The 144,179-nt window shown below is 33.9% G+C and overlaps 2 protein-coding genes and 1 long non-coding RNA gene across 11 annotated transcripts; all 3 read left to right on the plus strand.

Annotated features, from left to right (window-relative positions):
- The first annotated feature begins 43,808 nt into the window (after positions 1-43,808).
- On the plus strand, positions 43,809-51,904 carry LOC135155597 (uncharacterized). Its single transcript, XR_010294723.1, has 4 exons — positions 43,809-43,959; positions 46,585-46,638; positions 47,303-47,348; positions 51,816-51,904. It is a non-coding gene; the product is annotated as an uncharacterized LOC135155597 (long non-coding RNA).
- Positions 51,905-52,071: 167 nt separating this feature from the next.
- Positions 52,072-66,668, plus strand: LOC135155708 (uncharacterized). Its single transcript, XM_064105741.1, has 4 exons — positions 52,072-52,561; positions 56,993-57,077; positions 61,458-61,520; positions 63,070-66,668. Exons 1-4 carry the CDS (start codon positions 52,072-52,074, stop codon positions 63,236-63,238), a joined length of 807 nt encoding a protein of 268 aa, XP_063961811.1. The 3' UTR covers positions 63,239-66,668.
- A 6,799-nt stretch (positions 66,669-73,467) lies between these two features.
- On the plus strand, positions 73,468-101,834 carry LOC135155598 (uncharacterized). Of its 9 annotated transcripts, XR_010294725.1 has the most exons (12): positions 73,484-73,686; positions 76,767-76,820; positions 78,738-78,791; positions 80,425-80,459; positions 84,984-85,094; positions 85,625-85,729; positions 90,341-90,425; positions 94,806-94,868; positions 96,418-96,575; positions 98,435-98,499; positions 98,807-98,894; positions 99,416-101,834. XR_010294725.1 is itself a non-coding variant. In XM_064105093.1 (10 exons), the coding sequence occupies exons 4-10, from the start codon at positions 85,007-85,009 to the stop codon at positions 98,831-98,833; spliced, it is 591 nt and encodes a 196-aa protein (XP_063961163.1). In that variant the 5' UTR covers positions 73,468-73,686; positions 76,767-76,820; positions 78,738-78,791; positions 84,984-85,006; the 3' UTR covers positions 98,834-98,921. The 9 variants fall into 9 exon arrangements, 1 of the variants encoding a protein (XP_063961163.1); XR_010294730.1 differs by lacking the exon at positions 80,425-80,459 and having other exon boundaries at positions 73,468-73,686; positions 96,413-96,575; XR_010294724.1 differs by lacking the exon at positions 80,425-80,459 and having other exon boundaries at positions 73,468-73,686.
- Positions 101,835-144,179: the final 42,345 nt, after the last annotated feature.

The following is a 144,179-nucleotide window of genomic DNA, read 5'->3' on the forward strand; positions in this document are numbered from 1 at the left end:
ATTGGTGGTTATATTAATAAAACATATATAAACATATAGATAGAAAGAGAGACAGACAGATAGATAGATAGACAGATAGACAGACAGACATATATATAGATAGAGAGACAGACATATCATGAAGCTATTACGAGCTATCTCGTAATAGCTTCATGCTGCGTGGTCCTATCGCGTTATGTAAGCGGGCTCTAACTTTCGCCTGGCGGCTCGCCAATTGATGTTAGATATCGTTCCTTCGCCCGAAGGAAGCGATAACAAAGGATTAAGAGAGAAATTGGAAGATGGTTCTCCTTCTCGTGATAGCTTCATGGATAGATAGACAGACATATAGATAGACAAACATATAGATAGACAGAGAGACAGAAATGTAGATAGATAGAGAGACAGACATATAGATAGATATATAGATAGATAGATAGATAGATAGATAGATAGATAGACATATAGATAGATACAGAGACAGACATATAGATTGATAGTGATCGAGACAGAGATAGATAGAGAGACAGACATATAAATGAATAGAGAGACAGACATATAGATAGATAGATAGATAGATAGACAGATAGATAGATAGATAGAGAGACAGACAGACAGATAGATAGATAGATAGATATATAGATAGATAGATAGATAGAGACAGGCAGATGGATGGATAGATAGATAGACATATCTAAACAGATAGTATACAAATATACAATGACACTCGAGGATCTGGCTAAAACTATTCGCATCGAAGGAACATCATATAGTACTATTCTCCCGAGGGCCATCGGCCCGAGGGAGAATAGTACAATGTGATGTTCCTGAGTGCAAATAGTTTTAGCCAGTTCCGAGAATGGGTCATTGTATATTTGTTTTATATCCCTTCCACTCATATATATTCTTCATACGATATTCTTCGTTGATACCCGACTTTTACAGCAAAACGATTTTTGATAAGTCGATGATGGAACAATCGTTGAGAAGTTGAGAAAACAATAAGCCTTAATTGCCGTATTGATCGTCTGTTCAGCGAGCGCACCTGGTTAGTGCAGCTCGCCGAAAGTTTGCCGTGGCATGCAGTGGAGAGTACCGTTGGGCTGAGCAGCGCTCTGCTCGCATCGCGCCGCACAGCTCGCGAATAGAGTAGGGGGCGGGGTTAAAACGTATAGTTCAGTTTCTCCCTAGGGAAAAAATGGACTATGCGTGACGTCAGCAAGGAAAATGAACTATTTCATGGCAAACGTTTTTCGCAGTAAAACTATTCTTTTCCTCCTTGTGTACACTCTCAATACAACAATCTTAAGTAAGGGATATAAATACATATATATTAGACAGAGAGAGAGAGAGAGAGATAAACAGACAGATAGATATACAATGTAGGTAGATAGACAGACAGACATATGGATAGATAGAGAGAGAGGGACGTATTCAAACAGAAAGATATTAGATATGATATAAAAAAGTAATTATAATCTGTTTTATTTTGCAATATTTTAGCTATTATTTGTTAGAATTCTTATAATTGATCGTGGGCAAGATAACTAAAAAAAAAAAAAAAAAAAAAAAAATCATGTTCACCCGCGGACTCGAACCCCTGCCTGCATGATGGAATGAGAAGTAAGTCTGACGCCTAACCGATTGAGCTAGAATATTTCCCATAGACTTAACACGTAAGCAAAACACCAGAATCTCAAATCCAATCTTGCAAGTGAATTACGGGCATGATCCCGACATCTGATCGGAAAATGAAGGATACGCAACCGAAAGCTTAGAATCTCAGCTACAACATACTAAAAGCTCAGGGATAACTAGCAACAAAAATTGGAGATATGGCTTACGAAATAGAAGAATGTAGAATCTAGTTTTGAGAAAAAGTCATGTCCCATAGAGATTACACGCAAAATGAGTAAAAATGACATGCCATTATTATTTGCAATTTTTGAGGATGATTTGTCTATCAAAATGAAAAATAAAGGCAATAACTCAGAAAGAGTAAGAACTAAGCTACAACATATCAAAAATTGGGTGAAAATTGACCAATATTCACGGAGTTAGAGCAAGATTTGCATAATTATAATGACGTCATAATAGGCAAAATGGATTTTTTGAATTCCGACGCCATTTTGATGACGTCATAATATAATTGAGGGTCAAATGAGACATGAAATTATATCTCTAGTTCATACTCTATCAAAATATGAAAAAAAAATTGGGGGTCCCCATGCGTTCTGAAGAGCTACAGCGGATTTTCTATAGGCATGTTTTTGCCCATATATGGCCTATAGTGAGAGCTCGCGCGCACACGTGCTGCAAACTTTAACGGGTGTTAATTTCCTTATTAATGGTCGTAGAAGGTTGATCAAGGTATCAAATTGCTCAAAATTATATGATCAATGCAATGAAATAAAAAAAACGGTGTTTCTGAGTTGCATTCAAGGCGTTACGCGCGGAAACGCGCGCGTATACGTTTGCGCGCGCAATTTTTTGAAATGCTTAAAATGACCTAAAACGTACTCTGTTTTGGTCAAAAAGTGATTTTTAGCATTTTAAAATTTTGACGCGCGCGTACGCGCGCGTCGTGACCTTCAGGTGACCTTTGATGACATGACCTGATGACCCTTGATCTGAAGTTTATGTCATGTGAATTTGATCGATTTTTGATAATTGATAATGGAGATATGATTGATAATGTGATTTTACAAAATGGCGTCTAGATGACGTCATGATGACGTCATGACATTAAGATTCTTGCAGAATTGAGGTCTTATTGATGTTGATATGTGGTGATATTTTGATGATTATTGAATATGAACTTTCTGAGATTTGCTGTCCACAAGAAATGGAGGAAATAAAAATAAGAAATAAAAATAAACTAGATTTTAATTCGTCATGCGGACGAATTAGGTGGTCTGTCGTATAGATAGATAAACAGGAAAAAAATATTTAAACAGATATTAGATTGAAAAATAGATAGACAAACAGATTTACATAATCAAACAGATACATACAAGAAAGATAATTATATTAGATGGATGGAGTGATGGATGGAGAGATAAATTATAGGTGGTTATATTAATAAAACATAGACATATAAAGATAGATATAGAGAGACAGACATATAGATAGAGAGACAGACATATAGATAGATAGAGAGACAGACTTATAGATAGAGAGATAGATTGATAGATATATAGATATATAGATAGATAGAGAGATGATTGGTGGTTATATTAATAAAACATATATAAACATATAGATAGAAAGAGAGACAGACAGATAGATAGATAGACAGATAGATAGACAGACATATATATAGATAGAGAGACAGACATATCATGAAGCTATTACGAGCTATCTCGTAATAGCTTCATGCTGCGTGGTCCTATCGCGTTATGTAAGCGGGCTCTAACTTTCGCCTGGCGGCTCGCCAATTGATGTTAGATATCGTTCCTTCGCCCGAAGGAAGCGATAACAAAGGATTAAGAGAGAAATTGGAAGATGGTTCTCCTTCTCGTGATAGCTTCATGGATAGATAGACAGACATATAGATAGACAAACATATAGATAGACAGAGAGACAGAAATATAGATAGATAGAGAGACAGACATATAGATAGATAGAGAGACAGACTTATAGATAGAGAGATAGATTGATAGATATATAGATATATAGATAGATAGAGAGATGATTGGTGGTTATATTAATAAAACATATATAAACATATAGATAGAAAGAGAGACAGACAGATAGATAGATAGACAGATAGATAGACAGACATATATATAGATAGAGAGACAGACATATCATGAAGCTATTACGAGCTATCTCGTAATAGCTTCATGCTGCGTGGTCCTATCGCGTTATGTAAGCGGGCTCTAACTTTCGCCTGGCGGCTCGCCAATTGATGTTAGATATCGTTCCTTCGCCCGAAGGAAGCGATAACAAAGGATTAAGAGAGAAATTGGAAGATGGTTCTCCTTCTCGTGATAGCTTCATGGATAGATAGACAGACATATAGATAGACAAACATATAGATAGACAGAGAGACAGAAATATAGATAGATAGAGAGACAGACATATATATAGATATATAGATAGATAGATAGATAGATAGATAGATAGACATATAGATAGATACAGAGACAGACATATAGATTGATAGAGATCGAGACAGAGATAGATAGAGAGACAGACATATAGATGAATAGAGAGACAGACATATAGATAGATAGATAGATAGATAGACAGATAGATAGATAGATAGAGAGACAGACAGACAGATAGATAGATAGATATATAGATAGATAGATAGATAGAGACAGGCAGATGGATGGATAGATAGATAGACATATCTAAACAGATAGATACATATATATTAGACAGAGAGAGAGAGAGAGAGATAAACAGACAGATAGATATACAATGTAGGTAGATAGACAGACAGACATATGGATAGATAGAGAGAGAGGGACGTATTCAAACAGAAAGATATATATTAGACAGAGAGATAGATATGTCATGTAGGTAGATAGACAGACAGATAAATAGATATGATATAAAAAAGTAATTATAATCTGTTTTATTTTGCAATATTTTAGCTATTATTTGTTAGAATTCTTATAATTGATCGTGGGCAAGATAGCTAAAAAAAAAAAAAAAAAAAAAAAAATCATGTTCACCCGCGGACTCGAACCCCTGCCTGCATGATGGAATGAGAAGTAAGTCTGACGCCTAACCGATTGAGCTAGAATATTTCCCATAGACTTAACACGTAAGCAAAACACCAGAATCTCAAATCCAATCTTGCAAGTGAATTACGGGCATGATCCCGACATCTGATCGGAAAATGAAGGAAACGCAACCGAAAGCTTAGAATCTCAGCTACAACATACTAAAAGCTCAGGGATAACTAGCAACAAAAATTGGAGATATGGCTTACGAAATAGAAGAATGTAGAATCTAGTTTTGAGAAAAAGTCATGTCCCATAGAGATTACACGCAAAATGAGTAAAAATGACATGCCATTATTATTTGCAATTTTTGAGGATGATTTGTCTATCAAAATGAAAAATAAAGGCAATCATTCAGAAAGAGTAAGAACTAAGCTACAACATATCAAAAATTGGGTGAAAATTGACCAATATTCACGGAGTTAGAGCAAGATTTGCATAATTATAATGACGTCATAATAGGCAAAATGGATTTTTTGACTTCCGATGCCATTTTGATGACGTCATAATATAATTGAGGGTCAAATGAGACATGAAATTATATCTCTAGTTCATACTCTATCAAAATATGAAAAAAAAATTGGGGGTCCCCACGCGTTTTGAAGAGCTACAGCGGATTTTCTATAGGCATGTTTTTGCCCATATATGGCCTATAGTGAGAGCTCGCGCGCACACGTGCTGCAAACTTTAACGGGTGTTAATTTCCTTATTAATGGTCGTAGAAGGTTGATCAAGGTATCAAATTGCTCAAAATTATATGATCAATGCAATGAAATAAAAAAAACGGTGTTTCTGAGTTGCATTCAAGGCGTTACGCGCGGAAACGCGCGCGCATACGTTTGCGCGCGCAATTTTTTGAAATGCTTAAAATGACCTAAAACGTACTCTGTTTTGGTCAAAAAGTGATTTTTAGCATTTTAAAATTTTGACGCGCGCGTACGCGCGCGTCGTGACCTTCAGGTGACCTTTGATGACATGACCTGATGACCTTTGATCTGAAGTTTATGTCATGTGAATTTGATTTATTTTTGATAATTGATAATGGAGATATGATTGATAATGTGATTTTACAAAATGGCGTCTAGATGACGTCATGATGACGTCATGACATTAAGATTCTTGCAGAATTGAGGTCTTATTGATGTTGATATGTGGTGATATTTTGATGATTATTGAATATGAACTTTCTGAGATTTGCTGTCCACAAGAAATGGAGGAAATAAAAATAAGAAATAAAAACTAGATTTTAATTCGTCATGCGGACGAATTAGGTGGTCTGTCGTATAGATAGATAAACAGGAAAAAAATATTTAAACAGATATTAGATTGAAAAATAGATAGACAAACAGATTTACATAATCAAACAGATACATACAAGAAAGATAATTATATTAGATGGATGGAGTGATGGATGGAGAGATAAATTGTAGGTGGTTATATTAATAAAACATAGACATATATAGATAGATATAGAGAGACAGACATATAGATAGAGAGACAGACATATAGATAGATAGAGAGACAGACTTATAGATAGAGAGATAGATTGATAGATATATAGATATATAGATAGATAGAGAGATGATTGGTGGTTATATTAATAAAACATATATAAACATATAGATAGAAAGAGAGACAGACAGATAGATAGATAGACAGATAGACAGACAGACATATATATAGATAGAGAGACAGACATATCATGAAGCTATTACGAGCTATCTCGTAATAGCTTCATGCTGCGTGGTCCTATCGCGTTATGTAAGCGGGCTCTAACTTTCGCCTGGCGGCTCGCCAATTGATGTTAGATATCGTTCCTTCGCCCGAAGGAAGCGATAACAAAGGATTAAGAGAGAAATTGGAAGATGGTTCTCCTTCTCGTGATAGCTTCATGGATAGATAGACAGACATATAGATAGACAAACATATAGATAGACAGAGAGACAGAAATATAGATAGATAGAGAGACAGACATATAGATAGATATATAGATAGATAGATAGATAGATAGATAGACATATAGATAGATACAGAGACAGACATATAGATTGATAGAGATCGAGACAGAGATAGATAGAGAGACAGACATATAGATGAATAGAGAGACAGACATATAGATAGATAGATAGATAGATAGACAGATAGATAGATAGATAGAGAGACAGACAGACAGATAGATAGATAGATATATAGATAGATAGATAGATAGAGACAGGCAGATGGATGGATAGATATATAGACATATCTAAACAGATAGATACATATATATTAGACAGAGAGAGAGAGTGAGAGATAAACAGACAGATAGATATACAATGTAGGTAGATAGACAGACAGACATATGGATAGATAGAGAGAGAGGGACGTATTCAAACAGAAAGATATATATTAGACAGAGAGATAGATATGTCATGTAGGTAGATAGACAGACAGATAAATAGATATGATATAAAAAAGTAATTATAATCTGTTTTATTTTGCAATATTTTAGCTATTATTTGTTAGAATTCTTATAATTGATCGTGGGCAAGATAGCTAAAAAAAAAAAAAAAAAAAAAAAAAATCATGTTCACCCGCGGACTCGAACCCCTGCCTGCATGATGGAATGAGAAGTAAGTCTGACGCCTAACCGATTGAGCTAGAATATTTCCCATAGACTTAACACGTAAGCAAAACACCAGAATCTCAAATCCAATCTTGCAAGTGAATTACGGGCATGATCCCGACATCTGATCGGAAAATGAAGGAAACGCAACCGAAAGCTTAGAATCTCAGCTACAACATACTAAAAGCTCAGGGATAACTAGCAACAAAAATTGGAGATATGGCTTACGAAATAGAAGAATGTAGAATCTAGTTTTGAGAAAAAGTCATGTCCCATAGAGATTACACGCAAAATGAGTAAAAATGACATGCCATTATTATTTGCAATTTTTGAGGATGATCTGTTTATCAAAATGAAAAAAAAAGGCAATAACTCAGAAAGAGTAAGAACTAAGCTACAACATATCAAAAATTGGGTGAAAATAGACCGATATTCACGGAGTTAGAGCAAGATTTGCATAATTATAATGACGTCATAATAGGCAAAATGGATTTTTTGACTTCCGACGCCATTTTGATGACGTCATAATATAATTGAGGGTCAAATGAGACATGAAATTATATCTCTAGTTCATACTCTATCAAAATATGAAAAAAAAATTGGGGGTCCCCACGCGTTCTGAAGAGCTCAGCGGATTTTCTATAGGCATGTTTTTGCCTATATATGGCCTATAGTGAGAGCTCGCGCGCACACGTGCTGCAAACTTTAACGGGTGTTAATTTCCTTATTAATGGTCGTAGAAGGTTGATCAAGGTATCAAATTGCTCAAAATTATATGATCAATGCATTGAAATAAAAAAAACGGTGTTTCTGAGTTGCATTCAAGGCGTTACGCGCGGAAACGCGCGCGCATACGTTTGCGCGCGCAATTTTTTGAAATGCTTAAAATGACCTAAAACGTACTCTGTTTTGGTCAAAAAGTGATTTTTAGCATTTTAAAATTTTGACGCGCGCGTACGCGCGCGTCGTGACCTTCAGGTGACCTTTGATGACATGACCTGATGACCCTTGATCTGAAGTTTATGTCATGTGAATTTGATTTATTTTTGATAATTGATAATGGAGATATGATTGATAATGTGATTTTACAAAATGGCGTCTAGATGACGTCATGATGACGTCATGACATTAAGATTCTTGCAGAATTGAGGTCTTATTGATGTTGATATGTGCTGATATTTTGATGATTATTGAATATGAACTTTCTGAGATTTGCTGTCCACAAGAAATGGAGGAAATAAAAATAAGAAATAACTAGATTTTAATTCGTCATGCGGACGAATTAGGTGGTCTGTCGTATAGATAGATAACAGGAAAAAAATATTTAAACAGATATTAGATTGAAAAATAGATAGACAAACAGATTTACATAATCAAACAGATACATACAAGAAAGATAATTATATTAGATGGATGGAGTGATGGATGGAGAGATAAATTATAGGTGGTTATATTAATAAAACATAGACATATAAAGATAGATATAGAGAGACAGACATGTAGATAGAGAGACAGACATATAGATAGATAGAGAGACAGACTTATAGATAGAGAGATAGATTGATAGATATATAGATAGATAGATAGATAGAGAGATGATTGGTGGTTATATTAATAAAACATATATAAACATATAGATAGAAAGAGAGACAGACAGATAGATAGATAGACAGATAGATAGACAGACATATATATAGATAGAGAGACAGACATATCATGAAGCTATTACGAGCTATCTCGTAATAGCTTCATGCTGCGTGGTCCTATCGCGTTATGTAAGCGGGCTCTAACTTTCGCCTGGCGGCTCGCCAATTGATGTTAGATATCGTTCCTTCGCCCGAAGGAAGCGATAACAAAGGATTAAGAGAGAAATTGGAAGATGGTTCTCCTTCTCGTGATAGCTTCATGGATAGATAGACAGACATATAGATAGACAAACATATAGATAGACAGAGAGACAGAAATATAGATAGATAGAGAGACAGACATATAGATAGATATATAGATAGATAGATAGATAGATAGACATATAGATAGATACAGAGACAGACATATAGATTGATAGAGATCGAGACAGAGATAGATAGAGAGACAGACATATAGATGAATAGAGAGACAGACATATAGATAGATAGATAGATAGATAGACAGATAGATAGATAGATAGAGAGACAGACAGACAGATAGATAGATAGATATATAGATAGATAGATAGATAGAGACAGGCAGATGGATGGATAGATAGATAGACATATCTAAACAGATAGATACATATATATTAGACAGAGAGAGAGAGAGAGAGATAAACAGACAGATAGATATACAATGTAGGTAGATAGACAGACAGACATATGGATAGATAGAGAGAGAGGGACGTATTCAAACAGAAAGATATATATTAGACAGAGAGATAGATATGTCATGTAGGTAGATAGACAGACAGATAAATAGATATGATATAAAAAAGTAATTATAATCTGTTTTATTTTGCAATATTTTAGCTATTATTTGTTAGAATTCTTATAATTGATCGTGGGCAAGATAGCTAAAAAAAAAAAAAAAAAAAAAAAAATCATGTTCACCCGCGGACTCGAACCCCTGCCTGCATGATGGAATGAGAAGTAAGTCTGACGCCTAACCGATTGAGCTAGAATATTTCCCATAGACTTAACACGTAAGCAAAACACCAGAATCTCAAATCCAATCTTGCAAGTGAATTACGGGCATGATCCCGACATCTGATCGGAAAATGAAGGAAACGCAACCGAAAGCTTAGAATCTCAGCTACAACATACTAAAAGCTCAGGGATAACTAGCAACAAAAATTGGAGATATGGCTTACGAAATAGAAGAATGTAGAATCTAGTTTTGAGAAAAAGTCATGTCCCATAGAGATTACACGCAAAATGAGTAAAAATGACATGCCATTATTATTTGCAATTTTTGAGGATGATTTGTCTATCAAAATGAAAGATAAGGGCAATGACTCAGAAAGAGTAAGAACTAAGCTACAACATATCAAAAATTGGGTGAAAATTGACCAATATTCACGGAGTTAGAGCAAGATTTGCATAATTATAATGACGTCATAATAGGCAAAATGGATTTTTTGAATTCCGACGCCATTTTGATGACGTCATAATATAATTGAGGGTCAAATGAGACATGAAATTATATCTCTAGTTCATACTCTATCAAAATATGAAAAAAAAATTGGGGGTCCCCATGCGTTCTGAAGAGCTACAGCGGATTTTCTATAGGCATGTTTTTGCCCATATATGGCCTATAGTGAGAGCTCGCGCGCACACGTGCTGCAAACTTTAACGGGTGTTAATTTCCTTATTAATGGTCGTAGAAGGTTGATCAAGGTATCAAATTGCTCAAAATTATATGATCAATGCGATGAAATAAAAAAAAACGGTGTTTCTGAGTTGCATTGAGGCGTTACGCGCGGAAACGCGCGCGCATACGTTTGCGCGCGCAATTTTTTGAAATGCTTAAAATGACCTGAAACGTACTCTGTTTTGGTCAAAAAGTGATTTTTAGCATTTTAAAATTTTGACGCGCGCGTACGCGCGCGTCGTGACCTTCAGGTGACCTTTGATGACATGACCTGATGACCCTTGATCTGAAGTTTATGTCATGTGAATTTGATTGATTTTTGATAATTGATAATGGAGATATGATTGATAATGTGATTTTACAAAATGGCGTCTAGATGACGTCATGATGACGTCATGACATTAAGATTCTTGCAGAATTGAGGTCTTATTGATGTTGATATGTGGTGATATTTTGATGATTATTGAATATGGACTTTCTGAGATTTGCTGTCCACAAGAAATGGAGGAAATAAAAATAAGAAATAATAAATAAATAAATAAATAAATAAAGAAAGAAAATTCGGACAAACATAAAAGGTGATCTGTCATAGACAGACCACCTAATAAATAACTAGATTTTAATTCGTCATGCGGACGAATTAGGTGGTCTGTCGTATAGATAGATAAACAGGAAAAAAATATTTAAACAGATATTAGATTGAAAAATAGATAGACAAACAGATTTACATAATCAAACAGATACATACAAGAAAGATAATTATATTAGATGGATGGAGTGATGGATGGAGAGATAAATTATAGGTGGTTATATTAATAAAACATAGACATATAAAGATAGATATAGAGAGACAGACATATAGATAGAGAGACAGACATATAGATAGATAGAGAGACAGACTTATAGATAGAGAGATAGATTGATAGATATATAGATATATAGATAGATAGAGAGATGATTGGTGGTTATATTAATAAAACATATATAAACATATAGATAGAAAGAGAGACAGACAGATAGATAGATAGACAGATAGATAGACAGACATATATATAGATAGAGAGACAGACATATCATGAAGCTATTACGAGCTATCTCGTAATAGCTTCATGCTGCGTGGTCCTATCGCGTTATGTAAGCGGGCTCTAACTTTCGCCTGGCGGCTCGCCAATTGATGTTAGATATCGTTCCTTCGCCCGAAGGAAGCGATAACAAAGGATTAAGAGAGAAATTGGAAGATGGTTCTCCTTCTCGTGATAGCTTCATGGATAGATAGACAGACATATAGATAGACAAACATATAGATAGACAGAGAGACAGAAATATAGATAGATAGAGAGACAGACATATAGATAGATATATAGATAGATAGATAGATAGATAGATAGACATATAGATAGATACAGAGACAGACATATAGATTGATAGAGATCGAGACAGAGATAGATAGAGAGACAGACATATAGATGAATAGAGAGACAGACATATAGATAGATAGATAGATAGATAGATAGACAGATAGATAGATAGATAGAGAGACAGACAGACAGATAGATAGATAGATATATAGATAGATAGATAGATAGAGACAGGCAGATGGATGGATAGATAGATAGACATATCTAAACAGATAGATACATATATATTAGACAGAGAGAGAGAGAGAGAGATAAACAGACAGATAGATATACAATGTAGGTAGATAGACAGACAGACATATGGATAGATAGAGAGAGAGGGACGTATTCAAACAGAAAGATATATATTAGACAGAGAGATAGATATGTCATGTAGGTAGATAGACAGACAGATAAATAGATATGATATAAAAAAGTAATTATAATCTGTTTTATTTTGCAATATTTTAGCTATTATTTGTTAGAATTCTTATATCTGATCGTGGGCAAGATAGCTAAAAAAAAAAAAAAAAAAAAAAAAATCATGTTCACCCGCGGACTCGAACCCCTGCCTGCATGATGGAATGAGAAGTAAGTCTGACGCCTAACCGATTGAGCTAGAATATTTCCCATAGACTTAACACGTAAGCAAAACACCAGAATCTCAAATCCAATCTTGCAAGTGAATTACGGGCATGATCCCGACATCTGATCGGAAAATGAAGGAAACGCAACCGAAAGCTTAGAATCTCAGCTACAACATACTAAAAGCTCAGGGATAACTAGCAACAAAAATTGGAGATATGGCTTACGAAATAGAAGAATGTAGAATCTAGTTTTGAGAAAAAGTCATGTCCCATAGAGATTACACGCAAAATGAGTAAAAATGACATGCCATTATTATTTGCAATTTTTGAGGATAATTTGTCTATCAAAATGAAAAATAAAGGCAATAACTCAGAAAGAGTAAGAACTAAGCTACAACATATCAAAAATTGGGTGAAAATTGACCAATATTCACGGAGTTAGAGCAAGATTTGCATAATTATAATGACGTCATAATAGGCAAAATGGATTTTTTGAATTCCGACGCCATTTTGATGACGTCATAATATAATTGAGGGTCAAATGAGACATGAAATTATATCTCTAGTTCATACTCTATCAAAATATGAAAAAAAAATTGGGGGTCCCCATGCGTTCTGAAGAGCTACAGCGGATTTTCTATAGGCATGTTTTTGCCCATATATGGCCTATAGTGAGAGCTCGCGCGCACACGTGCTGCAAACTTTAACGGGTGTTAATTTCCTTATTAATGGTCGTAGAAGGTTGATCAAGGTATCAAATTGCTCAAAATTATATGATCAATGCAATGAAATAAAAAAAACGGTGTTTCTGAGTTGCATTCAAGGCGTTACGCGCGGAAACGCGCGCGCATACGTTTGCGCGCGCAATTTTTTGAAATGCTTAAAATGACCTAAAACGTACTCTGTTTTGGTCAAAAAGTGATTTTGAGCATTTTAAAATTTTGACGCGCGCGTACGCGCGCGTCGTGACCTTCAGGTGACCTTTGATGACATGACCTGATGACCCTTGATCTGAAGTTTATGTCATGTGAATTTGATTTATTTTTGATAATTGATAATGGAGATATGATTGATAATGTGATTTTACAAAATGGCGTCTAGATGACGTCATGATGACGTCATGACATTAAGATTCTTGCAGAATTGAGGTCTTATTGATGTTGATATGTGGTGATATTTTGATGATTATTGAATATGAACTTTCTGAGATTTGCTGTCCACAAGAAATGGAGGAAATAAAAATAAGAAATAAAAACTAGATTTTAATTCGTCATGCGGACGAATTAGGTGGTCTGTCGTATAGATAGATAAACAGGAAAAAAATATTTAAACAGATATTAGATTGAAAAATAGATAGACAAACAGATTTACATAATCAAACAGATACATACAAGAAAGATAATTATATTAGATGGATGGAGTGATGGATGGAGAGATAAATTATAGGTGGTTATATTAATAAAACATAGACATATATAGATAGATATAGAGAGACAGACATATAGATAGAGAGACAGACATATAGATAGATAGAGAGACAGACTTATAGATAGAGAGATAGATTGATAGATATATAGATATATAGATAGATAGAGAGATGATTGGTGGTTATATTAATAAAACATATATAAACATATAGATAGAAAGAGAGACAGACAGATAGATAGATAGACAGATAGATAGACAGACATATATATAGATAGAGAGACAGACATATCATGAAGCTATTACGAGCTATCTCGTAATAGCTTCATGCTGCGTGGTCCTATCGCGTTATGTAAGCGGGCTCTAACTTTCGCCTGGCGGCTCGCCAATTGATGTTAGATATCGTTCCTTCGCCCGAAGGAAGCGATAACAAAGGATTAAGAGAGAAATTGGAAGATGGTTCTCCTTCTCGTGATAGCTTCATGGATAGATGGACAGACATATAGATAGACAAACATATAGATAGACAGAGAGACAGAAATATAGATAGATAGAGAGACAGACATATAGATAGATATATAGATAGATAGATAGATAGATAGATAGATAGATAGACATATAGATAGATACAGAGACAGACATATAGATTGATAGAGATCGAGACAGAGATAGATAGAGAGACAGACATATAGATGAATAGAGAGACAGACATATAGATAGATAGATAGATAGATAGATAGACAGATAGATAGATAGATAGAGAGACAGACAGACAGATAGATAGATAGATATATAGATAGATAGATAGATAGAGACAGGCAGATGGATGGATAGATAGATAGACATATCTAAACAGATAGATACATATATATTAGACAGAGAGAGAGAGAGAGAGATAAACAGACAGATAGATATACAATGTAGGTAGATAGACAGACAGACATATGGATAGATAGAGAGAGAGGGACGTATTCAAAGAGAAAGATATATATTAGACAGAGAGATAGATATGTCATGTAGGTAGATAGACAGACAGATAAATAGATATGATATAAAAAAGTAATTATAATCTGTTTTATTTTGCAATATTTTAGCTATTATTTGTTAGAATTCTTATAATTGATCGTGGGCAAGATAGCTAAAAAAAAAAAAAAAAAAAAAAAAATCATGTTCACCCGCGGACTCGAACCCCTGCCTGCATGATGGAATGAGAAGTAAGTCTGACGCCTAACCGATTGAGCTAGAATATTTCCCATAGACTTAACACGTAAGCAAAACACCAGAATCTCAAATCCAATCTTGCAAGTGAATTACGGGCATGATCCCGACATCTGATCGGAAAATGAAGAAAACGCAACCGAAAGCTTAGAATCTCAGCTACAACATACTAAAAGCTCAGGGATAACTAGCAACAAAAATTGGAGATATGGCTTACGAAATAGAAGAATGTAGAATCTAGTTTTGAGAAAAAGTCATGTCCCATAGAGATTACACGCAAAATGAGTAAAAATGACATGCCATTATTATTTGCAATTTTTGAGGACGATTCGTCTATCAAAATGAAAAATAAAGGCAATAACTCAGAAAGAGTAAGAACTAAGCTACAACATATCAAAAATTGGGTGAAAATTGACCAATATTCACGGAGTTAGAGCAAGATTTGCATAATTATAATGACGTCATAATAGGCAAAATGGATTTTTTGAATTCCGACGCCATTTTGATGACGTCATAATATAATTGAGGGTCAAATGAGACATGAAATTATATCTCTAGTTCATACTCTATCAAAATATGAAAAGAAAATTGGGGGTCCCCATGCGTTCTGAAGAGCTACAGCGGATTTTCTATAGGCATGTTTTTGCCCATATATGGCCTATAGTGAGAGCTCGCGCGCACACGTGCTGCAAACTTTAACGGGTGTTAATTTCCTTATTAATGGTCGTAGAAGGTTGATCAAGGTATCAAATTGCTCAAAATTATATGATCAATGCAATGAAATAAAAAAAACGGTGTTTCTGAGTTGCATTCAAGGCGTTACGCGCGGAAACGCGCGCGCATACGTTTGCGCGCGCAATTTTTTGAAATGCTTAAAATGACCTAAAACGTACTCTGTTTTGGTCAAAAAGTGATTTTTAGCATTTTAAAATTTTGACGCGCGCGTACGCGCGCGTCGTGACCTTCAGGTGACCTTTGATGACATGACCTGATGACCCTTGATCTGAAGTTTATGTCATGTGAATTTGATTGATTTTTTAAAATTGATAATGGAGATATGATTGATAATGTGATTTTACAAAATGGCGTCTAGATGACGTCATGATGACGTCATGACATTAAGATTCTTGCAGAATTGAGGTCTTAATGATGTTGATATGTGGTGATATTTTGATGATTATTGAATATGAACTTTCTGAGATTTGCTGTCCACAAGAAATGGAGGAAATAAAAATAAGAAATAAATAAAAACTAGATTTTAATTCGTCATGCGGACGAATTAGGTGGTCTGTCGTATAGATAGATAAACAGGAAAAAAATATTTAAACAGATATTAGATTGAAAAATAGATAGACAAACAGATTTACATAATCAAACAGATACATACAAGAAAGATAATTATATTATATGGATGGAGTGATGGATGGAGAGATAAATTATAGGTGGTTATATTAATAAAACATAGACATATAAAGATAGATATAGAGAGACAGACATATAGATAGAGAGACAGACATATAGATAGATAGAGAGACAGACTTATAGATAGAGAGATAGATTGATAGATATATAGATATATAGATAGATAGAGAGATGATTGGTGGTTATATTAATAAAACATATATAAACATATAGATAGAAAGAGAGACAGACAGATAGATAGATATATAGATAGATAGATAGATAGATAGATAGATAGACATATAGATAGATACAGAGACAGACATATAGATTGATAGAGATCGAGACAGAGATAGATAGAGAGACAGACATATAGATGAATAGAGAGACAGACATATAGATAGATAGATAGATAGATAGACAGATAGATAGATAGATAGAGAGACAGACAGACAGATAAATAGATAGATATATAGATAGATAGATAGATAGAGACAGGCAGATGGATGGATAGATAGATAGACATATCTAAACAGATAGATACATATATATTAGACAGAGAGAGAGAGAGAGAGATAAACAGACAGATAGATATACAATGTAGGTAGATAGACAGACAGACATATGGATAGATAGAGAGAGAGGGACGTATTCAAACAGAAAGATATATATTAGACAGAGAGATAGATATGTCATGTAGGTAGATAGACATACAGATAAATAGATATGATATAAAAAAGTAATTATAATCTGTTTTATTTTGCAATATTTTAGCTATTATTTGTTAGAATTCTTATAATTGATCGTGGGCAAGAAAGCTAAAAAAAAAAAAAAAAAAAAAAAAATCATGTTCACCCGCGGACTCGAACCCCTGCCTGCATGATGGAATGAGAAGTAAGTCTGACGCCTAACCGATTGAGCTAGAATATTTCCCATAGACTTAACACGTAAGCAAAACACCAGAATCTCAAATCCAATCTTGCAAGTGAATTACGGGCATGATCCCGACATCTGATCGGAAAATGAAGGAGACGCAACCGAAAGCTTAGAATCTCAGCTACAACATACTAAAAGCTCAGGGATAACTAGCAACAAAAATTGGAGATATGGCTTACGAAATAGAAGAATGTAGAATCTAGTTTTGAGAAAAAGTCATGTCCCATAGAGATTACACGCAAAATGAGTAAAAATGACATGCCATTATTATTTGCAATTTTTGAGGATGATTTGTCTATCAAAATGAAAAATAAAGGCAATAATTCAGAAAGAGTAAGAACTAAGCTACAACATATCAAAAATTGGGTGAAAATTGACCAATATTCACGGAGTTAGAGCAAGATTTGCATAATTATAATGACGTCATAATAGGCAAAATGGATTTTTTGAATTCCGACGCCATTTTGATGACGTCATAATATAATTGAGGGTCAAATGAGACATGAAATTATATCTCTAGTTCATACTCTATCAAAATATGAAAAAAAAATTGGGGGTCCCCATGCGTTCTGAAGAGCTACAGCGGATTTTCTATAGGCATGTTTTTGCCCATATATGGCCTATAGTGAGAGCTCGCGCGCACACGTGCTGCAAACTTTAACGGGTGTTAATTTCCTTATTAATGGTCGTAGAAGGTTGATCAAGGTATCAAATTGCTCAAAATTATATGATCAATGCAATGTAATAAAAAAAACGGTGTTTCTGAGTTGCATTCAAGGCGTTACGCGCGGAAACGCGCGCGCATACGTTTGCGCGCGCAATTTTTTGAAATGCTTAAAATGACCTAAAACGTACTCTGTTTTGGTCAAAAAGTGATTTTTAGCATTTTAAAATTTTGACGCGCGCGTACGCGCGCGTCGTGACCTTCAGGTGACCTTTGATGACATGACCTGATGACCCTTGATCTGAAGTTTATGTCATGTGAATTTGATTGATTTTTGATAATTGATAATGGAGATATGATTGATAATGTGATTTTACAAAATGGCGTCTAGATGACGTCATGATGACGTCATGACATTAAGATTCTTGCAGAATTGAGGTCTTATTGATGTTGATATGTGGTGATATTTTGATGATTATTGAATATGAACTTTCTGAGATTTGCTGTCCACAAGAAATGGAGGAAATAAAAATAAGAAATAAAAATAATAATAAATAAAGAAAGAAAATTCGGACAAACATAAAAGGTGATCTGTCATAGACAGACCACCTAACTAGATTTTAATTCGTCATGCGGACGAATTAGGTGGTCTGTCGTATAGATAGATAAACAGGAAAAAAATATTTAAACAGATATTAGATTGAAAAATAGATAGACAAACAGATTTACATAATCAAACAGATACATACAAGAAAGATAATTATAGTAGATGGATGGAGTGATGGATGGAGAGATCAATTATAGGTGGTTATATTAATAAAACATAGACATATAGATAGATAGAGACACAGACATATAGATAGAGAGACAGACATATAGATAGATAGAGAGACAGACTTATAGATAGAGAGATAGATTGATAGATATATAGATATATAGATAGATAGAGAGATGATTGGTGGTTATATTAATAAAACATATATAAACATATAGATAGAAAGAGAGACAGACAGATAGATAGATAGACAGATAGATAGACAGACATATATATAGATAGAGAGACAGACATATCATGAAGCTATTACGAGCTATCTCGTAATAGCTTCATGCTGCGTGGTCCTATCGCGTTATGTAAGCGGGCTCTAACTTTCGCCTGGCGGCTCGCCAATTGATGTTAGATATCGTTCCTTCGCCCGAAGGAAGCGATAACAAAGGATTAAGAGAGAAATTGGAAGATGGTTCTCCTTCTCGTGATAGCTTCATGGATAGATAGACAGACATATAGATAGACAAACATATAGATAGACAGAGAGACAGAAATATAGATAGATAGAGAGACAGACATATAGATAGATATATAGATAGATAGATAGATAGATAGATAGATAGATAGATAGATAGACATATAGATAGATACAGAGACAGACATATAGATTGATAGAGATCGAGACAGAGATAGATAGAGAGACAGACATATAGATGAATAGAGAGACAGACATATAGATAGATAGATAGATAGATAGACAGATAGATAGATAGATAGATAGAGAGAGAGACAGACAGATAGATAGATAGGTATATAGATAGATAGATATATAGATAGAGACAGGCAGATGGATGGATAGATAGATAGACATATCTAAACAGATAGATACATATATATTAGACAGAGAGAGAGAGAGAGAGATAAACAGACAGATAGATATACAATGTAGGTAGATAGACAGACAGACATATGGATAGATAGAGAGAGAGGGACGTATTCAAACAGAAAGATATATATTAGACAGAGAGATAGATATGTCATGTAGGTAGATAGACAGACAGATAAATAGATATGATATAAAAAAGTAATTATAATCTGTTTTATTTTGCAATATTTTAGCTATTATTTGTTAGAATTCTTATAATTGATCGTGGGCAAGATAGCTAAAAAAAAAAAAAAAAAAAAAAAAATCATGTTCACCCGTGGACTCGAACCCCTGCCTGCATGATGGAATGAGAAGTAAGTCTGACGCCTAACCGATTGAGCTAGAATATTTCCCATAGACTTAACACGTAAGCAAAACACCAGAATCTCAAATCCAATCTTGCAAGTGAATTACGGGCATGATCCCGACATCTGATCGGAAAATGAAGGAAACGCAACCGAAAGCTTAGAATCTCAGCTACAACATACTAAAAGCTCAGGGATAACTAGCAACAAAAATTGGAGATATGGCTTACGAAATAGAAGAATGTAGAATCTAGTTTTGAGAAAAAGTCATGTCCCATAGAGATTACACGCAAAATGAGTAAAAATGACATGCCATTATTATTTGCAATTTTTGAGGATGATCTGTTTATCAAAATGAAAAATAAAGGGAATAATTCAGAAAGAGTAAGAACTAAGCTACAACATATCAAAAATTGGGTGAAAATAGACCGATATTCACGGAGTTAGAGCAAGATTTGCATAATTATAATGACGTCATAATAGGCAAAATGGATTTTTTGACTTCCGACGCCATTTTGATGACGTCATAATATAATTGAGGGTCAAATGAGACATGAAATTATATTTCTAGTTCATACTCTATCAAAATATGAAAACAAAATTGGGGGTCCCTACGCGTTCTGAAGAGCTACAGCGGATTTTCTATAGGCATGTTTTTGCCCATATATGGCCTATAGTGAGAGCTCGCGCGCACACGTGCTGCAAACTTTAACGGGTGTTAATTTCCTTATTAATGGTCGTAGAAGGTTGATCAAGGTATCAAATTGCTCAAAATTATATGATCAATGCAATGAAATAAAAAAAACGGTGTTTCTGAGTTGCATTCAAGGCGTTACGCGCGGAAACGCGCGCGCATACGTTTGCGCGCGCAATTTTTTGAAATGCTTAAAATGACCTAAAACGTACTCTGTTTTGGTCAAAAAGTGATTTTGAGCATTTTAAAATTTTGACGCGCGCGTACGCGCGCGTCGTGACCTTCAGGTGACCTTTGATGACATGACCTGATGACCCTTGATCTGAAGTTTATGTCATGTGAATTTGATTTATTTTTGATAATTGATAATGGAGATATGATTGATAATGTGATTTTACAAAATGGCGTCTAGATGACGTCATGATGACGTCATGACATTAAGATTCTTGCAGAATTGAGGTCTTATTGATGTTGATATGTGGTGATATTTTGATGATTATTGAATATGAACTTTCTGAGATTTGCTGTCCACAAGAAATGGAGGAAATAAAAATAAGAAATAATAAATAAAAATAAAGAAAGAAAATTCGGACAAACATAAGAGGTGATCTGTCATAGACAGACCACCTAATAAATAATAAAGAAAGAAAATTCGGACAAACATAAGAGGTGATCTGTCATAGACAGACCACCTAATTATATTAGATGGATGGAGTGATGGATGGAGAGATAAATTATAGGTGGTTATATTAATAAAACATAGACATATATAGATAGATATGGAGAGACAGACATATAGATAGAGAGACAGACATATAGATAGATAGAGAGACAGACTTATAGATAGAGAGATAGATTGATAGATATATAGATATATAGATAGATAGAGAGATGATTCGTGGTTATATTAATAAAACATATATAAACATATAGATAGAAAGAGAGACAGACAGATAGATAGATAGACAGATAGATAGACAGACATATATATAGATAGAGAGACAGACATATCATGAAGCTATTACGAGCTATCTCGTAATAGCTTCATGCTGCGTGGTCCTATCGCGTTATGTAAGCGGGCTCTAACTTTCGCCTGGCGGCTCGCCAATTGATGTTAGATATCGTTCCTTCGCCCGAAGGAAGCGATAACAAAGGATAAAGAGAGAAATTGGAAGATGGTTCTCCTTCTCGTGATAGCTTCATGGATAGATAGACAGACATATAGATAGACAAACATATAGATAGACAGAGAGACAGAAATATAGATAGATAGAGAGACAGACATATAGATAGATATATAGATAGATAGATAGATAGATAGATAGATAGATAGACATATAGATAGATACAGAGACAGACATATAGATTGATAGAGATCGAGACAGAGATAGATAGAGAGACAGACATATAGATGAATAGAGAGACAGACATATAGATAGATAGATAGATAGATAGACAGATAGATAGATAGATAGAGAGACAGACAGACAGATAGATAGATAGATATATAGATAGATAGATAGATAGAGACAGGCAGATGGATGGATAGATAGATAGACATATCTAAACAGATAGATACATATATATTAGACAGAGAGAGAGAGAGAGAGATAAACAGACAGATAGATATACAATGTAGGTAGATAGACAGACAGACATATGGATAGATAGAGAGAGAGGGACGTATTCAAACAGAAAGATATATATTAGACAGAGAGATAGATATGTCATGTAGGTAGATAGACAGACAGATAAATAGATATGATATAAAAAAGTAATTATAATCTGTTTTATTTTGCAATATTTTAGCTATTATTTGTTAGAATTCTTATAATTGATCGTGGGCAAGATAGCTAAAAAAAAAAAAAAAAAAAAAAAAATCATGTTCACCCGCGGACTCGAACCCCTGCCTGCATGATGGAATGAGAAGTAAGTCTGACGCCTAACCGATTGAGCTAGAATATTTCCCATAGACTTAACACGTAAGCAAAACACCAGAATCTCAAATCCAATCTTGCAAGTGAATTACGGGCATGATCCCGACATCTGATCGGAAAATGAAGGAAACGCAACCGAAAGCTTAGAATCTCAGCTACAACATACTAAAAGCTCAGGGATAACTAGCAACAAAAATTGGAGATATGGCTTACGAAATAGAAGAATGTAGAATCTAGTTTTGAGAAAAAGTCATGTCCCATAGAGATTACACGCAAAATGAGTAAAAATGACATGCCATTATTATTTGCAATTTTTGAGGATGATCTGTTTATCGAAATGAAAAATAAAGGCAATAACTCAGAAAGAGTAAGAACTAAGCTACAACATATCAAAAATTGGGTGAAAATTGACCAATATTCACGGAGTTAGAGCAAGATTTGCATAATTATAATGACGTCATAATAGGCAAAATGGATTTTTTTGACTTCCGACGCCATTTTGATGACGTCATAATATAATTGAGGGTCAAATGAGACATGAAATTATATCTCTAGTTCATACTCTATCAAAATATGAAAAAAAAATTGGGGGTCCCTACGCGTTCTGAAGAGCTACAGCGGATTTTCTATAGGCATGTTTTTGCCCATATATGGCCTATAGTGAGAGCTCGCGCGCACACGTGCTGCAAACTTTAACGGGTGTTAATTTCCTTATTAATGGTCGTAGAAGGTTGATCAAGGTATCAAATTGCTCAAAATTATATGATCAATGCAATGAAATAAAAAAAACGGTGTTTCTGAGTTGCATTCAAGGCGTTACGCGCGGAAACGCGCGCGCATACGTTTGCGCGCGCAATTTTTTGAAATGCTTAAAATGACCTAAAACGTACTCTGTTTTGGTCAAAAAGTGATTTTTAGCATTTTAAAATTTTGACGCGCGCGTACGCGCGCGTCGTGACCTTCAGGTGACCTTTGATGACATGACCTGATGACCCTTGATCTGAAGTTTATGTCATGTGAATTTGATTTATTTTTGATGATTGATAATGTGATTTTACAAAATGGCGTCTAGATGACGTCATGATGACGTCATGACATTAAGATTCTTGCAGAATTGAGGTCTTAATGATGTTGATATGTGGTGATATTTTGATGATTATTGAATATGAACTTTCTGAGATTTGCTGTCCACAAGAAATGGCGGAAATAAAAATAAGAAATAAAAATAAACTAGATTTTAATTCGTCATGCGGACGAATTAGGTGGTCTGTCGTATAGATAGATAAACAGGAAAAAAATATTTAAACAGATATTAGATTGAAAAATAGATAGACAAACATATTTACATAATCAAACAGATACATACAAGAAAGATAATTATATTAGATGGATGGAGTGATGGATGGAGAGATAAATTATAGGTGGTTATATTAATAAAACATAGACATATATAGATAGATATAGAGAGACAGACATATAGATAGAGAGACAGACATATAGATAGATAGAGAGACAGACTTATAGATAGAGAGATAGATTGATAGATATATAGATATATAGATAGATAGAGAGATGATTGGTGGTTATATTAATAAAACATATATAAACATATAGATAGAAAGAGAGACAGACAGATAGATAGATAGACAGATAGATAGACAGACATATATATAGATAGAGAGACAGACATATCATGAAGCTATTACGAGCTATCTCGTAATAGCTTCATGCTGCGTGGTCCTATCGCGTTATGTAAGCGGGCTCTAACTTTCGCCTGGCGGCTCGCCAATTGATGTTAGATATCGTTCCTTCGCCCGAAGGAAGCGATAACAAAGGATTAAGAGAGAAATTGGAAGATGGTTCTCCTTCTCGTGATAGCTTCATGGATAGATAGACAGACATATAGATAGACAAACATATAGATAGACAGAGAGACAGAAATATAGATAGATAGAGAGACAGACATATAGATAGATATATAGATAGATAGATAGATAGATAGATAGATAGATAGATAGACATATAGATAGATACAGAGACAGACATATAGATTGATAGAGATCGAGACAGAGATAGATAGAGAGACAGACATATAGATGAATAGAGAGACAGACATATAGATAGATAGATAGATAGATAGACAGAGAGATAGATAGATAGAGAGACAGACAGACAGATAGATAGATAGATATATAGATAGATAGATAGATAGAGACAGGCAGATGGATGGATAGATAGATAGACATATCTAAACAGATAGATACATATATATTAGACAGAGAGAGAGAGAGAGAGATAAACAGACAGATAGATATACAATGTAGGTAGATAGACAGACAGACATATGGATAGATAGAGAGAGAGGGACGTATTCAAACAGAAAGATATATATTAGACAGAGAGATAGATATGTCATGTAGGTAGATAGACAGACAGATAAATAGATATGATATAAAAAAGTAATTATAATCTGTTTTATTTTGCAATATTTTAGCTATTATTTGTTAGAATTCTTATAATTGATCGTGGGCAAGATAGCTAAAAAAAAAAAAAAAAAAAAAAAAATCATGTTCACCCGCGGACTCGAACCCCTGCCTGCATGATGGAATGAGAAGTAAGTCTGACGCCTAACCGATTGAGCTAGAATATTTCCCATAGACTTAACACGTAAGCAAAACACCAGAATCTCAAATCCAATCTTGCAAGTGAATTACGGGCATGATCCCGACATCTGATCGGAAAATGAAGGAAACGCAACCGAAAGCTTAGAATCTCAGCTACAACATACTAAAAGCTCAGGGATAACTAGCAACAAAAATTGGAGATATGGCTTACGAAATAGAAGAATGTAGAATCTAGTTTTGAGAAAAAGTCATGTCCCATAGAGATTACACGCAAAATGAGTAAAAATGACATGCCATTATTATTTGCAATTTTTGAGGATGATTTGTCTATCAAAATGAAAAATAAAGGCAATAACTCAGAAAGAGTAAGAACTAAGCTACAACATATCAAAAATTGGGTGAAAATTGACCAATATTCACGGAGTTAGAGCAAGATTTGCATAATTATAATGACGTCATAATAGGCAAAATGGATTTTTTGAATTCCGACGCCATTTTGATGACGTCATAATATACTTGAGGGTCAAATGAGACATGAAATTATATCTCTAGTTCATACTCTATCAAAATATGAAAAAAAAATTGGGGGTCCCCATGCGTTCTGAAGAGCTACAGCGGATTTTCTATAGGCATGTTTTTGCCCATATATGGCCTATAGTGAGAGCTCGCGCGCACACGTGCTGCAAACTTTAACGGGTGTTAATTTCCTTATTAATGGTCGTAGAAGGTTGATCAAGGTATCAAATTGCTCAAAATTATATGATCAATGCAATGAAATAAAAAAAACGGTGTTTCTGAGTTGCATTCAAGGCGTTACGCGCGGAAACGCGCGCGCATACGTTTGCGCGCGCAATTTTTTGAAATGCTTAAAATGACCTAAAACGTACTCTGTTTTGGTCAAAAAGTGATTTTTAGCATTTTAAAATTTTGACGCGCGCGTACGCGCGCGTCGTGACCTTCAGGTGACCTTTGATGACATGACCTGATGACCCTTGATCTGAAGTTTATGTCATGTGAATTTGATTTATTTTTGATAATTGATAATGGAGATATGATTGATAATGTGATTTTACAAAATGGCGTCTAGATGACGTCATGATGACGTCATGACATTAAGATTCTTGCAGAATTGAGGTCTTATTGATGTTGATATGTGATGATATTTTGATGATTATTGAATATGAACTTTCTGAGATTTGCTGTCCACAAGAAATGGAGGAAATAAAAATAAGAAATAACTAGATTTTAATTCGTCATGCGGACGAATTAGGTGGTCTGTCGTATAGATAGATAAACAGGAAAAAAATATTTAAACAGATATTAGATTGAAAAATAGATAGACAAACAGATTTACATAATCAAACAGATACATACAAGAAAGATAATTATATTAGATGGATGGAGTGATGGATGGAGAGATAAATTATAGGTGGTTATATTAATAAAACATAGACATATAAAGATAGATATAGAGAGACAGACATATAGATAGAGAGACAGACATATAGATAGATAGAGAGACAGACTTATAGATAGAGAGATAGATTGATAGATATATAGATATATAGATAGATAGAGAGATGATTGGTGGTTATATTAATAAAACATATATAAACATATAGATAGAAAGAGAGACAGACAGATAGATAGATAGACAGATAGATAGACAGACATATATATAGATAGAGAGACAGACATATCATGAAGCTATTACGAGCTATCTCGTAATAGCTTCATGCTGCGTGGTCCTATCGCGTTATGTAAGCGGGCTCTAACTTTCGCCTGGCGGCTCGCCAATTGATGTTAGATATCGTTCCTTCGCCCGAAGGAAGCGATAACAAAGGATTAAGAGAGAAATTGGAAGATGGTTCTCCTTCTCGTGATAGCTTCATGGATAGATAGACAGACATATAGATAGACAAACATATAGATAGACAGAGAGACAGAAATATAGATAGATAGAGAGACAGACATATAGATAGATATATAGATAGATAGATAGATAGATAGATAGATAGACATATAGATAGATACAGAGACAGACATATAGATTGATAGAGATCGAGACAGAGATAGATAGAGAGACAGACATATAGATGAATAGAGAGACAGACATATAGATAGATAGATAGATAGATAGACAGATAGATAGATAGATAGAGAGACAGACAGACAGATAGATAGATAGATATATAGATAGATAGATAGATAGAGACAGGCAGATGGATGGATAGATAGATAGACATATCTAAACAGATAGATACATATATATTAGACAGAGAGAGAGAGAGAGAGATAAACAGACAGATAGATATACAATGTAGGTAGATAGACAGACAGACATATGGATAGATAGAGAGAGAGGGACGTATTCAAACAGAAAGATATATATTAGACAGAGAGATAGATATGTCATGTAGGTAGATAGACAGACAGATAAATAGATATGATATAAAAAAGTAATTATAATCTGTTTTATTTTGCAATATTTTAGCTATTATTTGTTAGAATTCTTATAATTGATCGTGGGCAAGATTACGAAAGACCATTAGTGCCACGGAGAAAAAAAAACACTATTTCTACTAATCTGTTATAACAGATTACGGTATTTCTACTAATCTGTTTAAACAGATTATAATCTGTTATAACAGATTACGGTATTTCTACTAATCTGTTATAACAGATTACGGTATTTCTACTAATCTGTTATAACAGATTACAGTATTTCTACTAATCTGTTTAAACAGATTATAATCTGTTATAACAGATTACGGTATTTCTACTAATCTGTTATAACAGATTACGGTATTTCTACTAATCTGTTTAAACAGATTATAATCTGTTATAACAGATTACGGTATTTCTACTAATCTGTTATAACAGATTACGGTATTTCTACTAATCTGTTTAAACAGATTATAATCTGTTATAACAGATTGCGGTATTTCTACTAATCTGTTATAACAGATTACGGTATTTCTACTAATCTGTTTAAACAGATTATAATCTGTTATAACAGATTAGTAGAAATACCGTAATCTGTTATAACAGATTAGTAGAAATACCGTAATCTGTTATAACAGATTATAATCTGTTTAAACAGATTAGTAGAAATACCGTAATCTGTTATAACAGATTAGTAGAAATAGTGTTTTTTTTTCTCCGTGGCACTAATGGTCTTTCGTACAAGATAGCTAAAAAAAAAAAAAAAAAAAAAAAAAATCATGTTCACCCGCGGACTCGAACCCCTGCCTGCATGATGGAATGAGAAGTAAGTCTGACGCCTAACCGATTGAGCTAGAATATTTCCCATAGACTTAACACGTAAGCAAAACACCAGAATCTCAAATCCAATCTTGCAAGTGAATTACGGGCATGATCCCGACATCTGATCGGAAAATGAAGGAAACGCAACCGAAAGCTTAGAATCTCAGCTACAACATACTAAAAGCTCAGGGATAACTAGCAACAAAAATTGGAGATATGGCTTACGAAATAGAAGAATGTAGAATCTAGTTTTGAGAAAAAGTCATGTCCCATAGAGATTACACGCAAAATGAGTAAAAATGACATGCCATTATTATTTGCAATTTTTGAGGATGATCTGTTTATCAAAATGAAAAATAAAGGCATTAACTCAGAAAGAGTAAGAACTAAGCTACAACATATCAAAAATTGGGTGAAAATTGACCAATATTCACGGAGTTAGAGCAAGATTTGCATAATTATAATGACGTCATAATAGGCAAAATGGATTTTTTGACTTCCGACGCCATTTTGATGACGTCATAATATAATTGAGGGTCAAATGAGACATGAAATTATATCTCTAGTTCATACTCTATCAAAATATGAAAAAAAAATTGGGGGTCCCCACGCGTTCTGAAGAGCTACAGCGGATTTTCTATAGGCATGTTTTTGCCCATATATGGCCTATAGTGAGAGCTCGCGCGCACACGTGCTGCAAACTTTAACGGGTGTTAATTTCCTTATTAATGGTCGTAGAAGGTTGATCAAGGTATCAAATTGCTCAAAATTATATGATCAATGCAATGAAATAAAAAAAACGGTGTTTCTGAGTTGCATTCAAGGCGTTACGCGCGGAAACGCGCGCGCATACGTTTGCGCGCGCAATTTTTTGAAATGCTTAAAATGACCTAAAACGTACTCTGTTTTGGTCAAAAAGTGATTTTTAGCATTTTAAAATTTTGACGCGCGCGTACGCGCGCGTCGTGACCTTCAGGTGACCTTTGATGACATGACCTGATGACCCTTGATCTGAAGTTTATGTCATGTGAATTTGATTTATTTTTGATAATTGATAATGGAGATATGATTGATAATGTGATTTTACAAAATGGCGTCTAGATGACGTCATGATGACGTCATGACATTAAGATTCTTGCAGAATTGAGGTCTTATTGATGTTGATATGTGGTGATATTTTGATGATTATTGAATATGAACTTTCTGAGATTTGCTGTCCACAAGAAATGGAGGAAATAAAAATAAGAAATAAATAAAAACTAGATTTTAATTCGTCATGCGGACGAATTAGGTGGTCTGTCGTATAGATAGATAAACAGGAAAAAAATATTTAAACAGATATTAGATTGAAAAATAGATAGACAAACAGATTTACATAATCAAACAGATACATACAAGAAAGATAATTATATTAGATGGATGGAGTGATGGATGGAGAGATAAATTATAGGTGGTTATATTAATAAAACATAGACATATATAGATAGATATAGAGAGACAGACATATAGATAGAGAGACAGACATATAGATAGATAGAGAGACAGACTTATAGATAGAGAGATAGATTGATAGATATATAGATATATAGATAGATAGAGAGATGATTGGTGGTTATATTAATAAAACATATATAAACATATAGATAGAAAGAGAGACAGACAGATAGATAGATAGACAGATAGATAGACAGACATATATATAGATAGAGAGACAGACATATCATGAAGCTATTACGAGCTATCTCGTAATAGCTTCATGCTGCGTGGTCCTATCGCGTTATGTAAGCGGGCTCTAACTTTCGCCTGGCGGCTCGCCAATTGATGTTAGATATCGTTCCTTCGCCCGAAGGAAGCGATAACAAAGGATTAAGAGAGAAATTGGAAGATGGTTCTCCTTCTCGTGATAGCTTCATGGATAGATAGACAGACATATAGATAGACAAACATATAGATAGACAGAGAGACAGAAATATAGATAGATAGAGAGACAGACATATAGATAGATATATAGATAGATAGATAGATAGATAGATAGATAGATAGACATATAGATAGATACAGAGACAGACATATAGATTGATAGAGATCGAGACAGAGATAGATAGAGAGACAGACATATAGATGAATAGAGAGACAGACATATAGATAGATAGATAGATAGATAGATAGACAGATAGATAGATAGATAGATAGAGAGACAGACAGACAGATAGATAGATAGATATATAGATAGATAGATAGATAGATAGATAGAGACAGGCAGATGGATGGATAGATAGATAGACATATCTAAACAGATAGATACATATATATTAGACAGAGAGAGAGAGAGAGAGATAAACAGACAGATAGATATACAATGTAGGTAGATAGACAGACAGACATATGGATAGATAGAGAGAGAGGGACGTATTGAAACAGAAAGATATATATTAGACAGAGAGATAGATATGTCATGTAGGTAGATAGACAGACAGATAAATAGATATGATATAAAAAAGTAATTATAATCTGTTTTATTTTGCAATATTTTAGCTATTATTTGTTAGAATTCTTATAATTGATCGTGGGCAAGATAGCTAAAAAAAAAAAAAAAAAAAAAAAAATCATGTTCACCCGCGGACTCGAACCCCTGCCTGCATGATGGAATGAGAAGTAAGTCTGACGCCTAACCGATTGAGCTAGAATATTTCCCATAGACTTAACACGTAAGCAAAACACCAGAATCTCAAATCCAATCTTGCAAGTGAATTACGGGCATGATCCCGACATCTGATCGGAAAATGGAGGAAACGCAACCGAAAGCTTAGAATCTCAGCTACAACATACTAAAAGCTCAGGGATAACTAGCAACAAAAATTGGAGATATGGCTTACGAAATAGAAGAATGTAGAATCTAGTTTTGAGAAAAAGTCATGTCCCATAGAGATTACACGCAAAATGAGTAAAAATGACATGCCATTATTATTTGCAATTTTTGAGGATGATCTGTTTATCAAAATGAAAAATAAAGGCAATAACTCAGAAAGAGTAAGAACTAAGCTACAACATATCAAAAATTGGGTGAAAATAGACCGATATTCACGGAGTTAGAGCAAGATTTGCATAATTATAATGACGTCATAATAGGCAAAATGGATTTTTTGACTTCCGACGCCATTTTGATGACGTCATAATATAATTGAGGGTCAAATGAGACATGAAATTATATCTCTAGTTCATACTCTATCAAAATATGAAAAAAAAATTGGGGGTCCCCACGCGTTCTGAAGAGCTACAGCGGATTTTCTATAGGCATGTTTTTGCCCATATATGGCCTATAGTGAGAGCTCGCGCGCACACGTGCTGCAAACTTTAACGGGTGTTAATTTCCTTATTAATGGTCGTAGAAGGTTGATCAAGGTATCAAATTGCTCAAAATTATATGATCAATGCAATGAAATAAAAAAAACGGTGTTTCTGAGTTGCATTCAAGGCGTTACGCGCGGAAACGCGCGCGCATACGTTTGCGCGCGCAATTTTTTGAAATGCTTAAAATGACCTAAAACGTACTCTGTTTTGGTCAAAAAGTGATTTTTAGCATTTTAAAATTTTGACGCGCGCGTACGCGCGCGTCGTGACCTTCAGGTGACCTTTGATGACATGACCTGATGACCCTTGATCTGAAGTTTATGTCATGTGAATTTGATTTATTTTTGATAATTGATAATGGAGATATGATTGATAATGTGATTTTACAAAATGGCGTCTAGATGACGTCATGATGACGTCATGACATTAAGATTCTTGCAGAATTGAGGTCTTATTGATGTTGATATGTGGTGATATTTTGATGATTATTGAATATGAACTTTCTGAGATTTGCTGTCCACAAGAAATGGAGGAAATAAAAATAAGAAATAAATAAATAAAGAAAGAAAATTCGGACAAACATAATAGGTGATCTGTCATAGACAGACCACCTAACTAGATTTTAATTCGTCATGCGGACGAATTAGGTGGTCTGTCGTATAGATAGATAAACAGGAAAAAAATATTTAAACAGATATTAGATTGAAAAATAGATAGACAAACAGATTTACATAATCAAACAGATACATACAAGAAAGATAATTATATTAGATGGATGGAGTGATGGATGGAGAGATCAATTATAGGTGGTTATATTAATAAAACATAGACATATAAAGATAGATATAGAGAGACAGACATATAGATAGAGAGACAGACATATAGATAGATAGAGAGACAGACTTATAGATAGAGAGATAGATTGATAGATATATAGATATATAGATAGATAGAGAGATGATTGGTGGTTATATTAATAAAACATATATAAACATATAGATAGAAAGAGAGACAGACAGATAGATAGATAGACAGATAGATAGACAGACATATATATAGATAGAGAGACAGACATATCATGAAGCTATTACGAGCTATCTCGTAATAGCTTCATGCTGCGTGGTCCTATCGCGTTATGTAAGCGGGCTCTAACTTTCGCCTGGCGGCTCGCCAATTGATGTTAGATATCGTTCCTTCGCCCGAAGGAAGCGATAACAAAGGATTAAGAGAGAAATTGGAAGATGGTTCTCCTTCTCGTGATAGCTTCATGGATAGATAGACAGACATATAGATAGACAAACATATAGATAGACAGAGAGACAGAAATATAGATAGATAGAGAGACAGACATATATATAGATATATAGATAGATAGATAGATAGATAGATAGACATATAGATAGATACAGAGACAGACATATAGATTGATAGAGATCGAGACAGAGATAGATAGAGAGACAGACATATAGATGAATAGAGAGACAGACATATAGATAGATAGATAGATAGATAGACAGATAGATAGATAGATAGAGAGACAGACAGACAGATAGATAGATAGATATATAGATAGATAGATAGATAGAGACAGGCAGATGGATGGATAGATAGATAGACATATCTAAACAGATAGATACATATATATTAGACAGAGAGAGAGAGAGAGAGATAAACAGACAGATAGATATACAATGTAGGTAGATAGACAGACAGACATATGGATAGATAGAGAGAGAGGGACGTATTCAAACAGAAAGATATATATTAGACAGAGAGATAGATATGTCATGTAGGTAGATAGACAGACAGATAAATAGATATGATATAAAAAAGTAATTATAATCTGTTTTATTTTGCAATATTTTAGCTATTATTTGTTAGAATTCTTATAATTGATCGTGGGCAAGATAGCTAAAAAAAAAAAAAAAAAAAAAAAAATCATGTTCACCCGTGGACTCGAACCCCTGCCTGCATGATGGAATGAGAAGTAAGTCTGACGCCTAACCGATTGAGCTAGAATATTTCCCATAGACTTAACACGTAAGCAAAACACCAGAATCTCAAATCCAATCTTGCAAGTGAATTACGGGCATGATCCCGACATCTGATCGGAAAATGAAGGAAACGCAACCGAAAGCTTAGAATCTCAGCTACAACATACTAAAAGCTCAGGGATAACTAGCAACAAAAATTGGAGATATGGCTTACGAAATAGAAGAATGTAGAATCTAGTTTTGAGAAAAAGTCATGTCCCATAGAGATTACACGCAAAATGAGTAAAAATGACATGCCATTATTATTTGCAATTTTTGAGGATGATTTGTCTATCAAAATGAAAAATAAAGGCAATAACTCAGAAAGAGTAAGAACTAAGCTACAACATATCAAAAATTGGGTGAAAATTGACCAATATTCACGGAGTTAGAGCAAGATTTGCATAATTATAATGACGTCATAATAGGCAAAATGGATTTTTTGAATTCCGACGCCATTTTGATGACGTCATAATATACTTGAGGGTCAAATGAGACATGAAATTATATTTCTAGTTCATACTCTATCAAAATATGAAAAAAAAATTGGGGGTCCCCATGCGTTCTGAAGAGCTACAGCGGATTTTCTATAGGCATGTTTTTGCCCATATATGGCCTATAGTGAGAGCTCGCGCGCACACGTGCTGCAAACTTTAACGGGTGTTAATTTCCTTATTAATGGTCGTAGAAGGTTGATCAAGGTATCAAATTGCTCAAAATTATATGATCAATGCAATGAAATAAAAAAAAACGGTGTTTCTGAGTTGCATTGAGGCGTTACGCGCGGAAACGCGCGCGCATACGTTTGCGCGCGCAATTTTTTGAAATGCTTAAAATGACCTAAAACGTACTCTGTTTTGGTCAAAAAGTGATTTTCAGCATTTTAAAATTTTGACGCGCGCGTACGCGCGCGTCGTGACCTTCAGGTGACCTTTGATGACATGACCTGATGACCCTTGATCTGAAGTTTATGTCATGTGAATTTGATTTATTTTTGATAATTGATAATGGAGATATGATTGATAATGTGATTTTACAAAATGGCGTCTAGATGACGTCATGATGACGTCATGACATTACGATTCTTGCAGAATTGAGGTCTTATTGATGTTGATATGTGGTGATATTTTGATGATTATTGAATATGAACTTTCTGAGATTTGCTGTCCACAAGAAATGGAGGAAATAAAAATAAGAAATAAAAACTAGATTTTAATTCGTCATGCGGACGAATTAGGTGGTCTGTCGTATAGATAGATAAACAGGAAAAAAATATTTAAACAGATATTAGATTGAAAAATAGATAGACAAACAGATTTACATAATCAAACAGATACATACAAGAAAGATAATTATATTAGATGGATGGAGTGATGGATGGAGAGATAAATTATAGGTGGTTATATTAATAAAACATAGACATATATAGATAGATATAGAGAGACAGACATATAGATAGAGAGACAGACATATAGATAGATAGAGAGACAGACTTATAGATAGAGAGATAGATTGATAGATATATAGATATATAGATAGATAGAGAGATGATTGGTGGTTATATTAATAAAACATATATAAACATATAGATAGAAAGAGAGACAGACAGATAGATAGATAGACAGATAGATAGACAGACATATATATATATAGATAGAGAGACAGACATATCATGAAGCTATTACGAGCTATCTCGTAATAGCTTCATGCTGCGTGGTCCTATCGCGTTATGTAAGCGGGCTCTAACTTTCGCCTGGCGGCTCGCCAATTGATGTTAGATATCGTTCCTTCGCCCGAAGGAAGCGATAACAAAGGATTAAGAGAGAAATTGGAAGATGGTTCTCCTTCTCGTGATAGCTTCATGGATAGATAGACAGACATATAGATAGACAAACATATAGATAGACAGAGAGACAGAAATATAGATAGATAGAGAGACAGACATATAGATAGATATATAGATAGATAGATAGATAGATAGATAGATAGATAGACATATAGATAGATACAGAGACAGACATATAGATTGATAGAGATCGAGACAGAGATAGATAGAGAGACAGACATATAGATGAATAGAGAGACAGACATATAGATAGATAGATAGATAGATAGACAGATAGATAGATAGATAGAGAGACAGACAGACAGATAGATAGATAGATATATAGATAGATAGATAGATAGAGACAGGCAGATGGATGGATAGATAGATAGACATATCTAAACAGATAGATACATATATATTAGACAGAGAGAGAGAGAGAGAGATAAACAGACAGATAGATATACAATGTAGGTAGATAGACAGACAGACATATGGATAGATAGAGAGAGAGGGACGTATTCAAACAGAAAGATATATATTAGACAGAGAGATAGATATGTCATGTAGGTAGATAGACAGACAGATAAATAGATATGATATAAAAAAGTAATTATAATCTGTTTTATTTTGCAATATTTTAGCTATTATTTGTTAGAATTCTTATAATTGATCGTGGGCAAGATAGCTAAAAAAAAAAAAAAAAAAAAAAAAATCATGTTCACCCGCGGACTCGAACCCCTGCCCGCATGATGGAATGAGAAGCAAGTCTGACGCCTAACCGATTGAGCTAGAATATTTCCCATAGACTTTACACGTAAGCAAAACACGAGAATCTCAAATCCAATCTTGAAAGCGAAATACGGGCATGATCTCGGCATCTGATCGGAAAATGGAGACCACACTTGCGATAGCTTACAATCTCAGCTACAACATACTCCAAGCTCAGAGAAAACTGACTAACAGAAATGGAGATATGGCTCGCGAAATAGAGGAATGTAAAATCCAGTTTTGAGAAAAAGTCATTTCCCATAGAGATTACACGCAAAATGAGTAAAAATGACATGCCATTATTATTTGCAATTTTTGAGGATGATTTGTCTATCAAAATGAAAAATAAAGGCAATAACTCAGAAAGAGTAAGAACTAAGCTACAACATATCAAAAATTGGGTGAAAATTGACCAATATTCACGGAGTTAGAGCAAGATTTGCATAATTATAATGACGTCATAATACGCAAAATGGATTTTTTGAATTCCGACGCCATTTTGATGACGTCATAATATACTTGAGGGTCAAATGAGACATGAAATTATATCTCTAGTTCATACTCTATCAAAATATGAAAAAAAAATTGGGGGTCCCCATGCGTTCTGAAGAGCTACAGCGGATTTTCTATAGGCATGTTTTTGCCCATATATGGCCTATAGTGAGAGCTCGCGCGCACACGTGCTGCAAACTTTAACGGGTGTTAATTTCCTTATTAATGGTCGTAGAAGGTTGATCAAGGTATCAAATTGCTCAAAATTATATGATCAATGCAATGAAATAAAAAAAAACGGTGTTTCTGAGTTGCATTGAGGCGTTACGCGCGGAAACGCGCGCGCATACGTTTGCGCGCGCAATTTTTTGAAATGCTTAAAATGACCTAAAACGTACTCTGTTTTGGTCAAAAAGTGATTTTGAGCATTTTAAAATTTTGACGCGCGCGTACGCGCGCGTCGTGACCTTCAGGTGACCTTTGATGACATGACCTGATGACCCTTGATCTGAAGTTTATGTCATGTGAATTTGATTGATTTTTGATAATTGATAATGGAGATATGATTGATAATGTGATTTTACAAAATGGCGTCTAGATGACGTCATGATGACGTCATGACATTAAGATTCTTGCAGAATTGAGGTCTTAATGATGTTGATATGTGGTGATATTTTGATGATTATTGAATATGAACTTTCTGAGATTTGCTGTCCACAAGAAATGGAGGAAATAAAAATAAGAAATAAAAATAAAGAAAGAAAATTCGGACAAACATAAGAGGTGATCTGTCATAGACAGACCACCTAATAAATAATAAATAAAGAAAGAAAATTCGGACAAATATAAGAGGTGATCTGTCATAGACAGACCACCTAACTAGATATTTAATTCGTCATTGGGACGAATTAGGTGGTCTGTCAGTCAACTTGTCAATCATAATCATGAATATTATCATAATTATCATGATGGTCATCAGTAGCATAATCATGTCATTATTATGATCCTTTTGCTAAAAAAGGAGCATAGAAAATGGAGATGATAATCGAGAATGATGCATGGGGTATGGCCTTAAAAAGAACATGGATTGCGGCCCTCTAGTGGTGAACAGGCAAGCTTGGTACAACAGTTTAGTCCAGAGATATTGGCCGATTTTAATTGTCCGCTTCTCAGATCCCCTACATTCACACGCCCACTGATTCGCATACTATACAGTCACAGTGGAAGACCGCTAATCGCGGGACTCCACTGATCTGTACGCTCGAAAAAAAAAAAAACAAACAAACAAACAAACAAAAAAAAACAGTGGAATATTATTCAATAATACAGTCTAGAAGTGGACACACAATATTTAAAGGGGAAGTCAAGGCTGAAAATAAGTTGATTGTAAAAGAATGTAGAAAAAATAACGAAAAATTTTGGTAATGGTTGCACGAAAATCCGTTGAATAATAGAAAAGTTATGAATATTTCAAGTTTTGATTTTGTGACGTCACATGCGAGCAACTCTTCTACATGTTATATGTTAAAAAATAAGTAACATGCCATTTTCTCAGAAAATTCAAATTATTTTTTGTGAGCATTTGATATATCATCAGAAATATAATTTCTTACTACTTTTTGAGGAGGAAATATATGTTTTTGTCATGGATCATGAAAAAAAAAAATCGAATTTATAGATTATTTATTACATGACCTATGGAGGAACTGTTTGCATGTGATGTCACAATTCGGAAATGTGAAATATCCATAACTTAGGTATTATTTGACAGATTTTCGTCAAACTTTGACCAGTATTTTTGTCTTTTTTTTTAAACATTTTTTTTTTTTAAATGAAGTCATTTTTAGCCTGGACTTCGTCTTTAAGCATTTGCAATATCGACGTATAAAGAACGTGGATTGTGGGCGTCTAATGGTGAACAGGTAAGCTTGCTAGAAAGTCGTAGGGTTTGGATGTAGACGGAAAACGGGTAATTTGAAATTTAATGTTGGGGCAAAAGTTGACAATGATCCCTTGATCAGATTTGTAAAAAAACCTGAGCGCCCATAGAAAGAGAATATTGATCAGTCAATATATTTCTGGGGGGCGTTTCATGAAACATTTAGTCGGTGATTTTCACCGACTAATTTGCTTTCAGCCAATCAGATGCAAGGATTTCCAGTAGCTTATAACATTAGTCGGTGAACATGACTGACTAATTGTTTGATGAAATGCCCCACTGGTGTGGGAGTGGCGAAGGCACACATTTTGAGTGTGTTGTTTTGGAAGCAATTTTATATATACCTCTGAGAATATTGAACCTTTTAAGTGAATACTTGGTAAACTTTAAAACCACTAGCATCTCTTATTCTTTTTATCAGCCTGTAGTGAGACACATTTGTTAGGAAAGAGAAATGGACATTCAGAAGTTCTATGTTTAGGTCTTTCATTTTAATTCCGAAATATAATTTTTCATATGGACAATACGTATTTTCTATGTAGTGTACGGTTTCATTTTATTCTCTGTTATAAGTGGAGACTGATGCATTTTCGAAATTTGACCGTCCTTCATGTGTCCAAGAGGTCAGACAGTCTCCTTGAATATGAGTCGACTTTCTGGTCATAAATATGCCAAGAAATGAGAGAGCACATTTATCTGTGATTCACTGCACATTTCGTGAATTTGTCTGTATTCTCCTTAATCACTATGTTCCATCAGAAGAAAGTTGAAAACAACTTCTCTCTTCTTCGTCATTTCTTACAGTTGTTTGGGGTTTTTTTGTGACAATATATGAATTTTGGAATGTTATTTTCGTGAAACATTTTGTTTGTATGATTTCATGTGGAGGAAGTGTTCATCTTGAACATCTCAAGTATTTCTATTGCAATATTCATCTGTGGAGAACAATATTATCTCTTTTGTTGTCTTGATTATTGGTCAGCGAAAAATTAGAATGTGGCTTGTGCTTATAGCCAAGTTAGTTTTTGTGATATGTGTGGTGATTTTGTTTGGTTACTGGGAATATGGAATATTATTGGACACATTCATATTTGGAGGACTCTCTACAGGTTTTATTCATTTTACGTGTAAAGATGGTAAGTGCACCTTTTACCTTGTGCAATGTATGTTTGCATGTAAGTTTTGGAGATACGTTTGTGTTTGTATTAGTATGGTGGCATTTTGTAATGATTTGTTGAGAATGTAACGTCTTTTCCTGGTTGTCGATGTTATGCTTTAAATTTGTCATATGAAATGTAATGCCATATTGGATAAGAAAGAATTTTGTAAAAGAAAATTGTGATCGGATGAAGAAATTGTTGATGGTGTAAAGGTAATAATAATGAAGAGAAGATTTTATTGGGAATGTTAATGATAATTGTATTGAGTGGTTTTTATTTTGATAATGATGAAATGATGGTGAAAGTCATATGAGTGATAATAGTGATGATTTTATTGATATCATTATAGGTTGATGATAATGGTAATGTGTAGGTGAGTAGAGAAAATGGTGTTGAGGATTTTTTTTTTTTTTTTGTTTTTTTGTAGGTTGATGTTTGTGAAATATATAGAAAGGGTTATCTTGTTGCTTGATTTGTCCATTTGTGTTGAGGTTTTTAAATCTTATTTGTGGAGGTCACTGGCGTAAATCCCGGGGGGGATGGGGGGGATATATCCCCCCCACTTTTCGAGGAGGGGGGGATGGCCTGTACAAACATCCCCCCCACTTTTTACGAAAGAAATGAAAAAAAAATCACAAGAGATAATTGTTTTATTGGTGAAAATTCTTCCAAAAATACCGCTTAACAAATAAAATAATATTATTGAATCATAAAATGCAAATAAAGAGCCACTTCACCATTTCCAAACGAAATACTTCCAATTCATCAATGTTGGGGTCTTTGGGAAGGGATTAAGATGGAATGTCAAAATTCTTTTGAATGTAATCTCTAATAAACCATTAAACCATCATGGGATAAAAAAGATAATAATATTGGAGGGGTATTTGCCATATGGACATACAGTGGCGTAACTACGGGGGACATGGGGGGGGGGCACATCCCCCCATCGGCTGACCCAAAAACAACGGGGAAAGGGGGAAAAGGAGAAAAGAGGGAGAAAGGATGAGAAACGTAGTGGGAAAGAAGAAAATATTATTCATTATAATGTTATATTATACTATAATTATGTTGAGTTACATTACATAAGAAACATTTTTATCATAACTTTATGAAACATAATTTGCCCAGGGCCTACGTCTCAATTGTTCCTGGTGCTCGCATTATCTGTTTAACGAGATATATAATCCTGTTGTACCAAAACATCCCGTTTTCAAGTCAATATAAACCAAATATATTTCCTAGCACTTGAGTTATCATTGTTTTATGTAGTGACATATGCTTTTTTTTCATGACTCAAAAGTGATTGCCCCATGTTAAGGTCTTCGTATATATGAAACATTTCCTGTCCGTGATTACGTTCGCATTTTTCATGGATTGGTGAGATATGTCTACTCTTCATGAATTCCTAAAATCAGTCCTTAAAATGTCCCTTCTTCTGATCTGAATATCAAAAATTTTCAGCTCGCGCTTCGCGCTCGCATCATTTGGTTAATGAAATACGTATGGTCCTGGTTAATTCCTACAAAGAAAACTTAGAATGCCCCACTTCAGGTCTGAATTATCTCAGTTTTCAGCTCGCGCTTCGCGCTCGCATTGTTAAGCGAGACAGGTACCTATCATGATTACACAAATTTGATTACAATGTCCCTTTTTAGGTGTGAATATAAAAAAATTTCAGCTCGCGCTTCGCGCTCGCATTATTTGATGAGTGAGATACATATCCGTTTAATGACATTGTCCTTAAAATGTCTCTATTAGGTCACTCACTCAGTCATTCAAAAATTTTGCTGGTGCCCCCCCTCCCCCCAATGCCGTGACCCACGGTACGCCACTGTGGACATAATCAATGACAATTCATTGCATATCTAAAAACATGATTGCAAAAAAATGCCAAAATATTTCAGTCATCCCCCCCACCCATCAACACGGATTTACGCCAGTGGTGGAGGTGAAATGTTGGAAAGAAGGTAAAACTGATTCAGGTTTACCCTTTTTGTCTCTATAGGAAATAGATGTATAGAAGAAAAAAAAGGTTATTCCTTTTTGAAATCTGACAAGCAGCATAATAAAAAGGAAAAAATTATCAATTTTTTTGCAGGGGAGAGGGGTCAACTGGGCCTTGAACCTTCCCCCCCCCCCCTGTATGCACGGCTGTGTGCCCGTATACCTGTGGAGAAATTTCTTATTGGAAATCTTTTCGAAATGTGAAAAGCAAAGAACAGTCTTATCCCCCCCCCCCCCTCCCATACCTTCCTTTGTTTCCATAGTGCATATAGCATTTTTGATTATTTTATGTAGAATAAAACAGCAATGTGGTTAAAATGCCTTGCTCAATGGCATAACTAAATACCGTGCTGGAGATGAGAATTTTGATCCTCACATTTCTGTAGGCCAGTTGGCCATGGCACCTTTACTAACAGTTGCAATTGTAATTAAGTGGCTTAGCATTACCTTGAGATGTTATAATGTCAGTGTCAAGCTGGGCAATTTGGTATGAATTTGTGTGATTTGTAATGTAAAGGGAGGATGTTCACAAAGATGATGGAAATATGGTGGTGGTGGTGATGGTGATGGAGTTAATGATCATAATTGAAAGAAACACTTGATGTCTTTGTGGATGATCTTCTTGAATGCAACAATGAAATAATTAAAATTTATTTCATTATGATATGTTCAACATAGAAAATATTCTTGAAAAAAATATCGGATTTTATGCGTTAATGTGATGAAAGTGACTAATCGGAAGGGGGGGGGGGGCAATTCACAGGTGAAAGTATGTTTTATTGGAATATTACAATGGAGAAAAGTGATATTGTAAATTGCTATTTGAAATGAAATGAAATTCGAAAAGTGTGAAAAAATAGATAGGCTTATATGTTTTGCCTTATGATACTTGCAAATATAACACTGGCCAATTTTACCTTCAGAATCATCTTGGTACAAAATAAACAGCTATAATTAGCATAAGATTTTTTTGTCACAGATAATTGAGTTGAGGTCATATAAACTAATTTTTGATAAAAGTTGAAGTTGAGGTATTTCAGATAAAAAGTTTAAGTATTAAAAATGAAACCAAAATCTTTTTTTTCCCCTTGAGTCTCTAAATGGCTATTTTTTTTGTCAGCAAAGTTTTGTTGAATAATTCTGTTCTCATATACTGACTACCTAATATTAACATCTATACAAAAATTAATGTTAAAGTTATGATAATCCAGTCGTCACATTATTGGCAACAGACAGATAAAATTCGGGAAAAATGGGCAGTAATAATATTTTCCAAATAAAAACAGAAGAAGAAATATTATTGATATGGAAATATTTGGTGACATCTAGTTATAGTTCTTTGGTTGCTTTTTATTTGGTCATCGATGATGATCGATACTTTGGTGATCGATACTTTGATACGACGACTGTGACCGTTCCGGCCGTGCGTGTTTGCATGATATGTGCAACTTGTTACTCCCAACGTAACGTTAGTGAAAGTTGGAAGTGTATCAAAGTTTTTCCGAAATTCAGAAATATTGGTTGTTATCACCTTAGGTTGTGTTGATATTGTGAGTTTTGATAATTCAAAAATTTGGTAAGTTTCTTTTCGCCCTTATTAATGTGTTGTTTCAAAGATGTTGGGTCAGGGTGAGCCTCATGACCTAGGTGCTGTTGAACTATTTTGCCTGTGTTGCCAACAACACTGTTGGAGCTACATGGAGCATGCATGGAGCCACAGGTAGTAAAGTTAAGCTGTGTGGAGAATCTATGTAGCATAGCAGGGCTCTGTCTGTGCTTTTAAAACCACATGCTTACCAAGTGCACTCATATGTACTGTGCAATCACTTTTTGTGTATTGAAAGTTTGCAGTAGGCTTACCAGTACATATGACATAGGCCTAGCCCATAGGCCTAATTAGAAAAAAAAAAAAAGAGTTTTGAGAATGTGATTATTGTAACCAGCACTCGCGCTGATGTATGGTACCTAGGTCCACCACATATCGACCACCTTTTTTTAAACCGACCACATTGCGCATTACAAATGGTACGCGTGTGGGAATTAACGCAGTATCCACGGGAATGACAAGAATCGATTACAGGGGGTAAAAGAATGACCAAAAGGGAAAAAATTGGCAAAATTCATCGAAATTTCTAAAATCAGTTGATTACACCTAGGCCTAGGTCCATCATATCCATTCAAGAAATCCGATATTAGAAGACTTTAGAACAAAAAGCTGTTGCAGTCTTTGATTCACCTGCCGTAGCTCATCGCGGAAGTAGTGTGACAATCATATTATTTCATATTATTATTTCATATTATTCCTTGTATTCTTAGGATAAAATCTCGTCAAAAATTAGGGCAAATATGTCAATTTGTACAAGAAATTGCAGTCTTGTCATTTTGAGATTGAAGAGGCAATACTGCCCATGTCTGCATTCTTATTCACTTTGGACACACTTTGTAGATTTTTGTTGAGGAAGATTGCATTTCAGGCTTGTGTATAAAGTGTCTGAAATTTAACATTTCTTCCATATTTTTACTCGGATTTCAATGAATATCTATCTCGTATTTGAAGATGGAATGTTTTGAGTTCATTGCAAGTTTTGTTTGAGTAAAATCGCCCAGATACGCATATATGCACACACATGGGCACTGGACTGCAGAGACACGGGGCATTTTGGCATATATATTGCAAGGCGCTCTATAAGTGTAATAAAATTAATTCTTATTGTAAAAAGCAAGTCAATACACTAGAGGGCCACACAAAAATGTGCTCAAAATTAAAGATCTGAGCAATCTGGTGAATAAAAAAACAATACAACAGCCATGAGGTCAAAAGGTTATAGGCTAAGTGATTAATAGTAATTTATTTTCTGATACTTTTTCTTATTTCTGTGATAAATTGAGATCAGGTTATGGTAGGCCTATAGGCTACAAACAAAAAAGGTTGGAGTGTTTTGGATTGCAAGCCAGTCATCTGGTAAATTAGGGGTCATACATTTTTGTAACAAAAAAAATATCCCACTCATGAATTATGTGACTTTTATTATTATCTTGGCTAACAGGTTTTTTATTCACAAGAGTATTCAAATCTTTAATTCTGAGCAGATTCTTGCAACGCCCTCTGAGGAATCATAAATACCAAGTCAAAATCCTAGAGAGCCTCACAGAAATATCCACAAAATTAAAGATCTCAGCACTGTGGTGAATAAAAAACAACATAGGCCTAATAGACAAGATACTAATGGAAGATAGATCATTCATTACTTATTATTATTTTTTTATCTTTTGGTTACAGGAATCATATTTTTAAGATTTTTTTTTTTTAGAATTGTTTATGAGCTGTCTAATTTTTGTACAGACAGGGTGGTAAAGCAGCACAAGGTTACTCCTTGCATTGTACGAGTGCTTGCATTCTGCAATGGTTAAATAGTTTACTGCACCTGTAGTGCTTATGAATTACCCTGCATGCCTGTATCTGTCTTATGCGGCATGTTTGTAGAGAATATATGCAGCACACCATACGTCCAATGCACAAGGTTGTGATACAAGCTTGTGCTGTTTGACTCTGTGTACAAAAAGAAGGCAGCACATAACCAATACGAAAAAAAAATTCTTTAAAATAGTATTATTGTAATAAATAAAAGAGAAAAATAATCACAAATGATCTGTCTTTCATTTGTATTTTGGCTGTTGTGTTGTTTTTTATTCACCAGATTGCTGACATCTTTTAATTTTGAGCATATTTTTTGTGAGGCCCAGTAGTGTATTTACTTGGATTTTACAATTCGATATTGTAGAGGGCCTTGGAAGAATGTGGTCAGAATTCAAGATTCGAGTGTTCCTGTGACTAAAAAAGAAGCTGACAGCCAAGATAATAATAAAAAACACAAACAAGATTTTTTGGTTACAAGAATTACATTTTTAAGATTCTATTTTTACTATGTTGTGTACTGGTAAGTTTCAGTACATAAAAGGTGGTTACACGGTGCGAAAGGTAGAGATAAGTGTAGAGAATCCATTCTTGATCTGTATGTGTACAGCATATTTCTTGTGGAAAAAATTTGAAGGTTGTATACCATTGGCACACGTTTTTTGTGACAAATGTTCTGCACACATTCAAATTGAGAGTAGCATGCAAGATTAGGGTTTCTTTGTGAATAAATATTTTGGTTACTGGTCAGTGTCCATTTTTTTTTTCTTTTTTCTTTCTATATAGACAGGTAGTACCTTTGAAGTGAAAGGCAGTGATATTGGCCAAGTGCATTGAGCCGTAAGTATAAAATTTTGGGTGTTAGTTATTTGTTAAGTGTATATGAATGGTATAGAGCATTGATTCGCAAAGCGACATTGATTCTTTGTGGACCCTTTTTAAAAATCAAATAAATAGTATGTACTAATTAGTATTCTTTTTCATTATTCAGTCATTTTAATATTAATACACAATGTAATAGACAAACTGTTGTTTTATTAACCACTTGAGAAATAAATTTTTGCTTTTAGTGTTAAGAATGATCATGTTGATCAACATCATTATATTTAATGCATTGTAAGAATTTTTGCATGACTGATTAAAAAGTACGTTGAAGAAAAAATGTTTTTTGGCATATATTTTGATATGTACTATTAATTGATTTCATAGTAATCAGATTGGAAATTTATAATTTCCATTAAAGATCATCAAATTTTAAAATGTTGTGAATGTACTCTGTACATATAATTTTATAAGGATTGATGGGGGACTGATGATTTTTTTTTCAATTTGATAAAATGAAGAGAAATCTGAAAATGCAGAGAAATTATCTACAATGTACTTAATTATGTGACGGCAGAAACGTAAATTTAATTCTAAGTAGTTAAGATTAAGAATCTTTCTAGTTGGAATAAATGTGAAGTGTAATTGCTTGATTTTTCTGGTTTTCTCCTTTTTTCCCCAGGTTACTAACTGATTTCCAGAAATTTGCAGTTCCAGATCGTAAGCAGGTAATTTCATCAGGTTAAACGAGTACTTTAGGGTAAAAATAATATGATTTAATTTGAAGGAATAAAATTGAGATGAGAAAAATCATGAAAATCGGATGAAAAATGATAATGTTATCATGGGGTACTCTAGGGGAAAAATAATATGATTTCATAAGTGGGTTAAAATCGAGATGAGAAAAATCATTAAAATCAGATGATTAATGATTTTATGATGATTTAAAGCTTTGATTTGTTTGGTTAAACAGTTATATGCTTATTTTTATAGATATGCAGTGAGCAAATTTGTGATAATGTCACATGTCCATTTGTTGTATTATTTGTAGGCACAAGAGATTTAATATCACATCCATTTGTAACTGTTCATCATGTCCTATAAACTGAGTTTTAATTTTAATTGCGTACTATTTTTTTCTTTTGTATCGTATTTGTGTTGTTTCTGTTATTTGTTAAATCAATATCATCTTCACTCATATCATACCATTTCATCTCCATTCTCAAACCTTTACACTAAAAGGTTTTGAGAAAAAACAGTCATTGAGAACTCCATCTAGAATTTCAATAGAACTCCTTTCAAAGCAACTGAACTAGAAAGAATTTTAAAATAAGAAAAACGAATGAACTAAAAGAACGAACCAAAAAGAACAAGAACCAACAAGAACACGAACCTAAGAACTGAAAAGAACTGAACCATTTGAACAAAGTCTATCAGTTAGCAGCTCATGACAATAACTTTAGCAATTTGAGGCTAGGGTGAGTCCAGAAGAGTTGTGACAGATAGCAAGACAGTGAGACCCTGAGATTAGCTTGAGACCTTGAGATTAACTTGAGACCCTAAAATAAGCTTGAGACAATTGAGAACATCAGATTTGAAAAGAACCTAAAAAGAACAAGAACCAACAAGAACACGAACCTAAGAACTGAAAAGAACTGAACCATTTGAACAAAGTCTATCAGTTAGCAGCTCATGACAATAACTTTAGCAATTTGAGGCTAGGGTGAGTCCAGAAGAGTTGTGACAGATAGCAAGACAGTGAGACCCTGAGATTAGCTTGAGACCTTGAGATTAACTTGAGACCCTAAAATAAGCTTGAGACAATTGAGAACATCAGATTTGAAAAGAACCTAATTGAAAAGAATTGAACTATTTGAACAAAGTCTATCAGTTAGCAGTTCATGACAATAACTTTAGCAATTTGAGGCTAGGGTGAGTCAAGAAGAGTTGTGACAGATAGCAAGACAGTGAGACCTTGAGATTAGCTTGAGACCTTGAGATTAGCTTGAGACCCTGAGATTAGCTTGAGACCTTGAGATTAACTTGAGACCCTAAAATAAGCTTGAGACAATTGAGAACATCAGATTTGAAAAGAACCTAATTGAAAAGAATTGAACTATTTGAACAAAGTCTATCAGTTAGCAGTTCATGACAATAACTTTAGCAATTTGAGGCTAGGGTGAGTCAAGAAGAGTTGTGACAGATAGCAAGACAGTGAGACCTTGAGATTAGCTTGAGACCTTGAGATTAGCTTGAGACCTTGAGATTTGCTTGAGACCCTGAGATTAGCTTGAGACCTTGAGATTAACTTGAGACCCTAAAATAAGGTTGAGACAATTGAGAACATCAGATTTGAAAACAACCTAATTCAAAAGAACTGAACTATTTGAACAAAGTTTATCAGTTAGCAGCTCATGACAATAACTTTAGCAATTTGAGGCTAGGGTGAGTCCAGAAGAGTTGTGACAGATAGCAAGACAGTGAGACCTTGAGATTAGCTTGAGACCTTGAGATTTGCTTGAGACCCTGAGATTAGCTTGAGACCTTGAGATTAACTTGAGACCCTAAAATAAGCTTGAGACAATTGAGAACATCAGATTTGAAAAGAACCTAATTGAAAAGAATTGAACTATTTGAACAAAGTCTATCAGTTAGCAGTTCATGACAATAACTTTAGCAATTTGAGGCTAGGGTGAGTCAAGAAGAGTTGTGACAGATAGCAAGACAGTGAGACCTTGAGATTAGCTTGAGACCTTGAGATTAGCTTGAGACCTTGAGATTTGCTTGAGACCCTGAGATTAGCTTGAGACCTTGAGATTAACTTGAGACCCTAAAATAAGGTTGAGACAATTGAGAACATCAGATTTGAAAAGAACCTAATTGAAAAGAACTGAACTATTTGAACAAAGTTTATCAGTTAGCAGCTCATGACAATAACTATAGCAATTTGAGGCTAGGGTGAGTCCAGAAGAGTTGTGACAGATAGCAAGACAGTGAGACCTTGAGATTAGCTTCAGACCTTGAGATTAGCTTGAGACCTTGAGATTAGCTTCAGACCTTGAGATTAACTTGAGACCCTAAAATAAGCTTTAGACAATTGAGAACATCAGATTTGAATAGAACTTAATTGAAAAGACTGAACCATTTGAACAAAGTATATATTTAGGTGTTTGTAAGAAATTGATTTGATTGACTGAAGCATTTGCTGGAATTAGATTTGACAGAGAATAAGTGTTTGATTGGTTGATTGAAAATTGTGTAGAAAAGGACCAGTTTGATTAGAAAAAGAATATCAGTGAGCTTCACTGATCACATACAGAGAAAATTTGATCCAGACACATATCGTGTCATAGATATAAGTGAGCTTGGTTCAAAACAAATTGAGAGGTTTCTGTTATACAAGAGAGAGAGAGAGATAGTTGAAAATATAAGTTAATTAGATTGAAAATAGAGTATCAAAGAAATTAAATCAATATATATCAAGTTTTGTAAAGTCCTATTTTGGTCAAGAAAAGAAAGAAAATATTGTATGAGGATATTGGAAATTTGAAAAGAAGTGATAAGAGCAAGCATTTGGAAGACAAGCAGGGTACTTTATTGTTGACAGTAATTTTTATTTTATAAAACAAGTGAGTCTATAAAAGTACCAAAAAAATTGTGAAACTTTGAAATAAGAGAATACGATTTAGAAATACAAGTGGGCTTGAGTAATTGCAAAGAGGTTGATTATTAAGAGTAATAATAAAAAAAAAACGAGATTAATAGATTACAAAACTGGTGAGAAACATTTAAGTAAAAGACGGAGAGAGAGAAAATTAAACAAACAGGCTTGAGTAGATTACAAACAATATTAGGATATTGATATTACACACTTCAACTTGAGAAATATAAGCGTGTGTTTGAAAGGTGGAAGCAGCTTCCCATATTTACAGTTGTAGGAATACAAGAGCGTGATTGATTAAGAGGATAACATTTGTGTGAGGATAGTGAAAATTTGTAATTAAGAGTGAGCAATTAGAATAGTAGAATATTTGATTGTTGAAATATTTGTATAAAGCAGTGACCTTGATAATTGAGAAAAAGTGAGGAAAATTGAGGTTAAAGAACAGGGTTCAGAAATACAAGTGCACTTGCATACCTGGAAATAGGATATTTGATAACAGAAGTTAGCTTGATAAATTATCAAAAAGATTGATTTTTGGAAAATTGAAGTATAAGAACAAGGTTGAAAAGTCCTCTCAAATTGTTGAAAAGAGGATTGTTGCTGACAGAATTGTTGAAAAAAAGTACTCAAATATTAAAGAAAGGAAATTCTGAAGGAGAACCAGGTACAAAATATAAGTGGATCTCAATAGTTGCAATTAATAGTTTTCATTATATAGTAATAGGCCAAGTATAGAAGAAATCTTGGGAATATATTCAGTGTTTGTTAAAAGCAAGTGACTTGGAGATACTAAATTTGATTTAATAAATCATTGTGAGTGTTACAAAGTGTTCGAAATTTTGGATAGAGAGTTTGAGAATCTTGCAAATATAATACTGCTTTACGTAGAACAGATTAAAAGGAAATTGTCTCAGGGTACTCAGAGTTCTTGGTAAGAAAATTCAGAGTTGTGAGAGGAAATTTTAATACAGATTTTGGAGTACACAGTTGAAAGATCCTCCAAATACAAGTGTGTTTTATTGATAAAATAAATATAAAAAGGGAATTGCAGACTAATTTGAGGGGAATAATATTACAAAATAGTGCAAAGTGTTGTACGTGAAATTGTTAAAATTATTGTTAAGATATTTGCTATAATAAAACATCAAGGGACTTTTTAAAAATACAATTAGTTATTGTGTAAATTCGTATTTTACAGTTTTTTATGGTCTGTTCAAATAAAGAAATTGAAAATGGCTGCCACTCAATTCAGCTCTATTGTTCATGAAATTCTAAGCATGCTTTCCAGTTACACATCGATGATCAACTTAGATATTGGTAAATGCTATCATTGCATGGATGAGATCAATGAAAGTGACACCTATGTAACGTGCGAATCTTGTACCAACCATTTCCATGTCATTTGTGAGGGATACTTGAACAATGACAAATTTGCCGACCAGACATTGATTTGGATTTGCTTGTGTTGTGGTCATAGCAACATTGGAGATCGCATATTTGACAGAGTATGTATTCCATCTCATTATAACAGATATGAGCCTCTCTTGGCAGCAGATGATGATGATGGTGATGAGGATGATAATGATGATCAGAACATTGAAACCTTCAAACAGAGAAGACGAGTAAAGGGAGCAAAGAAGAGGTATGTTAAAGTTAAAAACAGCACAGTGCTTTCAGAGAAATGTAGCAGATATGAAAATGGTGTAACAGACAATCTGTCTCAAAACTTGCTCAGTGAAGAATTTGACAATAGCTGGGTGAAAGTAAAATGCAAGAGAGCAAAACTAATGGCAAGAAAAAGGGAAGAAAGGTTGCAATCAAATTCAGAACAAGGAAATGATCAGGGCAAAAGGCAGGAAAGATCAGTCAATGGTGTATTGTTGGAACCAGGTGTAACGTACATTGGCACAGCATTCAAGACATTTTATGGAAGTCGTAAGAGGAAAAACACAGTACAGAAAAAAGAGAATGATGAGAACCACAAAATGAAAAATGAAGAAAAACATGTTGGTGTCCAATCCTATGCAGAAACTCTATTGAGCATTTATGCTTGCAGTGTGAAATCTCCGCTTTCCATGAAATTTTGTAATGATGCCAGTAAGGAATTTGAGAAAATGCAAAATCGATCCTATGCTAATGTAACTACTAAGTTGTCTCCATTGTCGAAACCAGATTCTGCTAAGCACTCCAACCGAAGAACGTGTAATATTCTGGGAAAGATGAAGGATTTGAGACGGTACAGAGTTCATGCAGGAGGCAAACAAAGGAACAAGAAAGGTCAGTTTATCAAAGTGAAAAAAAGGGTAGATGATGTCGATTGCACTTTTTCAAAATCGTCAAAGAAGGAAGTAAAAGAGTTGAACACAGATATGATCCACAATGAAGTGACAAATTCTTCAGAGAACGAAAAAGTTTCTAATCAATCAAACAATTCTGATAAATCGATCACAGTAGGCAAAGATAAAGGAGAATCAAGAGGCAGTAATGACGGTCATCCTCCAAACATGCCATTAAATGAGAATGGAACAGGTGAAATTAGAAAACAAAGTATCGGTAGTGCAGAAAACATGAATGTCACCAATGGAGTAAGGCAAGTCGATTTGCAGGATGATATTGAAGAGAATGAGGAAAGCGGTAGCGACATTGACATTGATACACCTATCAAACGTAATCGTAGGAATTACATCGATTCAGATTCAGACACCAGCATTGAAACTGTTGCAGTTATACCTTGTAGTTCAATTAAAAGTGAAAAGTCATGTCAGGGTATTGGTACACAGCATGTACTTGATGAAACGTGTCACATTGAAATTGTTCCAGATGCAAGACTGAACGAAAATACAAGCAATGCAATTTTGAATACGGGAGATGAGTGTATTGATTACTCTCATGTGCAAATTTCCTTGGAATCTGATATCAAAGCAGACATTGTTGAAGAAGAAAATGAAGTTGAAATCTGTTCGAATGAATCAGGAGACGAAGTAGAGTTTGTATCAGATCTTGGAATGTGCGATAGACCAGACAAGTCTTTCAAATTTGTACCCCTCGAGATGAATGAGAAACAAGCGATTTGTAAAAAAATGAATATTAATTGTGCACAGAAGAGCTGGCATGAAAGTTTTAATAAAGACGAGAATATTGGGATTCCTTCGTGCATAAAAATTATAATTAGAGATGGCAACTGTTTCTTTCGTGCAATTTCGTATGGAATTTCCGGTACTGAACGTCATCATGCGATTCTGCGGAGACTTACCGTTAATCATTTATTAGAAACTAACGATATGTTCAGGAATACATTGAGAAGTGAGTTCAGAAGTGTCAGAGAATATGTTGTTGAAAAGAGAATATCGGAAGATGGAACTTGGGCTACGGACACGGAGATGAGTGCATTGGCCAACTTAATTGATACTGATATCTATTCTTATAATGACCAAGTACCGTGTTGGCAGTTGTACTCTGCTAAGAAACCTGGCAGCATAAATGTTATTACAACTGAGAGAGGCATTTTTCTACAATACACAGATAATAATCATTTCAATGTAGTTGAATCTGTTAAGAGTCTTGGTAGTGATTCATCAAAGACCACAAAAACAAAACAAGATGTGAGTACAGCAGTAGATACACGAGTCAAACCAGTTGCACAGGGAAGATTCAATCAAGGTCATGAAAGATTTGGTTGTTCATCTGGAAAGCAATGTGTTGCTAATTCATTATCAGCTCTGTTGTACAGCAAAGTGAAAAATGCGGCTGATTGGAATAATGATGATTTGGATAGGATTTTGATCAACGGGGATGAATTGTATCGTAACATAAGGCAGTTTGTTTCACGCCAAGACGAATATTTATTGATTTCTGATCTACCAAAACTCTTGGAAGCCTATGATGAATTGTTCGAGATTGAATATCGTGAATCGATTCCTGGTTTGCTAGAAGGAGATGAATCAACTTTGGTGGACTCAATTTCATTGCCACTGAAACAAGCACTAGAGCAAGAGTTATGCAGTGATGTCAATGCTAGCTTTGTAACATTTTCTGGGAACACTTTTGTTGTCATATCTGCATTTGAATCTTTTTTTGTATTTGATTCTCATTCAAGAAACTCAAGAGGCTTACTCATAGAGGATGGCTTTAGTGTAGTACTAGAAAGTCCAAGCTGGCAAGGTGTTCACAAGCATTGTATGAGGTTGGCAAGGACGTTGGGTTGCTCTGAATATACGCAATATGAAATCACAGGTGTTATTGCAAGAACAATTTCCGGCAAGAATGAGACATTGAATGGTCGCTTTCAGTTACCTGGCATTTCATTGCCCCAAGATCCATTACCGAGTGACAATGCAATACACGTAGAGAATGATATCTGTGATAATGTTGGAACAATAGAACAAAGTGTTTTTTCTGACAAATTAATTGATGAAGACGAGTTATTAAGTCCAGTTGATGAAGTGGATAACATAATCTTTTGTGATGAAAGCAATATGATAAAAGAAGCTTCAGAATCGACAACATGGACTATGAAAAGCTCCCCTGCAGACAAAGACATTAGTATGGAAAGTACTGATTTTAATCGGTGTGCCAATGAGCCACAGAATTTAGAAAAAAATGGAAGTTGTAATCTGACAAGAAAACGAAAACTGGATACTTTGGAGCAAGAAATAGAAGCTAACATAGATGTTTGCCAAGTAACAAAGAAATTTAGATCGCAGGACATAAACAGAGACAGTTCTGTCCTTAAAGATGGAAATTCTAAGAGAACGGAAAATATCAATGAAAGAAATATTACTGACATGAAAAGTGATAGAAGCAGTACGAAAATGCAGAAAAGACGTAAAAGAAGTTGTACACAAAGAATGAAATACAAAAAGGAGTTTATGAGAAAAATTCGTGGTAGGGTATATGAAAACAAAGTAGAGGCTTGTGTCAAAGATGCAAATACACCTAAGAAAGGAAAAAAAGAGAGCAAAAAATCAAGATATCATGAAGATATTATCTGGAGAATGGAAAAAATTAACAAGGTCAAAGGAAACTACAAATACACATCTGATTCTGATTTTAAGGTAAAACAATGTGCTATCATGAAAAATCTGTATCAATCTAATTTGAAATATAAAACACGTCGACTTAATGCAAATAAAACAAGATATATGACAGATAAAGACTTCCAACAAAAAGTGAAAGAGACTATGAAAACCAGATATCAGAATGAAGAAAATTACAAGCAGAAAAAGAAAAATACCATGAGACACATGATTAAAGAAAAGTATGCAAAAGATTTGAAGTTCAGATATAAACAAAAGAATATCATGAGAAATAGATACCAGAATGAGGAAATCTACAAACAAAAGCTAAAGAATATCATGAGACACATGCTTAAAGAAAAGTATGCAAAAGATGAGCAGTTCAGACAAAAACAAAAGAATATCATGAAACACATTTTTAAAGAGAAGTATGCAAAAGATGCGCAGTTCAGACAAAATAAAAGGAATACCATGAAATTCATGTCTTTAAGGAGATATAAAAATAGACAATATAGACAAAGGAAATTGGCAATGTCAAAAGAGAAATATAGAAAAATCAAAAAGTTTAGAGAAAGTGTAATAAAACGAAATACTAAAAGAACTATTGCTAAAAAGGAAAAATTGTGTAAATTTAACAATGTAATCAAAGAATTTAGAGAAATTGTATCTCATGGTCCAGAATATGTATGTGCTGTATGCTTTAAACTTCTTTTTGAAAATCAAGTCAAGAAATGTGTAATTGATGATTATAAATTTCAGATCTGTATTAGTACAAAGTATTTGCATGTTTGTAATTCAGAATGTAGAGGAGATTGTCCAGTAAAAACCTCAGCTAGATCATCTTTATGGATATGCTTTACTTGCCATAGAAAGTTGAAATCTGACAGAGTACCTGCAGAAGCAAACCTAAATAACTTGCAATTACATGAAATTCCAAAAGAACTTGCGAACTTAAACACATTGGAACAGCATTTAATAGCACTAAATATTCCCTTCATGAAATTGATGGCATTGCCTAAAGGTGGTCAAAACGGAGTTCATGGTCCAGTCGTGTGTGTCCCTTCAAATTCTTATGAAACTGCAGATATTTTACCAAGAGCACAATCAGAAGATCAATTGATTCGTGTTAAACTGAAAAGAAAATTGTCTTACAAAGGTCATTACGAGTATAAATTTGTAAATAAAGAAAAACTGCTTTGTGCTTTGCATTATCTAAAACTAAATAACAAATATTATTCAAATATCACTGTGAATGAGGGATGGAAAAATTCAATGGAACGAAATGAAAATGATGATGAAACTGAAGAAGAACAGGAAAGCGAAATGAGTGCTCAGACTCAATTAAGAAATTATTGGAAAAATTATTGGAAAAAATGGAATGAAGATATTGACAGTATTTTGTCTAAGGACAAGAAAAATGATGAAAACTTCAGACAGAGTGCCAACGTGCCAAATACAAAATCAAACAAAAATGACATCAATGATGAAAAAAAAGACATCACTGACGAGGAAGACCGTTTCCATGGTTTGCATCTAGATTCATGTCTTCAACCAGTTGATATTGGACAGGAAATTCTTGATCAATATTTTGATGAAATAATATGCTGTGCCCCTTGTGAAGGAAAAAATCCTGTATCCGTTCTGCAAGATGAAACTAATGAAGCTAAATGTTTTCCTATATTGTTTCCCAAAGGTCAGCCGACGTACCATGATAGAAGGGAAGAGAGGATAACATTAGGACGTTATCTGCTGAACCGATTGATGCATGTTGACAACAGGTTTGCTCAAAATACAGATTTTATTTTTTATGCTCAGTATATCTATGAAATTCAACAAGTTTTGTCACAAGTGTCTATTGCATTGAGACAAAGTTGCAACAAAAAAGATGATTCCTCACCAATTACTGCCTCAGATTTGAGATGTCCTGAAAAAATTAAAAATGTTTTAAAATCAGACAAAGGATATAAATTTCTTAAGCAGATTCGAGGGACACCTCCTTACTGGCAGAAAACACAAAAAGATATTCTAGCAATGGTTCGACAGCTTGGAAAACCAACCTGGTTTGCTTCATTTTCTTGTGCTGATATGAGATGGCCAGAGATTATGAACACATTACTAAAACAGCAAGGAGATAGCAGAAAGTCAAGTACCTTAGATTGGGCACAAAAATGCAAGCTGATGAACTCAAATCCAGTAACATTAGCAAGGATGTTTGAGAAAAGATTTCATACTTTTCTTCATAAAGTCATTTTATCACCATCTGCTCCTATTGGGAACATCCAAGACTTTGCATACAGATATGAGTTTCAACAAAGAGGAAGTCCACATTGCCATATTTTGTTCTGGGTTGACGCCCCACAATTAGGAAAAGACAAAGATGAAGATGTTGTACAATTTATAGATAAGTATATTTCTTGTGTGACGCCTGATAAGGAAGACGATCCAGAATTGCATGAAATTGTTCGTTCTGTACAGCAACACAGTAAAACGCATTCTAAATCGTGCAGAAAAAAAGGAACCACTTGTAGATTTAATTTCCCGAGACCACCTTCAGAAGAGACGTTTATCATTAAAGTTAAAGATAGAAAAACAAACAAGAAGAAAAAGGGTGAAAATGGAGAAGATGATAGAAAAACAAACAAAAAGAAAAAGGGTGAAAATAATGAAGATGCTGAGAAAAAGGCTACAGAAAATGCAAAAGAATTGTTGAATTCTGTTAAAAATGCCTTGTCGGATGGAACTGAATATAATAGTACGAAAGAACTTTTTGATAAACTTGAAATTACACAAAGCCAGTTTGAAGAGGCACATCACGAGATTGCATCACAGGAAAGTGTGGTAATCAGAAGAAAGCCTGGCGATGTATGGATAAATCAGTATAACCCTAACTTATTGAGGTGTTGGAATGCTAACATGGACTTACAATATGTGACAAATGCCTATGCCTGTGTTATTTACATTGTGTCCTACATGTCAAAGGCAGAAAGAGAAATGGGAATGCTTTTAGAGCAAACAGTTTCTGAGATGAAAGATGGAAATAAAGATGCTAAAGAAAGTATGAAATCAGTCGGGCAAGTGTACATGCAAAACCGCGAAGTATCGGCTCAAGAAAGTGTATTCCGTGTTTGCAGTCTAAGACTGAAAGAATGTTCTAGGAAAGTTGAATTTATATCTGTTGGTCCTGATCCCATAAGAATGAGTTTACCGTTAAATGTCATAAGAAACAGACCTGATTGTGATGATGATGAAGAAAATATTTGGTTTCCTAGCAAAATTGAGAGATACAAAGCTCGACCTAAAGATGCAATGTTCAAAAAGATGTGTCTTGCAACTTTTTGTTCTCAATATAGGATATTGACCGCTTGCCATATGAAAAGCAAAGTGCACAAAAACATCTTTAAACTCAGAAATAATTTGGGATACATTCAAAGACGAACTCGTTCCAAAGATGCAGTCGTAAGATATCCACGATTCTCGTCCACCAGATCACCTGAAACGTATTTCATGAGTATATTGCAACTTTTTTTGCCACATTATATCGATGAGCAGTTGAAGCCTCCTGGGTTCAAAAGTTATGAAGAGTTCTATGAGACAGGTTGTGTAAAATTATCTGGAAATGACTTGCAAAGGGTTAGCTCAGTTATCAATAATAACATGAAAAAATTTGAAATCAAAGCAGATTCTATCGAACTGGCACAAGAGCATTTAGATCGTTTTGGTGTACCAGAAGATGCATGGGGCCTATTATGTCCTGAAAGTGAAGTACAGAGACTTGAACATCCAAACGTGTATGTTGATGCCGAAGACCAGGATGAAGAACTTGCTATGCCTGATCTAAAAGAATCCAAAAATAAAGAAAACTTTGCAGTGGAAATTAGGACTCATAAAATTTCAAAAGAAGATAGGCATTGTATCATTAGGTCATTGAATGAGAAGCAGAAAATTGTGTTTTATAAGATACGGCAGTGGTGTCTCGATAAAATAAATGGAAAACAAGTTGAACCCTTTCATGTATTTATCACAGGTGGAGCTGGCACTGGAAAAAGCCATTTAGTCAAATGCATATACTATGAATCAACACGTATATTAGCCAGAATGATGCATAATCCTGATGATGTCTCAGTGTTGAAAATGGCTCCCACTGGAGTAGCAGCTTATAATATAGATGGTCATACTATTCACAGTATTTTGTCTATTCCAGCTAATGCACAGATGCCTTACCAGCCATTAAGTGAAGAAAAAATAAGCATTCTTCGCAACAAGCTAATTCAGTTGCAAATTCTAATCATTGATGAAGTGTCCATGGTAAATCAAAAATTGATGTTTTATGTCCACAGTCGTCTACGGCAAATAAAACAATCACGAGATCAGACTGCTTTTGCTGGTGTTTCCGTTATTGCTGTTGGAGATATGTATCAATTACCTCCTGTCTTTGGAAGCCCTTTATATAAAGATACACTTGAAGGAGTGTTATGGAATGACAATTTTAAAAAAGTAGAACTTCAAGAAATTATGAGACAAAAAGACGATGCAAAATTTGCTCTTTTACTGAACAGATTAAGAGTAAAAAAACGAGATGATATTCTTTCTGATGAAGACCTGGCAGTGCTAAAATCCTGTGAAACTGGTGAAGAAAATGAAGACGCTCTTCATATTTATTCATGTAATAAGGAAGTAGATGAATGGAACAGGAAATTGTTGCATAAGAAATGTTCCAATGTGATATGCTTGAAAGCCGAAGACACAGAAAGAGACTCGAAGAAGGGAAGTACAGTTCGCGAAAAACCTGTCACACGTTGTAGAAGCCAATTACCCAGTTATTTATGGATTGCCATCGATGCAAGAGTCATGTTGGTCAAGAACATTGATGTTAGCAAAGGCCTTACAAATGGATGCTTTGGAAATGTTTGTGAAATAATTATGGACCAAACAAATTCTAAATATGTTTGCATCAGAGTAAAATTTGACAAGGAAAATGTTGGTATACATTCCATTCAAAAATGTAACGAATTTCTGGGTAAGAAGTATTCAAGGAGACAGTTTCCATTAAAACTTGCTTATGCATGTACAATACATAAAGTACAAGGTTTGACCTTAGACAAAGCTGTGGTATCATTGAAAAGGACATTTGAGTCTGGTCAAGCATATGTTGGGCTTAGTCGTGTTTCTTCATTATCTGGCCTTACTATAGAAAATTTTGAATCTAAAAGCATACATTGTAATCCTGAAATCAAAGAAAGATTGGATAACATGAAACCATTTATTGAAAATTTGGAAGCTGAAAAGAGTGATAGTGATAAGTTCACTTTAATTTTGCACAATATACAAGGATTAAGACAACATTTTTTAGATCTTCGTTCCCAACAACAATTTATGAATGCAAACATAATTTGTTTGACTGAGACATGGATTAATGATGACAACATTTTAAATATTTTTATGGATGAACATAAATTCTACCATCAGCCACGTAGTCTTTCATACAATGAATCTGGAAATTCAGGCAAATTTAAAGACCTAGCACACGGCGGCGTTGGAATGTATGTGAAGAAAATTGACACGAGCAGATTAAACATAAATGTGGATAATTTGGAGTTTATTGCAGTTCTTATTAGTAGATCTCCTTCTCTTGTTGTTTCAGTCGTATATCGACCTCCTTCTTATGATATTAATCATTTTTGTCAAAATTTGACTGATTTGATAAATGAACTGAATAAAAGATGCACAAGATGTATTATAACAGGTGATTTTAATGAAAATTTGATGAAAGGATCATCAAAGATACATCAGTTAATGTCTATGAATGGTTACAAACAGCATGTTATGAATCCTACAACAGAGAGTGGAACATTAATAGATCATGTTTACAGTAAGGGATTAGACTCATTAGAAGCTGAAGTCATTCCTGTGTATTATAGTTATCATGAAGCAATTCAAGTAATATTTTAGTTGACGTGAAATGAAATAAAAATACTCATGTACCCGTTTTCTATTGAATTTTGGAAGTGTTTACTTAAGATACATTATAGTAACATCCTAAATCAAGAAGCATTAATTTTGAGGCATGTAAAAAAAAATCATATTGAGTGTAATATGATTGTGAATGCAGTTTGTTAATGTATTAAAATATCTTGACTGTTATTTATCGTACGATACAGATGTCAAAAGGGAGGAGAATGTTTATCTGATATCTTAGAAAAGCAAGAAGGAAAGAATAAAGGGTAAGTGTAGATTTAATTTTGTATTGATCAAATAGTTATGATTGCAAAATGAAAAATGTAACATATTTTGATAAATGAAAGTCTGCATAGATTATGAATAAAGGCAATTTTCAAAAGAGCTCTGCATTTATGAATACATTAATTAAAAAAAAAGGATATTCAACCAAGTATATTTAAATCAAGTTCAAAACATTACATTTCATGTAAAGGACATTATGACAATGCCTCCACCCACCAAAGGTGCTGCCAGAGACATTATGTTTTCGGGTTGTCCGTCCGTCCGTCCCACTTTCGTTCTCGCGATAACTTAAAAACCAGTCAACTAATCAACTTCATACTCGGCTCGAGGACACCTATTTGGGTGACGATGAGCTGAGTAGTTTTTGGGTCCAAAGGTCAAAGGTCAAAGGTCATAGAATTCAATAAAATACATAAGAAATAGACCTTTCTCACAAAAAATCAAAAACCCTTTGACAGATCAATTTCAAACTTGGCTCATGTGTGCATATACAAGTGACATTGAGCTGACAAGTTTTGGGGTCTCAAGGTCAAAGGTCAAGGTCATAAAATTCAATAAAATACATAAAAAATAGACTATTCTTGTAATAACTCTAAAACCTTTTGACAGATCAACTTTAAACTTGGCTCATGTGTACATATACAATAGACGATGAGCTGATTAAATTTTTTGAATGTCAAGGTCAAAGGTCAAGGTCATAAAATTCAATAAAATACATCAAAAATAGACCGATCTCATGATAACTCCAAAACCCTTTAACAGATCAACTTCAAAACTGGCTCATGTGTGCATATACAGCTGACAATGATCTGAGTAGATTTTGGGTCTCAAGGTCAAAGGTGAAGGTCATAAAATTCAATAAAATGCATAAGAAATAGATTGTTCTAATGATAACTTTTAAACCCTTTGAAGGATCAACTTCCAACTTCTTTCATGTGTGCATATACAAGTGACAGTGATCTGTTCAGATTTTTGGTCTCAAGGTCACAGGATTCAGTGAAGTTTATATGTTATCTGACTAGATTCTGCAGTCGCAAGATCAAAGGTCTACTATTTTATACTTTATGGAAAGAGAAACTAGGATATATATTTCTCGTCTGGCAGTGGCGGAGGCGTACATTTCGACCGTGCGCAGTCAAAGATTCGTCTGGTTTCAAAATGCAATTACTACTGCAAAGATATTTTATTTTACAATACATGGTGTCATAAGAAGCATCAGTTTATTATTGCAACAGCAATTATCAAAAAGAAATGAAACAGAATTTGAATCTAGTTTGGAAGTGAAAGAAATGAAAACTTTCTACTAAGAATGTGCTTTTATTTTCAATGAATACAAAAATCTTGTAATTTATAATGACTACATGGTATACATCGACTCAGAAAAAAGGTATTCCAAGGGGGAGGGGGTTATGGGACAAAGATATATAAGTGTATTGTGTAATAGTTCTTAATTTTCTTTACATACCATTTGCAGTTTCTGTAATACACTGTGTAATAATGTTGTTCTCTCAATGTTACTATTAAGTACAGGTACCAACAAGAACCCAAACACCAACAATGTGATAACTCCTCTTGGGGATTACTGCCTGACTTGCGGTTATTAGACCGCTTTTCATCTAATGATTTGGGACCATGTAGGAGTGTGCATAGTGTACAAAGCCATTCATTTATGCAGTTTCACTCCATTGGTTTGTATTGATGAAATTTATATCCAATCCCAATCGGTGCCATACAAGCCTGGTGTCTGTAAATGCTCCTGTGAGTAATGTGCTGACCAGGTTTATCCCTGAAATTGTTAGTGAACGGAGCAGCTGGAGGATCCCAGCCCTTGGTGATAAATGCTGGGTATTGTGGTGAATAATAATGTTTAATATCATCAAAACACTTGTCTACAAACAGGAAAAACAATTTAGAAATTTGTTTTATTGACAAGATTTGATGATGATAACTTATGAAATTTAGATAATTGAAAATGTGTCACAGATATGTAATCCCCTCTCACCCATATTTAGTGTTTGTCGTCCAGTTAATCATTTGTCGTCCAGTTTATCATTACTCTAAACAAAAGACTTTAATGAAGAACACACGGGTCGTGTGGTCCATACGGGTCGTGTGGTCCAGTGGTTAGAGCATTGGACTCATAATCGCAAGGTTGTGAGTTCGAATCCCAACTCTGCCTTGTCTCCACTTTGATAAAAAAGGCCCAAGAGTGATATCTGTCGTCTATTACGTCAGCCACTCTGACTGATTAACCTAGACGTAAAATGTTTCCAAGGTAATTGGTTATATACCAGCTTGGCGTTTACCAGCAAAAAATGCTGTCCTGCCGAGTTCCTACGGGAGTTACCACAAACAGAAACAGAAACAGAAACCTTCAAGACAAGGATTGACTAACTCCTCACTACTTGCGCACTTATTTCAAAGAAAAACGTTTATCAACCATAATCTGTCAGTCTCATTGGCTACCAGACAAATCGCCTGCCCACAAATGCTACAGGTCCTTGAAATTGTCAAAGAAAAGACCACTTAGAGGACATTGGCTCGTCTAGAATGTAACTGGACTCTGTGATGGGTCACTTTCTATAAATTTGTTTATTATCATCTGAACAATTTCAGCTTTCTTATCATTGCAGAATTTTTGTTTATTTTGATTTTCAACAGTTTTTTTAAATTATAGTTCACAATCTGCTTCATATGTAAACCCCAACTGAGATGTGCAATACAAAAAGAAATCAAAAGTAAATCAATGATTCAAGACTTATAAAAGCCATGTCCACCCCAAGAACAAATGGATTTGGACGAAAAGGGAAAAATCAAACGAACATGCTTTATGCTGAAAATTTCATCAAAATTGAATGTTATGTCAGTTCAAAGTTTTTCTGTATTCAGCAAAACAGTTATATACACATCATGCTTTGTATGCAATTTAGAAAGTGATGACATCAAGTCACTATTTCTTTTGTATTTTTATTAAATAAAATATGAAATATTTCATTTTTTTCCTCCTTAGGAAACAAACCAAGTTTGATTCTATTCTCACATTCTTCATAAACCATTGATAAAACCTGTTGTGAAGAAATTAAGTGTATCTGTGTTATCATATTTTCAAAAACATGAAATTTGGTATGATTTATGTAATAAAATGCAAAAGAAGTAGTGAGTATGTGACATCATCAACTCATTGATTTGGACATGACCACGATTTGGTTATAACTGTTTTGTATAAGATAACCAATATTTTAAAATTACATTACTTTCTTATTTTCCATGCAATTTGTATTAAGTGTGTGACATAATGTTTCCTAGATTGTCCTCTTTTGGTTCAAATCAATTTTTGTTGGGGGTGGACTACTCCTTTAAGGAAAGTGTCTTAAATTGGTTACTTATGTTATATTTTTGTATTGTTTTATATTATCCATTTACTACTGTTTTATTTGTCACTGCACTTGAGTGTTTCGTGATTACCAATGTATTCAGATAATTGGAAATTCAGTTTTGCTGTTGTGATTCTTTTGTGAAATGGTGATTGAATGTAAAAAAGAAAATTTGCATCCATTTTAGATTTCAGTTCATATGTCTGCCTTTTGGAGAAACAGTTACCTGACTAGATTTCAAAGTGTGAAGATTGAAGGTCTATAGTGTTTTTTTGTTCATGGAAATAGAAAGTAAGAAATATTTTTCTGGTCGGGCAGTGGCGGAGGCATACATTTTGACCGTGCACAGTCGAGATTTATCTAGTTTTCAATGAGAATTGTGGCAACATCATTTTAATCACCAAAAAACATAGATTGTTTTGACTGAGTAAAAGTAGAAATAATGACACATTTATGAATTTTGGGAGAAAAGTTTATTTGATTTGTTTTGATCATTACAGCATTTTAAAGCCTGACAGTCATTTACATAATATTGCATAACTTGAGAACCACATATATGAATTTGATATGGAACAATGTGCAAAGCTTGTATGTAAATTGTGTTGAACCACTGTGTTGATGAGTTCTCAACATTGTCAGTTTTCACAGTTGATTTAACACCACAAAAAATTAAGCCAGTTATATTTAAAGAGATCTTCATTACCAATTGACCTGCGTGAATGGTAAAACATCCCACTATTCATAAAGGAAAGTTATTATTTTAGTTTCTCTTTATACATCAGTAACTGACATTGTCTAAAGCAAGCTAAAGAATTTTTATTCCTCTGCTCATCAAAAGTGGTTGCCGGTGGCATTATGTTTTGGATTATCCGTCTGTTCGTCCATCCGTTCATCTGTCTGTTCATTCCATTTTTGTTCTCGCAGTAACTCAAAAACCATTTCACAGATCAACTTCAACTTGGACCATATATGCATTAGGTGCTCAAAATGATTTCACACATGCGTATGCATGTATGTATCGTTAGAAAAAAATTAATATTCATATTCTGTTGGTACATGATCTCATCATTTAGGGTTAACAGATCAAGGTCAAGGTCAGAAAGTTCAAGCAAGTACATAATAAATACTCTGTTCTTGCTACAACTCAAAAACAGTTTCATGGATTCACTTGAAACTTGAATCCTGTATGGAATGGCGGTGAAGAAGATCTCATCAGTTTAAAGGTCATGAGGTCAGAGGTCAAGTTCACAAAATTAAAAAAAAATAGATAAAAATACTCATTTTTACTTTTACAATTTTGTAGATCATCTTGTAACTTTGATTGTGTATGCATCTGTAATGAATTTTTGCTTTTCGCTTAATGGACTTTTTGCAAAAAATATCAAACAACAAAAATGGTCTACTCCACCAGGCCCCCCCCCCCCCCTCTTCCCAGTGAATTGTTAAACTAAGCATCACTTTTCTGTTTAGATGCAGTATTTTGCAATAATACATTATATGAATGAAACTTTATGTATGTAGTCTGTGTATGTATTTAGGATCCCTATGATATTGGAATAACAATGTAAGCCCAAGCCTTCAGGGCTTTGGGTAACAGTTAAAATGCTGTGAACCTTTTAATTTGATTATTATGAATTATTTGTTGATCATTGTTATTGTATTTATATTTTCTTTTTTATGTTCAGAAATCTGTCATTATCTTTTATGGCTTTTGATTGTACAAATAAAGATAGAAAATAAAAATACTAAAGAGTATTTTCTTTTAGTGTGATGCAGTAAATTCAATTTTTCCTTAAATTTTGAAATTATTTCCTCTTATCATTGTACTTAAAGTAATAACCACACCATAAGCCTGAAAAAAAAAAAAAAACAGTGAAAGAGATTAGGTAATAATAGCAAAGAAGGTCATGGTGGTTTAATGGTGAATGATGATTATGGTAGTGGTAATGATAATGGCGATGTTGATGATCATAATTTACAAGTCTGGTGTCTGTAAATGCTATAGCCCCTGTGAGTAATGTGCTGACCATGTTTATCCCTGAAATTGTTAGTGAACGGAGCAGCTGGAGGATACCAGCCCTTGGTGATAAATGCTGGGTATTGTAATGAATAATAATGTTTAATATCATCAAAACACTTGTCTACAAACAGGAAAAACAATTTAGAAATTTTATTTGATTAAAGACAATATGATGATGAATATGTTGATAATCATGGCAATAATGAAAAAAAAAGGGATTGTGATGATGATAACAATACATTAGATATGCTGAAACAGGAAAGTCAACCATGATCTATCATTTCTATTTTCCTCTTTTATTTGTTTCTTTTCTCTCTTTTTCAACGGACTTCATTGGTGGTTGGTAGGAGGTTTTTGCCCCAAACATTTGATAATGGCAAATATATCATAAAATGATACGGCGATGAAAATTTTCGAGAAGAAATTGATAGTGATTATGTTACGAATGAAAGTAATCAACAAATCGGAATAAACTAAGATCAATGCAGCTTGTGACCATGATAAAATAGAGAATGATGGTGATGATGGTAATGTTAAAAAACGATGAGAAAGAGAGAAAGAAAATCTTTCCTCTTTTTTTAACCTCTCTCTCTCTGTCTCTCTCGTATTGGTTTTCTTTCTTTTCTTTTTCTTTTTTATCTTCTTTTTTTTTTTTAAGCATACATGAATACATGTAGTCATTAAAAACGTCATCATAATTGATGTCATCATCATCATGATCATCAATATGTTCGTGACCATTAAATATGTACCAGAGATGAGCAATATAACAATAATGATCATGAATATCATCATTATCATCATGGTCATCAACAGCATTATCATGATCATTATCATTATCCTTTTCCTAAAAGAAAAGAGCATAGGAAATGGAAATAATCTGTGATAATGATAATCATGATTATAATAGTGAAGTATTAAATGAAGTAATAAAATTTGGTTGATGTTTGAATTGATAATAATTAAGATGATAATGGTGATGATAATGATAATGTTGATGATGATGATGATGGTGATAGTGATGATGATCATGATCATTATCATGATCCTTTTGCTAAAAAAAAGTGCATAGGAAATGGAAATAATCTGTGATAATGATAATCATGATTATAATAGTGAAGTATTAAATGAAGTAATAAAATTCAGTTGATGTTTGAATTGATAATTAAGAAGATAATGGTGATGATAATGATAATGATGGTGATGATGATGATGATGATGGTGATAGTGATGATGATGATAATGATTATGATGATGATAATGATTATGATGATAATGATTATGATGATGATAATGATAATTTAGAAATTTTATTTTATTGACAACTTTGATCATGAGAACTAAATAAGCACTCTTGAAATTTAAATAATTGAACATGTGTCAAAGCTATGTAAAGCTCCCTCCCCAATTTAGTCTTTGATGTCAAGTTTATCATCACTCTAAACAAAAGACTTCCAAGAATTGAGTGACTCCTCACCACTCGTGCACTTATTTGAAAGAGAAAGGTTTATGAACCATTGCCTGTCAGTCTCATTGTCTACCACGCAAATCCCTGCCCATGAATGCTTCAGACCCTTTAATTTGTTGACTGTGAATCAGTACCTTTGTCAGAGAAGAGACCACCTGGAGGACATTAGCACCCGTAAATAATGTAATTAAAGTCTGTCCTGGGTCACTTTGAATAAAGTTGTTTATTATCATCCGAACAATTTTATTGTTATCATGGCAAATCATTTGAATAATAGAAAAAATATGGAAAAAATCCAAGGATAATTTAAAAAAAAAAAAAGTGGGGAAGGTCGAGACTTAATACAATGAGGGACAAAATGATGTCAAAAATGGGAAAAATGAAGTACTTGTCCTTTAACGCACCTCTTTTACGTTTCCTTTTTCCCCGCTTTTATTGGGGGGGGGGCGGAGGAGTACTTTCTTTTTTTATCACTAAAGTGTAAAGGCGGTGCTCCCTTGCCTTTAATCACTTATAATGATGATCATGATAATGACAGCGATGACAATTATTTTAGACCATGTACCTGATCCTCTGTTCCCCTTTCCCCCTTTTTTTCCTTTCTTTTCCAAAAAAAATCTACTGTTGTTTTACAACTGATGGAACAACATAAAGTATGAATTTTTCTTTAAAAAGCAACGAACAATTCCATTGTGATTAGTGGTATACCGCTTGAGACGTCATCACCACTTATATCAGAAGTTAATTGCATGGGCGTTGTGACGTGCGCCTGTAATCTAAGCTACATTGAGGAAGTTATAAATTGCTGCAGATGTTCGAGGTTCGGGCCCTAGTCACGTCTATCGGACGTTGACGTTAAAGGTCGGTCTCGGGCGTAAATAATCATATCTGATTGATACACGTCTGTATAAACTTAATTACACACGCACACACATAATGATAAGCTGGAATGTTGAGATATTTGTGCTACCTTGATAAACATACTTGGAAAATGAGAACCATATTAAAGACAATTATGATGATGAATATGTTGATAATCATGGCAATAATGAAAAAAGGGATTGTGATGATGATAAAAATACAGAAGATATGCTGAAAGAGGAAAGTCGACCATGATCTATCATTTCTATTTTCCTCTTTTATTTGTTTCTTTTCTCTCTTTTTCAACGGACTTCATTGGTGGTTGGTAGGAGGCTTTTGCCCCAAACCTTTGATGATGGCAAAAATATCATAAAATGATACGGCGATGATAATTTTCGGGAAAAATTGATAGTGACAGATCAGAATAAACTAAGATTAATGATAAATACAACGCAGCTTGTGACCATGATAAAATTGGTAATGATGGTGATGATGGTAATGTTAAAAACAAAGAGAAACAGAGAAAGAAAAATCTTTCCTCTTTTAACCTCTCTCTCTCTCTCTGTCTGTCTGTCTCTCTTTCTCTCTCTCTGTCTCTCTGTCTCTCTCTCTCTCTCTCTCTGTAATATGTTTATTATGATGATCATGATCATTAATATGCTCATGACCATTTGATATTACCAGAGATAAGCAACATAACGATCATCATTATGATCATACATAACATCATTATTATCAGCATGGTCATCAACAGCATCATCAGGATCACTATCATAATCCATGTGATTAAAATGAACATAGGAAATGAACATAATCAAGAAAGATGGTGGTATAGGCATTAGATACGTAAAAAAGGCTTGATACTGAGAAATTATATGAAAAACATGGAAAATGACCTTTAAAATGGTTATTTATTGCAATATGTGTACCTATATACATTCCAATGGACATAAGAAATAAGGTGAAAAAAAGAATAACAAAGAAAAAAAAAGTTGCAGGAGTCGGACTCGAACCCCTGCCTGCATGATGGAATGAGAAGTAAGTCTGACGCCTAACCGATTGAGCTAGAATATTTCCCATAGACTCAACACGTAAGCAAAACACCAGAATCTCAAATCCAATCTTGCAAGTGAATTGCGGGCATGATCCCGACATCTGATCGGAAAATGAAGGAGACGCAACCGAAAGCTTAGAATCTCAGCTACAACATACTAAAAGCTCAGGGATAACTAGCAACAAAAATTGGAGATATGGCTTACGAAATAGAAGAATGTAGAATCTAGTTTTGAGAAAAAGTAATGTCCCATAGAGATTACACGCAAAATGAGTAAAAATGACATGCCATTATTATTTGCAATTTTTGAGGATGATTTGTCTATCAAAATGAAAAATAAAGGCAATAACTCAGAAAGAGTAAGAACTAAGCTACAACATATCAAAAATTGGGTGAAAATTGACCAATATTCACGGAGTTAGAGCAAGATTTGCATAATTATAATGACGTCATAATAGGCAAAATGGATTTTTTGAATTCCGACGCCATTTTGATGACGTCATAATATAATTGAGGGTCAAATGAGACATGAAATTATATCTCTAGTTCATACTCTATCAAAATATGAAAAAAAAATTGGGGGTCCCCATGCGTTCTGAAGAGCTACAGCGGATTTTCTATAGGCATGTTTTTGCCCATATATGGCCTATAGTGAGAGCTCGCGCGCACACGTGCTGCAAACTTTAACGGGTGTTAATTTCCTTATTAATGGTCGTAGAAGGTTGATCAAGGTATCAAATTGCTCAAAATTATATGATCAATGCAATGAAATAAAAAAAACGGTGTTTCTGAGTTGCATTCAAGGCGTTACGCGCGGAAACGCGCGCGCATACGTTTGCGCGCGCAATTTTTTGAAATGCTTAAAATGACCTAAAACGTACTCTGTTTTGGTCAAAAAGTGATTTTTAGCATTTTAAAATTTTGACGCGCGCGTACGCGCGCGTCGTGACCTTCAGGTGACCTTTGATGACATGACCTGATGACCCTTGATCTGAAGTTTATGTCATGTGAATTTGATTTATTTTTGATAATTGATAATGGAGATATGATTGATAATGTGATTTTACAAAATGGCGTCTAGATGACGTCATGATGACGTCATGACATTAAGATTCTTGCAGAATTGAGGTCTTATTGATGTTGATATGTGGTGATATTTTGATGATTATTGAATATGAACTTTCTGAGATTTGCTGTCCACAAGAAATGGAGGAAATAAAAATAAGAAATAAAAAATAAAGAAAGAAAATTCGGACAAACATAAGAGGTGATCTGTCATAGACAGACCACCTAACTAGAAATTTAATTCGTCGTAAGGACGAATTAGGTGGTCTGTCAGTCATTTGTTGACCAAGAATACATATGAAATCGACTACAGAGAAATGATGAAATAAAGTCAAAAATCTCAGATCATGACGATGATCACCGATTAAATCGGTGATAATGACAATCATGATAAAAATAATGAAATGGTAAATGAAGTAATAAAAGGAAGTCATGAAAAATAGAAATCAAAGGAAATTTGGTAGTGAAATGACAAGATGAGAAGCAGGAAAGGGAATCAAAGATTACTCATTTCTGGCAGCAATTTAAAAAAAAGCAAAATATCTTCTGATTAACAATGAGAAAGAGAAGTACTTTCTTTATAGATATAATAAGATTTTTATGGTAAAATTATACGATTTTTGACAAATAAGGTTGCTAATTCTGCACTTTTAACTTTTTGGTCTAAAATTTGTTTAATTTGACATTAATTTTGTATATATTTCTTTATATTTCTTTTCACAACTACACTTTGATTAAAATTATTAGCAGCATTTATATAAAAAATTGTGAAATTTACTGATTTTGTTAGAGCAAAAAGTTTACAACCTATCTTTTTGTTTCTTGCAGAATAATTTGTTATTAGAACAATTGTAATTCTGATACCACAAAGCAATAGATCAGCATAATTTTTGCATTTCAAACTTCATTCTATATCTACTATGTTTTTTAGCTGTGAATTTGATTTTATCAGAAAGTTGTGGGAAGTTTATTTTTTCCTTATGATTCACACAATTGATAAATTAAAATGAAACATTAACTCAAATTTAAAAGCATTTATTGTTAATACTGTACCATAGGAGATGGTGACATTATGATGTTTTGATGAGACTAGTTTAAGTTAAAGGTAGTATTTAGTTTTGGTAAATGTCAGAAAAAGTATCTTTCTCTATTTCAGTTCATTACCCACAATCCAATTTTTGAAAGTTTACCTAAACTAAACGCTACCTTTAATGATAGAGCTGATGGTGATGATGATAATGATAATAATAATTATAATTATAAAGATGATGTGATGGTGATGAACAGGGTGATGATAGTGGTCATAAAGATAATTATGAAGATGATAATAATAATGATGATACTGATGATTGTGTGATGATAATGATGATGGTGATGATGATTATGATGATGAAGATGATAATGATTATAATGATGATCTAGAAGAAAATTAAGATGATGATAACGATGATGGTTGTGGTGATGTTGAAGATAATTATGATTGTGATGAGGATGATGGTGATGATGATAAGAATGATAATAATGATGAAAACCAAAAGTAGGACTTCAAACACAAAAACAATACACATAAATTTAAAGTAAGCACTCTTAGAGAGCAAAATCACGAAGATATAATTATCTCAATAAAAGGAAAAAATGAAAGGATAAAATTATTAAATCAAAAAAGAAAAGAAAAGAAAGGCAGGGGAAGTTGAGAGTTAATACGATGATGGTCGAAATGATGTCAAAAATAAGAAAGAGAAAGCATTGTCTTATAACGTTTCTCTCCTATATTTCCTTTCATTCCTTCTTTTTTTTTTTTGGGGGGGGGCTGGGGATTCGTTCTTTTTTATCACTAAAGTGTACTTGATATTTCATGCGAGGTGGTTCCCCATTGCTGTTGGTAAATTGTAATGATGATCATGCTAATGACGATGATAACAGTTATTTAATATTATATTGTAATCCTCTTTCCCCCTTTTCCTTTCTTTCTCTTTTTTTCCAAAAAAGCTAGACAGTCATTTCACAAAGAACAATTAACATGGGATAATATTTTTGTTCCTGAAAGAGCGAAGAACAATTTCCCTGCGATAAGTAGTATAGCGCCATCTTGAGACGTGATCATCACAACTGGGCGTTGTGGCGTGCGCCTGTACTGTAATCCAAGCTGCATTTCAAAGTTTCAAATTGATGCAGCAGCGCAGGGGTTCGAAGTTCGGCACACGTATATGGTTGACGCTCCCACATCGCTGCGAAGCACATCGATGAGAAGTACATTGGCTATAGGCCGATATTTCATTGAAATCTTCAAAATATGAAAAATCTGGTAAGTCCCTTGTTATTATTACATATCATTTTAGATATACAAATCCTCTTTTTATGTTCTGCGGAGTTAAATTTTGAATGCCAGTGTCGGGTGAGGTACCTCACCCCGCCTCACCCGCTTTCCTATAGCAGTGCTTAAGGCCTTCACTACAGCGGTGCGTATTGGAGACTTCGGTCTATGTAGGGACTCGGGAGGGATTCCGTGAGGCCAGACGAAGTCTCAGCGGAACATATCGTGACCAAAATAGACAGATTTTTCGGTCTAATTTTTGCAAGCCTAGGCCCTATAAAATTAAAAGGCTATGTTATTTGCTGTATTTGCAAGGCCCCCTAGAATTGAAAACTCATTGCCAAACACAAAAAATATTTTCAAAATTAAAGATTTGAGTAGGGCCCTATATACTCTCTCTGGTGATAGTCTCTAAATGGAAGACGGATCATTCATCTGTTTTAATATTTTTTGTTACGGTACAGTAGATTCTATGCCTAGACTAGAGTCTAGACTCCTAATCATATTTTAATTTAAGAATTATTTTTACTATTTGTTCTTGTGTGCTGTCATGATCGGCCTAGTTTTACTAGTTTTGTTATAATAATAATATTTTAAGACCTTTTTTTACAATTTGTGTTGTGTACTGCTAAGTTTCACTTCACAGCAGGTCTTATTTACATGCTATTTAGTCTGTTTCTGTCTGGGGCATGTAAACAAACAACTATTCTACTAGTATTTTGTAATAAATCTAGAGGTACTCTACACATTTATCCAAAAGAAAATAGAGGGGTTAAAACATTGTACTAATGACAGAACAGCTCTTGCGTGGGTGGATCTAGCTTTAAGAGCGTCGTGATGAGAAAATTTGTATATCATTTTTGATATGGTCTTCATGACACTTTAAAGTCTTGGTTAAAATTTCTTGCGGGCTCATGTAAAGAAACGGCTATTCTAACATTTTATAAAAAATCTACACATTTTACAAAAAACTAGAGGGGTTAAAATATTTTACTTAACTTCCGAACACTTTTTGCGTGGGTGGATCACATTTTTCATTCGGTGAAAAGATGAAAAATAAGTAACAATTCTTATTCAGTGCTATGGTTTTCGCTTCAATATCCACGTGTCACCATGTTTTCATGTGTTAATTCTTGCCGTCGCAATACTGCCATTTGCACAACAAAGAAAGCCAATCTCGCCCATCACATGCACTAGTCTCGATCTTCGCGTACACGTGCAGAATATTTCGTTAGGAAAAACGTAATGGTTACACGTGGGGTTTTCTAAGCAAATATTTTGCACACCTTCAGATCAAGACTAGTGCGTGTGATCGGGTAAGATCGGCTTTCTTTGTTGTGCAAATTGCAGTATTTTACAGCACAAATTAACACATGAAAACATTTGTAGATTTTTTACAAAATGTAAGAATAGTTGTTTGATTCATGACCCGGGCAGGAAATTTTAACCAAAGTGTTAAAGGGTCTTGATCATCATTTCAAGAATCATATAAAAAATTTCATCATCACGATGCTTTTAAATGCTAGGGTGGATCGCATTATTCATTCGGTAAAAAGATGAAAAGAAAGCAACAATTCTTACCCAGCGCTGTGATTTTCACTTCGATACCCACATATCGCCATGACTTCATGTGTTAATTTGTGATGTCACAATACTGCCTTTTGCACAACAAAGAAAGCCGATCTCACACGATCGCACGTACTAGTCTTGATCTTCGCGTGTGCAGAATATTTGTTCTGAAAAACCCAATGTCGAGTTTTCCAAGCAAATATTTTGCACACCTTCGATGATACTTATCTGGGCGACAAAGAGCTGATTAGTTTTTGTTCCCAAGGTAGAAGGTCAAAGGTCATAGAATTCAATAAAGTACATAAGAAATAGATCATTTTCGCGATAAATCAATAATTCTTTGATGGATCAATTGCAAACTTGGCTCATTTGGCACATACAAGTGGTGATGAACTGATTAGTTTTGGGGGTCTCAAGGTTAAAGGTCAAGGTCATAAGAAAGAGACCGCTCTTGCGTTAACTAAAAAAAATTGATTGATCAACTTCAAACTTGGCTCATGTGTACATATGCAAGTGATGATTAGCTGATGATTTTTTTTATTTCAAGGTTAAAGGTCGAGATCATACAATTAGAAAGAATACATCAAAAATAGACCGTTCTTGCAATAACTTTAAAACCCTTTGACAGATTAATTTCAAACTTGGTTCATATTAGCATATACAAATGACAATGATCTTAAGATTTTTGGTCTCATGGTAACATGGTTCGATCAACTTTACATGTTTGATTTTTGGGGAAATAGTTATTTGACAAGACTTCATAGTCACAAGATCAAAGGTTTAGTATTTTTTTAAACTTTATTTGAACAGAAACTAGGATATATTTCTGGTCTTGCACTGGCGGAGGCATGCATTTCGACCGCACACGGTTGAAGATTCGTCAATTTTTTGTTTACCATAACTTGGAAACTATTTTACTCATATTTGAAACTTGAATCATGGACTCGTTACCAAATGACAATGATCTGATTCATTTTGAGGGTAAAAAGTTAGGGTTACAAATTCAATACATAATATGAGAAATAGATTGTTTTGCAATAACCTGAAAATCATTCCAAGGATCAATTTGGAAGTTTGATTACATGTGCCCAGGGATATGACATTTTTAAAATTAGTTTTCAGTTCATTGGGTCAAAGATCATGATTATGAATTCAATATAATACATAATAAATAGATTGTTTTTATAATATTACATTTACTTTTTCATGCATCTAATTGAAAGTTAATTCAAAATTGATAAGAGGGTGACAATGACTTGAAGGTTACATGTTTGAAAAAATTGCTTTATCAATAATAAAACATTATTGGAACACTCGAAAACAAGAAGCTTGGGAAATTTATGTTTCTTTCTATTTTCTCTACAGCTACCCGTAAACAGACAAGAACAGGTGCAAGCTCTATGTAAAAAAAAATAATTAAAAAAAAAAGAAGAGCAGTGGGTTTGAGTATGTATGTGTTATAAAAGCATTTATTTTTCTCTCATTTTTTTTCCCCATTATAGACTACCTAAGTTACGGCATAGACTGTTCGTTCCTGTATTTTGCTGGACATTAGAGTAAGTATGCATGTACAGTCAAAATTCATAAAAAGATCTGATATAATAATATTCCTGATAAAAGAAGATAATATTTTGGTCTTGGCTCTTTATATTCTTTTGTTTTTTAACCCTGATATAACAAGACTTGTGCTATTATTTCTCTTTCTCCCCCTGTTTTTCTTTAATCTCTCTATCTCGTTTCTCTCTTGGTTAAAATGTATACATGTAGATAGCCTATCGAACCAACTTTGAAATAATAGTTTAAATAAAAGAGATTAATTCATACATGAACAAGCAATACACTCTTCTGAAAATGGTATGAATTTGTATTTAATATTGTGAGTGGCAAGTCACGACTTGAAAAGCATTCTACTGATCAATTTTCGAAAGTTTGATCATATGTGATAAGGGAGTGTCAATTATGTAATTACAGTGGAAATTTGGTATAATGAGGTCCTTGGGTACATCAAAATTTCCTTGTTGTAGCGGGAATGTCATTATATCAGGATTAAAAAAAACAACAGAGTAATAAGAGTTGAGACCAAAATATTACCTTGTTATATCAGGAATATTATTTTATCAGATCTCTTTCTAACAAGTTTCTACTGAACTTTTGGGAGTGATGGGTCAAAGGTTCAAAGTAAAAAAATCTATAAAATGCATAAGAATGGACTTTTTATGCTTTCACCCATTAAAAGTGGATGCTGGAAGCATTATGTATTTGGGTTGTCCGTCCGTCCATCTCTCCCATTTTCACTCTCACGATAACTTAAAAATTGGTCAACTGATCAACTTCATACTTGGCTCGATATTTATCTTGGTGACAAAGAGCTGATTCGTTTTTGGTTCGCAAGGTAAAAGGTCAAAGGTCATAGAATTCATTAAAATACATAAGATATGGACAATTTTCACGATAAATCTGAATTCCTTTCAGAGATCAATTGCAAGCTTGGCTTGTGTGTGCACATACAAGTGATGATGAGCTGATTGGTTATAGGGATCTCAAGGTTAAATGGTCAAGATCATAGAATACATAAGACTGTTCTCACGATAACTCAAAAAAATCTGACGATCAACTTCAAATTTGGCTCATGTCTGCATATGGAAGTGATGATGAACTGATTATAATTTGTTTTCAAGGTCAAGGGTTGAGGTCATACAATTCAATAAAATACATTAAAAAATAGACCGTTCTTGAAATACATGTAACTCTCAAACCCTTTGACAGATCATGAAGGTTGTTGACAATGTCACACTTTTAAATTTTCTAAATTAATGAGGTACTATCTAAGCTTTAAATTGAGAATAATTTCATACAATAAAAATGAGTTAGAATTTTGACCCTATTTTGGACTCGTTGTCTTCGTTTCTCTTGAAATAGCCCACATACTCATTGCAAAATGACAATGATCTGATTGATTTGGGGTAAAAAGTTATGTTTACAAATTCAATAGATAACATAAGAAATAGATTGTTTTTGCAAAAACTTGAAAATAATTTTAAGGATCAATTTGGAAATTTTATTACATATGCACTGGGATGTGACATTGATGAAATTAGTTTTCAGGGCCATTGGGTCAAAGATCATGATCATGAATTCAATATAATACATTATATATAGACTGGTTTTATAATAACATTTACTTTTTCATGCATCTAATTGAAAGTTAATTGAAAATTAATTAGAGGGTGACAATGACCTGAAGGTTACATGTTGTGAAAAATACTTCATCAATAATAAAACATTATTGGAACACTACAAAAAATTTATGTTTCTTTTTATTTTCGATACAGCTACCCGTAAACAAACAAGAACGGGTGCTAGCTCTGTGTAAAGAAAAATAATAATTGTTTTAAAAAAAGGAGAGCAGTGGGTTTGAGTATGTATGTGTTATAAAAGAATTTATTTTTCTCTCATTTTTTTTCCCAATGTAGATTACCAAAGTTACAGCATAGCTTGTTCGTTCCTGTATTTTGCTTGAAGTTAGAGTAAGTATGCATGTACAGTTGAAACTCATAAAAAGATCTGATATAACAATATTCCTGATAAAACAAGGTAATATTTCGGTCTCGGCTCTTTATATTCTTTTGTTTTTTAACCCTGATATAACAAGATTTGTGCTATGTTTTTTCTTTCTCCCCGTTTGTCTTTATCTCTGTATCTCGTTTCTTTCTTGGCTAAAATGTATACACGTAGATAGCCTATCGAACCAGCTTTGAAATAATAGTTTAAATAAAAAAGATTAATTCATAATGAACAAGCAATACACTCTTCTGAAAATGGTATGAATTTGCATTTCATATTGTGAGTGGCAAGTCACTACTTGAAAAACATTCTACTGATCAATTTTTGAAAGTTTGATCATATGTGATAAGGGAGTGACAATTATGTAATTACAGTGGAAATTCAGAATAACGAGGTCCTTGGGTACATCAAAATTTCTTTGTTATAGCAGGAATGTCATAATATGAGGGTTAAAAAAACAAGAGAATTTAAGAGCTTAGTCCAAAATATTACCTTGTTATATCAGGAGTATTATTTTATCAGATCTCTTTCTAACGAGTTTCTATTGTACTTATGGGGGTGATGGATCAAAGGTTCAAAGCAAAAAATCTATGACATGCATAAGAATGGACTCTTTAATGCCTCTATCCATTAAAAGTGGATGCTGGAAGTATTACGTATTCGGGTTGTCCGTCCGTCCATCTCTCCCATTTTCGTTCTCACGCTAACTTAAAAACCAGTCAACCAATCAACTTCATACTTGGCTCGATACTTCTCTGAACTGATTAGTTTTTGGTTTGCAAGGTAAAAGGTCAAATGTCATAAAATTCATTAAAATACATAAGTACTAGACCATTTTTGCGATAAGTCTGAATTCTTGTGCCGGATCATATGCAAACTTGGCTCGTGTGCACATACAAGTGACGATGAGCTGATTAGTTATGGGGATCTCAAGGTTAAAGGGTCAAGGTCATAGAATACATAAGAAAGAGACTGTTCTCGCTATAACTCGAAAAAATCTGACGATCAACTTCAAACTTTGCTCATGTGTGCATATGGAAGTAATGATGAACTGATTTTTTTTTTTTTCAAGGTCAAAGATCAAGGTCATACAATTCAATAAAAGACATAAAAAATAGATTGTTCTTGCAATAAGTATCAAACCCTTTGACAGATTAACTTTAAACTTGACTCACGTATGCATATACAAGTGACGATGATCTGATTAGATTTGGGGTCTCAAGGTCAAAAGTCAAGCTCATGGAATTCAATAAAATACCTAAGAAATAGACCGGTCTTGTTATAACTAAAATATCCTTTGATGGATCAACTTCAAACTTGGCTCATTTTAGCATATACAAATGACAATGATCTATTAAGATTTTTGGTCTCAAGGTCACATGATTCGATCAGGTTTACAATATACATGTTTGATTTTTGGAGTAATAATTATTTATTTATCGATTTCATAGTCAAAAGATCAAAGGTTTAGTATTTGTTTACTTTAATTGAAACAGAAGCTGAGATATATTTCTGGTCTCGCACTGGCGAAACATTGTTGCAACACTTGAAACAGGAAGGTGGGGAAATTCATGTTTCTTTCTCTTCTCTCTACAGCTTCCCGTAAACAAAGAAGAACAGGTGCAAGCCCGGTATTAAAAAAAAAAAATTTAAAAAAAATTAAAAAAAAAAAAATTAAGAAAAGGAGAGCAGGTGAAACCCCTGGAAAAGGAGAACAGGTGAAACCCTTGAACAGGAGATTAGGTGAAACCCCTAAAAAAAAAAATTGTTCAAAAAAAAGGAGAGCAGGTGAAACCCCTGGAAAAAAAAAAAGATAAAAAATTTAAAAAAAGGAGAGCAGGTGAAACCCCTGGAAAAGGAGAACAGGTGAAACCCTTGAACAGGAGATTAGGTGAAACCCCTAAAAAAAAAAATTGTTCAAAAAAAAGGAGAACAGGTGAAACCCCTGAACAGGAGATCAGGTGAAACCCCTGAAACAAATCCGTCTATCACACAATTCAAGACAGTAGACCTTGCACCTTGCACGAAAGCTTGGTTGAGTAAAAAAGAATTGTGGGTAGCAAACTAAAAAATTTTTAAAAGGAGAACAGGTGAAACCCCTGAACAGGAGATCAGGTGAAACCCCTGAAACAAATCAGTCTATCACACAATTCAAGACAGTAGACCTTGTACCTTGCACGAAAGCTTGGTTGAGTAAAAAAGAATTGTGGGTAGCAAACTAAAAAATTTTAAAAAGGAGAACAGGTGAAACCCCTGAACAGGAGATCAGGTGAAACCCCTGAAACAAATCAGTCTATCACACAATTCAAGACAGTAGACCTTGCACCTTGCACGAAAGCTTGGTTGAGTCAAAAAGAATTGTGGGTAGCAAACGGAAAAAATAAAAAAAAGGAGAACAGGTGAGACCCCTGAACAGGAGATCAGGTGAAACCCCTGAAACAAATCAGTCTATCACACAATTCAAGACAGTAGACCTTGCACCTTGCACCTTGCACGAAAGCTTGGTTGAGTAAAAAAGAATTGTGGGTAGCAAACTAAAAAATTTAAAAAAGGAGAACAGGTGAAACCCCTGAACAGGAGATCAGGTGAAACCCCTGAAACAAATCAGTCTATCACACAATTCAAGACAGTAGACCTTGCACCTTGCACGAAAGCTTGGTTGAGTCAAAAAGAATTGTGGGTAGCAAACGAAAAAAATAAAAAAAGGAGAACAGGTGAGACCCCTGAACAGGAGATCAGGTGAAACCCCTGAAACAAATCAGTCTATCACACAATTCAAGACAGTAGACCTTGCACCTTGCACGAAAGCTTGGTTGAGTCAAAAAGAATTGTGGGTAGCAAACGAAAAAAATAAAAAAAAGGAGAACAGGTGAGACCCCTGAACAGGCGCACAGGTGAAACCCACTGTAAAACCGGCGAAGAGGTGAAACCCCTCAACAAGCACACAGGTGAAACTCCTGTTAAGTTAGTAAAAAAAGGAGAACAGGTGAAACCCCTGAAACCAAGAAAGTCTACCCCACAATTCACGACAGTAGACCTTGCACCTTGCACGAAAGCTTGGTTGAGTCAAAGAGAATTGTGAGGACTGGTAGCAAAAAACTAGTTAACGAGATAAACGAGATAACGAGATAACGAGATTAACAAGAATAACGATAAAAACAAATAAAATAACAAGAAAAACAAAAACAAAAAAAATTAAAAAAGAAAGCGGAGAACAGGTGAAACCCCTGAAAAGGAGATGAGGTGAAACCCCCCAAACAAAGCAAAAACAAAAACAAAACAGAAGAAAAAAGAGAAAATAAAGACGTGTACTTCATTATTTGACTGTAAAGTGTTTCTTTCTTATGAGTTTGAAAAATTACAAAGAGAGTGAATAAAATTGGAGTCAAGAGGACAAGTGGTGTTGAGTAATCTGAAAGAGTTTATTTTACTAAGGTTATTTTTCTTTTAGGATAGCAGAGTGAGGAATATATAATTAAGAGAATAACATTTAGAAGTTTAGAGACTCTCAAGAGAAAGAAGTGAGTAATAAATTATATATACTGAAAAAGGAGACGAGAATTTATATCCAATTAAGTCTAGAGATACAGCTGGGCTTGAATCGTTGAGGAAAGAGTATTTGATTATTTACAGAGTTTTTAGAGGGAAAAAAAGGTGAGGAGAATTGAAGTAATAGGAGTAAGTTGTAATTACAAGTTAGCTTGAGTGGTTGTGAAGAAAATATTGATTAAAAAGTGTTTAGATTGAAAGTAAAGATGTGAGCTTGATTAGGTAGAGTATTGTGAATAAAATTGAAGTCTAGGAAACAAGGTTGAGAAGTACTAGTGGACTTAATAATTTCAGAGGATATTTGATCAAATATATTTCTTATTTAAGGAAGAAATAAGGCTGGTTAATCAGAAAATAAGTGATCAAAATTGTGCTAAGAGACAAAAGGCTAGAGGTTTACAACTTTTGCAAACAAGAAAAAAAGTGGCCTTGATATATTATAAACACAGTTTGTAAATTGAGAATAATTGAAGCTTATGAGATCCAGATAAACAAGTAGGCTCGAGTAGTTCCAGAGAGGGTATTTTATCATTTGCAGAGTTTGATGAAAAGAAGCACACCTGATATAAAAGAATAAGGCTCAGAAGTTCATAGATTCATAAGAAAGAAGTGACTGATGAACTATACTGAAAAAAGGTAAGGAAAATTGAATAGAATAAAATCGAGAGATAAAACATAGTTTGAGTAATTAAAGTAAGAGTTTTTGGTTGTATACAGAGGATTGAAGAAAAAACAAACAAAAAAGGGTTAAAAAACAGTTTGAGTAATCAAAGTAAAAGAGTTTTTGGTTATATACAGAGGTTTGAAAAAAAAAGAAACAAAGGGTAAAAAACATAGTTTTAATAATTAAAGTAAAAGAGTTTACAGACATTTGAAGGAAAAAAAAGAAACAAAAAAGGGTAAATATTATTTGAGTAATTAAAGTAAAAGAGTTTTTGGTTATGTACAGAGGTTTGAAGAAATAACAAAAACAAAAAAGGGTAAAAAAACATAGTTTGAATAATTAAAGTAAAAGAGTTTTTGGTTATATACAAACGTTTGAAGAAAAAACACACAAAAAAGGTAGAAAATATTGTTTGAGTAATTAAAATAAAAGGGTTTTTGGTTATATACAGAGGTTTGAACCAAAAAAAAAAAGGGTAAAAAACATAGTTTGAATAATTAAATAAAAGAGTTTTTGGTTATATACAGACGTTTGAAGAAAAAAACAAAAAGGGTAGAAAATATTGTTTGGGTAATTAAAATAAAAGGGTTTTTGGTTATATACAGAAGTTTGAAGAAAAAACAAACAAAAAAGGGTAAAAACATAGTTTGAGTAATTAAAGTAAAAGAGTTTTTGGTTATATACAGAGGTTTGAAGAAAAAACAAACAAAAAAGGGTTTTAAAAAATTGATTAATAAGATAAAGTTAAATATCCAAGTGAGCTTGAGTAGTTCGAAGAAATATTTCATAAAAAAGTTTCTAGATTGCAAAAAAGGCTTGAACTTGATAAATTAGAAAAAGAAAATTCAAATCGAGATAACAAGACTGGGAAGTACTAGTGGCTTTCAAATTAGAAAGAGAATATTTGATAAGAGAATTTGTTTTTATCTAAAAAAGAATTGAGCTTGGTTTATTGATAAAAAGTGAGCAAAGTTGAAGGAAGAAAATAAAATTCAGAAGTTAACAGAGCTTGGAAAAGGGAAATTGACCTTGATAAATCACCTGTACATTAAAAAAAGGAAATATTGAAGAGAATAAGATCAAGATACACTGTTATAAAGAGGATATTTTATCATTTACAAATTTTTGGAGAAAGAGCTAAGCTTGATAAATCAAGTATCGAAAAGAGTAAGAAAAATTGAAGTAAAAGAAGAAGGCTTAAGTAAAACAAATTGGTTTAAGTGGCTGGAAAAAATTAAATCACAGATTTTCCATTTTTGTTAAAGCGAGCTTGATATATAACAAAAGTAGAAAAATTGAAGTAAGAGAACAAGGTACAAGAAATACAACAAGGCTTATATAATTTAATAGCCAAAACCCATAAATTCATCCAATAGGAAACCAACGTTTGTTGAGAAAAAAAAAAATATTGGATAAGAGTATTTTGTGAAATACAAGGAGGCTTATATAATTTCATAGCCAAAACCCGTATATTCATCCAATATTCCAGTTGTAAACCAACGTTTGTTGAAAAAAAAAAAGTTATTGGATACGAGTATTTTACGTGTTGAAAACACATCAAGGCATTCATTTGGAATTAACTAGTTGAACTGTAAAATTATAATATTGAGCATTTTATGTCTATTGCAGAAGAGAAATTGAAAATGGCTGTCGATCATTTCAGCTCAGTTGTTCATGAAATTTTGAGCATACTCTCTAATTATACATCGATGATCAATACAGATGTTGATGAATGTTATCTGTGCATGGATAAGATCAATGAATATGAAACCTACGTAACGTGTGAATCTTGCAACAATGATTTCCATGTGACATGTAAGGAATACGTGAACAATAACAAATTTGCTGACCAGAGATTGATATGGATTTGTTCATGTTGTGGTTATAGCAACATTGGTGATCGCATATTTGACAGAGAGTGTATTCCATCTCATTATAACAGATATGAGCCTCTAATGGAAGCAGATGATGATGATGATGATGATGATGACAATAGCAATAAGAACATCAAAACCTTCAAGCAGACAAGGCAAGTTAAGGGAGCAAGGAAGAGGTATGTCAAAGAAAAAAAGAGCACAGTGCTTACAGATCAATGTAGCAGATATGAAAATGGTGTAACAGACAATCTGTCTCAAAACTTGCTCAGTGAAGAATTTGACAATAGCTGGGTGAAAGTAAAATGCAAGAGAGCAAAACTAATGGCAAGAAAAAGGGAAGAAAGGTTGCAATCAAATTCAGAACAAAGAAATGATCAGGGCAAAAGGCAGGAAAGATCAGTCAATGGTGTATTGTTGGAACCAGGTGTAACGTACATTGGCACAGCATTCAAGACATTTTATGGAAGTCGTAAGAGGAAAAACACAGTACAGAAAAAAGAGAATGATGAGAACCACAAAATGAAAAATGAAGAAAAACATGTTGGTGTCCAATCCTATGCAGAAACTCTATTGAGCATTTATGCTTGCAGTGTGAAATCTCCGCTTTCCATGAAATTTTGTAATGATGCCAGTAAGGAATTTGAGAAAATGCAAAATCGATCCTATGCTAATGTAACTACTAAGTTGTCTCCATTGTCGAAACCAGATTCTGCTAAGCACTCCAACCGAAGAACGTGTAATATTCTGGGAAAGATGAAGGATTTGAGACGGTACAGAGTTCATGCAGGAGGCAAACAAAGGAACAAGAAAGGTCAGTTTATCAAAGTGAAAAAAAGGGTAGATGATGTCGATTGCACTTTTTCAAAATCGTCAAAGAAGGAAGTAAAAGAGTTGAACACAGATATGATCCACAATGAAGTGACAAATTCTTCAGAGAAAGAAAAAGTTTCTAATCAATCAAACAATTCTGATAAATCGATCACAGTAGGCAAAGATAAAGGAGAATCAAGAGGCAGTAATGACGGTCATCCTCCAAACATGCCATTAAATGAGAATGGAACAGGTGAAATTAGAAAACAAAGTATCGGTAGTGCAGAAAACATGAATGTCACCAATGGAGTAAGGCAAGTCGATTTGCAGGATGATATTGAAGAGAATGAGGAAAGCGGTAGCGACATTGACATTGATACACCTATCAAACGTAATCGTAGGAATTACATCGATTCAGATTCAGACACCAGCATTGAAACTGTTGCAGTTATACCTTGTACTTCAATTAAAAGTGAAGAGTCATGTCAGGGTATTGGTACACAGCATGTACTTGATGAAACGTGTCACATTGAAATTGTTCCAGATGCAAGACTGAACGAAAATACAAGCAATGCAATTTTGAATACGGGAGATGAGTGTATTGATTACTCTCATGTGCAAATTTCCTTGGAATCTGATATCAAAGCAGACATTGTTGAAGAAGAAAATGAAGTTGAAATCTGTTCGAATGAATCAGGAGACGAAGTAGAGTTTGTATCAGATCTTGGAATGTGCGATAGACCAGACAAGTCTTTCAAATTTGTACCCCTCGAGATGAATGAGAAACAAGCGATTTGTAAAAAAATGAATATTAATTGTGCACAGAAGAGCTGGCTTGAAAGTTTTAATAAAGACGAGAATATTGGGATTCCTTCGTGCATAAAAATTATAATTAGAGATGGCAACTGTTTCTTTCGTGCAATTTCGTATGGAATTTCCGGTACTGAACGTCATCATGCGATTCTGCGGAGACTTACCGTTAATCATTTATTAGAAACTAACGATATGTTCAGGAATACATTGAGAAGTGAGTTCAGAAGTGTCAGAGAATATGTTGTTGAAAAGAGAATATCGGAAGATGGAACTTGGGCTACGGACACGGAGATGAGTGCATTGGCCAACTTAATTGATACTGATATCTATTCTTATAATGACCAAGTACCGTGTTGGCAGTTGTACTCTGCTAAGAAACCTGGCAGCATAAATGTTATTACAACTGAGAGAGGCATTTTTCTACAATACACAGATAATAATCATTTCAATGTAGTTGAATCTGTTAAGAGTCTTGGTAGTGATTCATCAAAGACCACAAAAACAAAACAAGATGTGAGTACAGCAGTAGATACACGAGTCAAACCAGTTGCACAGGGAAGATTCAATCAAGGTCATGAAAGATTTGGTTGTTCATCTGGAAAGCAATGTGTTGCTAATTCATTATCAGCTCTGTTGTACAGCAAAGTGAAAAATGCGGCTGATTGGAATAATGATGATTTGGATAGGATTTTGATCAACGGGGATGAATTGTATCGTAACATAAGGCAGTTTGTTTCACGCCAAGACGAATATTTATTGATTTCTGATCTACCAAAACTCTTGGAAGCCTATGATGAATTGTTCGAGATTGAATATCGTGAATCGATTCCTGGTTTGCTAGAAGGAGATGAATCAACTTTGGTGGACTCAATTTCATTGCCACTGAAACAAGCACTAGAGCAAGAGTTATGCAGTGATGTCAATGCTAGCTTTGTAACATTTTCTGGGAACACTTTTGTTGTCATATCTGCATTTGAATCTTTTTTTGTATTTGATTCTCATTCAAGAAACTCAAGAGGCTTACTCATAGAGGATGGCTTTAGTGTAGTACTAGAAAGTCCAAGCTGGCAAGGTGTTCACAAGCATTGTATGAGGTTGGCAAGGACTTTGGGTTGCTCTGAATATACGCAATATGAAATCACAGGTGTTATTGCAAGAACAATTTCCGGCAAGAATGAGACATTGAATGGTCGCTTTCAGTTACCTGGCATTTCATTGCCCCAAGATCCATTACCGAGTGACAATGCAATACACGTAGAGAATGATATCTGTGATAATGTTGGAACAATAGAACAAAGTGTTTTTTCTGACAAATTAATTGATGAAGACGAGTTATTAAGTCCAGTTGATGAAGTGGATAACATAATCTTTTGTGATGAACGCAATATGATAAAAGAAGCTTCAGAATCGACAACATGGACTATGAAAAGCTCCCCTGCAGACAAAGACATTAGTATGGAAAGTACTGATGCTAATGATTTTAATCGGTGTGCCAATGAGCCACAGAATTTAGAAAAAAATGGAAGTTGTAATCTGACAAGAAAACGAAAACTGGATACTTTGGAGCAAGAAATAGAAGCTAACATAGATGTTTGCCAAGTAACAAAGAAATTTAGATCGCAGGACATAAACAGAGACAGTTCTGTCCTTAAAGATGGAAATTCTAAGAGAACGGAAAATATCAATGAAAGAAATATTACTGACATGAAAAGTGATAGAAGCAGTACGAAAATGCAGAAAAGACGTAAAAGAAGTTGTACACAAAGAATGAAATACAAAAAGGAGTTTATGAGAAAAATTCGTGGTAGGGTATATGAAAACAAAGTAGAGGCTTGTGTCAAAGATGCAAATACACCTAAGAAAGGAAAAAAAGAGAGCAAAAAATCAAGATATGAAGATATTATCTGGAGAATGGAAAAAATTAACAAGGTCAAAGGAAACTACAAATACACATCTGATTCTGATTTTAAGGTAAAACAATGTGCTACCATGAAAAATCTGTATCAATCTAATTTGAAATATAAAACACGTCGACTTAATGCAAATAAAACAAGATATATGACAGATAAAGACTTCCAACAAAAAGTGAAAGAGACTATGAAAACCAGATATCAGAATGAAGAAAATTACAAGCAGAAAAAGAAAAATACCATGAGACACATGATTAAAGAAAAGTATGCAAAAGATTTGAAGTTCAGATATAAACAAAAGAATATCATGAGAAATAGATACCAGAATGAAGAAATGTACAAACAAAAACAAAAGAATATCATTAGAAATAGATACCAGAATGAGGAAATCTACAAACAAAAACAAAAGAATATCATGAGACACATGCTTAAAGAAAAGTATGCAAAAGATGAGCAGTTCAGACAAAAACAAAGGAATATTATGAGAAATAAATACCAGAATGAAGAAATATACAAAAAAAAACAAAAGAATATCATGAGACACATGCTTAAAGAAAAGTATGCAAAAGATGAGCAGTTCAGACAAAAACAAAAGAATACCATGAAACACATGCTTAAAGAAAAGTATGCAAAAGATGCGCAGTTCAGACAAAATAAAAGGAATACCATGAAATTCATGTCTTTAAGGAGATATAAAAATAGACAATATAGACAAAGGAAATTGGCAATGTCAAAAGAGAAATATAGAAAAATCAAAAAGTTTAGAGAAAGTGTAATAAAACGAAATACTAAAAGAACTATTGCTAAAAAGGAAAAATTGTGTAAATTTAACAATGTAATCAAAGAATTTAGAGAAATTGTATCTCATGGTCCAGAATATGTATGTGCTGTATGCTTTAAACTTCTTTTTGAAAATCAAGTCAAGAAATGTGTAATTGATGATTATAAGTTTCAGATCTGTATTAGTACAAAGTATTTGCATGTTTGTAATTCAGAATGTAGAGGAGATTGTCCAGTAAAAACCTCAGCTAGATCATCTTTATGGATATGCTTTACTTGCCATAGAAAGTTGAAATCTGACAGAGTACCTGCAGAAGCAAACCTAAATAACTTGCAATTACATGAAATTCCAAAAGAACTTGCGAACTTAAACACATTGGAACAGCATTTAATAGCACTAAATATTCCCTTCATGAAATTGATGGCATTGCCTAAAGGTGGTCAAAACGGAGTTCATGGTCCAGTCGTGTGTGTCCCTTCAAATTCTTATGAAACTGCAGATATTTTACCAAGAGCACAATCAGAAGATCAATTGATTCGTGTTAAACTGAAAAGAAAATTGTCTTACAAAGGTCATTACGAGTATAAATTTGTAAATAAAGAAAAACTGCTTTGTGCTTTGCATTATCTAAAACTAAATAACAAATATTATTCAAATATCACTGTGAATGAGGGATGGAAAAATTCAATGGAACGAAATGAAAATGATGATGAAACTGAAGAAGAACAGGAAAGCGAAATGAGTGCTCAGACTCAATTAAGAAATTATTGGAAAAATTATTGGAAAAAATGGAATGAAGATATTGACAGTATTTTGTCTAAGGACAAGAAAAATGATGAAAACTTCAGACAGAGTGCCAACGTGCCAAATACAAAATCAAACAAAAATGACATCAATGATGAAAAAAAAGACATCACTGACGAGGAAGACCGTTTCCATGGTTTGCATCTAGATTCATGTCTTCAACCAGTTGATATTGGACAGGAAATTCTTGATCAATATTTTGATGAAATAATATGCTGTGCCCCTTGTGAAGGAAAAAATCCTGTATCCGTTCTGCAAGATGAAACTAATGAAGCTAAATGTTTTCCTATATTGTTTCCCAAAGGTCAGCCGACGTACCATGATAGAAGGGAAGAGAGGATAACATTAGGACGTTATCTGCTGAACCGATTGATGCATGTTGACAACAGGTTTGCTCAAAATACAGATTTTATTTTTTATGCTCAGTATATCTATGAAATTCAACAAGTTTTGTCACAAGTGTCTATTGCATTGAGACAAAGTTGCAACAAAAAAGATGATTCCTCACCAATTACTGCCTCAGATTTGAGATGTCCTGAAAAAATTAAAAATGTTTTAAAATCAGACAAAGGATATAAATTTCTTAAGCAGATTCGAGGGACACCTCCTTACTGGCAGAAAACACAAAAAGATATTCTAGCAATGGTTCGACAGCTTGGAAAACCAACCTGGTTTGCTTCATTTTCTTGTGCTGATATGAGATGGCCAGAGATTATGAATACATTACTAAAACAGCAAGGAGATAGCAGAAAGTCAAGTACCTTAGATTGGGCACAAAAATGCAAGCTGATGAACTCAAATCCAGTAACATTAGCAAGGATGTTTGAGAAAAGATTTCATACTTTTCTTCATAAAGTCATTTTATCACCATCTGCTCCTATTGGGAACATCCAAGACTTTGCATACAGATATGAGTTTCAACAAAGAGGAAGTCCACATTGCCATATTTTGTTCTGGGTTGACGCCCCACAATTAGGAAAAGACAAAGATGAAGATGTTGTACAATTTATAGATAAGTATATTTCTTGTGTGACGCCTGATAAGGAAGACGATCCAGAATTGCATGAAATTGTTCGTTCTGTACAGCAACACAGTAAAACGCATTCTAAATCGTGCAGAAAAAAAGGAACGACTTGTAGATTTAATTTCCCGAGACCACCTTCAGAAGAGACGTTTATCATTAAAGTTAAAGATAGAAAAACAAACAAAAAGAAAAAGGGTGAAAATGGAGAAGATGATAGAAAAACAAACAAAAAGAAAAAGGATGAAAATAATGAAGATGCTGAGAAAAAGGCTACAGAAAATGCAAAAGAACTGTTGAATTCTGTTAAAAATGCCTTGTCGGATGGAACTGAATATAATAGTACTAAAGAACTTTTTGATAAACTTGAAATTACACAAAGCCAGTTTCAAGAGGCACATCACGAGATTGCATCACAGGAAAGTGTGGTAATCACAAGAAAGCCTGGCGATGTATGGATAAATCAGTATAACCCTAACTTATTGAGGTGTTGGAATGCTAACATGGACTTACAATATGTGACAAATGCTTATGCCTGTGTTATTTACATTGTGTCCTACATGTCAAAGGCAGAAAGAGAAATAGGAATGCTTTTAGAGCAAACAGTTTCTGAGATGAAAGATGGAAATAAAGATGCTAAAGAAAGTATGAAATCAGTCGGGCAAGTGTACATGCACAACCGCGAAGTATCGGCTCAAGAAAGTGTATTCCGTGTTTGCAGTCTAAGACTGAAAGAATGTTCTAGGAAAGTTGAATTTATATCTGTTGGTCCTGATCCCATAAGAATGAGTTTACCGTTAAATGTCATAAGAAACAGACCTGATTGTGATGATGATGAAGAAAATATTTGGTTTCCTAGCAAAATTGAGAGATACAAAGCTCGACCTAAAGATGCAATGTTCAAAAAGATGTGTCTTGCAACTTTTTGTTCTCAATATAGGATATTGACCGCTTGCCATATGAAAAGCAAAGTGCACAAAAACATCTTTAAACTCAGAAATAATTTGGGATACATTCAAAGACGAACTCGTTCCAAAGATGCAGTCGTAAGATATCCACGATTCTCGTCCACCAGATCACCTGAAACGTATTTCATGAGTATATTGCAACTTTTTTTGCCACATTATATCGATGAGCAGTTGAAGCCTCCTGGGTTCAAAAGTTATGAAGAGTTCTATGAGACAGGTTGTGTAAAATTATCTGGAAATGACTTGCAAAGGGTTAGCTCAGTTATCAGTAATAACATGAAAAAATTTGAAATCAATGCAGATTCTATCGAACTGGCACAAGAGCATTTAGATCGTTTTGGTGTACCAGAAGATGCATGGGGCCTATTATGTCCTGAAAGTGAAGTACAGAGACTTGAACATCCAAACGTGTATGTTGATGCCGAAGACCAGGATGAAGAACTTGCTATGCCTGATCTTAAAGAATCCAAAAATAAAGAAAACTTTGCAGTGGAAATTAGGACTCATAAAATTTCAAAAGAAGATAGGCATTGTATCATTAGGTCAATGAATGAGAAGCAGAAAATTGTGTTTTATAAGATACGGCAGTGGTGTCTCGATAAAATAAATGGAAAACAAGTTGAACCCTTTCATGTATTTATCACAGGTGGAGCTGGCACTGGAAAAAGCCATTTAGTCAAATGCATATACTATGAATCAACACGTATATTAGCCAGAATGATGCATAATCCTGATGATGTCTCAGTGTTGAAAATGGCTCCCACTGGAGTAGCAGCTTATAATATAGATGGTCATACTATTCACAGTATTTTGTCTATTCCAGCTAATGCACAGATGCCTTACCAGCCATTAAGTGAAGAAAAAATAAGCATTCTTCGCAACAAGCTAATTCAGTTGCAAATTCTAATCATTGATGAAGTGTCCATGGTAAATCAAAAATTGATGTTTTATGTCCACAGTCGTCTACGGCAAATAAAACAATCACGAGATCAGACTGCTTTTGCTGGTGTTTCCGTTATTGCTGTTGGAGATATGTATCAATTACCTCCTGTCTTTGGAAGCCCTTTATATAAAGATACACTTGAAGGAGTGTTATGGAATGACAATTTTAAAAAAGTAGAACTTCAAGAAATTATGAGACAAAAAGACGATGCAAAATTTGCTCTTTTACTGAACAGATTAAGAGTAAAAAAACGAGATGATATTCTTTCTGATGAAGACCTGGCAGTGCTAAAATCCTGTGAAACTGGTGAAGAAAATGAAGACGCTCTTCATATTTATTCATGTAATAAGGAAGTAGATGAATGGAACAGGAAATTGTTGCATAAGAAATGTTCCAATGTGATATGCTTGAAAGCCGAAGACACAGAAAGAGACTCGAAGAAGGGAAGTACAGTTCGCGAAAAACCTGTCACACGTTGTAGAAGCCAATTACCCAGTTATTTATGGATTGCCATCGATGCAAGAGTCATGTTGGTCAAGAACATTGATGTTAGCAAAGGCCTTACAAATGGATGCTTTGGAAATGTTTGTGAAATAATTATGGACCAAACAAATTCTAAATATGTTTGCATCAGAGTAAAATTTGACAAGGAAAATGTTGGTATACATTCCATTCAAAAATGTAACGAATTTCTGGGTAAGAAGTATTCAAGGAGACAGTTTCCATTGAAACTTGCTTATGCATGTACAATACATAAAGTACAAGGTTTGACCTTAGACAAAGCTGTGGTATCATTGAAAAGGACATTTGAGTCTGGTCAAGCATATGTTGGGCTTAGTCGTGTTTCTTCATTATCTGGCCTTACTATAGAAAATTTTGAATCTAAAAGCATACATTGTAATCCTGAAATCAAAGAAAGATTGGATAACATGAAACCATTTATTGAAAATTTGGAAGCTGAAAAGAGTGATAGTGATAAGTTCACTTTAATTTTGCACAATATACAAGGATTAAGACAACATTTTTTAGATCTTCGTTCCCAACAACAATTTATGAATGCAAACATAATTTGTTTGACTGAGACATGGATTAATGATGACAACATTTTAAATATTTTTATGGATGGACATAAATTCTACCATCAGCCACGTAGTCTTTCATACAATGAATCTGGAAATTCAGGCAAATTTAAAGACCTAGCACACGGCGGCGTTGGAATGTATGTGAAGAAAATTGACACGAGCAGATTAAACATAAATGTGGATAATTTGGAGTTTATTGCAGTTCTTATTAGTAGATCTCCTTCTCTTGTTGTTTCAGTCGTATATCGACCTCCTTCTTATGATATTAATCATTTTTGTCAAAATTTGACTGATTTGATAAATGAACTGAATAAAAGATGCACAAGATGTATTATAACAGGGGATTTTAATGAAAATTTGATGAAAGGATCATCAAAGATACATCAGTTAATGTCTATGAATGGTTACAAACAGCATGTTATGAATCCTACAACAGAGAGTGGAACATTAATAGATCATGTTTACAGTAAGGGATTAGACTCATTAGAAGCTGAAGTCATTCCTGTGTATTATAGTTATCATGAAGCAATTCAAGTAATATTTTAGTTGACGTGAAATGAAATAAAAATACTCATGTACCCGTTTTCTATTGAATTTTGGAAGTGTTTACTTAAGATACATTATAGTAACATCCTAAATCAAGAAGCATTAATTTTGAGGCATGTAAAAAAAAATCATATTGAGTGTAATATGATTGTGAATGCAGTTTGTTAATGTATTAAAATATCTTGACTGTTATTTATCGTACGATACAGATGTCAAAAGGGAGGAGAATGTTTATCTGATATCTTAGAAAAGCAAGAAGGAAAGAATAAAGGGTAAGTGTAGATTTAATTTTGTATTGATCAAATAGTTATGATTGCAAAATGAAAAATTTAACATATTTTGATAAATGAAAGTCTGCATAGATTATGAATAAAGGCAATTTTCAAAAGAGCTCTGCATTTATGAATACATTAATTAAAAAAAAAGGATATTCAACCAAGTATATTTAAATCAAGTTCAAAACATTACATTTCATGTAAAGGACATTATGACAATGCCTCCACCCACCAAAGGTGCTGCCAGAGACATTATGTTTTCGGGTTGTCCGTCCGTCCGTCCCACTTTCGTTCTCGCGATAACTTAAAAACCAGTCAACTAATCAACTTCATACTCGGCTCGAGGACACCTATCTGGGTGACGATGAGCTGAGTAGTTTTTGGGTCCAAAGGTCAAAGGTCAAAGGTCATAGAATTCAATAAAATACATAAGAAATAGACCTTTCTCACAAAAAATCAAAAACCCTTTGACAGATCAATTTCAAACTTGGCTCATGTGTGCATATACAAGTGACAATGAGCTGATAAGTTTTGGGGTCTCAAGGTCAAAGGTCAAGGTCATAAAATTCAATAAAATACATAAAAAATAGACTATTCTTGTAATAACTCTAAAACCTTTTGACAGATCAACTTTAAACTTGGCTCATGTGTACATATACAATAGACGATGAGCTGATTAAATTTTTTGAATGTCAAGGTCAAAGGTCAAGGTCATAAAATTCAATAAAATACATCAAAAATAGACCGATCTCATGATAACTCCAAAACCCTTTAACAGATCAACTTCAAAACTGGCTCATGTGTGCATATACAGCTGACAATGATCTGAGTAGATTTTGGGTCTCAAGGTCAAAGGTGAAGGTCATAAAATTCAATAAAATGCATAAGAAATAGATTGTTCTAATGATAACTTTTAAACCCTTTGAAGGATCAACTTCCAACTTCTTTCATGTGTGCATATACAAGTGACAGTGATCTGTTCAGATTTTTGGTCTCAAGGTCACAGGATTCAGTGAAGTTTATATGTTATCTGACTAGATTCTGCAGTCGCAAGATCAAAGGTCTACTATTTTATACTTTATGGAAAGAGAAACTAGGATATATATTTCTCGTCTGGCAGTGGCGGAGGCGTACATTTCGACCGTGCGCAGTCAAAGATTCGTCTGGTTTCAAAATGCAATTACTACTGCAAAGATATTTTATTTTACAATACATGGTGTCATAAGAAGCATCAGTTTATTATTGCAACAGCAATTATCAAAAAGAAATGAAACAGAATTTGAATCTAGTTTGGAAGTGAAAGAAATGAAAACTTTCTACTAAGAATGTGCTTTTATTTTCAATGAATACAAAAATCTTGTAATTTATAATGACTACATGGTATACATCGACTCAGAAAAAAGGTAGTCCAAGGGGGAGGGGGTTATGGGACAAAGATATATAAGTGTATTGTGTAATAGTTCTTAATTTTCTTTACATACCATTTGCAGTTTCTGTAATACACTGTGTAATAATGTTGTTCTCTCAATGTTACTATTAAGTACAGGTACCAACAAGAACCCAAACACCAACAATGTGATAACTCGTCTTGGGGATTACTGCCTGACTTGCGGTTATTAGACCGCTTTTCATCTAATGATTTGGGACCATGTAGGAGTGTGCATAGTGTACAAAGCCATTCATTTATGCAGTTTCACTCCATTGGTTTGTATTGATGAAATTTATATCCAATCCAAATCGGTGCCATACAAGCCTGGTGTCTGTAAATGCTCCTGTGAGTAATGTGCTGACCAGGTTTATCCCTGAAATTGTTAGTGAACGGAGCAGCTGGAGGATCCCAGCCCTTGGTGATAAATGCTGGGTATTGTGGTGAATAATAATGTTTAATATCATCAAAACACTTGTCTACAAACAGGAAAAACAATTTAGAAATTTGTTTTATTGACAAGATTTGATGATGATAACTTATGAAATTTAGATAATTGAAAATGTGTCACAGATATGTAATCCCCTCTCACCCATATTTAGTGTTTGTCGTCCAGTTAATCATTTGTCGTCCAGTTTATCATTACTCTAAACAAAAGACTTTAATGAAGAACACACCTTCAAGACAAGGATTGACTAACTCCTCACTACTTGCGCACTTATTTCAAAGAAAAACGTTTATCAACCATAATCTGTCAGTCTCATTGGCTACCAGACAAATCGCCTGCCCACAAATGCTACAGGTCCTTGAAATTGTCAAAGAAAAGACCACTTAGAGGACATTGGCTCGTCTAAAATGTAACTGGACTCTGTGATGGGTCACTTTCTATAAATTTGTTTATTATCATCTGAACAATTTCAGCTTTCTTATCATTGCAGAATTTTTGTTTATTTTGATTTTCAACAGTTTTTTTAAATTATAGTTCACAATCTGCTTCATATGTAAACCCCAACTGAGATGTGCAATACAAAAAGAAATCAAAAGTAAATCAATGATTCAAGACTTATAAAAGCCATGTCCACCCCAAGAACAAATGGATTTGGACGAAAAGGGAAAAATCAAACGAACATGCTTTATGCTGAAAATTTCATCAAAATTGAATGTTATTATAGTATTTGGAAAGAGGTCGGATTTTTCCTTTAAGATTTACTTACAAGAGTTGGACGAAGAGGGTGTAAAGTGTTTGTCTTATCACAACATTGAAATGTACATCTCAGAACAAATAGTTCCATTTTTGTAAAGTTATTATATTGAATATGGACTGTTATTAGAAATGAAAATTATATATAATTATGTAAATTGCTTGGGATAAAATATACTTCCTTTTTTATGAAATTGTATTACGGAATGGTGTTATAACTTAGTAAAGAGGAAGGATCTTGTGAAAGTGATTATGTTACGCGGGAAGAAAACCCGCTTGGTCAGTAGAGATCGATTGTTTTGAGGTCATTGGTCAAGCTACTCAGTGAGGAGAGCAATCAGTCAGAGAGTCCTGTAGGATCCAGATAATTTAGATCTCAATCCTGTCGAGGTATGTTGATTGATATGTGCTATTTTATAAGAGAAGGATATCTATGTTTTGGAATATATTATCTCTAAATCATGAACTAGAATTAGAGCATTGAATCGTAATTTTTCTGTTAGGTCAAGGATACCTACTACGTGGCATGTTACGTAACAATGAATATGTGTATATATGTATCGGGTACCTATCGATTCAAGATGGTATCACTCTTTCCTTTTTGTCTTGGAATTGCCGAATTGGAGGACTATATTTATGTAGTTGTATTTCTTTAACGCTCGATAAATTATTTACCTGGTGTATTTAAATAGACGATGAGTAGAATTTATAAATCTGAATAATTCGTAAACCGGGAGATTTGGTAAATGGTAGCCTCAAGGTCAGGCAATGTCAAATCATTTCGTACTGATGGTTTCGATTAATTATCGATTTAACTTTAATCGATTAATATTTTCGCCAGTTCAGTTATATATTTTAGATTTTAAAATGATACGTGATCAATTGATATTATACAATCATATATATTAAGGATTGGTGTATCGTTTATTTATTTAGGAGTTCGAATGTTCATTGTTGATGGAACTAGCTGGATTGTGATGATTTCTGGGTTTTCTACGAAGGTACGAAAAGTTATGAATTTTCCTTGTAATTTAATGACTGTGTTGTTCGAAGTGATATCTTATAATATTAGGATAAGAATGATTGGTGAATTTGATTTTTTTCCTTCGAGCATTGAAGGCTTAAATGATAACTTTTTCATTAGATCACGGTGTTTGAATTAATAATTCTAATTTTTTGTCAATATGATGTTAAGAACATTTACAGTTAATCGATTGTAATTTCCCTGTAAGATGTATAGGAACCTAAAAGGTATTATGATATAGTTGAATAGTTACTCATGCAAATGTATGTTATTATTTATTTTAGATTGCAGTGTTGGGTACCGGAATCTGACCCTAGAAAGTGATTGTTTTGGTCCTTGGTATGGTTTTTAACCTGTATCTGCCCTAGTCGGGTGAGTCAAGATGGCCGTACTTAAAAGATTGATACGTGCAGCATTTTTTACCAAAATTAACGGTGTTTTGTGATCGATTACGAAAGTTTGAATTTGTTGACATATATAAAAGATTGATATATTTGGAAGAATGTTTCCAAAGTTTGCTATATAAATTGTGAATTCATATATTTTACAATGAAAGAAACTATTGCAAAAGAGGTCGATTTAAGCTTAGAAACATATAATATCTATGATAATTGTGACTATTTAATTATCGATAGTTGTATTAATAACTTGTTATAAATATTATTACTTTTCGCATATTATCGAGCGCAGACTAATATCTACTTATATGATTGCAAATCATTAAAAAAAAAAAAAAATACACATTGTAGTGGCCTGCTCAGTGATCGACAGGTGTATTTGTAATATTAAGAGTTTATATTCTGTCTTGACATGTAAATGCTTTATTCATGCTGTAATGATATTTTGAACATTATACTCATGTTCTTTATTGTTTCTCTCTTTTCTGCTTGCAGAGGTTTTTTCTTTTCCAATTTGTTATATACTGAACAACTGTTGTGCTCAAGTGGGAAATTAAATTCCGCTCACAACCTACAACTCTCGTCGTATCGTGTCTTGTGTTCTGGAGTGTCCTGACAACTTCCCCCAAAAATCCAGAATACTACATTATGTCAGTTCAAAGTTTTTCTGTATTCAGCAAAACAGTTATATACACATCATGCTTTGTATGCAATTTAGAAAGTGATGACATCAAGTCACTATTTCTTTTGTATTTTTATTAAATAAAATATGAAATATTTCATTTTTTTCCTCCTTAGAAAACAAACCAAGTTTGATTCTATTCTCACATTCTTCATAAACCATTGATAAAACCTGTTGTGAAGAAATTAAGTGTATCTGTGTTATCATATTTTCAAAAACATGAAATTTGGTATGATTTATGTAATAAAATGCAAAAGAAGTAGTGAGTATGTGACATCATCAACTCATTGATTTGGACATGACCACGATTTGGTTATAACTGTTTTGTATAAGATAACCAATATTTTAAAATTACATTACTTTCTTATTTTCCATGCAATTTGTATTAAGTGTGTGACATAATGTTTCCTAGATTGTCCTCTTTTGGTTCAAATCAATTTTTGTTGGGGGTGGACTACTCCTTTAAGGAAAGTGTCTTAAATTGGTTACTTATGTTACATTTTTGTATTGTTTTATATTATCCATTTACTACTGTTTTATTTGTCACTGCACTTGAGTGTTTCGTGATTACCAATGTATTCAGATAATTGGAAATTCAGTTTTGCTGTTGTGATTCTTTTGTGAAATGGTGATTGAATGTAAAAAAGAAAATTTGCATCCATTTTAGATTTCAGTTCATATGTCTGCCTTTTGGAGAAACAGTTACCTGACTAGATTTCAAAGTGTGAAGATTGAAGGTCTATAGTGTTTTTTTGTTCATGGAAATAGAAAGTAAGAAATATTTTTCTGGTCGGGCAGTGGCGGAGGCATACATTTTGACCGTGCACAGTCGAGATTTATCTAGTTTTCAATGAGAATTGTGGCAACATCATTTTAATCACCAAAAAACATAGATTGTTTTGACTGAGTAAAAGTAGAAATAATGACACATTTATGAATTTTGGGAGAAAAGTTTATTTGATTTGTTTTGATCATTACAGCATTTTAAAGCCTGACAGTCATTTACATAATATTGCATAACTTGAGAACCACATATATGAATTTGATATGGAACAATGTGCAAAGCTTGTATGTAAATTGTGTTGAACCACTGTGTTGATGAGTTCTCAACATTGTCAGTTTTCACAGTTGATTTAACACCACAAAAAATTAAGCCAGTTATATTTAAAGAGATCTTCATTACCAATTGACCTGCGTGAATGGTAAAACATCCCACTATTCATAAAGGAAAGTTATTATTTTAGTTTCTCTTTATACATCAGTAACTGACATTGTCTAAAGCAAGCTAAAGAATTTTTATTCCTCTGCTCATCAAAAGTGGTTGCCGGTGGCATTATGTTTTGGATTATCCGTCTGTTCGTCCATCCGTTCATCTGTCTGTTCATTCCATTTTTGTTCTCGCAGTAACTCAAAAACCATTTCACAGATCAACTTCAACTTGGACCATATATGCATTAGGTGCTCAAAATGATTTCACACATGCGTATGCATGTATGTATCGTTAGAAAAAAATTAATATTCATATTCTGTTGGTACATGATCTCATTATTTAGGGTTAACAGATCAAGGTCAAGGTCAGAAAGTTCAAGCAAGTACATAATAAATACTCTGTTCTTGCTACAACTCAAAAACAGTTTCATGGATTCACTTGAAACTTGAATCCTGTATGGAATGGCGGTGAAGAAGATCTCATCAGTTTAAAGGTCATGAGGTCAGAGGTCAAGTTCACAAAATTAAAAAAAAATAGATAAAAATACTCATTTTTACTTTTACAATTTTGTAGATCATCTTGTAACTTTGATTGTGTATGCATCTGTAATGAATTTTTGCTTTTCGCTTAATGGACTTTTTGCAAAAAATATCAAACAACAAAAATGGTCTACTCCACCAGGCCCCCCCCCCCTCTTCCCAGTGAATTGTTAAACTAAGCATCACTTTTCTGTTTAGATGCAGTATTTTGCAATAATACATTATATGAATGAAACTTTATGTATGTAGTCTGTGTATGTATTTAGGATCCCTATGATATTGGAATAACAATGTAAGCCCAAGCCTTCAGGGCTTTGGGTAACAGTTAAAATGCTGTGAACCTTTTAATTTGATTATTATGAATTATTTGTTGATCATTGTTATTGTATTTATATTTTCTTTTTTATGTTCAGAAATCTGTCATTATCTTTTATGGCTTTTGATTGTACAAATAAAGATAGAAAATAAAAATACTAAAGAGTATTTTCTTTTAGTGTGATGCAGTAAATTCAATTTTTCCTTAAATTTTGAAATTATTTCCTCTTATCATTGTACTTAAAGTAATAACCACACCATAAGCCTGAAAAAAAAAAAAACAGTGAAAGAGATTAGGTAATAATAGCAAAGAAGGTCATGGTGGTTTAATGGTGAATGATGATTATGGTAGTGGTAATGATAATGGCGATGTTGATGATCATAATTTACAAGTCTGGTGTCTGTAAATGCTATAGCCCCTGTGAGTAATGTGCTGACCATGTTTATCCCTGAAATTGTTAGTGAACGGAGCAGCTGGAGGATACCAGCCCTTGGTGATAAATGCTGGGTATTGTAATGAATAATAATGTTTAATATCATCAAAACACTTGTCTACAAACAGGAAAAACAATTTAGAAATTTTATTTGATTAAAGACAATATGATGATGAATATGTTGATAATCATGGCAATAATGAAAAAAAAAGGGATTGTGATGATGATAACAATACATTAGATATGCTGAAACAGGAAAGTCAACCATGATCTATCATTTCTATTTTCCTCTTTTATTTGTTTCTTTTCTCTCTTTTTCAACGGACTTCATTGGTGGTTGGTAGGAGGTTTTTGCCCCAAACATTTGATAATGGCAAATATATCATAAAATGATACGGCGATGAAAATTTTCGAGAAGAAATTGATAGTGATTATGTTACGAATGAAAGTAATCAACAAATCGGAATAAACTAAGATCAATGCAGCTTGTGACCATGATAAAATAGAGAATGATGGTGATGATGGTAATGTTAAAAAACGATGAGAAAGAGAGAAAGAAAATCTTTCCTCTTTTTTTAACCTCTCTCTCTCTGTCTCTCTCGTATTGGTTTTCTTTCTTTTCTTTTTCTTTTTTATCTTCTTTTTTTTTTTTAAGCATACATGAATAGTCATTAAAAACGTCATCATAATTGATGTCATCATCATCATGATCATCAATATGTTCGTGACCATTAAATATGTACCAGAGATGAGCAATATAACAATAATGATCATGAATATCATCATTATCATCATGGTCATCAACAGCATTATCATGATCATTATCATTATCCTTTTCCTAAAAGAAAAGAGCATAGGAAATGGAAATAATCTGTGATAATGATAATCATGATTATAATAGTGAAGTATTAAATGAAGTAATAAAATTTGGTTGATGTTTGAATTGATAATAATTAAGATGATAATGGTGATGATAATGATAATGTTGATGATGATGATGATGATGGTGATAGTGATGATGATCATGATCATTATCATGATCCTTTTGCTAAAAAAAAGTGCATAGGAAATGGAAATAATCTGTGATAATGATAATCATGATTATAATAGTGAAGTATTAAATGAAGTAATAAAATTCAGTTGATGTTTGAATTGATAATTAAGAAGATAATGGTGATGATAATGATGGTGATGATGATGATGATGATGGTGATAGTGATGATGATGATAATGATTATGATGATGATAATGATTATGATGATAATGATTATGATGATGATAATGATAATTTAGAAATTTTATTTTATTGACAACTTTGATCATGAGAACTAAATAAGCACTCTTAAAATTTAAATAATTGAACATGTGTCAAAGCTATGTAAAGCTCCCTCCCCAATTTAGTCTTTGATGTCAAGTTTATCATCACTCTAAACAAAAGACTTCCAAGAATTGAGTGACTCCTCACCACTCGTGCACTTATTTGAAAGAGAAAGGTTTATGAACCATTGCCTGTCAGTCTCATTGTCTACCACGCAAATCCCTGCCCATGAATGCTTCAGACCCTTTAATTTGTTGACTGTGAATCAGTACCTTTGTCAGAGAAGAGACCACCTGGAGGACATTAGCACCCGTAAATAATGTAATTAAAGTCTGTCCTGGGTCACTTTGAATAAAGTTGTTTATTATCATCCGAACAATTTTATTGTTATCATGGCAAATCATTTGAATAATAGAAAAAATATGGAAAAAATCCAAGGATAATTAAAAAAAAAAAAAAGTGGGGAAGGTCGAGACTTAATACAATGAGGGACAAAATGATGTCAAAAATGGGAAAAATGAAGTACTTGTCCTTTAACGCACCTCTTTTACGTTTCCTTTTTCCCCGCTTTTATTGGGGGGGGGGGGGCGGAGGAGTACTTTCTTTTTTTATCACTAAAGTGTAAAGGCGGTGCTCCCTTGCCTTTAATCACTTATAATGATGATCATGATAATGACAGCGATGACAATTATTTTAGACCATGTACCTGATCCTCTGTTCCCCTTTCCCCCTTTTTTTCCTTTCTTTTCCAAAAAAAATCTACTGTTGTTTTACAACTGATGGAACAACATAAAGTATGAATTTTTCTTTAAAAAGCAACGAACAATTCCATTGTGATTAGTGGTATACCGCCATCTTGAGACGTCATCACCACTTATATCAGAAGTTAATTGCATGGGCGTTGTGACGTGCGCCTGTAATCTAAGCTACATTGAGGAAGTTATAAATTGCTGCAGATGTTCGAGGTTCGGGCCCTAGTCACGTCTATCGGACGTTGACGTTAAAGGTCGGTCTCGGGCGTAAATAATCATATCTGATTGATACACGTCTGTATAAACTTAATTACACACGCACACACATAATGATAAGCTGGAATGTTGAGATATTTGTGCTACCTTGATAAACATACTTGGAAAATGAGAACCATATTAAAGACAATTATGATGATGAATATGTTGATAATCATGGCAATAATGAAAAAAGGGATTGTGATGATGATAAAAATACAGAAGATATGCTGAAAGAGGAAAGTCGACCATGATCTATCATTTCTATTTTCCTCTTTTATTTGTTTCTTTTCTCTCTTTTTCAACGGACTTCATTGGTGGTTGGTAGGAGGCTTTTGCCCCAAACCTTTGATGATGGCAAAAATATCATAAAATGATACGGCGATGATAATTTTCGGGAAAAATTGATAGTGACAGATCAGAATAAACTAAGATTAATGATAAATACAACGCAGCTTATGACCATGATAAAATTGGTAATGATGGTGATGATGGTAATGTTAAAAACAAAGAGAAACAGAGAAAGAAAAATCTTTCCTCTTTTAACCTCTCTCTCCCTCTCTCTCTGTCTGTCTGTCTCTCTTTCTCTCTCTCTGTCTCTCTGTCTCTCTCTCTCTCTCTCTCTGTAATATGTTTATTATGATGATCATGATCATTAATATGCTCATGACCATTTGATATTACCAGAGATAAGCAACATAACGATCATCATTATGATCATACATAACATCATTATTATCAGCATGGTCATCAACAGCATCATCAGGATCACTATCATAATCCATGTGATTAAAATGAACATAGGAAATGAACATAATCAAGAAAGATGGTGGTATAGGCATTAGATACGTAAAAAAGGCTTGATACTGAGAAATTATATGAAAAACATGGAAAATTACCTTTAAAATGGTTATTTATTGCAATATGTGTACCTATATACATTCCAATGGACATAAGAAATAAGGTGAAAAAAAGAATAACAAAGAAAAAAAAAGTTGCAGGAGTCGGACTCGAACCCCTGCCTGCATGATGGAATGAGAAGTAAGTCTGACGCCTAACCGATTGAGCTAGAATATTTCCCATAGACTTAACACGTAAGCAAAACACCAGAATCTCAAATCCAATCTTGCAAGTGAATTACGGGCATGATCCCGACATCTGATCGGAAAATGAAGGAAACGCAACCGAAAGCTTAGAATCTCAGCTACAACATACTAAAAGCTCAGGGATAACTAGCAACAAAAATTGGAGATATGGCTTACGAAATAGAAGAATGTAGAATCTAGTTTTGAGAAAAAGTCATGTCCCATAGAGATTACACGCAAAATGAGTAAAAATGACATGCCATTATTATTTGCAATTTTTGAGGATGATTTGTCTATCAAAATGAAAAATAAAGGCAATAACTCAGAAAGAGTAAGAACTAAGCTACAACATATCAAAAATTGGGTGAAAATTGACCAATATTCACGGAGTTAGAGCAAGATTTGCATAATTATAATGACGTCATAATAGGCAAAATGGATTTTTTGAATTCCGACGCCATTTTGATGACGTCATAATATACTTGAGGGTCAAATGAGACATGAAATTATATTTCTAGTTCATACTCTATCAAAATATGAAAAAAAAATTGGGGGTCCCCATGCGTTCTGAAGAGCTACAGCGGATTTTCTATAGGCATGTTTTTGCCCATATATGGCCTATAGTGAGAGCTCGCGCGCACACGTGCTGCAAACTTTAACGGGTGTTAATTTCCTTATTAATGGTCGTAGAAGGTTGATCAAGGTATCAAATTGCTCAAAATTATATGATCAATGCAATGAAATAAAAAAAAAACGGTGTTTCTGAGTTGCATTGAGGCGTTACGCGCGGAAACGCGCGCGCATACGTTTGCGCGCGCAATTTTTTGAAATGCTTAAAATGACCTAAAACGTACTCTGTTTTGGTCAAAAAGTGATTTTCAGCATTTTAAAATTTTGACGCGCGCGTACGCGCGCGTCGTGACCTTCAGGTGACCTTTGATGACATGACCTGATGACCCTTGATCTGAAGTTTATGTCATGTGAATTTGATTTATTTTTGATAATTGATAATGGAGATATGATTGATAATGTGATTTTACAAAATGGCGTCTAGATGACGTCATGATGACGTCATGACATTACGATTCTTGCAGAATTGAGGTCTTATTGATGTTGATATGTGGTGATATTTTGATGATTATTGAATATGAACTTTCTGAGATTTGCTGTCCACAAGAAATGGAGGAAATAAAAATAAGAAATAAAAACTAGATTTTAATTCGTCATGCGGACGAATTAGGTGGTCTGTCGTATAGATAGATAAACAGGAAAAAAATATTTAAACAGATATTAGATTGAAAAATAGATAGACAAACAGATTTACATAATCAAACAGATACATACAAGAAAGATAATTATATTAGATGGATGGAGTGATGGATGGAGAGATAAATTATAGGTGGTTATATTAATAAAACATAGACATATATAGATAGATATAGAGAGACAGACATATAGATAGAGAGACAGACATATATATAGATGGAGAGACAGACTTATAGATAGAGGGATAGATTGATAGATATATAGATATATAGATAGATAGAGAGATGATTGGTGGTTATATTAATAAAACATATATAAACATATAGATAGAAAGAGAGACAGACAGATAGATAGATAGACAGATAGATAGACAGACATATATATAGATAGAGAGACAGACATATCATGAAGCTATTACGAGCTATCTCGTAATAGCTTCATGCTGCGTGGTCCTATCGCGTTATGTAAGCGGGCTCTAACTTTCGCCTGGCGGCTCGCCAATTGATGTTAGATATCGTTCCTTCGCCCGAAGGAAGCGATAACAAAGGATTAAGAGAGAAATTGGAAGATGGTTCTCCTTCTCGTGATAGCTTCATGGATAGATAGACAGACATATAGATAGACAAACATATAGATAGACAGAGAGACAGAAATATAGATAGATAGAGAGACAGACATATAGATAGATATATAGATAGATAGATAGATAGATAGATAGATAGATAGATAGACATATAGATAGATACAGAGACAGACATATAGATTGATAGAGATCGAGACAGAGATAGATAGAGAGACAGACATATAGATGAATAGGGAGACAGACATATAGATAGATAGATAGATAGATAGATAGATAGAGAGACAGACAGACAGATAGATAGATAGATATATAGATAGATAGATAGATAGAGACAGGCAGATGGATGGATAGATAGATAGACATATCTAAACAGATAGATACATATATATTAGACAGAGAGAGAGAGAGAGAGATAAACAGACGGATAGATATACAATGTAGGTAGATAGACAGACAGACATATGGATAGATAGAGAGAGAGGGACGTATTCAAACAGAAAGATATATATTAGACAGAGAGATAGATATGTCATGTAGGTAGATAGACAGACAGATAAATAGATATGATATAAAAAAGTAATTATAATCTGTTTTATTTTGCAATATTTTAGCTATTATTTGTTAGAATTCTTATAATTGATCGTGGGCAAGATAGCTAAAAAAAAAAAAAAAAAAAAAAAAATCATGTTCACCCGCGGACTCGAACCCCTGCCTGCATGATGGAATGAGAAGTAAGTCTGACGCCTAACCGATTGAGCTAGAATATTTCCCATAGACTTAACACGTAAGCAAAACACCAGAATCTCAAATCCAATCTTGCAAGTGAATTACGGGCATGATCCCGACATCTGATCGGAAAATGAAGGAAACGCAACCGAAAGCTTAGAATCTCAGCTACAACATACTAAAAGCTCAGGGATAACTAGCTACAAAAATTGGAGATATGGCTTACGAAATAGAAGAATGTAGAATCTAGTTTTGAGAAAAAGTCATGTCCCATAGAGATTACACGCAAAATGAGTAAAAATGACATGCCATTATTATTTGCAATTTTTGAGGATGATCTGTTTATCAAAATGAAAAATAAAGGCAATAACTCAGAAAGAGTAAGAACTAAGCTACAACATATCAAAAATTGGGTGAAAATAGACCGATATTCACGGAGTTAGAGCAAGATTTGCATAATTATAATGACGTCATAATAGGCAAAATGGATTTTTTGACTTCCGACGCCATTTTGATGACGTCATAATATACTTGAGGGTCAAATGAGACATGAAATTATATCTCTAGTTCATACTCTATCAAAATATGAAAAAAAAATTGGGGGTCCCCACGCGTTCTGAAGAGCTACAGCGGATTTTCTATAGGCATGTTTTTGCCCATATATGGCCTATAGTGAGAGCTCGCGCGCACACGTGCTGCAAACTTTAACGGGTGTTAATTTCCTTATTAATGGTCGTAGAAGGTTGATCAAGGTATCAAATTGCTCAAAATTATATGATCAATGCAATGAAATAAAAAAAACGGTGTTTCTGAGTTGCATTCAAGGCGTTACGCGCGGAAACGCGCGCGCATACGTTTGCGCGCGCAATTTTTTGAAATGCTCAAAATGACCTAAAACGTACTCTGTTTTGGTCAAAAAGTGATTTTTAGCATTTTAAAATTTTGACGCGCGCGTACGCGCGCGTCGTGACCTTCAGGTGACCTTTGATGACATGACCTGATGACCCTTGATCTGAAGTTTATGTCATGTGAATTTGATTTATTTTTGATAATTGATAATGGAGATATGATTGATAATGTGATTTTACAAAATGGCGTCTAGATGACGTCATGATGACGTCATGACATTAAGATTCTTGCAGAATTGAGGTCTTATTGATGTTGATATGTGGTGATATTTTGATGATTATTGAATATGAACTTTCTGAGATTTGCTGTCCACAAGAAATGGAGGAAATAAAAATAAGAAATAAAAATAAACTAGAATTTTAATTCGTCTTGTGGACGAATTAGGTGATCTGTCTGTCATTCTCATGATCACGATCTAATTTTCGATTATTACAACCATGTCAATGCAGTTCAATATGATCATCATAATAAACAGACTTTTATCAACGGAAGAACATATTAAATACAGCTGAAGACAACAAATTAGGTTGTGTAAAAGATCTTGTTTTATTAGAGATGCCAAATGCGATTTCGCAAGTGACTACACGAAATAGTGAAAATAATGTTGCTGGAATCCAAAAATGTAGAATCAAGTTTTGAGAAAAATCAGTATTAATAGAGGTTACACACAAATACATGAGCAAAAAAAAAAACATTGTCAAGTGAGTTTCGAACCAAGGATCCTCGCGTTGCAAGGCAGGTGTGCTATCCATTAGACCACAAAGTTTCTCAAACTCTCGTCGTTCAAAGAATGAATATTATCTTGAATTGATTTATGACAGTAAAAATTGCCATTGTGATATGCCTCTATAAATTCTAAATTTTGAGGATGAATAATTAATATAAATGAAAATTTTAGAAAATATTTAGTAAGCGTATAAGCTCAGCTACAATATGTCGAAATCTGAGCCAAAAATGACCAACAATTACGGAGTAATAGTCATATTTGTAAAATTATTAAAACGTCATGAAACAAAAATGGAAAATTTTAGTTCCGACGCCATTTTGATGACGTCATGATAAAATGTAGGGTTGAATGTGACATGAAATCACATCTACAATTTATACTTCATCCGAATATAAAAGAAAATTTAGGGGTCAACGGACTATCTGAAGAGTTATATTGAATTTTGTAAAGGCATGTTTTTGCACATATTTGGCCTATTGTGAACGCGCGCGTGCGCGCATGATTCAAAGTTTGATTGAAGCTAATTCCTTTACTACTAGTCGTAGAAGGTTCATCAAGGTATCAAATTAATCAGAATTTCATAATAAATGCATTGACGTAAAAGAAACGGCGATTTTACATTGCATACCGACGTTACGCGCGTGAACGCGCGCGAAAACGTGTGAGCGCGCAAATTCTTGAAATGCTTCAAATGACCTGATTCGTACTCTACTTTGATCAAAAAGTGATTTTGAGCATTTTAAAATTTTGACACGCGCGTACATGCGCGTCGTGACGTGTTCATGACGTTTGATGACATGGACAGTTTACCCATGATCTGAAGTTATTTTTATGTTAATATTGTTCATTTTTGATGATTGATGATGAAGATATTGTTGATAATGTGATTTTACAAAATGGCGCGTAGATGACGTCACGATGACCATTTGACGTTGAACTTGTTTCGTACACATCGCATGATAACTGTGCATAATTGATAATATTTTGATGAAAATTGATCGAGCACTTTTTTTGATTTTGGTGGAACAAGAAAAGGGTGGAAAAAGAAAAATAAACTAGAATTTTAATTCGTTTTGTGGACGAATTAGGTGATCTGTCTGTCATTCTCATGATCACGATCTAATTTTCGATTATTACAACCATGTCAATGCAGTTCAATATGATCATCATCATAATAAACAGACTTTTATCAACGGAAGAACATATTAAATACAGCTGAAGACAACAAATTAGGTTGTGTAAAAGATCTTGTTTTATTAGAGATGCCAAATGCGATTTCGCAAGTGACTACACGAAATAGTGAAAATAATGTTGCTGGAATCCAAAAATGTAGAATCAAGTTTTGAGAAAAATCAGTATTAATAGAGGTTACACACAAATACATGAGCAAAAAAAACAACATTGTCAAGTGAGTTTTGAACCAAGGATCCTCGCGTTGCAAGACAGGTGTGCTATCCATTAGACCACAAAACTTCTCAAACTCTCGTCGTTCAAAGAATGAATATTATCTTGAATTGATTTATGACAGTAAAAATTGCCATTGTGATATGCCTCTATAAATTCTAAATTTTGAGGATGAATAATTAATATAAATGAAAATTTTAGAAAATATTTAGTAAGCGTATAAGCTCAGCTACAATATGTCGAAATCTGAGCGAAAAATGACCAACAATTACGGAGTAATAGTCATATTTGTAAAATTATTAAAACGTCATGAAACAAAAATGGAAAATTTTAGTTCCGACGCCATTTTGATGACGTCATGATAAAATGTAGGGTCGAATGTGACATGAAATCACATCTACAATTCATACTCTATCGGAATATAAAAGAATATTTGAGGGTCAACGGACTATCCGAAGAGTTATATTAAATTTTGTAAAGGCATGTTTTTCCACATATTTGGCCTATTGTGAACGCGCGCGTGCGCGCGTTATTAAAAAATTGATAGAAGCTTATTCCTTTACTACTGGTCGTAGAAGGTTGATCAAGGTATCAAATTATTAGAAATTTAATAACAAATGAATTGACATAAAAGAAAGTGAGATTCGACATTGCGTAACGACGCTACGCGCGTGAACGCGCGCGAAAACGTGTGAGCGCGCAAATTCTTGAAATGCTTCAAATGACCTGATTCGTACTCTACTTTGATCAAAAAGTGATTTTGAGCATTTTAAAATTTTGACGCGCGCGTACATGCGCGTCGTGACGTGTTAATGACGTTTGATCACATGGACAGTTGACCCATGATCTGAAAATAATTTCATGTTAATATTGTTCATTTTTGATGATTGATGATGAAGATATTGTTGATAATGTGATTTTACAAAATGGCGCGTAGATGACGTCACGATGACCATTTGACGTTGAACTTGTTTCGTACACATCGCATTATAACTGTGCATAATTGATAATAATTTGATGAAAATTGATAGAACAGTTTTTCTGATTTTGGTGGAACAAGAAAAGGGTGGAAAAAGAAAAATAAATAAAAAGAATAAATAAATAAAAAAGAAAATTCGTACGAAATTAAGAGTTGATCTGTCGATTGACAGATCACCTAACTAGAATTTTAATTCGTCTTGTGGACGAATTAGGTGATCTGTCTGTCATTCTCATGATCACGATCTAATTTTCGATTATTACAACCATGTCAATGCAGTTCAATATGATCATCATCATAATAAACAGACTTTTATCAACGGAAGAACATATTAAATACAGCTGAAGACAACAAATTAGGTTGTGTAAAAGATCTTGTTTTATTAGAGATGCCAAATGCGATTTCGCAAGTGACTACACGAAATAGTGAAAATAATGTTGCTGGAATCCAAAAATGTCGAATCAAGTTTTGAGAAAAATCAGTATTAATAGAGGTTACACACAAATACATGAGCAAAAAAAAAAACATTGTCAAGTGAGTTTCGAACCAAGGATCCTCGCGTTGCAAGGCAGGTGTGCTATCCATTAGACCACAAAACTTCTCAAACTCTCGTCGTTCAAAGAATGAATATTATCTTGAATTGATTCATGACAGTAAAAATTGCCATTGTGATATGCCTCTATAAATTCTAAATTTTGAGGTTGAATAATTAATATAAATGAAAATTTTAGAAAATATTTAGTAAGCGTATAAGCTCAGCTGCAATATGTCGAAATCTGAGCGAAAAATGACCAACAATTACGGAGTAATAGTCATATTTGTAAAATTATTAAAACGTCATGAAACAAAAATGGAAAATTTTAGTTCCGACGCCATTTTGATGACGTCATGATAAAATGTAGGGTCGAATGTGACATGAAATCACATCTACAATTTATACTTCATCCGAATATAAAAGAAAATTTAGGGGTCAACGGACTATCTGAAGAGTTATATTGAATTTTGTAAAGGCATGTTTTTGCACATATTTGGCCTATTGTGAACGCGCGCGTGCGCGCATGATTCAAAGTTTGATTGAAGCTAATTCCTTTACTACTGGTCGTAGAAGGTTGATCAAGGTATCAAATTAATCAGAATTTCATAATAAATGCATTGACGTAAAAGAAACGGCGATTTCACATTGCATACCGACGTTACGCGCGTGAACGCGCGCGAAAACGTGTGAGCGCGCAAATTCTTGAAATGCTTCAAATGACCTGATTCGTACTCTACTTTGATCAAAAAGTGATTTTGAGCATTTTAAAATTTTGACACGCGCGTACATGCGCGTCGTGACGTGTTCATGACGTTTGATGACATGGACAGTTGACCCATGATCTGAAGTTATTTTTATGTTAATATTGTTCATTTTTGATGATTGATGATGAAGATATTGTTGATAATGTGATTTTACAAAATGGCGCGTAGATGACGTCACGATGACCATTTGACGTTGAACTTGTTTCGTACACATCGCATGATAACTGTGCATAATTGATAATATTTTGATGAAAATTGATCGAGCACTTTTTTTGATTTTGGTGGAACAAGAAAAGGGTGGAAAAAGAAAAATAAACTAGAATTTTAATTCGTCTTGTGGACGAATTAGGTGATCTGTCTGTCATTCTCATGATCACGATCTAATTTTCGATTATTACAACCATGTCAATGCAGTTCAATATGATCATCATCATAATAAACAGACTTTTATCAACGGAAGAACATATTAAATACAGCTGAAGACAACAAATTAGGTTGTGTAAAAGATCTTGTTTTATTAGAGATGCCAAATGCGATTTCGCAAGTGACTACACGAAATAATTAAATTAATGTTGCCGAAATCCATGAATGTAGAATCAAATTTTGAGAAAAATCAGTATTTAATAGACGTTACACACAAATACATCAGCAAAAAAAAGAACATTGTCAAGCGAGTTTCGAACCAAGGACCTTTGTATTGCAAGGCATGTGTGCTATCCATTGGACTACACAGCGTCCCGTACTCTCATAGTTCAAAGAAGTAATATTATCTTAAATTGACTTATGACAGTGAAAATTGGCATTGTGATATGCCTCTATAAATTCTCAGTTTTGAGGATGAATAATTAATATAAGTGAAAATGTTATGCAATATTTAGTAAGAGTATAAGTCCAGCTACAATATGTCGAAATCTGGGCGAAAAATGATCAAGAATTACGGAGTTATAGTCATATTTGCAAAATTATTCAAACGTCATAAAACAAAAATGGAAAATTTTAGTTCCGACGCCATTTTGATGACGTCATGATAAAATTTAGGGTCAAATGTGACATAAAATCACATCTGTAATTCATATTCTATCCGAATATAAAAGAAAATTTAGGGGTCAACGGACTATCTGAAGAGTTATATTGAATTTTGTAAAGGCATGTTTTTGCACATATTTGGTCTATTGTGAACGCGCGCGTGCGCGCGTGATTCAAACTTTGATGGAAGCTAATTCCTTTACTACTGGTCGTAGAAGGTTGATCAAGGTATCAAATTATTAGAAATTTAATAACAAATGCATTGACGTAAAAGAAAGTGAGATTCTACATTGCGTAACGACGTTACGCGCGTGAACGCGCGCGAAAACGTGTGAGCGCGCAAATTCTTGAAATGCTTCAAATGACCTGATTCGTACTCTACTTTGATCAAAAAGTGATTTTGAGCATTTTAAAATTTTGACGCGCGCGTACATGCGCGTCGTGACCTGTTCATGACCTTTGATGACATTGACAGTTGACCCATGATCTGAAGTTAATTTTATGTTGATATTGTTCATTTTTGATGATTGATGATGAAGATATTGTTGATAATGTGATTTTACAAAATGGCGCGTAGATGACGTCACGATGACTATTTGAGGTTGAACTTGTTTCGTACACATCGCATGATAACTGTGCATAATTGATAATATTTTGATGAAAATTGATCGAGCACTTTTTCTGATTTTGGTGGAACAAGAAAAGGGTGGAAAAAGAAAAATAAACTAGAATTTTAATTCGTCTTAAGGACGAATTAGGTGATCTGTCTGTCATTCTCATGATCACGATGTAATATTTGATCATTATATCCATGGCAATGCACATCAATATAATCACCATCATTAAAAGCAGACTTTTATTAACAAAAGAACATATTAAATACAGCAGCTGAAAGACAAAATATTACGTTGTGTAAACGATCTTGTTGTATTAGAGAATGCCAAATGCACTTTCGCAAGTGACTACACGAAATAATTAAATTAATGTTGCCGAAATCCATGAATGTAGAATCAAATTTTGAGAAAAATCAGTATTTAATAGACGTTACACACAAATACATCAGCAAAAAAAAGAACATTGTCAAGCGAGTTTCGAACCAAGGACCTTTGTATTGCAAGGCATGTGTGCTATCCATTGGACTACACAGCGTCCCGTACTCTCATAGTTCAAAGAAGTAATATTATCTTAAATTGACTTATGACAGTGAAAATTGGCATTGTGATATGCCTCTATAAATTCTCAGTTTTGAGGATGAATAATTAATATAAGTGAAAATGTTATGCAATATTTAGTAAGAGTATAAGTCCAGCTACAATATGTCGAAATCTGGGCGAAAAATGATCAAGAATTACGGAGTTATAGTCATATTTGCAAAATTATTCAAACGTCATAAAACAAAAATGGAAAATTTTAGTTCCGACGCCATTTTGATGACGTCATGATAAAATTTAGGGTCAAATGTGACATAAAATCACATCTGTAATTCATATTCTATCCGAATATAAAAGAAAATTTAGGGGTCAACGGACTATCTGAAGAGTTATATTGAATTTTGTAAAGGCATGTTTTTGCACATATTTGGTCTATTGTGAACGCGCGCGTGCGCGCGTGATTCAAACTTTGATGGAAGCTAATTCCTTTACTACTTGTCGTAGAAGGTTGATCAAGGTATCAAATTATTAGAAATTTAATAACAAATGCATTGACGTAAAAGAAAGTGAGATTCTACATTGCGTAACGACGTTACGCGCGTGAACGCGCGCGAAAACGTGTGAGCGCGCAAATTCTTGAAATGCTTCAAATGACCTGATTCGTACTCTACTTTGATCAAAAAGTGATTTTGAGCATTTTAAAATTTTGACGCGCGCGTACATGCGCGTCGTGACCTGTTCATGACCTTTGATGACATTGACAGTTGACCCATGATCTGAAGTTAATTTTATGTTGATATTGTTCATTTTTGATGATTGATGATGAAGATATTGTTGATAATGTGATTTTACAAAATGGCGCGTAGATGACGTCACGATGACTATTTGAGGTTGAACTTGTTTCGTACACATCGCATGATAACTGTGCATAATTGATAATATTTTGATGAAAATTGATCGAGCACTTTTTCTGATTTTGGTGGAACAAGAAAAGGGTGGAAAAAGAAAAATAAATAAAAATAAATAAAAAAGAAAATTCGTACGAAATTAAGAGGTGATCTGTCGATTGACAGATCACCTAATAATAAAAATAAATAAAAAAGAAAATTCGTACGAAATTAAGAGGTGATCTGTCGATTGACAGATCACCTAACTAGAAATTTAATTCGTCATGAGGACGAATTAGGTGGTCTGTCTTCAATTTTTATGATCATGCTCATTTTCAATTCAATGATCCAATATAATGTTAATGTAAAATGATGTATTAAGATATGAATTGATGAATGAAGTACTGATGAACTGATAGATTGAACTGATGTGAAATGAACTGAATTGATGAGCTAAACTGATGAATGAATTACTGATGAACTGATAGATTGAACTGTGACCTGAACTGAAGTGATAACTTAACTGATGAACAAAATACTGAGAAATGATTATGATCAAAATCATGATCATAATGAAATCTAATGAAAATATAGATATAGAGAAGGAGAGAGAGAGACGGGTTATAGTCATGTAAAAATACATGAGGTGGACCGAAGGATGAAAGAGGAATCATGATCAGAATGCATACACTTGGAAGAGAGATAGATATGTCATGTAGGTAGATAGACAGACAGATAAATAGATATGATATAAAAAAGTAATTATAATCTGTTTTATTTTGCAATATTTTAGCTATTATTTGTTAGAATTCTTATAATTGATCGTGGGCAAGATAGCTAAAAAAAAAAAAAAAAAAAAAAAAATCATGTTCACCCGCGGACTCGAACCCCTGCCTGCATGATAGAATGAGAAGTAAGTCTGACGCCTAACCGATTGAGCTAGAATATTTCCCATAGACTTAACACGTAAGCAAAACACCAGAATCTCAAATCCAATCTTGCAAGTGAATTACGGGCATGATCCCGACATCTGATCGGAAAATGAAGGAAACGTAACCGAAAGCTTAGAATCTCAGCTACAACATACTAAAAGCTCAGGGATAACTACCAACAAAAATTGGAGATATGGCTTACGAAATAGAGGAATGTAGAATCTAGTTTTGAGAAAAAGTCATGTCCCATAGAGATTACACGCAAAATGAGTAAAAATGACATGCCATTATTATTTGCAATTTTTGAGGATGATCTGTTTATCAAAATGAAAAATGAAGGCAATAACTCAGAAAGAGTAAGAACTAAGCTACAACATATCAAAAATTGGGTGAAAATTGACCAATATTCACGGAGTTAGAGCAAGATTTGCATAATTATAATGACGTCATAATAGGCAAAATGGATTTTTTGACTTCCGACGCCATTTTGATGACGTCATAATATAATTGAGGGTCAAATGAGACATGAAATTATATCTCTAGTTCATACTCTATCAAAATATGAAAAAAAAATTGGGGGTCCCCATGCGTTCTGAAGAGCTACAGCGGATTTTCTATAGGCATGTTTTTGCCCATATATGGCCTATAGTGAGAGCTCGCGCGCACACGTGCTGCAAACTTTAACGGGTGTTAATTTCCTTATTAATGGTCGTAGAAGGTTGATCAAGGTATCAAATTGCTCAAAATTATATGATCAATGCATTGAAATAAAAAAAAACGGTGTTTCTGAGTTGCATTGAGGCGTTACGCGCGGAAACGCGCGCGCATACGTTTGCGCGCGCAATTTTTTGAAATGCTTAAAATGACCTGAAACGTACTCTGTTTTGGTCAAAAAGTGATTTTGAGCATTTTAAAATTTTGACGCGCGCGTACGCGCGCGTCGTGACCTTCAGGTGACCTTTGATGACATGACCTGATGACCCTTGATCTGAAGTTTATGTCATGTGAATTTGATTTATTTTTGATAATTGATAATGGAGATATGATTGATAATGTGATTTTACAAAATGGCGTCTAGATGACGTCATGATGACGTCATGACATTAAGATTCTTGCAGAATTGAGGTCTTATTGATGTTGATATGTGGTGATATTTTGATGATTATTGAATATGAACTTTCTGAGATTTGCTGTCCACAAGAAATGGAGGAAATAAAAATAAGAAACTAGATTTTAATTCGTCATGCGGACGAATTAGGTGGTCTGTCGTATAGATAGATAAACAGGAAAAAAATATTTAAACAGATATTAGATTGAAAAATAGATAGACAAACAGATTTACATAATCAAACAGATACATACAAGAAAGATAATTATATTAGATGGATGGAGTGATGGATGGAGAGATAAATTATAGGTGGTTATATTAATAAAACATAGACATATAAAGATAGATATAGAGAGACAGACATATAGATAGAGAGACAGACATATAGATAGATAGAGAGACAGACTTATAGATAGAGAGATAGATTGATAGATATATAGATATATAGATAGATAGAGAGATGATTGGTGGTTATATAAATAAAACATATATAAACATATAGATAGAAAGAGAGACAGACAGACAGATAGATAGACAGATAGATAGACAGACATATATATAGATAGAGAGACAGACATATCATGAAGCTATTACGAGCTATCTCGTAATAGCTTCATGCTGCGTGGTCCTATCGCGTTATGTAAGCGGGCTCTAACTTTCGCCTGGCGGCTCGCCAATTGATGTTAGATATCGTTCCTTCGCCCGAAGGAAGCGATAACAAAGGATTAAGAGAGAAATTGGAAGATGGTTCTCCTTCTCGTGATAGCTTCATGGATAGATAGACAGACATATAGATAGACAGAGAGACAGAAATATAGATAGATAGAGAGACAGACATATAGATAGATATATAGATAGACAGATTGATAGATAGATAGATATATAGACATATAGATAGATACAGAGACAGACATATAGATTGATAGAGATCGAGACAGAGATAGATAGAGAGACAGACATATAGATGAATAGAGAGACAGACATATAGATAGATAGATAGATAGATAGATAGACAGATAGATAGATAGATAGAGAGACAGACAGACAGATAGATAGATAGATATATAGATAGATAGATAGATAGAGACAGGCAGATGGATGGATAGATAGATAGACATATCTAAACAGATAGATACATATATATTAGAGAGAGAGAGAGAGAGAGAGATAAACAGACAGATAGATATACAATGTAGGTAGATAGACAGACAGACATATGGATAGATAGAGAGAGAGGGACGTATTCAAACAGAAAGATATATATTAGACAGAGAGATAGATATGTCATGTAGGTAGATAGACAGACAGATAAATAGATATGATATAAAAAAGTAATTATAATCTGTTTTATTTTGCAATATTTTAGCTATTATTTGTTAGAATTCTTATAATTGATCGTGGGCAAGATAGCTAAAAAAAAAAAAAAAAAAAAAAAAAATCATGTTCACCCGCGGACTCGAACCCCTGCCTGCATGATGGAATGAGAAGTAAGTCTGACGCCTAACCGATTGAGCTAGAATATTTCCCATAGACTTAACACGTAAGCAAAACACCAGAATCTCAAATCCAATCTTGCAAGTGAATTACGGGCATGATCCCGACATCTGATCGGAAAATGAAGGAAACGCAACCGAAAGCTTAGAATCTCAGCTACAACATACTAAAAGCTCAGGGATAACTAGCAACAAAAATTGGAGATATGGCTTACGAAATAGAAGAATGTAGAATCTAGTTTTGAGAAAAAGTCATGTCCCATAGAGATTACACGCAAAATGAGTAAAAATGACATGCCATTATTATTTGCAATTTTTGAGGATGATTTGTCTATCAAAATGAAAAATAAAGGCAATAACTCAGAAAGAGTAAGAACTAAGCTACAACATATCAAAAATTGGGTGAAAATTGACCAATATTCACGGAGTTAGAGCAAGATTTGCATAATTATAATGACGTCATAATAGGCAAAATGGATTTTTTGAATTCCGACGCCATTTTGATGACGTCATTATATACTTGAGGGTCAAATGAGACATGAAATTATATCTCTAGTTCATACTCTATCAAAATATGAAAAAAAAATTGGGGGTCCCCATGCGTTCTGAAGAGCTACAGCGGATTTTCTATAGGCATGTTTTTGCCCATATATGGCCTATAGTGAGAGCTCGCGCGCACACGTGCTGCAAACTTTAACGGGTGTTAATTTCCTTATTAATGGTCGTAGAAGGTTGATCAAGGTATCAAATTGCTCAAAATTATATGATCAATGCAATCAAATAAAAAAAAACGGTGTTTCTGAGTTGCATTGAGGCGTTACGCGCGGAAACGCGCGCGCATACGTTTGCGCGCGCAATTTTTTGAAATGCTTAAAATGACCTGAAACGTACTCTGTTTTGGTCAAAAAGTGATTTTTAGCATTTTAAAATTTTGACGCGCGCGTACGCGCGCGTCGTGACCTTCAGGTGACCTTTGATGACATGACCTGATGACTCTTAATCTGAAGTTTATGTCATGTAAATTTGATTGATTTTTGATAATTGATAATGGAGATATGATTGATAATGTGATTTTACAAAATGGCGTCTAGATGACGTCATGATGACGTCATGACATTAAGATTCTTGCAGAATTGAGGTCTTATTGATGTTGATATGTGGTGATATTTTGATGATTATTGAATATGAACTTTCTGAGATTTGCTGTCCACAAGAAATGGAGGAAATAAAAATAAGAAATAACTAGATTTTAATTCGTCATGCGGACGAATTAGGTGGTCTGTCGTATAGATAGATAAACAGGAAAAAAATATTTAAACAGATATTAGATTGAAAAATAGATAGACAAACAGATTTACATAATCAAACAGATACATACAAGAAAGATAATTATATTAGATGGATGGAGTGATGGATGGAGAGATAAATTATAGGTGGTTATATTAATAAAACATAGACATATATAGATAGATATGGAGAGACAGACATATAGATAGAGAGACAGACATATAGATAGATAGAGAGACAGACTTATAGATAGAGAGATAGATTGATAGAAATATAGATATATAGATAGATAGAGAGATGATTGGTGGTTATATTAATAAAACATATATAAACATATAGATAGAAAGAGAGACAGACAGATAGATAGATAGACAGATAGATAGACAGACATATATATAGATAGAGAGACAGACATATCATGAAGCTATTACGAGCTATCTCGTAATAGCTTCATGCTGCGTGGTCCTATCGCGTTATGTAAGCGGGCTCTAACTTTCGCCTGGCGGCTCGCCAATTGATGTTAGATATCGTTCCTTCGCCCGAAGGAAGCGATAACAAAGGATTAAGAGAGAAATTGGAAGATGGTTCTCCTTCTCGTGATAGCTTCATGGATAGATAGACAGACATATAGATAGACAAACATATAGATAGACAGAGAGACAGAAATATAGATAGATAGAGAGACAGACATATAGATAGATATATAGATAGATAGATAGATAGATAGATAGACATATAGATAGATACAGAGACAGACATATAGATTGATAGAGATCGAGACAGAGATAGATAGAGAGACAGACATATAGATGAATAGAGAGACAGACATATAGATAGATAGATAGATAGATAGACAGATAGATAGATAGATAGAGAGACAGACAGACAGATAGATAGATAGATATATAGATAGATAGATAGATAGAGACAGGCAGATGGATGGATAGATAGATAGACATATCTAAACAGATAGATACATATATATTAGACAGAGAGAGAGAGAGAGAGATAAACAGACAGATAGATATACAATGTAGGTAGATAGACAGACAGACATATGGATAGATAGAGAGAGAGGAACGTATTCAAACAGAAAGATATATATTAGACAGAGAGATAGATATGTCATGTAGGTAGATAGACAGACAGATAAATAGATATGATATAAAAAAGTAATTATAATCTGTTTTATTTTGCAATATTTTAGCTATTATTTGTTAGAATTCTTATAATTGATCGTGGGCAAGATAGCTAAAAAAAAAAAAAAAAAAAAAAAAATCATGTTCACCCGCGGACTCGAACCCCTGCCTGCATGATGGAATGAGAAGTAAGTCTGACGCCTAACCGATTGAGCTAGAATATTTCCCATAGACTTAACACGTAAGCAAAACACCAGAATCTCAAATCCAATCTTGCAAGTGAATTACGGGCATGATCCCGACATCTGATCGGAAAATGAAGGAAACGCAACCGAAAGCTTAGAATCTCAGCTACAACATACTAAAAGCTCAGGGATAACTAGCAACAAAAATTGGAGATATGGCTTACGAAATAGAAGAATGTAGAATCTAGTTTTGAGAAAAAGTCATGTCCCATAGAGATTACACGCAAAATGAGTAAAAATGACATGCCATTATTATTTGCAATTTTTGAGGATGATTTGTCTATCAAAATGAAAAATAAAGGCAATAACTCAGAAAGAGTAAGAACTAAGCTACAACATATCAAAAATTGGGTGAAAATTGACCAATATTCACGGAGTTAGAGCAAGATTTGCATAATTATAATGACGTCATAATAGGCAAAATGGATTTTTTGAATTCCGACGCCATTTTGATGACGTCATAATATACTTGAGGGTCAAATGAGACATGAAATTATATCTCTAGTTCATACTCTATCAAAATATGAAAAAAAAATTGGGGGTCCCCATGCGTTCTGAAGAGCTACAGCGGATTTTCTATAGGCATGTTTTTGCCCATATATGGCCTATAGTGAGAGCTCGCGCGCACACGTGCTGCAAACTTTAACGGGTGTTAATTTCCTTATTAATGGTCGTAGAAGGTTGATCAAGGTATCAAATTGCTCAAAATTATATGATCAATGCAATGAAATAAAAAAAAACGGTGTTTCTGAGTTGCATTGAGGCGTTACGCGCGGAAACGCGCGCGCATACGTTTGCGCGCGCAATTTTTTGAAATGCTTAAAATGACCTAAAACGTACTCTGTTTTGGTCAAAAAGTGATTTTTAGCATTTTAAAATTTTGACGCGCGCGTACGCGCGCGTCGTGACCTTCAGGTGACGTTTGATGACATGACCTGATGACCCTTGATCTGAAGTTTATGTCATGTGAATTTGATTTATTTTTGATAACTGATAATGGAGATATGATTGATAATGTGATTTTACAAAATGGCGTCTAGATGACGTCATGATGACGTCATGACATTAAGATTCTTGCAGAATTGAGGTCTTATTGATGTTGATATGTGGTAATATTTTGATGATTATTGAATATGAACTTTCTGAGATTTGCTGTCCACAAGAAATGGAGGAAATAAAAATAAGAAATAAAAAATAAAGAAAGAAAATTCGGACAAACATAAGAGGTGATCTGTCATAGACAGACCACCTAACTAGATTTTAATTCGTCATGCGGACGAATTAGGTGGTCTGTCGTATAGATAGATAAACAGGAAAAAAATATTTAAACAGATATTAGATTGAAAAATAGATAGACAAACAGATTTACATAATCAAACAGATACATACAAGAAAGATAATTATATTAGATGGATGGAGTGATGGATGGAGAGATAAATTATAAGTGGTTATATTAATAAAACATAGACATATAAAGATAGATATAGAGAGACAGACATATAGATAGAGAGACAGACATATAGATAGATAGAGAGACAGACTTATAGATAGAGAGATAGATTGATAGATATATAGATATATAGATAGATAGAGAGATGATTGGTGGTTATATTAATAAAACATATATAAACATATAGATAGAAAGAGAGACAGACAGATAGATAGATAGACAGATAGATAGACAGACATATATATAGATAGAGAGACAGACATATCATGAAGCTATTACGAGCTATCTCGTAATAGCTTCATGCTGCGTGGTCCTATCGCGTTATGTAAGCGGGCTCTAACTTTCGCCTGGCGGCTCGCCAATTGATGTTAGATATCGTTCCTTCGCCCGAAGGAAGCGATAACAAAGGATTAAGAGAGAAATTGGAAGATGGTTCTCCTTCTCGTGATAGCTTCATGGATAGATAGACAGACATATAGATAGACAAACATATAGATAGACAGAGAGACAGAAATATAGATAGATAGAGAGACAGACATATAGATAGATATATAGATAGATAGATAGATAGATAGATAGATAGACATATAGATAGATACAGAGACAGACATATAGATTGATAGAGATCGAGACAGAGATAGATAGAGAGACAGACATATAGATGAATAGAGAGACAGACATATAGATAGATAGATAGATAGATAGACAGATAGATAGATAGATAGAGAGACAGACAGACAGATAGATAGATAGATATATAGATAGATAGATAGATAGATAGAGACAGGCAGATGGATGGATAGATAGATAGACATATCTAAACAGATAGATACATATATATTAGACAGAGAGAGAGAGAGAGAGATAAACAGACAGATAGATATACAATGTAGGTTGATAGACAGACAGACATATGGATAGATAGAGAGAGAGGGACATATTCAAACAGATAGATATATATTAGACAGAGAGATAGATATGTCATGTAGGTAGATAGACAGACAGATAAATAGATATGATATAAAAAAGTAATTATAATCTGTTTTATTTTGTAATATTTTAGCTATTATTTGTTAGAATTCTTATAATTGATCGTGGGCAAGATAGCTAAAAAAAAAAAAAAAAAAAAAAAAATCATGTTCACCCGCGGACTCGAACCCCTGCCCGCATGATGGAATGAGAAGCAAGTCTGACGCCTAACCGATTGAGCTAGAATATTTCCCATAGACTTTACACGTAAGCAAAACACGAGAATCTCAAATCCAATCTTGCAAGTGAATTACGGGCATGATCCCGACATCTGATCGGAAAATGAAGGAGACTCAACCGAAAGCTTAGAATCTCAGCTACAACATACTAAAAGCTCAGGGATAACTAGCAACAAAAATTGGAGATATGGCTTACGAAATAGAAGAATGTAGAATCTAGTTTTGAGAAAAAGTCATGTCCCATAGAGATTACACGCAAAATGAGTAAAAATGACATGCCATTATTATTTGCAATTTTTGAGGATGATTTGTCTATCAAAATGAAAAATAAAGGCAATAATTCAGAAAGAGTAAGAACTAAGCTACAACATATCAAAAATTGGGTGAAAATTGACCAATATTCACGGAGTTAGAGCAAGATTTGCATAATTATAATGACGTCATAATACGCAAAATGGATTTTTTGAATTCCGACGCCATTTTGATGACGTCATAATATACTTGAGGGTCAAATGAGACATGAAATTATATCTCTAGTTCATACTCTATCAAAATATGAAAAAAAAATTGGGGGTCCCCATGCGTTCTGAAGAGCTACAGCGGATTTTCTATAGGCATGTTTTTGCCCATATATGGCCTATAGTGAGAGCTCGCGCGCACACGTGCTGCAAACTTTAACGGGTGTTAATTTCCTTATTAATGGTCGTAGAAGGTTGATCAAGGTATCAAATTGCTCAAAATTATATGATCAATGCAATGAAATAAAAAAAAACGGTGTTTCTGAGTTGCATTGAGGTGTTACGCGCGGAAACGCGCGCGCATACGTTTGCGCGCGCAATTTTTTGAAATGCTTAAAATGACCTAAAACGTACTCTGTTTTGGTCAAAAAGTGATTTTGAGCATTTTAAAATTTTGACGCGCGCGTACGCGCGCGTCGTGACCTTCAGGTGACCTTTGATGACATGACCTGATGACCCTTGATCTGAAGTTTATGTCATGTGAATTTGATTTATTTTTGATAATTGATAATGGAGATATGATTGATAATGTGATTTTACAAAATGGCGTCTAGATGACGTCATGATGACGTCATGACATTAAGATTCTTGCAGAATTGAGGTCTTAATGATGTTGATATGTGGTGATATTTTGATGATTATTGAATATGAACTTTCTGAGATTTGCTGTCCACAAGAAATGGAGGAAATAAAAATAAGAAATAAAAATAATAAAGAAAGAAAATTCGGACAAACATAAGAGGTGATCTGTCATAGACAGACCACCTAAAAATAAAGAAAGAAAATTCGGACAAACATAAGAGGTGATCTGTCATAGACAGACCACCTAATAACTAGATTTTAATTCGTCATGCGGACGAATTAGGTGGTCTGTCGTATAGATAGATAAACAGGAAAAAAATATTTAAACAGATATTAGATTGAAAAATAGATAGACAAACAGATTTACATGATCAAACAGATACATACAAGAAAGATAATTATATTAGATGGATGGAGTGATGGATGGAGAGATAAATTATAGGTGGTTATATTAATAAAACATAGACATATAAAGATAGATATAGAGAGACAGACATATAGATAGAGAGACAGACATATAGATAGATAGAGAGACAGACTTATAGATAGAGAGATAGATTGATAGATATATAGATATATAGATAGATAGAGAGATGATTGGTGGTTATATTAATAAAACATATATAAACATATAGATAGAAAGAGAGACAGACAGATAGATAGATAGACAGATAGATAGACAGACATATATATAGATAGAGAGACAGACATATCATGAAGCTATTACGAGCTATCTCGTAATAGCTTCATGCTGCGTGGTCCTATCGCGTTATGTAAGCGGGCTCTAACTTTCGCCTGGCGGCTCGCCAATTGATGTTAGATATCGTTCCTTCGCCCGAAGGAAGCGATAACAAAGGATTAAGAGAGAAATTGGAAGATGGTTCTCCTTCTCGTGATAGCTTCATGGATAGATAGACAGACATATAGATAGACAAACATATAGATAGACAGAGAGACAGAAATATAGATAGATAGAGAGACAGACATATAGATAGATATATAGATAGATAGATAGATAGATAGATAGATAGATAGATAGACATATAGATAGATACAGAGACAGACATATAGATTGATAGAGATCGAGACAGAGATAGATAGAGAGACAGACATATAGATGAATAGAGAGACAGACATATAGATAGATAGATAGATAGATAGACAGATAGATAGATAGATAGAGAGACAGACAGACAGATAGATAGATAGATATATAGATAGATAGATAGATAGAGACAGGCAGATGGATGGATAGATAGATAGACATATCTAAACAGATAGATACATATATATTAGACAGAGAGAGAGAGAGAGAGATAAACAGACAGATAGATATACAATGTAGGTAGATAGACAGACAGACATATGGATAGATAGAGAGAGAGGGACGTATTCAAACAGAAAGATATATATTAGACAGAGAGATAGATATGTCATGTAGGTAGATAGACAGACAGATAAATAGATATGATATAAAAAAGTAATTATAATCTGTTTTATTTTGCAATATTTTAGCTATTATTTGTTAGAATTCTTATAATTGATCGTGGGCAAGATAGCTAAAAAAAAAAAAAAAAAAAAAAAAATCATGTTCACCCGCGGACTCGAACCCCTGCCTGCATGATGGAATGAGAAGTAAGTCTGACGCCTAACCGATTGAGCTAGAATATTTCCCATAGACTTAACACGTAAGCAAAACACCAGAATCTCAAATCCAATCTTGCAAGTGAATTACGGGCATGATCCCGACATCTGATCGGAAAATGAAGGAAGCGCAACCGAAAGCTTAGAATCTCAGCTACAACATACTAAAAGCTCAGGGATAACTAGCAACAAAAATTGGAGATATGGCTTACGAAATAGAAGAATGTAGAATCTAGTTTTGAGAAAAAGTCATGTCCCATAGAGATTACACGCAAAATGAGTAAAAATGACATGCCATTATTATTTGCAATTTTTGAGGATGATCTAATTATCAAAATGAAAAATAAAGGCAATAACTCAGAAAGAGTAAGAACTAAGCTACAACATATCAAAAATTGGGTGAAAATTGACCAATATTCACGGAGTACGAGCAAGATTTGCATAATTATAATGACGTCATAATAGGCAAAATGGATTTTTTGAATTCCGACGCCATTTTGATGACGTCATAATATACTTGAGGGTCAAATGAGACATGAAATTATATCTCTAGTTCATACTCTATCAAAATATGAAAAAAAAATTGGGGGTCCCCATGCGTTCTGAAGAGCTACAGCGGATTTTCTATAGGCATGTTTTTGCCCATATATGGCCTATAGTGAGAGCTCGCGCGCACACGTGCTGCAAACTTTAACGGGTGTTAATTTCCTTATTAATGGTCGTAGAAGGTTGATCAAGGTATCAAATTGCTCAAAATTATATGATCAATGCAGTGAAATAAAAAAAACGGTGTTTCTGAGTTGCATTCAAGGCGTTACGCGCGGAAACGCGCGCGCATACGTTTGCGCGCGCAATTTTTTGAAATGCTTAAAATGACCTAAAACGTACTCTGTTTTGGTCAAAAAGTGATTTTTAGCATTTTAAAATTTTGACGCGCGCGTACGCGCGCGTCGTGACCTTCAGGTGACCTTTGATGACATGACCTGATGACCCTTGATCTGAAGTTTATGTCATGTGAATTTGATTTATTTTTGATAATTGATAATGGAGATATGATTGATAATGTGATTTTACAAAATGGCGTCTAGATGACGTCATGATGACGTCATGACATTAAGATTCTTGCAGAATTGAGGTCTTATTGATGTTGATATGTGCTGATATTTTGATGATTATTGAATATGAACTTTCTGAGATTTGCTGTCCACAAGAAATGGAGGAAATAAAAATAAGAAATAAAAATAAACTAGAAATTTAATTCGTCATGAGGACGAATTAGGTGGTCTGTCTTCAATTTTTATGATCATGCTCATTTTCAATTCAATGATCCAATATAATGTTAATGTAAAATGATGTATTAAGATATGAATTGATGAATGAAGTACTGATGAACTGATAGATTGAACTGATGTGAAATGAACTGAATTGATGAGCTAAACTGATGAATGAATTACTGATGAACTGATAGATTGAACTGTGACCTGAACTGAAGTGATAACTTAACTGATGAACAAAATACTGAGAAATGATTATGATCAAAATCATGATCATAATGAAATCTAATGAAAATATAGATATAGAGAAGGAGAGAGAGAGACGGGTTATAGTCATGTAAAAATACATGAGGTGGACCGAAGGATGAAAGAGGAATCATGATCAGAATGCATACACTTGGAAGAGAGATAGATATGTCATGTAGGTAGATAGACAGACAGATAAATAGATATGATATAAAAAAGTAATTATAATCTGTTTTATTTTGCAATATTTTAGCTATTATTTGTTAGAATTCTTATAATTGATCGTGGGCAAGATAGCTAAAAAAAAAAAAAAAAAAAAAAAAATCATGTTCACCCGCGGACTCGAACCCCTGCCTGCATGATAGAATGAGAAGTAAGTCTGACGCCTAACCGATTGAGCTAGAATATTTCCCATAGACTTAACACGTAAGCAAAACACCAGAATCTCAAATCCAATCTTGCAAGTGAATTACGGGCATGATCCCGACATCTGATCGGAAAATGAAGGAAACGTAACCGAAAGCTTAGAATCTCAGCTACAACATACTAAAAGCTCAGGGATAACTACCAACAAAAATTGGAGATATGGCTTACGAAATAGAGGAATGTAGAATCTAGTTTTGAGAAAAAGTCATGTCCCATAGAGATTACACGCAAAATGAGTAAAAATGACATGCCATTATTATTTGCAATTTTTGAGGATGATCTGTTTATCAAAATGAAAAATGAAGGCAATAACTCAGAAAGAGTAAGAACTAAGCTACAACATATCAAAAATTGGGTGAAAATTGACCAATATTCACGGAGTTAGAGCAAGATTTGCATAATTATAATGACGTCATAATAGGCAAAATGGATTTTTTGACTTCCGACGCCATTTTGATGACGTCATAATATAATTGAGGGTCAAATGAGACATGAAATTATATCTCTAGTTCATACTCTATCAAAATATGAAAAAAAAATTGGGGGTCCCCATGCGTTCTGAAGAGCTACAGCGGATTTTCTATAGGCATGTTTTTGCCCATATATGGCCTATAGTGAGAGCTCGCGCGCACACGTGCTGCAAACTTTAACGGGTGTTAATTTCCTTATTAATGGTCGTAGAAGGTTGATCAAGGTATCAAATTGCTCAAAATTATATGATCAATGCAATGAAATAAAAAAAACGGTGTTTCTGAGTTGCATTCAAGGCGTTACGCGCGGAAACGCGCGCGCATACGTTTGCGCGCGCAATTTTTTGAAATGCTTAAAATGACCTAAAACGTACTCTGTTTTGGTCAAAAAGTGATTTTTAGCATTTTAAAATTTTGACGCGCGCGTACGCGCGCGTCGTGACCTTCAGGTGACCTTTGATGACATGACCTGATGACCCTTGATCTGAAGTTTATGTCATGTGAATTTGATTTATTTTTGATAATTGATAATGGAGATATGATTGATAATGTGATTTTACAAAATGGCGTCTAGATGACGTCATGATGACGTCATGACATTAAGATTCTTGCAGAATTGAGGTCTTATTGATGTTGATATGTGGTGATATTTTGATGATTATTGAATATGAACTTTCTGAGATTTGCTGTCCACAAGAAATGGAGGAAATAAAAATAAGAAATAACTAGATTTTAATTCGTCATGCGGACGAATTAGGTGGTCTGTCGTATAGATAGATAAACAGGAAAAAAATATTTAAACAGATATTAGATTGAAAAATAGATAGACAAACAGATTTACATAATCAAACAGATACATACAAGAAAGATAATTATATTAGATGGATGGAGTGATGGATGGAGAGATAAATTATAGGTGGTTATATTAATAAAACATAGACATATAAAGATAGATATAGAGAGACAGACGTATAGATAGAGAGACAGACATATAGATAGATAGAGAGACAGACTTATAGATAGAGAGATAGATTGATAGATATATAGATATATAGATAGATATAGAGATGATTGGTGGTTATATTAATAAAACATATATAAACATATAGATAGAAAGAGAGACAGACAGATAGATAGATAGACAGATAGATAGACAGACATATATATAGATAGAGAGACAGACATATCATGAAGCTATTACGAGCTATCTCGTAATAGCTTCATGCTGCGTGGTCCTATCGCGTTATGTAAGCGGGCTCTAACTTTCGCCTGGCGGCTCGCCAATTGATGTTAGATATCGTTCCTTCGCCCGAAGGAAGCGATAACAAAGGATTAAGAGAGAAATTGGAAGATGGTTCTCCTTCTCGTGATAGCTTCATGGATAGATAGACAGACATATAGATAGACAAACATATAGATATACAGAGAGACAGAAATATAGATAGATAGAGAGACAGACATATAGATAGATATATAGATAGATAGATAGATAGATAGATAGACATATAGATAGATACAGAGACAGACATATAGATTGATAGAGATCGAGACAGAGATAGATAGAGAGACAGACATATAGATGAATAGAGAGACAGACATATAGATAGATAGATAGATAGACAGATAGATAGATAGATAGAGAGACAGACAGACAGATAGATAGATAGATATATAGATAGATAGATAGATAGAGACAGGCAGATGGATGGATAGATAGATAGACATATCTAAACAGATAGATACATATATATTAGACAGAGAGAGAGAGAGAGAGATAAACAGACAGATAGATATACAATGTAGGTAGATAGACAGACAGACATATGGATAGATAGAGAGAGAGGGACGTATTCAAACAGAAAGATATATATTAGACAGAGAGATAGATATGTCATGTAGGTAGATAGACAGACAGATAAATAGATATGATATAAAAAAGTAATTATAATCTGTTTTATTTTGCAATATTTTAGCTATTATTTGTTAGAATTCTTATAATTGATCGTGGGCAAGATAGCTAAAAAAAAAAAAAAAAAAAAAAAAATCATGTTCACCCGCGGACTCGAACCCCTGCCTGCATGATGGAATGAGAAGTAAGTCTGACGCCTAACCGATTGAGCTAGAATATTTCCCATAGACTTAACACGTAAGCAAAACACCAGAATCTCAAATCCAATCTTGCAAGTGAATTACGGGCATGATCCCGACATCTGATCGGAAAATGAAGGAAACGCAACCGAAAGCTTAGAATCTCAGCTACAACATACTAAAAGCTCAGGGATAACTAGCAACAAAAATTGGAGATATGGCTTACGAAATAGAAGAATGTAGAATCTAGTTTTGAGAAAAAGTCATGTCCCATAGAGATTACACGCAAAATGAGTAAAAATGACATGCCATTATTATTTGCAATTTTTGAGGATGATTTGTCTATCAAAATGAAAAAAAAAGGCAATAACTCAGAAAGAGTAAGAACTAAGCTACAACATATCAAAAATTGGGTGAAAATTGACCAATATTCACGGAGTTAGAGCAAGATTTGCATAATTATAATGACGTCATAATAGGCAAAATGGATTTTTTGAATTCCGACGCCATTTTGATGACGTCATAATATAATTGAGGGTCAAATGAGACATGAAATTATATCTCTAGTTCATACTCTATCAAAATATGAAAAAAAAATTGGGGGTCCCCATGCGTTCTGAAGAGCTACAGCGGATTTTCTATAGGCATGTTTTTGCCCATATATGGCCTATAGTGAGAGCTCGCGCGCACACGTGCTGCAAACTTTAACGGGTGTTAATTTCCTTATTAATGGTCGTAGAAGGTTGATCAAGGTATCAAATTGCTCAAAATTATATGATCAATGCAATGAAATAAAAAAAACGGTGTTTCTGAGTTGCATTCAAGGCGTTACGCGCGGAAACGCGCGCGCATACGTTTGCGCGCGCAATTTTTTGAAATGCTTAAAATGACCTAAAACGTACTCTGTTTTGGTCAAAAAGTGATTTTTAGCATTTTAAAATTTTGACGCGCGCGTACGCGCGCGTCGTGACCTTCAGGTGACCTTTGATGACATGACCTGATGACCCTTGATCTGAAGTTTATGTCATGTGAATTTGATTTATTTTTGATAATTGATAATGGAGATATGATTGATAATGTGATTTTACAAAATGGCGTCTAGATGACGTCATGATGACGTCATGACATTAAGATTCTTGCAGAATTGAGGTCTTATTGATGTTGATATGTGGTGATATTTTGATGATTATTGAACATGAACTTTCTGAGATTTGCTGTCCACAAGAAATGGAGGAAATAAAAATAAGAAATAAAAATAAATAAAAATAAATAATAAAGAAAGAAAATTCGGACAAACATAATAGGTGATCTGTCATAGACAGACCACCTAACTAGAAATTTAATTCGTCATGAGGACGAATTAGGTGGTCTGTCTTCAATTTTTATGATCATGCTCATTTTCAATTCAATGATCCAATATAATGTTAATGTAAAATGATGTATTAAGATATGAATTGATGAATGAAGTACTGATGAACTGATAGATTGAACTGATGTGAAATGAACTGAATTGATGAGCTAAACTGATGAATGAATTACTGATGAACTGATAGATTGAACTGTGACCTGAACTGAAGTGATAACTTAACTGATGAACAAAATACTGAGAAATGATTATGATCAAAATCATGATCATAATGAAATCTAATGAAAATATAGATATAGAGAAGGAGAGAGAGAGACGGGTTATAGTCATGTAAAAATACATGAGGTGGACCGAAGGATGAAAGAGGAATCATGATCAGAATGCATACACTTGGAAGAGAGATAGATATGTCATGTAGGTAGATAGACAGACAGATAAATAGATATGATATAAAAAAGTAATTATAATCTGTTTTATTTTGCAATATTTTAGCTATTATTTGTTAGAATTCTTATAATTGATCGTGGGCAAGATAGCTAAAAAAAAAAAAAAAAAAAAAAAAATCATGTTCACCCGCGGACTCGAACCCCTGCCTGCATGATAGAATGAGAAGTAAGTCTGACGCCTAACCGATTGAGCTAGAATATTTCCCATAGACTTAACACGTAAGCAAAACACCAGAATCTCAAATCCAATCTTGCAAGTGAATTACGGGCATGATCCCGACATCTGATCGGAAAATGAAGGAAACGTAACCGAAAGCTTAGAATCTCAGCTACAACATACTAAAAGCTCAGGGATAACTACCAACAAAAATTGGAGATATGGCTTACGAAATAGAGGAATGTAGAATCTAGTTTTGAGAAAAAGTCATGTCCCATAGAGATTACACGCAAAATGAGTAAAAATGACATGCCATTATTATTTGCAATTTTTGAGGATGATCTGTTTATCAAAATGAAAAATGAAGGCAATAACTCAGAAAGAGTAAGAACTAAGCTACAACATATCAAAAATTGGGTGAAAATTGACCAATATTCACGGAGTTAGAGCAAGATTTGCATAATTATAATGACGTCATAATAGGCAAAATGGATTTTTTGACTTCCGACGCCATTTTGATGACGTCATAATATAATTGAGGGTCAAATGAGACATGAAATTATATCTCTAGTTCATACTCTATCAAAATATGAAAAAAAAATTGGGGGTCCCCATGCGTTCTGAAGAGCTACAGCGGATTTTCTATAGGCATGTTTTTGCCCATATATGGCCTATAGTGAGAGCTCGCGCGCACACGTGCTGCAAACTTTAACGGGTGTTAATTTCCTTATTAATGGTCGTAGAAGGTTGATCAAGGTATCAAATTGCTCAAAATTATATGATCAATGCATTGAAATAAAAAAAAACGGTGTTTCTGAGTTGCATTGAGGCGTTACGCGCGGAAACGCGCGCGCATACGTTTGCGCGCGCAATTTTTTGAAATGCTTAAAATGACCTGAAACGTACTCTGTTTTGGTCAAAAAGTGATTTTGAGCATTTTAAAATTTTGACGCGCGCGTACGCGCGCGTCGTGACCTTCAGGTGACCTTTGATGACATGACCTGATGACCCTTGATCTGAAGTTTATGTCATGTGAATTTGATTTATTTTTGATAATTGATAATGGAGATATGATTGATAATGTGATTTTACAAAATGGCGTCTAGATGACGTCATGATGACGTCATGACATTAAGATTCTTGCAGAATTGAGGTCTTATTGATGTTGATATGTGGTGATATTTTGATGATTATTGAATATGAACTTTCTGAGATTTGCTGTCCACAAGAAATGGAGGAAATAAAAATAAGAAATAATAAATAAAAATAAAGAAAGAAAATTCGGACAAACATAAGAGGTGATCTGTCATAGACAGACCACCTAATAATAAATAAAGAAAGAAAATTCGGACAAACATAAGAGGTGATCTGTCATAGACAGACCACCTAATAAATAAAAATAAAGAAAGAAAATTCGGACAAACATAAGAGGTGATCTGTCATAGACAGACCACCTAATAATAAATAAAGAAAGAAAATTCGGACAAACATAAGAGGTGATCTGTCATAGACAGACCACCTAATAAATAACTAGATTTTAATTCGTCATGCGGACGAATTAGGTGGTCTGTCGTATAGATAGATAAACAGGAAAAAAATATTTAAACAGATATTAGATTGAAAAATAGATAGACAAACAGATTTACATAATCAAACAGATACATACAAGAAAGATAATTATATTAGATGGATGGAGTGATGGATGGAGAGATAAATTATAGGTGGTTATATTAATAAAACATAGACATATATAGATAGATATAGAGAGACAGACATATAGATAGAGAGACAGACATATAGATAGATAGAGAGACAGACTTATAGATAGAGAGATAGATTGATAGATATATAGATATATAGATAGATAGAGAGATGATTGGTGGTTATATTAATAAAACATATATAAACATATAGATAGAAAGAGAGACAGACAGATAGATAGATAGACAGATAGATAGACAGACATATATATAGATAGAGAGACAGACATATCATGAAGCTATTACGAGCTATCTCGTAATAGCTTCATGCTGCGTGGTCCTATCGCGTTATGTAAGCGGGCTCTAACTTTCGCCTGGCGGCTCGCCAATTGATGTTAGATATCGTTCCTTCGCCCGAAGGAAGCGATAACAAAGGATTAAGAGAGAAATTGGAAGATGGTTCTCCTTCTCGTGATAGCTTCATGGATAGATAGACAGACATATAGATAGACAAACATATAGATAGACAGAGAGACAGAAATATAGATAGATAGAGAGACAGACATATAGATAGATATATAGATAGATAGATAGATAGATAGATAGATATATAGACATATAGATAGATACAGAGACAGACATATAGATTGATAGAGATCGAGACAGAGATAGATAGAGAGACAGACATATAGATGAATAGAGAGACAGACATATAGATAGATAGATAGATAGATAGACAGATAGATAGATAGATAGAGAGACAGACAGACAGATAGATAGATAGATATATAGATAGATAGATAGATAGAGACAGGCAGATGGATGGATAGATAGATAGACATATCTAAACAGATAGATACATATATATTAGACAGAGAGAGAGAGAGAGAGATAAACAGACAGATAGATATACAATGTAGGTAGATAGACAGACAGACATATGGATAGATAGAGAGAGAGGGACGTATTCAAACAGAAAGATATATATTAGACAGAGAGATAGATATGTCATGTAGGTGGATAGACAGACAGATAAATAGATATGATATAAAAAAGTAATTATAATCTGTTTTATTTTGCAATATTTTAGCTATTATTTGTTAGAATTCTTATAATTGATCGTGGGCAAGATAGCTAAATAGAAAAAAAAAAAAAAAAAAATCATGTTCACCCGCGGACTCGAACCCCTGCCTGCATGATGGAATGAGAAGTAAGTCTGACGCCTAACCGATTGAGCTAGAATATTTCCCATAGACTTAACACGTAAGCAAAACACCAGAATCTCAAATCCAATCTTGCAAGTGAATTACGGGCATGATCCCGACATCTGATCGGAAAATGAAGGAAACGCAACCGAAAGCTTAGAATCTCAGCTACAACATACTAAAAGCTCAGGGATAACTAGCAACAAAAATTGGAGATATGGCTTACGAAATAGAAGAATGTAGAATCTAGTTTTGAGAAAAAGTCATGTCCCATAGAGATTACACGCAAAATGAGTAAAAATGACATGCCATTATTATTTGCAATTTTTGAGGATGATTTGTCTATCAAAATGAAAAATAAAGGCAATAACTCAGAAAGAGTAAGAACTAAGCTACAACATATCAAAAATTGGGTGAAAATTGACCAATATTCACGGAGTTAGAGCAAGATTTGCATAATTATAATGACGTCATAATAGGCAAAATGGATTTTTTGAATTCCGACGCCATTTTGATGACGTCATAATATACTTGAGGGTCAAATGAGACATGAAATTATATCTCTAGTTCATACTCTATCAAAATATGAAAAAAAAATTGGGGGTCCCCATGCGTTCTGAAGAGCTACAGCGGATTTTCTATAGGCATGTTTTTGCCCATATATGGCCTATAGTGAGAGCTCGCGCGCACACGTGCTGCAAACTTTAACGGGTGTTAATTTCCTTATTAATGGTCGTAGAAGGTTGATCAAGGTATCAAATTGCTAAAAATTATATGATCAATGCAATGAAATAAAAAAAAACGGTGTTTCTGAGTTGCATTGAGGCGTTACGCGCGGAAACGCGCGCGCATACGTTTGCGCGCGCAATTTTTTGAAATGCTTAAAATGACCTAAAACGTACTCTGTTTTGGTCAAAAAGTGATTTTTAGCATTTTAAAATTTTGACGCGCGTGTACGCGCGCGTCGTGACCTTCAGGTGACCTTTGATGACATGACCTGATGACCCTTGATCTGAAGTTTATGTCATGTGAATTTGATTGATTTTTGATAATTGATAATGGAGATATGATTGATAATGTGATTTTACAAAATGGCGTCTAGATGACGTCATGATGACGTCATGACATTAAGATTCTTGCAGAATTGAGGTCTTATTGATGTTGATATGTGGTGATATTTTGATGATTATTGAATATGAACTTTCTGAGATTTGCTGTCCACAAGAAATGGAGGAAATAAAAATAAGAAATAAAGAAAGAAAGAAAATTCGGACAAACATAAGAGGTGATCTGTCATAGACAGACCACCTAATAAACTAGATTTTAATTCGTCATGCGGACGAATTAGGTGGTCTGTCGTATAGATAGATAAACAGGAACAAAATATTTAAACAGATATTAGATTGAAAAATAGATAGACAAACAGATTTACATAATCAAACAGATACATACAAGAAATATAATTATATTAGATGGATGGAGTGATGGATGGAGAGATAAATTATAGGTGGTTATATTAATAAAACATAGACATATATAGATAGATATAGAGAGACAGACATATAGATAGAGAGACAGACATATAGATAGATAGAGAGACAGACTTATAGATAGAGAGATAGATTGATAGATATATAGATATATAGATAGATAGAGAGATGATTGGTGGTTATATTAATAAAACATATATAAACATATAGATAGAAAGAGAGACAGACAGATAGATAGATAGACAGATAGATAGACAGACATATATATAGATAGAGAGACAGACATATCATGAAGCTATTACGAGCTATCTCATAATAGCTTCATGCTGCGTGGTCCTATCGCGTTATGTAAGCGGGCTCTAACTTTCGCCTGGCGGCTCGCCAATTGATGTTAGATATCGTTCCTTCGCCCGAAGGAAGCGATAACAAAGGATTAAGAGAGAAATTGGAAGATGGTTCTCCTTCTCGTGATAGCTTCATGGATAGATAGACAGACATATAGATAGACAAACATATAGATAGACAGAGAGACAGAAATATAGATAGATAGAGAGACAGACATATAGATAGATATATAGATAGATAGATAGATAGATAGATAGATAGATAGATAGATAGACATATAGATAGATACAGAGACAGACATATAGATTGATAGAGATCGAGACAGAGATAGATAGAGAGACAGACATATAGATGAATAGAGAGACAGACATATAGATAGATAGATAGATAGATAGATAGACAGATAGATAGATAGATAGAGAGACAGACAGACAGATAGATAGATAGATATATAGATAGATAGATAGATAGAGACAGGCAGATGGATGGATAGATAGATAGACATATCTAAACAGATAGATACATATATATTAGACAGAGAGAGAGAGAGAGAGATAAACAGACAGATAGATATACAATGTAGGTAGATAGACAGACAGACATATGGATAGATAGAGAGAGAGGGACGTATTCAAACAGAAAGATATATATTAGACAGAGAGATAGATATGTCATGTAGGTAGATAGACAGACAGATAAATAGATATGATATAAAAAAGTAATTATAATCTGTTTTATTTTGCAATATTTTAGCTATTATTTGTTAGAATTCTTATAATTGATCGTGGGCAAGATAGCTAAAAAAAAAAAAAAAAAAAAAAAAATCATGTTCACCCGCGGACTCGAACCCCTGCCTGCATGATGGAATGAGAAGTAAGTCTGACGCCTAACCGATTGAGCTAGAATATTTCCCATAGACTTAACACGTAAGCAAAACACCAGAATCTCAAATCCAATCTTGCAAGTGAATTACGGGCATGATCCCGACATCTGATCGGAAAATGAAGGAAACGCAACCGAAAGCTTAGAATCTCAGCTACAACATACTAAAAGCTCAGGGATAACTAGCAACAAAAATTGGAGATATGGCTTACGAAATAGAAGAATGTAGAATCTAGTTTTGAGAAAAAGTCATGTCCCATAGAGATTACACGCAAAATGAGTAAAAATGACATGCCATTATTATTTGCAATTTTTGAGGATGATTTGTCTATCAAAATGAAAAATAAAGGCAATAACTCAGAAAGAGTAAGAACTAAGCTACAACATATCAAAAATTGGGTGAAAATTGACCAATATTCACGGAGTTAGAGCAAGATTTGCATAATTATAATGACGTCATAATAGGCAAAATGGATTTTTTGAATTCCGACGCCATTTTGATGACGTCATAATATACTTGAGGGTCAAATGAGACATGAAATTATATCTCTAGTTCATACTCTATCAAAATATGAAAAAAAAATTGGGGGTCCCCATGCGTTCTGAAGAGCTACAGCGGATTTTCTATAGGCATGTTTTTGCCCATATATGGCCTATAGTGAGAGCTCGCGCGCACACGTGCTGCAAACTTTAACGGGTGTTAATTTCCTTATTAATGGTCGTAGAAGGTTGATCAAGGTATCAAATTGCTCAAAATTATATGATCAATGCAATGAAATAAAAAAAAACGGTGTTTCTGAGTTGCATTGAGTCGTTACGCGCGGAAACGCGCGCGCATACGTTTGCGCGCGCAATTTTTTGAAATGCTTAAAATGACCTAAAACGTACTCTGTTTTGGTCAAAAAGTGATTTTTAGCATTTTAAAATTTTGACGCGCGCGTACGCGCGCGTCGTGACCTTCAGGTGACCTTTGATGACATGACCTGATGACCCTTGATCTGAAGTTTATGTCATGTGAATTTGATTGATTTTTGATAATTGATAATGGAGATATGATTGATAATGTGATTTAACAAAATGGCGTCTAGATGACGTCATGATGACGTCATGACATTAAGATTCTTGCAGAATTGAGGTCTTATTGATGTTGATATGTGCTGATATTTTGATGATTATTGAATATGAACTTTCTGAGATTTGCTGTCCACAAGAAATGGAGGAAATAAAAATAAGAAATAAAGAAAGAAAGAAAATTCGGACAAACATAATAGGTGATCTGTCATAGACAGACCACCTAATAAAGAAAGAAAATTCGGACAAATATAAGAGGTGATCTGTCATAGACAGACCACCTAATAAATAATAAAGAAAGAAAATTCGGACAAACATAAGAGGTGATCTGTCATAGACAGACCACCTAATAAAAACTAGATATTTAATTCGTCATTGGGACGAATTAGGTGGTCTGTCAGTCAACTTGTCAATCATAATCATGAATATTATCATAATTATCATGATGGTCATCAGTAGCATAATCATGTCATTATTATGATCCTTTTGCTAAAAAAGGAGCATAGAAAATGGAGATGATAATCGAGAATGATGCATGGGGTATGGCCTTAAAAAGAACATGGATTGCGGCCCTCTAGTGGTGAACAGGCAAGCTTGGTACAACAGTTTAGTCCAGAGATATTGGCCAATTTTGATGATGATGATGATGATGGTGATAGTGATGATGATGATAATGATTATGATGATGATAATGATTATGATGATAATGATTATGATGATGATAATGATAATTTAGAAATTTTATTTTATTGACAACTTTGATCATGAGAACTAAATAAGCACTCTTGAAATTTAAATAATTGAACATGTGTCAAAGCTATGTAAAGCTCCCTCCCCAATTTAGTCTTTGATGTCAAGTTTATCATCACTCTAAACAAAAGACTTCCAAGAATTGAGTGACTCCTCACCACTCGTGCACTTATTTGAAAGAGAAAGGTTTATGAACCATTGCCTGTCAGTCTCATTGTCTACCACGCAAATCCCTGCCCATGAATGCTTCAGACCCTTTAATTTGTTGACTGTGAATCAGTACCTTTGTCAGAGAAGAGACCACCTGGAGGACATTAGCACCCGTAAATAATGTAATTAAAGTCTGTCCTGGGTCACTTTGAATAAAGTTGTTTATTATCATCCGAACAATTTTATTGTTATCATGGCAAATCATTTGAATAATAGAAAAAATATGGAAAAAATCCAAGGATAATTTAAAAAAAAAAAAAAGTGGGGAAGGTCGAGACTTAATACAATGAGGGACAAAATGATGTCAAAAATGGGAAAAATGAAGTACTTGTCCTTTAACGCACCTCTTTTACGTTTCCTTTTTCCCCGCTTTTATTGGGGGGGGGGGCGGAGGAGTACTTTCTTTTTTTATCACTAAAGTGTAAAGGCGGTGCTCCCTTGCCTTTAATCACTTATAATGATGATCATGATAATGACAGCGATGACAATTATTTTAGACCATGTACCTGATCCTCTGTTCCCCTTTCCCCCTTTTTTTCCTTTCTTTTCCAAAAAAAATCTACTGTTGTTTTACAACTGATGGAACAACATAAAGTATGAATTTTTCTTTAAAAAGCAACGAACAATTCCATTGTGATTAGTGGTATACCGCCATCTTGAGACGTCATCACCACTTATATCAGAAGTTAATTGCATGGGCGTTGTGACGTGCGCCTGTAATCTAAGCTACATTGAGGAAGTTATAAATTGCTGCAGATGTTCGAGGTTCGGGCCCTAGTCACGTCTATCGGACGTTGACGTTAAAGGTCGGTCTCGGGCGTAAATAATCATATCTGATTGATACACGTCTGTATAAACTTAATTACACACGCACACACATAATGATAAGCTGGAATGTTGAGATATTTGTGCTACCTTGATAAACATACTTGGAAAATGAGAACCATATTAAAGACAATTATGATGATGAATATGTTGATAATCATGGCAATAATGAAAAAAGGGATTGTGATGATGATAAAAATACAGAAGATATGCTCAAAGAGGAAAGTCGACCATGATCTATCATTTCTATTTTCCTCTTTTATTTGTTTCTTTTCTCTCTTTTTCAACGGACTTCATTGGTGGTTGGTAGGAGGCTTTTGCCCCAAACCTTTGATGATGGCAAAAATATCATAAAATGATACGGCGATGATAATTTTCGGGAAAAATTGATAGTGACAGATCAGAATAAACTAAGATTAATGATAAATACAACGCAGCTTGTGACCATGATAAAATTGGTAATGATGGTGATGATGGTAATGTTAAAAACAAAGAGAAACAGAGAAAGAAAAATCTTTCCTCTTTTAACCTCTCTCTCTCTCTCTGTCTGTCTGTCTCTCTTTCTCTCTCTCTGTCTCTCTGTCTCTCTCTCTCTCTCTCTCTGTAATATGTTTATTATGATGATCATGATCATTAATATGCTCATGACCATTTGATATTACCAGAGATAAGCAACATAACGATCATCATTATGATCATACATAACATCATTATTATCAGCATGGTCATCAACAGCATCATCAGGATCACTATCATAATCCATGTGATTAAAATGAACATAGGAAATGAACATAATCAAGAAAGATGGTGGTATAGGCATTAGATACGTAAAAAAGGCTTGATACTGAGAAATTATATGAAAAACATGGAAAATGACCTTTAAAATGGTTATTTATTGCAATATGTGTACCTATATACATTCCAATGGACATAAGAAATAAGGTGAAAAAAAGAATAACAAAGAAAAAAAAAGTTGCAGGAGTCGGACTCGAACCCCTGCCTGCATGATGGAATGAGAAGTAAGTCTGACGCCTAACCGATTGAGCTAGAATATTTCCCATAGACTTAACACGTAAGCAAAACACCAGAATCTCAAATCCAATCTTGCAAGTGAATTACGGGCATGATCCCGACATCTGATCGGAAAATGAAGGA

The sequence above is a fragment of the Lytechinus pictus genome, chromosome 10, assembly GCF_037042905.1.
Source record: "Lytechinus pictus isolate F3 Inbred chromosome 10, Lp3.0, whole genome shotgun sequence".
NCBI classification, from domain to species: Eukaryota; Metazoa; Echinodermata; class Echinoidea; order Temnopleuroida; family Toxopneustidae; genus Lytechinus; species Lytechinus pictus.

Bases quoted from the DNA above. Each gene is read 5' to 3' on its own strand.
- LOC135155598 (XM_064105093.1), top strand. From the start codon at position 85,007: ATGATGATGATGATGATGATGATGACAATAGCAATAAGAACATCAAAA. The intron at 85,095-85,624 runs GTATGTCAAAGA...TGTCGAAACCAG, and splicing joins GTTAAGGGAGCAAGGAAGAG to ATTCTGCTAAGCACTCCAAC. The intron at 98,500-98,806 runs GTACGAAAAGTT...TATTTATTTTAG, and splicing joins TTTCTGGGTTTTCTACGAAG to ATTGCAGTGTTGGGTACCGG.
- LOC135155708 (XM_064105741.1), top strand. From the start codon at position 52,072: ATGGCAAGAAAAAGGGAAGAAAGGTTGCAATCAAATTCAGAACAAGGA. The intron at 57,078-61,457 runs GTTTGCTCAAAA...CGTACGATACAG, and splicing joins TTGATGCATGTTGACAACAG to ATGTCAAAAGGGAGGAGAAT. The intron at 61,521-63,069 runs GTAAGTGTAGAT...TATTAAGTACAG, and splicing joins CAAGAAGGAAAGAATAAAGG to GTACCAACAAGAACCCAAAC.